Source organism: Semicossyphus pulcher, unplaced genomic scaffold (assembly GCF_022749685.1).
Source record: "Semicossyphus pulcher isolate SPU_LCO1_2020_fin unplaced genomic scaffold, fSemPul1.0.p SCAF_26, whole genome shotgun sequence".
NCBI lineage: Eukaryota > Metazoa > Chordata > Actinopteri > Labriformes > Labridae > Semicossyphus > Semicossyphus pulcher.
Window position 1 is genome coordinate 4,671,991 of NW_027211700.1, and position 116,734 is coordinate 4,788,724.

Below are 116,734 nucleotides of genomic sequence, written 5' to 3' on the forward strand. Positions count from 1 at the left end.
CGATTTAGCACAGAATTATTATTATATTAAGTTTCACAGTGATTCTTAAAGTGAGTCTATGTAACTTTTGATTATCACATTCTTCCTCTAACGAGAAAAATCTACGAGCAGTGAAACAGAACTTATCAAGTCAACACATTTAAGGGTTTCATCGTGATGTCTTTGGGCTTTTCATTTGTAGTCATTTTATAAGTTTGTGTCGTTGTTTTTTACAGCAGTTATTTATTTTGTCCTCATTGTTTTATTGTTGTTTCTGTCGTAATAAATTTAATCTTTTGTTGTCAGTTTCTTTTCTCATTTTCTGTCTGTTTGTTCCTGTTCGGGCTGCATGTTTGTGTGAAAGGTGCTGTTTAAATAAAGTTGACTTCTTGTGCGATGTGTTAAATAGTTGTGCATCGTCTGCCCCGTCTCAGGATCTGATTCACAAAGCAAATTACACTAATGATATTCAAGTGCAAACAGGCCCATAAAGTTTCACAGATCTGTGCAGTTAGCTGTTGTTTTGCGTCTGATTGTAAAGAGGAGCTGTCTGCACCTCCACTCTCTGCTCTTATGCTTTAACTGAGCTCCACGCTGACGGATCTCCACGCACAGATCGATGCTGAGCAGGGAGAGGAGGGGGCAGACTCGACAGGTGTTTACTAGTTTCACTCTCTGTAACGCAGCTTCATTTCTTGAGCGAGCCCTCAACAGCAGCTCGTCCAGAAAATAATCCCTGTCGCGAGTAACGGCTCCAGACCATCTGTGTGACGGGGTTAATCCTCGGACAGCCCCAGACAGAGTGATCTCCCGATAATAATAATAATGACAACATTACTATTAACAGACATTTCAGAGAATCGTAGTCACGATCAGTGGAAACTTTTTTCACAAGGATAATTTGCATAGAAAGCGGCCAAATTTGCCCCGAATGTTTGCATAATGACTCATTTAAATACACGCAAACATCACAGGAGCAGAGAGACGCAGTTTGCTCTGCAGCGCACTTTGGGGTGCGTTCAACCCTCTGCGTGTTGGAGAACGAGGTTTTTCGTCTCATTTGCACAGGTTGAGCGAACGCAAAAGCCGCGCAATCCTTTAGTGAAGTTCATTTTTTAAGATTGGTCAGTTAGTGTCTGCTTTGTGATTGTGAGATCTGAACGTAGTGATATAACATTTGCATGTGACCTGATCTGTTTCGGGAGAAAACTCTCTCCTGTGTACCATCTCCTGATTTACAGACACAGTGAAGCCCAACATTATTCTTCAGTTAGCTAGGTACCAGCTACAAGCTAGGCTAAAGCTAACAGGGTCAGCCAAATGAAACCAGAGGCCTCCCAGCTGCAGACTGGAGGGCTCACAGCAGGCTACCATTACTGACTGTTCAACATTCGTCCTGCTGGCCTGACTCTGCTACCAGCAAGGAGAGTTAATTATATACTTAAAATTAACTGATGTTTGCATTGGCTGTTAGATGACGGCTGGCTTTGTGTAAGTGCTTTTACATTTTATATTTCAGAGGCTCATTATTACACTTCTCTGTCGTTAGCATTGTGTTGACAGTGTAACATCCTTTTTAAGTCCTGGTTATTAAACAGTTTTCTGAAGCCTCTAAACATAGATATTTAGCTTTGGGGCAGCCCTAACTTGTACACAACGCTTGCCGAAGCCACTTGAGGCCACTGCTCTGCAAAAGTTACACAGGTTCACTTTAAATATGACAAATACTTTGGGTTGATCAACAATAAAATTAATCTAGGCACCTTGACATTAAGGCTGGTCACGCGTCAGGGTCACCATTCAGTACAAACATTTCTAAAAGTTACACAGCACCTAAAATACATTAAAAAATCAACAACATTGTGAAAATCTGCAGAAGTTACTCGTGCTGTAAACATGCCTGTGAAGGTTCTCAGTCAGCCACGGTCATGGTCATTCAAAGCTGAATCCAAACAGGAACCGGACCTGGTCGAAGTTCTTCTTCAAGAACTTCTCGCAGGTCCGGTTGCCTCTTGGACGAAGCTCTGAAGTGCTGTAAACATGTTGGAAGAAGGCAGCATGGCGGAGGAAAGTGCATTTGGAAACAAAAGGAATGTCGTCCTGAGACGTGAAATGATTTTTGGCTTCTGCAGCTCAACTGTTTCCTTTGTTCTAACTCCTAAAATGGAAACGCAGATCATCTGCAAACTACTGTCCAACTTTCTGTCCGTGATGGAATGAGATACCGGAGGAGTAAGGCACTGTTTGACCTGAAGGCATATGGAATGATCGTTTAAAGGAGGTTAAGCAGCAGAAAGCCAAGAAAATATCTCAAGAAAGGAATGAGGGAGCCAAAGGAAACCGCCGACTGACGTCAGAGGCGGACTAGTAATCTCCAGTTTTCCTATGTGGGCCTGTAAACGAGTACCATCGGTAAGTATCCTAACACGGGTGCAAATTAAAAGGGACACTATATATACTATATATGATCTTAACTGGCCTGCTTGGCAGGTACATTCACTCACAGTCTGATTGTTTCATGCGTGAACGCCTAAAGGATTTACCTGAAAGTAAAACAGTTCATTCGTGAACTCGATTGGAAAGGCAGAACTAGATTAGAGCGCAATTAAAAGATAGAAATGTACATGTTTGTGGTCTTTGAGTGACAGTACATTAAACATCTTATTTTAAATAATCTAAAAATCGGCTGTTTCACTAAAAATCATCTTGTGCGAGGCAGCCAGGTGGTCTCATTCAGTCACTAGTGACGTCCTAGGTCAAATATCAGGAGCTGTTTTCTGCTCCCACTCCGTTGTCAGGTGGAGAGGTTGATACTGGAGCACAGCCGACTGCTGAGGTCCACAGTGGAACCTTCTGGAGGGTTTGTGAGGACGCCGCTAACGCCTCCAGCTTTCAGCATCGAGGGGAAGGGGATTGTTCAAAGGTCGGTGGTGATGACAGGCGTGACACCGTGGATGAGCAGCGTGGGACCCAGGTCCTTAGTCAGCAGCTCCAGCTGGTGTAAGTAGGTGGCGTACTGGCTGGTGTCAGCTGGGGGGCGGGGCAAGTACAGGAAGCGTACGGCAGGGGCGGGCTTGGCCGCATCTTGAATCAGCTTATTGACAGCTGACAGGTACTCGTCTGACAGGCGCGTGGCGTTGCTCGGGAAGCTGTTAACGTAGTCCTCTTCGTTCTCCTCTTCCTTCACCGACCCCAGCGTGTCTTCTTGGTATCCATCAGGGGTTTGTGCCTTTCGGCCCCACTCGCCTTGCCGCTGCCAATGTAGCGCCACCTGGTGGTCCCAGGGCACGGGGTACACCTGAGCTTTAATTCTCAGGTCTTTCAGCAGCTGGCCGAGCTTCGCCTCTGAGCCTCTCACGCTTCTTCCTTCCTCCACGCAGAGGAAGAGACGGAGCCTTGCTTTGCGCCAGTCTCGCACCATGTTCAGGATACATGCTAGCTGCAGCAGGAAAAGAGAGCATGTGTCGACGTAGCTACAGCTGTCGGGGCGCAGGAGATTGACTGGCCAGACGTCAACATACACCCTCCTTTGAGAGGGGGCGGATGGAGAGAGAGCCTGGGCTCGGTCAAAGTTGTTGAAGTATCGTGCAAGCACCACATTCTTTAGCATCTTCATGGCGTCAGCGATGATTGCGACGTACTCCTGGGATCCCAGAGCCTTCCCGTCCCCAAAGTCACCATAATCCTGCCTGTCGCTGGACCCCCGCAGGGAAGCAAAGTGGAAGAGAGGGGGCTCTTCCTCGTGCTCCTGCATGTGGCTCGAGGAATCTGAGGAGTGATTAGTAGCGAGCGTCGGATCAATCAGCTTGTCCTTTGGAAGACAGTCGTCATAAAAGCCGAGGACGAGGGTGTTAGGACGCATCCCACCTGGAGAGAAAGAGGAAGGAGACAAGGAGTTGACAAAAAGACATCGAATACAAAGTCGTTTCTTTACCATTATTTGTTGACTTAAGTGAAGTACAGAAGCAAAGGTTCCCTCATTAAATCAAATGTGAAAGAAAGAGACAGATGTAAAGAAGATAAGTGCTGCAGTCAGCACCGGGGAGAAGCCAAAGAGAGATAAGAGAGCGGGCTGGAGGAGAGAGGAGTCAAAGGTCGACTAAAGTGACAAACCTCAGGAGTCAGGTCTCTTTAAACTTACAGAAGACGGGAGCATGCGCGAACAGGAGCTAAAAGCACGGCTAAATGATCCTTTAAAAGCTGAGTGAGGAGGGCAACACCTGCCTGAAAATGAGCTGAAGCACAAAAACTAGAAAGAGAAAATATCATTTATAAAAGTGCAGTGTGCTCGGGGATCAAAGTGGCAGTCGAAACCAAATTACTGACAAGTTGAAATAGAAGATATAATGAAAGTGCTGACAGAAGCTGATGAGTCATTTTAAGTATAAACACTGAAAGCTGAAGTGTCAACGGAGACAAAATCACTGAAATAAGAGGGGACGTCTGCGAGAATGAAATGGAGAGATCTGAAGGAGTTTAAGAGTCGCTCTCATGTTAAATTGAAGTGTCAGTTTCAGTGTGAGCGCATCAAGAAACAGTCAACATTCAGCAACAGTTTACATCTGAATCAAGTGCGTTAGCTTCTAAAAAGGTCACTAATGAGATGTTCATTATACAGTTTAATGCACTTCCTTTTATAAGAGCTATTATACAGCTCCGGAATAAAAGAAGAGACCACTCCAAATGTTCCTTAAAGGGCCAGTTCGACGATTTTCAACCTCAGTCCTGTCATGCTATTACGCAGTTTGGCTCTGTGCCTTTGGAGGGCGCTATCCGCTTCTCCAATGGGCCCTGGAAAACCTCCAGGTGGCCAGGGAGCTAGCTAAACTACACCTTAATCTAGGACGCTCACCTCCAGTGTCATGTCTTTTTTTTTTTTCGACCACCGGCATTTTCTCGTCGTATTTCAGATTCTGTACCGCTCAGAGTCATTGCCTGCAGCGATCAATGTCTGCAGGCGTATCGTTCAAGAAAAAAAGAAGAAGAAAACTACTTTAACATGAGAAGTCAGATAGATCACTTCTGATGCATTCCAGCAAGTCAGGAAATCTGAACGCTGAACGTCTTTTGTGACACAGCGTCAAGGGAATTTATCTGAAGTTGAATGTTTGATCTAGAACAGAATCTAGTAATCTCCTCTCGATCAAACATTCGACTTCAGATAAATTTGCTTGACGCTGTGTTGCGAAAGCCGTGTTCAGTGTTCAGATTTCCCAGCTCAGTTCAACAAACGTCTCATGTTAAAGTAGTTTTCTTCTCCTCTTGAGGACAGACCTGACAAAGCTTCATGTTGACTTGTTCCTAATCTGCATCATGATGATGTTATTTCAGCAAACTGAAGAGCCGTTAATTAAAGTCAATCACAAGAAAATCTGTTTCTGTTTGGGCTTCATGCCGCTGAAGTGAGCCAGAGAGCAGCCTCTGTGTAACTTACTGTTTACAGAGAAACTGAGACTAAGGGGCGCTCCTCGTTTATTTACGATGTTTATTTTGCAGACATTTCTGCAGCTTCACTTTTGATCTGAACACACGGTCGCTTCTCAAGCTGCTAACTGGACTGTAAACAATGAAGCACATGGGAGAGGAAGTCTTGGCTGGAGGTCGTTTATCGCTAACCGCTGGCTAAACCGGACAGCCCGACATGTTCACTATTGTTCTATATCGTCGGCGGCTATAGTCGATGGGTGCTGAGATTGTGGTTAAAGTGAGATGAAATGGTTACACAGTCTTTACAAAGCTTTTTAAAATCAACAAAATACATATTAAATACATCCAACAGACCCTTAAATGATGGTCCCTATAAGGACAAAAACCCAGCACACATCAGCCTTAGGCTATCAGCAGCTGTATGATGGAGACACTGACCTAGCCCAGAGATGAAGAGGAGATGTTGGACTCCATGACGCACAGAATCAGCCAATGTCAGGTTAACAAAAGCTTTGATGTTGAGATGGTCCACCAGAGACAGCCAGGAGTCGTACTGGGACTGCAGAGGGTCCGACGGTAAAGTGTCTGTGAAGGGGGGAAGAAAACAAAACGGTGTGAGCTGACAGCTCAATAGAAGCGTGTTGGTATTCAGAGAGAGAGAGGGCCAAGAACAATAGATACACAAGTCAGAGGAGAGAGGAAAAGAGCCGGGATGACAGAGCTGGAATTAGAGGCACAGCGTGAGGAAGATACCAGAGAGGTGGGGGGCTGGAGGGGGGCAAAGGGAGAGAGAGATGTAAGCACAAATGACAGGTAGACAGAATGTAAGACAGAGAAACATACAGAGAAGCACCAACAGGCGGGCAGGTGATCCATCATCAAAAAAAAACAGCAATATGTATGTAGAGAGGAATCAGGAGGCCAAACCTGCAGCTTCCCAGATAATACCTGTGCTAGTGTAAGCTGTGTGGGGACCTGTTAGGCTCTTCCTGTGCATACATATTAGAGCTGCATGATACATTGTTTTAATATCACAATGTAAGCGAAGTCCGGAAAATTAACTCTAAAAACGTTTGTCGATACATAGACTGTTTAAGAAAGTGTAAGAGCCACTGTGACGTCACCCATCGGATTGTGAACCTCAGTTTGGTAATTGTGCCGTCGCCATCTTGTTTTTCTGAAACCAGAAGCATTGGTCATTCTCCATCCTGGCAGGCCACACCCTGCTGGGCACCACCCGATACGCTTTATCAGCGCCGCCGTGTATCCCGTCAAAGCCCGGGACAATATGATCCCAAATCGGGAGATTGGGCTGGTTTCCGCCCAGCCGGGCTTCTTTTGACGACCTTGGGCTGGGGAAAATAGCGTTGGGCTGGTTGATGAATTTTGGCCTGCTTCTGTCAACATGTGGCGGTTTTGGACACCAAACAAGCAAAAAGAAAGATTTCACGGTTTCCACTCACTCAGTGTTTACCCGTTTCATTGACATGAGTTGTATTCAATCCTTTGACTAAAAGCTTCAGGTTACGTTCTGATCTTATCAATTAATTAATGCTTAAATAACGCCTTATTTTTTTATATCTATGCTTGATAGTTTTTGAAGGTTGGATGTTGGTACTTTGGTGTCACATTTCATGACAGTGTTTGATCACTTTATTGTGGTTTCGCCAATTTGTGTATTTGGTTGTCTAACTGGACTCTTTTTGGGTTGCGATATCATATGTAACTAACCTTTTATCTTTGGTTACTTGATGCATATATGAAGCTTTGAGTGCTTATGGCCTGTTTTCTAATGTAATGATTTTACGGTTTTACGTGGGTTTCTGATGATTTGGGCTGGTTTTCAGCTGGAATTGGGCTGGAAACTGTCAACCTGATCTGGCAACACTGAACCCCATCCACATCCCTATTCCTCAACGTGAATAGGACGCTTAAAACACAACCAAAGTGCATTTCATTTGCTCACGACAAAGGCAAGATCCAAAAGGTTAGCCCCACCCCCAAATACAAACACACCAAACAGTTCCTTTAATCTGAGGACCAGTCACCGGCACAGCGCCAGGACTTTTAAAATATTCATTTAAAATGATCGATTCTCATGATATTAGAGCTACTTTATTTGCAAGTTTGTTTTTTCAATATCAGCTCTGGCACAAAGCACATTCAATATAAATGTCGTTTTTAATTGAATTTGGCCTGAGGTTATTTAACAAGGTAGCTAAAAGCTTAAAACACCAGACTAAAGGCAAGGACAAAAAAGTTCCACGTGTCAAGGTGAGAGACTTCAGCACCCGGCAGCACCGGACAGCGCCCAGCAACATGAACACAATACATCCAGGTGCATTTCTCATGCAGAATCAGACACCCGTGCTTTGGTAATGTTTCAGTAGTCATGGCGATCACAGCGTCAGGAATAAAATTGATAATGAGAAGAAGTGCAGCCTGTTGACTGCGCGCGCACACACATCACATCTCACATTTGTATTGTAAACAAAAACATGCGTCCCGCTTTGCATTAAATGTAACGGATTAAACGTCAATCACAATGTCAGAAATACATTAATGAAAATAACAGCCTATCCAGAGTGCAGCCAGTGTGTTAAACAGCCTGTCTGTTCACCGTGCACACACAGACGGATAACTGAAATGAATGTCACAATCGTAGTCATATTTGTATTGTAAACAAAGACACACGCACCGCCCTGCAGTGCATCAAACTTGTTTACACCATGTGTAAAACTCCAAACCAAACTCAACAACAACAACAACAACAACAACAACAACAACAACGATATCCAAATAATTCAATAAAATCCTACTTCATGGTGTCTTGCTGTTTGTGCGCCAGACGTTTAATGTTGAACCCTTATTTTCTCTTTTTTGTTTTTTAGACCCAATTTCTGATGACTGCATCTTGACACTTCACTAGCTAGCCTTTAGGCGCGAAACAGTTACATTGCTATGGCAACCAGTCAGACCGAACCATTTTATATATAATAGGTGAGAGAAAATTCATGGAAAACTGAAAAATAGAAAAATTATCCAGCTTTTATGAGTCTCACAAATGAAACGTCTCACAAAAATATATTTTGATAAATTATTCCAACAGTTTTTTTAGAGGGCCATCTGCCCCCTGCATGTCCCAGGGCCCGGGACAACATACGCGTTTGACCCCCCCGCCGGCGGCCTTGCGCTTTATTGTTGACTTAACTCTAAATGGGAGCCTAATTTACAGAATTAACGTCATGCTGTAATGAAGGAGACGATCAACTGAGATCATAAATTAGCAAAGTGTTTACTGAAAAGTAGGGTCATTTTCTCATCTGGTTTCAGACAATCGGACTCCAGTTGCAACCAGTGAAGCTCCCCCTGCTGGCCATTAGAAAGAATGCAAACTTCTGACACTTTCAGGCTGTCAATGAATATTCAAAATTCGAATTCAAAACCCAAATTGTAATAAAAATGGATAATTGGTTATTAAAATTAATATTCCATGTGAAAAAAAACAACTGAGCTGGATCTATTATATGTCCTCACGTGCACTCTTGGTGACGCTTAACGTCACGTTATAGGTTAATAATTTACTTTAGTCTGTGTGGCGTGTGGTCATGAGGGCTGAGAATTGTAATTCCATCTGATATTAAATATAAGTGCGCCCCTTTCACTGAGCACAAAGCTAAAAAAAACACATTAAAATGTCCTAATACTTCTTATTTTCCTTCAGCTTAAAGCCAAACAGCTGCAAGAACAAATTGCAAGTCTTCCATTACATTAGAAAGAAGCAGCAATGTGGGAGTATCTTATAAAAACAGTCCTTCAATATAATTATCTGAATAAATGACTGCTTCATATTTCTCCACACCAAGTGCCTCGTCAGTACTCAAAAGAAGAGAAGGGCTCTTCAGTGGCTAATGAACATGTCATTTTTTTCCCCCACTGTGAAGCACTCAGAGGATTTGGATTGTGAAGACTCCATTCATGGCCAGTCCTAGTCTCCTATCAAAACATAAAAAGCCCAAACAAAATCCTCCAAAGACAAAGAAAACAATCAATGACCCTGCTCCCTTTAAAATCTTGGAGTGTGTGCCTCTGCCGGAAAAGAAAGGAGCCGCCTCCGGAGCATTGTGTGTGTGATTACTACATGGAGCAAAGTCTAGCATGCTAAAAAGATCCATTGAGTGACTCACTTTGGAACAAGGATGCATTCTGCTAATTCGTATACTTACACATTTCCTCTAAGTAATTTTAAGCCACTTCTGAATGAAGACACTTACGTAAAGTGGACATGTATCTTCTTTCCCTGGTAAAGAATAGTTCTGCTGTATCCCAATATAATTCAGCAATAATGTGAGTCAAAACAAGCTTTTAGTTTGTCATTGCCGCCCCCTAAATATCATAATAATGTTAAATTATCCGAAAAACTGCGTCCCACCACCGTCCCTGATTTGTTTTGCTCATAATTAATAGTCGCCCTGTCACACTGCGCTGCTTTGGATGAGAAATGGTGCAGAAGGAAACGCTCAAGTACTCCTGATGAACCGACTTTGTCGTGCAGCAGAAGTTTGGAAGTCAGAACTGTCGGGTTTCCTGATCGTACCGAGAGACGACTGGCTCATGTGGATGTTTCAAAGAGTCTGATCCATCAGGACTGCTGGGTTAAAGGTACACAGGGCTCCATCCAACAGTGCAGCCAAACCCAAACTCCAATAATTACTTTTCCACAGTTGCCAGCTGTCGGACAGGCACAGAACATCTCCAGCAGGCTGTTTTGATAGCTTTTTAAAGTCACATCACATCAATGATGAAGGTTTTCTGTCATCAAACGTCTGGATTTGAGAAGCAAACTGAGCTAAAGATAACTAAAGTTAGCAGCAGCTTTGCGGCAGCTCCTGAAGCCAACAAGAGATACTGATTTGTTGTGTTTGTACCTATTGTAATACCTGAGGGGTGTACCTAATACCTGAGGGGTGTGCTACGAGGCGAGATTAGAGGCCTAGCCGGGTCTGTTGAGCCTAAACTCAGAGTTTCTAGTGTCGCGAGGCTGGCTCCCTTTTAACTTGGCTAGGTCACCATGGTAACTTACTCTGCAAAGCTAACCTGGTTGGGACCAGGTAAAGCGCCGCCCTGTCATTAATAACATCCTGACGACGTTCTCCACAGGTAATATAGATCCTCAGGTGAGGTTATGTGTGTAAGGAAACTACTGGAACGTAACGTTACGCATGTACAGACACAGGTGCAGTAGCACATACTGCATGCATCACATCACGCAGCCTCTACATTCAGTTAGTGATGAATATATGACCCCCCCTCCTGTATCCCTCTTCCTGTTTTACCTGTTTGCTTCAGGTAAAATTCCAGCAGATCATCCAAACAGTAAAAGAGCGATAAAGACACAACATCTAACGACACTGGATCACCTTTTTATGTTTGGTCCCAACTTCCTGCCAAGTCCCTTTTACACGGCTGGTTTGCAGCTAAAACGCAGACAATACATCTGATGAGTCTTTAGGTGTTACTATGTACTTGCCCCCCTTCCCGCCCCCGCCCCCTCAGCGTCCGACAGGGAAAAATCCCCCGAGGGACATGTGTGAACGTGCAACTCTGGGTAACGTCAGGGAAATGTCAGGACTACACTAAGCAGCTTAGCTAGGCTGCACACAGACAGTGGGTCAGTTTAAGAAGGCTAAATGAGTGCCGTTGTCTTACTGAGATCTCCGAGCTGGACGTGTCCCAGCACGTAGAGGCCGCTCTTCTTGATGTCGTTGATGAAGGTGATGAGGCCCACGGTGCTGCGAGGGTTAGAAACCATCAGCAGGACCTGAGGCCTCCAGAACTTGACGTGGTCCTTCCTCACGTCCAGCATCAGCAGGTACTTACGCACCTATAAGAGATTAGAGAAATGGGATGAGAGTTGTTATTGTTTTTACATCCAATATTTAATCCCTGAAACATGAATGCTCTGAGATCTCTCGCAGTACTTTTCTTGAATATATGCATCGCCAGCGTAAAGATTTGATGCGACGTTCCTTCTGCTCGCAAAATCACTGCAGAATTCTAATTAAGGGAGAAGAAATTGGTACATATATATGTCCACATGCTCACTCGTATATTTAAGTTCTGTTTCATGTTTTTGCTTTTCCTCCGTGATCGGAGACGTGTGCAGAAAGGGGAAGTAACTTTTATGGATCACTGGTGCATTAAGATTTCACATGGGGTTCATGGAACGGCCTTTAATAAACCCAGCGATGACTTTCAGATCTGTAAATCATTTTTTAATGCACATGGAAAATACATTTGTTAAATTAATCACTTTAGAAACAATATAATCAGGGTTAGTTAATGAGCTAATCTGGAGTCAAATGAAGTCGCTGTATATATTTCACATACAGTATAAATGTGTAATGTAGGCAGCACGCAGAGGCTCAGATGGACTGATTGGCTGATATGTTTGAGCTCTGATGGAAGCACTTCTGAAAGTTTCATTATAATGTGGAATTCATTAGAAAACAAGCATGATAGTAAAAATACGCCTGAAAAACTACATGAACATTACCGCTCCCTGGCTGCCAATGTTTCAGGTTAGAATTTCCTCTAACATCTTCTCTTACGAACATATCGAGCAGACTGACTGAACAATTCAAGGTCTCTGAAGTATCTGCTCTGGAGTTTCAGACATAAACATAAAGGTTTGTGTTTTATGCCGTGTGCAGAGTTATTGGCAGAAAGTCACCAGCTGTCCTGTGTGTATAAGAGTTTACTAGGGCTGCACGATTATGGATAAAATAATAATCACGATTGTTTTGATCAATACTGAGATCACGATTATCGATAATGACTATTCATTTATTTTAGGGACAACATTTTATAATGTACATGTCCTTTCACATTTAAATAAACAGCAACACAGCATCATTTCCTTTGTGTGCTTCATTCCGACTCATGTACAAACTTTACATCAAACTGAAACTTAAAATTCGGTTCTTTCCCTGAATGTGGTGCATCATGGGTAATGTCAGTGTGCCTTTGGGAGTTGAGTGGACAGGGGGCTGCGCTGTGCAGCGTCTGACTTGTAGTGATTATTCTAGGGCTGCACAATTAATGTAATATTTATCTCGATCACGATTTTATCTACCTACAATTAAAAAATTGATTGATGGCGATACCGACATTTAAAAATGCTCCGCCCGTAGAAAACTCTGCTGCATATCAAATCAAGCGCTCCCTGAACTAACAGCCGCTCCTCCAGGGGGTGATGGAGAAGTTCAGGCTTCACTTTTGGGGGAGCTGGTATGTCACGTCAAGGGACAGGAAGAGTAAACGACAGAGAGCGGTGTTTCACAGCCGAATGAGCCAGTGGTTGCTATAGTTACAGCAGCTGCGGAAAACAGGAAGAGAATACGCAGCTGTCCTCGTGAATGCCTCCTTGTCGTTTTGTCTGCTCAAACGCTCAGTCGTGTTTTGAACGCTGCTTGTTTTTACGCTAAAACAGGAAGAGAGGAGGTCACTCGTTAAACCGAAACACCGCTCCCCCAAAAACGGCTCGTCGTTGGTTGTTTGGAGGTGTTGCAGGTTTAGGGCGAGTGATGTAAACAAGAAAAAACAATCAGCAAAGAGGTCATGAAACCTGCGTCTGCGCCGCAAAGCAACACGACTAACTTGTTCAAGCAGCTGAAAAAACAGCATCAGCATGATGAACCCTCGTGTGTACTGGTGCAGGGACCAAAGGGTTTATACTGTCTATATTTATGTACATAAGAGAGCATGTATTTGTGCTCTGACACTTAATAATACTGTGCAGTGTATATTACAAAGCCGCTGTCACACAACCAACACTGGGACTCTGCACATGTGGTGATGAGGTGGCATCAAGGTACCATTAAGGAAGTGAAACCAAGTGGAACCAAATGTTAGATGTGGACAGTGGAATCAATGATCATTAGCTCGGGGGCTACATGTCCAACCCTCGGAGAGATACGTGACTTTAAGGGCTAATTCTTTGTTTTATATGGCTTATGCACTCTTCATATGTTGATGTGAAATTGGACTAATTTAAGACTTTGTTCTTGTTTAGCCTGAAATGACCAGAAAAACCTTGCTGCTCTTGGAAATACAAGTTTGGGTCAACATCTCGAAGCAGCTGAGTTCCCGTGCGAGTCTAAACAACCATCCATGCAACCATCTCCAGATTTACTGCCGTCATAATCACATCGCTGTTTTTATGCTCTCGCCCCGTAATTGCCGTAAAGACGAAGAAAACGAGTCCTCTGAGGGTAAGTCCGACTGCCTCCACTCGTCTAATCATCAGTCTCTCTTTATCTCTCCATTCCCCCTGTCTTCTCATCCATCAGGCGATCATCATTTCTCAGTGGCGCCACTCTCATCCATCACTTTGTTTCTCAATCACTCATCCCCTCGGCCTGCCTTTATTCTGCCTCTATCTCTCCCTTCATGATACCATCAGCGTTTCTTGCCTCGGTTTCTCTTTTCTTGGTTCTCTTTCTCTCATAAACACGGTCGTCAGCCGCCTGTTATCTCCCAGTGTGGGTTTTTTTTGTGGCGAGCTGATGCGTCTCCTGTCCCTGCTTCAATGTCACCCAGTTGGCGCGCCGCCACACAGGCTCCTGCTTTAGTGAGCAGGAGAGGAGGACACGTATGAGGCATGTACGTGCACATACTCGGTGTCGCCTGCTAGGCCTTTTAGCTTAATCGCTTATATTGGACTGGGCTCCATGCCAGGGGGAGTTTAGACACTTTGTCGCTTGTTTGTGATCTTTTCATCTCTTTTGGTTTCTGTGCATCTCCAGTTTACTTCTCTACTTGTGTTGGCGTCTCTGCGTGGTCATTTTGTGCTTTTTTTTGCATCTTTCGGTCATTTTTTTGTCTCTTTATGTTCTAATTGCATCACTTGTGGTTTTGCATCAATCTGTTGTCGTTTTGCGTCTCTTCTGGTCCTCGTGCACCTCCTGTCAGTCAGTTTGAGCCACTTGTTTGGTTGTTCTGCATCACTCTGTGGTCTCTTTGTGTCTCTCTGTGGTTGCTTTGTTCCTCTTTGGGGTCCTTTTGAACTACTTTGAAGAAACTCCCTCTTTGTGCGCCTCTTTGTGCTCCTTTTTACTCATGTTTTGGTAGCGAGGCATCACTTTGTGCATCTCTTTGTGTTTTTTCCCGTCTCTGCAGGTACTTGTGCATCTCATCGTCGTCTGTTTGAGTCCCTCTGCGCTTCTTTCTGCTTCTCTTTTTGCACTGCTGCATCTCTCTGTAATGTTTCTACTTGTCTTTGTTGTCTGTCGTGTTTTATTTTAGTAAATAGATTAAATTTCAGTCACTTATACGCAGACCCTGGTCAACGTCCCCCTGGGCCTGTAATCCATCCACAATAATAATAAGCCAACTACCCCATCACCCTCCGATGATGTGTATGCCCCTTCCCCGAGGCGTACCAGCCATCTTTTAAATATTTTATTGATGATTTCTCTACAAGATGTTTTATCATTGGACGAGTTTTATATTGAATTTTACCCGTCTCAGTGCACCCAGAACTACATCCTCGGGATATTGTCTGACCTCTTCTTTACCCATCACCTTCTGACTCTGAAAGGAGAGGGTGGCCAATCAGATTCCAGGAGGGGCTCGTGGTACTCCCTGCCACCCCTGTGTCCCTGCCACCCGGTACAGAGAAACACCAGACGGGGGAGAGAGGGACGTCGAGAAGAAGAAAAACAGACTCAGAGGAGGGAAGGAGGACGAGGGGGAAAGGCTCAATAAGTTAAGTGGTTGTAATAATGTTCTGCCTCCTGACAAGCTGCTGGCACACCCAGCCACCCTCACCCAACCCCTGCCCGCAGCCTTGGCAATGCATCCCCTCGGCAAAGGGCCCTCCTGGCAAGAGTGCCCCCTCTCCTTGAGAGCAACAGGCTGGCCAGATAGAGGACATAGAGAGCTGGATGATGTGAAGCTCTTTGTGTGTGTGTGTGTGTGTGTGTGTGTGTGTGTGTGTGATAAATGTAGACGGCTTTGCTGAGGGAAAAGATGCAGATGTGTTTGTGTGTGTGTGTCTGGTAAAGCTGATATAAACATGATAGATAGCTGCTGTAGGAACGACGAGGCAGTGTTGTGTTTATGTGCGAGAGAAAGGGACGCGTGTGTGTGTGTGTGTGTGTGTGTGTGTGTGTGTGTGTGTGTGTGTGTGTGTGTGTGTGTGCTAAAGAGGGCCTGGCTGTGGCAGAGGCGGCACACGTCAGTCTGTCTGTGTTTGTGTGTCTGCATGTCTCTATAAACCTGATGGAACGATTGCTTGGCAGAGGTACAGGCTCTTGTAAAGCTGAGGGGATGAGATTTTAGTTGCTCCTGTAATGACAACGCAGTATTGAGATTGTATGTCTGAGTGTGTGCGTCTGTGCGTGTGTGTCTCAGACCTGGTGGAAGATGAGAGCCTGGCTGATGTAGCCCCAGCTGGAGGTGGGACTGAGGTAGTGAATCACCAGGAGCAGCAGCAGCATGAAGGCGATGCTGGCCGAGGCGTAGATGGCGTTGATCAGGAACATCATGATGGCACAGCCGACGATGCCCAACGCGCACGTGTGCCAGGTGAAGTACCGGAAGGTGGGTCTGAGAGGAGGAGAACAGGAGAGGTCAGATAACGGCTCTAACTTCTGATAAAGCTTTGGTTCTGAAGCTGATGAAGGAGGAGCAGAGAGCGGAACACAAAGTTGAAAGTTGAAGAGAAAATCAGTTTCCTCAAACCTTTTAAAACGTCAAACAAAATAAACTGTAAGACATTGTCAGAATAATTACTGGAGAGGATTTTGGGTCTTAAACAGGACAGAAGACATCTGGGACTGTGATGGCATATGTAGCTACAGGAAGCCGGAGAGGGACTTGTTGCTTATAATGATTGGCGTTTACAGAAGCCAGAAATGCTGAATGTTGGATCCGTCCAAACACAAGCGCCTGTGATGACCCGAGCAAACTTGTTCGTCTTGTATATCACGGAGGAGGGATACAAAAAATGAAGGGGGGATATTCAACCTTAAAGTTTGCTCTTGTTTTGCGTCTGATTGTGAAGAGGAGCTGCCTGCACCTCCGCTCTCTGCTGCGCTGAGCCGAGCTCTCATGCACACTGACGGAGCTGAAGTCCACGCACAGATCGATGATGAGCAGGGAGAGGAGGGGGCAGCTCTTTTAACAGTTCAACGTAAAGTCCAGACTCGACAGGTGTTTTACTAGATTCACTCTCTGTAACGCAGCTTCGCCCTCGTCCAGATAATAATCGTAATCGTCTCCACACAAAGTGTGCCCTACTGATTGATCACGAGATTATAATAACAATGACTAAATATTATTAACAAACTTTACTTGCAGACATGAGTTTTTTTGGTCACACAAAAGGTGAATCGTCGCCACGATCAGTGGAAACTCTGAACGTAGCAGCCCTTATAATACTGCACTGCAGTTACCACCAGCTCTCTGCAGACAGTAATATTGTCGCTCTCACTGCGCGGTGCTGTTAGCGCTGGCGTTTTTATGAATTAGGTACCTGTTGCCACGAGGCTTATTTCATTAGAAATTTGCCCCTGATGTCAGCATGATGACTCAGTTAATTACACGCAAACAGCACCAGAGCACAGAGACGCTGTTTGCTCTGCAGCACACTTTAGGGTGCGTTCAACTCTTTGATCATGCTTTGAGAGTTCGGCTTCTTGTGTCTTTTGCACAAGTTTAGCGGTCGCAAAAGCCGCACAATTCTTTAGTGGGGCAGCTGTGGCTCAGTGGTAGAGTCGGTCGTCTTTCTATCGGAAGGTCGGAGGTTAAATCCCAGCTCCCTCAGGCCACATGTCGAAGTGTCCTTGGGCAAGACACTGAACCCCAAATCCTGATGGAATAGCCAACGTGTATGAATGTGATAGCTGATTGACAGTTGGGCACTTTACGTAGCAGCCTCTGCCATCAGTGTGTGAATGGGTGAATGTGACATGTGGTGTAAAAGCAGCTTTGAGTGGTCGCAAAGACTAGAACAGCGCTATATAAGTACAGTCCATTTACCATTTAGTGAATTGGCCCATTTCCTTACATGCAAAAAGTTTACGCCCCCGAGTGCGAGATGAATCATCATTTGTTGTATTTTTCTCATGCAAATAAGAAGTATAAATGTGAAGATTAATGCAAAACTTGTGAAACTAGTTTAACATCTATTTTGATTTCATTGGAGCTTTTAAATGAACTTTTAAACTGACATCTTGTAAACCAGGTCTCTCCTTCTGTACACAGTTTTTACTATACTCCAGCATATACTCTCTTCCATGTAATCAAGTATAGAGGGCTTTTAATGGGTTGTAAATATGATGCATGCTGTTCCTTTTGGTTTTATAAAGAGGAAAAATCTGTTGCTAGCTGCTAGCTCACTTCAAACACTTCTGAAGAGGCACTTCCCAAATGTCAGTTCTTAGACTGAGAGAGATCTCACGTCCCACAGAGGGTTTGAAATCAGAATTCTCCTTACATGGTTACAACAGCTAATGAAACATGAATCTCGCACTGAATTATTGAAGTCTAGCAAGGGCAAAGAAATACATCTTTAGTCGGAGCATTAGCCCTTCCTGACCTTATTCCCACGCTGCCGAGTCCATTCTCAGTGTGCAGATTCTCAGACGGCTCAGAGTGATGTTTAACACGATGATCCCGTCACTTTCGTACTCAGAAGGGAGAGTTTAAGACTTTGTTTATTTTTAGATTTAACGGCATGAAAATGTCAACTTGCCCCGTTAGCTGATGTGTGTAAAGAAACATTTTCCACCAAATAGCAACAACTCGCTTTGTGCATCGTGCCAGACAAAAGGGAATATTCAGGTCACTGGTTTCTCTGAGGCTTTGTCTAACATGGTAGATGATTTATAACTTATTTTCACTGATACGCAGAACTTTAAAAGAATTAAAAGCTTTGTCTACTTAATTTTGTGCATTTAAAATGACTTGGAATTAATTTATTCAAACATATGTTTCTGCACATGTTCGATTAAGCATGTCTCTTAAGGAAGTAAGGCCAGTGACGTTTGTAAGTAAGTATGTAAGTAGTAAGTTTGTTGGTTGGATAAAGTGAGAAGAAGACAGTGTGAGCGTTAACCGTCTTTAACTTCTGAAAGGTAAATCATTTAACATAAACCAATTTCATAAGAGCGAGCGAGCCATCTGGAAACTAAATTAACTTTCAGCAACACTGAGGGAGCCTTTTAAATAGCTGCTACACCCAAGAAAGAATTTCATCCGTCTGGGTTTCACTGGAGAGTTTCAGTTTCCCATGATGGTTTAAATCTTCTTTCCAGAGACGTTTCCACCCCGACAGAATGAACAATAGTTTAAAGACTCAGCATATCAGCTAAGTAAGAGTTGAACAAATAAAACACCCTGAAATATGATAATAGTCCTGTAGTTAACAACTAACTGGTGTCTAATAAGCAATGTATAGTGAGCAGGTTATCACAGGGTGAGCAGGACTCCTGCTATTACTCGGCTTTTTACTTACGAAATCCATTTTTTGGCACAAAATATTAATTCGGAAATTATTTTATTAATTTTAAATAATCTGTTACACTCGCAGTGAGAGCTGTGTCCATAGCAACAGTTAACTCTGTAGCCTTCTTTAAATGAGCTAAGCTAGCTGTTTTTACTCACATTAAATGGAAACACTTCCTCTGATGGTGAAGTGAGACACGGTGAACGGGACCGCAGGAATCAGAGCAGCACCTGATGGAGGTTTTCTGACTCGTCACTGTCAGAGTCTGTTGTTGTTGAATGTTTACTTCATGTGCCGTCTTCAGGTTTGTAGATCTCTCTGTCGTAGCTTCAGTTTTTGCATCGTTTAACCTTTATTGCTTTCTCTCCGCTGTTTTGTCTCTTTTCTTTTTTCCCCTCTGTAAACAGACCGACGTCAGATTTACCGGACTTCTTTCGGCAGATTGATATGATTACAGTTAGTCCTCTGGATTGAGTGATTAGAGCCGCATCCCTAGCAACGGCCTGTTCTTCATAGCAACGGTCTGCTATCGAGAAACAACTAATAACTAATCAGAATCAAGTATTTAACACAGCCGTTTAATAATGTTTTATTAATTTTCATCTGGAGTCACCATTTATTAAACTGTAATTTCTTGTTGCTGCTGAATTAATAAAGAGCGTGTTGGATTAAAAGAAAATAAAACTATTTTGATATTCAATGTTTTAGTCGTATTTCAAGCAGAATTGTTAAATGTTTGTTGGTTTCAGTTTGTTAAATGTGAAGATTTGCTGCTTGTATTGTTATAAGATGGACACGTAATGAAGAGGGTTGGACCATGGGTTGGACAAAAGAAGACATTTGAAGACTCGCCCTTTCTATACTTCAAGCCAGCATTGTTAAGACGTACGAGTGACAACTTATTTGACTTTTTAACAAGAACATATGTTGTTGTTGCTCTCTTTGCCTGTCTCTATCCTGCATCTCCTTCTATCCCATGTTCGGTCCATCCAGTCGAGGCAGATGGCTGTTCAACATGAGTCTGGTTCTGCTCGAGGTTTTTCTGCCAATGCGCCGAATATTGCTAAGTGCTACTCATGGTGATTCATGTTGGGCCTCTCTTTAATAACATAACAAAGAGTCGGTCTAGACCTGCTCTTTCTGTAAAGTGTCTCGAGATAACTCTGGTTATGATTTGGCGCTATACAAATAAAATGTGATTGATTGATTTGATTTTGCCATCAGGATTTTTATGTATGACGACCCCTCAGACTGTAACTATGTGTTCTTGTTGTACAACAGTGTGATACAACCTCTGCAAATGACACTAATTAACAGTATGTGGCAGCAGATGTAAAGCAGAGACACTGCAGACATACACTCCTGACTGTAACATATGGGTTTAGTCATAATTGAATAGTTACTTTTCCTTCCATACATATTTTAGAAACGTAATTTGGCCCATAGCTACGCTGAAATACTTTAAAAAGGTCAGAATCAACCTTAAGTGAAATATGAATATTTAAATTATACCAACCATAATTACTACAGCTTATACTCTCCAAACAAACACACACCTATGGAGCCATTTCCTAATGTGTGACTCCACATCATTTCAAGGGGCTAGACCAATTAAAGCTAACGCCACACATACTTAATGAGCTGCAGACGGCTTTAAACTCCCCGTGTTCGTGTGTGGTGATTAAGTAATTTAATTGTACTCACTGCACACATGTATCCCATGAAAACACACTTCATACGTGTGTGTGTGTGTGACATTTAAGTTGAGGTAAAGGGTTCCTGGGATTGACACAGCTGATGGAGGCACTCACATTATTTGGAGGATCATGTAATTGACCCCTATTTCCCTGCAATAACAGCAGCAGTGTGAATAAACAGCCATTAAAATAGTCCCAGCTGTAATTACACAAAGCAGCTCAAATGACAGACTGGCTTACTGCACGGATCGGCTAACAACACACTTGGACTGTTTAAGAGGGGTGGGGGGAGCAACCGCTGGTGAACTCCACGCGGCAGGAAAGTGCAAAAGTACGGAGAGGCAAAGACCACCAGGAAGCCGAACTCAGAGAGACGGAGAGAGCCACGAGACGGTGAATAGTCCTCCAATTGGTCTATTTTCCACCGCTGTTTGAAAGTGGGCGATATGTTTTTTACTCCTCGCCATTAAAAGGGGCTGAGAGCAACAATCATGATCTTGCAGAAGTCATCCTTTCTGTGCAGAATATCAAACCTGGTGCTGAGCAATTTTACCTCCCTTGTCCCTCTGGTGTCCTTTGGCGCCACACGGGCGGGGCGGCTCACCATGAGGCTGCTTTATGGAGTTTAATGGCGTGAATGGAGGGATTTTCTGCCTCGTTCACATTCAAACAGTTGACTCTGACATTTTGATAAGATTAATCTCACTATGTTAAGGCTTACGAGAAGTTACAAAAGTGTACTCTTGTGAGGGTGGAAAAATCCTCACGAGGTTTTTACCAGGAGCCACATCCTCCTCAACGTCTCCTCCTCTCCAAGACAAACAGACCAATTGAAACAACAAAAGAAAATTAAAATCTTTGTCTCACGAGCAACTAAAATTCGAAAGGGAAGATGATAACATAAAAAATATGGTAATATGACTTTAACAGAAAGAAAGTAGTGCGCCATTACTGATAAAGCTGCTTCTTACGCCTGGATCCCACAGGATCTGCGTCCTGCGCGGTCGGTCTGCAGACGGCGTGAGCCCTCGCCCACTGGAAGCGTGTCTGATCCGCAGCGCCCAAGCAGCTGGATTTGCGAGATCACAAGATCGCACGAGAATTGCGAAATCACGCGATAACATGAATGTTAAACAGAGCAACACACAAACAACAGTTCAGTTTGCTCCTCCAAGGTTGATTATCTGCTCATATGGAGATCATTCTGTGATATTTGTGCTTCTACCATGGCTGAGTACACTACTTAAAAGTGTTCTTTTTTCAAGATTTCAGTGTGTTGTTGTTTTGAAAACGGAAAAAAAACGGGAGTCTGTACCGATCTGTACATGGTCTTTTATTTTGAAATGACTGGATGCTGTAAGCTGTTTTCTGTGTGACTTCCTGTTTGGAACGATCTGCTCTGTTCAGCGTGACGTGTGCTTGAAGCGGCCTCCGTCAAAGATAGACCCGGCGCGTATCTTTAGCGGAGCAGTGCGAAGACACGCTTCTGGGACGCGCCGGAGACGGACTGCGGCGCGTGCTGTGGAATCACGGTCATCAACTTGAATGGGCGCAATTGGAGGTCGCGGCGTAGACGGAACGCGCTGGAAATGGATCCTGTGGAATTTGAGGGTTATAGGTAAAACATGATCGTTAGGTTTGGTTACTTTATTTGTACCCGTAGGGAGTCATGTAGCCAGATAAAGATGTTTGATATGGCTCTAATCTGGGCGGAAAAAAAGTCTCATATTGAACAACCATATCGCTGTGACAGAGTCAAGTACAGCCATAAAAGTTGGTTAGCAGCTTTCTAAGCCAGAGTCAGGCAGGTTTCATCGCGAGTTTTAAAGGCGGACATTCCTGGAAGCTGTCGAGTAAAATCCTTCCCAAACACAGACGAATGATTTCTCTAGAGGGACACACACTGACCAGCCATAACATAATGACCACCTGCCTAATACAGCTTCAGTCCCCTTTTGTAGACATTTGGAGGCCAAGTCAACGCCTTGAACCTGTTGTTGTGTTGGACAGAGGTCAGCATGGGCACCCTGACCGGTCTGAGGCTATGCAGCATCATACACAACAAACTGTGATGCTCTGTGTGTAATGACACCTTTCTATCAGAACCAGCGTTACATTTTCAGCAACTTCAGCAACAGGAGCTCTTCTGTTGGATCGGACCTTCCTTGGACCACTTTTGGTAGGTCCTGCAGACCGGAAATACCCTACAAGAGCTGGAGTTTTGGTAACCATCACAGTTGTCGAAGTCGCTCACATCCTTACATTTTTCCTGCTTCCAATACGTCAACTTCGAGGACAAAATGTTCACCTGCTGCCTCACATCCTCTGACAGGTGCCATAGTAACGAGGTAATCATTGTTATTCGCTCGACCTGTTAGTGGCCATAATGTCATGGCTGATTGGTGTATGTACTTGTTAAAACTCAGCAGGAAGCTTCATTATTTCACGAGTGTATGACTGTATCATCCTGACTCATCAGCCCTTTCCAGCCCTGTTCCCACCGCTTCACCGTGCTCGCTCGTGTCTTTTAACTTTTCTTCAGGACTTGATCACTTAGCATCGCTGGAGCACACACGCCTCTCATCTTCTCCCTCTCTCCATCCCATTGGAGAGCGGCTGTAATTACGATAAAAGCTCGCCCACCCGGCCTGCCCTCCCCCACCCATCTCTTTTGTCTCTGCCATCCCTCTGTCATCAGCGGTGGCGGTCCCTTCGCCGAGTCACCCAGCCCTCACCCCTCCTGCCGTCTCTCTTGTTCTCTGGCGACTGATGTCACCAAGCTGACACAGCAAAAGCAGCATGAAATAATCGCCGCCAAACAAGTCCTTAGAGACATTAAGAAAAAGAAACAGAGAGCGACGGAGACGGAAAGAGGAGACCCGGCCTTTAGCCAAAAGACACGTCATAATTTAGGGAAAGTGGGGGACAGAAACTTTATCCTTACACACACACACACACACACACACACACACACACACACACACACACTCAGGCACGCAGAGCTGCCAGCAGATAGGAGGTGGCTCCATAAGTGAGAGGTCAGTGAGTGTATGAGACGCTACGTCAGGCAGAGTCCAAACACTGGCACAACACCAGTGGAGACTTCAGAAATCACTTAAGATATCCCTCGATATTAGATCTGCCTGGTACAACATGATTCACCTTCCTGAACACAGCTGCATGATGGGATCAATCTCAGGTCATCTTGTTACCTGAAAAACCACCACACGATCTAACCAAGCAGTCCAGCCATGAGACTAAAATGTGCATCATGTTTTGTCTGTGGTATCTTTCAGTTTGTTCCTGTGAACTCCAAAATAAACTGATTCTCATGAGCTGATCGTACACTTTTAGGTCCATTTGGATGATGCAGATGTTCAGCTAACAACCAATGAACTATTTAAGCCCTTTTGACATGATGTAACCTTGCTGCTTGCAATGTGCGGACGTGATGACCCAGCTTCAGGGTGACATTAGGATCCCTTTTGGAGCTGTCTCTCTATTCCCGATGATTCACAGGTTCAAAGTGTTATGACTGGTATAAACTCATCCGTCAGTGCAGTGATACGACACCGATCAGCCATAACATTTTGACCACTGACAGGTCGAGTGATAACATTGATTATCTCGTTACAAAGGCACCTGTCAGTGGGTGGGATATGTGAGGCAGCAGGTGACAGTTTGTCCTGGAAGTTGATGTGTTGGAAGAAGGAAAAATTGGCAAGTGTAAGGATGTGAGCGACTTTGACAAGGGCCAAATTGTGATGGCTAGACGACTGGGTCAGAGCATCCGGGTGTTCTCGGTCTGCAGGGGTCAGGACCGACCACAAGTGGTCCAAGGAGGAGAGCCAGTGAACTGCCGACAGGCTCATGGGCAGCCAAGGCTCAGTGATGCGTGTGGTGAGTGAAGGCTGGCCCGTGTGGTCTGATCCAACAGAAGAGCTACTGTAGTTCCTGCTTGTTCTGATAGAAAGGTGTCAGAACACACAGAGCATCACAGTTTGTTGTGTGTGGGGATGCGTAGCCGCAGACCGGTCAGGGTGCCCATGCTGACCCCTGTCCACTGCTGAAAGCGCCTACGATGAGCACGTGAGCCTCAGAACTGGACCACGGAGCGATGGAAGAAGGCGGCCTGGGAAACCTTGGATCCTGCCATTCATGTGGACACGTACCACCTACCTAAACATTGCTGCAGACCAAGCACACCCCTTCATGGAAACAGCATTCCCTAAAGGCAGTGGCCTCTTTCAGCAGGATAATGCCTTGCCACACTGCAAACATGGTTCAGGAATGGTTCGAGGAAGACGAGTTCAAGGTGTTGACTCGGCCTCCAAACTCCCCAGATCTCAATCCAATGGAGCGTCTGTGGGATGTGCTGGACAAACAAGTCCGATCCATGGAGGCCCCACCTCGCAACGTCTGCTGCTAACGTCTTCCTGTTTTAAACTGATTTGAAAAAGAAACACCTGACAAAGAGTCTGGAGATAAATAGTAGGGGGCTAGGACAGACAGGACAGTACCCTAGGGACCTTCTTAAACTGATGCCTGCACCTTTGTCCTCAACCATTATTAAGTCATATCCCCCAATAAAACATTATGAGTCTCTAACAACCTACTTTGTCTCATTTTACCAGACACAGCTGATGATCCATCTGGATTTTTTACACAGCCCAATCTGTCAAACCGCCCTGACTCATATTTGGACAAAGGACAGGCCCCGCAGAGGACGACGTTTTTGTTTTTGGAGCTAATGGATCTGCTGGTCAGTTCACACAGATTATTAAAAAGACAATCATGGCGGCTGCGGAGAATGCGGCTGTAATTTGGGCATTGGATGGCACCAAGCTGGTGAAAGCAGAGAGAGTGAAAATGTGTTTCAGTCGAGCTGCCAGTTGTTTTCGAGCTGCAGACTGAAGGTCGTCACTCGTGTGTGTGTGTGTGTGTGTGTGTGTGTGTGTGTGTCCACACTTTCCACACACATCCTTTGGCATCGGCGTGGCATGCTCAGTTGTGTCCTGAATCCTGGCCAATGACGCTGTACTACTACACAAGTGTGTGTTTATGTGTGTGTGTGTGTCCATGCGTGTTTAAGCCACAAGTCCGAGTGGCTGGTGCCCATGCAGCATCAGCAGCAGGACACGCAGCACCCCCAGAGGAACACTCACACACAGCTGGAGCCAGAGCTGATAAAGCTGCAGCCAACAGAAGCCCCCTCACACAAAGCACACACACCAAGATAAAACTGCAGACACACTCACATGAAGGAGAATCCTCATAAGCACACACACAAATAGGCAGACGCACTCACACATTAGTGTTCAGAAAAGGCACAAAAAAACACCCAGCGTGACTCGTCATTCACACAAACAAACACGACTCCTGAATTACATACCTTCACACGTCTGTTGTATACTTCTCTATGCGAACACGTACACAAACACACACTTAAACAGGCATCTTTTCCGCTACATCATAATTTCAGTCCCTCCCCTCCCCTTCACAACAGCAAATTTTCGGGAAAGGGAAATATTTCTGCTAAATTAGTTATGCTAATTACAGAGCAGTTCTCAGGGGGAGAGACGCCGCTAAATGGCTTTTAATTCTTTTTGCCTGGAAAGAGACGTGGGAGAGAGCCAGACAGAGAGCGGAGTGAAAGAAGCACAGAGCACAAGGAGAAAAAAATTAAACCAATAAACACACAAGCAACTGGCGTTAAAATTTGCCCGGTGACACAGCAACAATGAACTGGCAGAACGAAGAAACTCATGGGAAGAGGAAGGAGGCCCAAAGCAGGCGGACGGCCAGACAAAAGAGCGGCCTTATCAGCTGCAGGGCCGTCGGGTTCCCCCGTTCTGCAGGGAGAGGAGAGGTCGACGGTAGGAAAAGTTTTGCGGCTAACTTTGTGTCCTGTAGCCTTTGCCAGCGGTCACGCAGTGATAACAAGGCCTGTGCTGATAGCACACAGCCCTGTACATGGAGGACACCAGAGGAAACACTGGGGACTCTGAGAGGGCTGCACACAGAGTTAGTTATTCACTCACTCTCCAACAACAAATTCCTCACTATGCCAAAGCAGGACGCTGTGAACTGATGTTGACAGTGCGCTCTTGTGGCAGCTGAAATAGCAACATTTTAAAGAGGACCTATTATGCTAATCTTCAGCTCAGTACTTCTCAGAGGTTCGTCTGCATGATTCAGTGAAATCTGTTTATCTGAACCAAAACAAGCTGTTCTGGTCCGCTCTCTAAACGCCTACTTTCCAATGATGGACAAACTCTACAGACGCCTGCGAGCACCCTTTCATCCTCTTGTTCTGAAAACAAACTGCACACCTGACGTTACTCAGTCATTTCTCATTTTTAATTGGAAATGTTTATGAGGGTTGACGAGCAAGCAGATCCTCAGCATCGAAGGATGTACGACAACAATGAATCTTGTTTCTCAAACACAAACCTGTTAATTGGTGAACATTTGGGAAATGTGCTTTAAGTACCCACTGAAGAGAACAACGTCTGGTCTAAGGGGCACAACGCAGCTGGTAAACACAGCAGTTCTAGTAGTACTGATACCAAACAACGGTATAATCTCCTTGCACCATCAGGTGTAAGCATGCTGGAGTACATTCAATGTCTAACAGAGCTTTGAATGAATTCAACGTTTTGACCAAAAACAATAACAACAATATCAACATATTGGGTACGTAGTGGTACATACAGCACTTCTGAGGTGCGTTGGCGTTAAGGCGATCACTTCTGAAGCACGGTCTTATACTAGAAGCGTAGCTCTGTTTTGGGGACAGCTAAGTGTGTGAAAGTGGGGTGTTAGGACAAGAGAGAGAGAACGGAAGTGTGTGTGCACGAGTTACGTGAAGTCTCAGGGACCGGAGCAGCAGAAGAACAGAGTAAAGAGCGATTGGTAGCTATATAAACAACAGAACTAATGTACAGTTCAGGCTGTTTGTGCATAATAAATCCTACGACTCCTCACGACTCAAGCTGTGCTCCGGTGCCTTCTTCCTGCTGGTGTATTAAAGTGACAGGAGTTAGCCGCGAAGCTAGCTACAGCTTCGGTTCTGCAGCAGAACAACAATAAGTCTCCGCTGTGCTTTCTGACTCCGGTCGGGACGCTGAAGCAGGAAATGTTAATGAGGGCTCGTTAGCTTCCTCCATTGGTTTGTAGCAGGAAGCGTGTTATCGCCATCTGTTGGAATACAAGGCACGCGTCTTGAAGCATTCTGGGATTGTGGACAGCAGATCACTCATTTGTTCGTGGGTCAGCGTTGCCTGCTGTGTTTCTATTTTGAAGTTAATCACGTCATTACAGTTCGAATTATATATCGAATTTGGATTGAGCAGTGACAGCCCTGATGCCTCCTCCTGCTCAAGCAGAGTGTTGTGGTGAGAATGTGTAAATGCATTTACCAACATTAGTGTAGTTTGACGGGCTTGACGAAGAGAGAATATTGAAATCCAAGTATTCAGAGCAGCCTGAGGCCTGAGCTTTTTAACATACATTTACCTCCTTGTTTGATACTTGGCCATGTTCAGTATAAACAAAGGCAAAGAATATGAGGTCCCTGTGAAAGCTCGTCGTAGCCAAGCTACAGAACTTTACAAAAGCCGGTTCTAACAAAGATTTTGAAACACAATTTTCTACTATTTTGATTTCAGGTGTGAAGTATATCAGGTTCTCAGGTTCTCAGAGATCACTGTGTGTATTCAGGACGAATGGGCAAAAAGTTCACGATGTCCAACATGTGAAAAGAAACACAGTACTCTTGTGAAAGGCTTTTGTCCTCTCTGTAGCACAATGGGTCCCAACCTGGGGTCCGGATCACTGGGGCTGCACGAGGCTTTGTCTGCACTGAGACTGTCGAGATTAGATTTGCACATGTTAAATAAACTAATTTAAAAAGAACGTACTTGATAATCAAAAGTCTGATCAACTATTAAAAATATATATGTTTTTGGTCCTCATTCAAATATAGTAGCTACTTTGTAGGCTAAACCTCTGCGAACTATCGGCTGATTGGTATTAATGTTCGCCAATAAAGGTTTGGAATAAATCAGTCTATTGTTTTGGTGTGTGTGCGGGCTATGCAAGCAGGGGGGGCTCCAAGGAAAAAAGGTTGGGAACTACTGCAGCAAACCACTGTCTTGAGAGAATAAGAGGTTATTAGCTCCATCCAATATTAGCCACTTAAAGTCGAGGTGAAATGAAAAATGTCATTTTAATCCTTTTAGATCACATCCCCGGTCATATTGTGCATCTATTTGACAATATAGGCCAAAAAAATACATAAAATCCATTTCTTCGTATTCTTATATCAAAATCATTTTTTCTTCCTGTAAAACTAAATTTCACGCGTGCTTACGTAAGTTAGCCCCAAACAATTTCAACCAATCAATCTGCAACATTTAGCCGCAGAGCACCAAGAACACTCTGTCAGTTAGCTAGCTACTGCGCTGTGGAGAACGTCTGTCTACGCCCACTTCTCAACGATCAAATCAAATCCCTCTAATGATATGTCCCGCCTGCACGTCCTGTTTCACTCGGAAATACGTCACGATACGGAAGCTAGATACTCTCGAAATGCCGTTTCAGCTCGACTTTAAGTAACAAGCTAACAAGCTTTAGTTTGTTTCCAACAGTAGAGGTCTGCGGGTTTGCATGACATCTAAATACTTGTCTGGTGTGTATACTGGTGTGTGTGGGAAAGTTGATTGACACATGTCTGTGATGCATCCTGAAAGAGGCTGAATAACAGAAATCAGCCAACAGTGTCAGAAAACAGAAGGTAAATGTTTGGAGCTGAATTGTTCCTTTTTATTTTCATGTCTTTATTTCACTCCTGACGCCCACAGGAGGACATGATCCCAACATGCTGTCGTTTGAGCCGTACTGTCAGAGACCTCCGGTTTCACTGAGGCTCTTTCTGTGCGCGGGGACAGGCCGTCCCTTTAAACGCTTTTCAATGCATATTTCTTATTTTTAAAGCATTAAAGAAACACAATTATAAAGACGGAGTAGTTTAATGATTGGGGTGAATACACAATAGTTAATAGGCTTAAACTCTAAATTAAATATGTTCTATAAAGGCTAATTAAAGTGCAAAACATAACTACAGACTTATTTCTTTTCCCCATCGTTAAAATACTTCCACCACGCAGTGACACTGCTGAAAGAGGCCTGAGATGAGAGTCACAGAAAAGGCGGGTCAAAGGACGGTGACATGGTGTGAAGAGAGTCTGTGTGCACAGAAAGCAAAGGCAGCATGTGAATGCCTTTAAGCAAAGTATTCAGTCGACGTACAGCAAGACAATACTACAATCACAGATCAATATGCGAGTATGAACCGAATCAACGAACATCATGCATAAAATATTCATCAGTGCTGCTGCTGAACAGATTCACTTGTGCTGAGGATCTATACAGACTTACTCTGTTAATCCCTGCATTTCAAATAGTTTCAATGTATTTTAATTTAAGTCATTTACAATTAGAATAAAGTCTAAACTCTCCTTGGTGTCAATTATAATAATTTTAATAACTGAATGGTTCTATTCTTTCAAAAGTCTGGGCCTATTCTTCTGTCTAACCCCATGTTCCAAATGAGCTCATTAAACGATGTTAATTGAAAAATAGGTTGTATGGATATTGTCTATTTAATGGTATGATAATAAAATGCATGCATGCATATGATCTATGAATGCTCATCGTGCTTTATGTTATTGCAGGGAACCACACTGTGCAGCTGCTGCTGCAGCGTGCGATCTGTGACTTAACAGCGCGGTGCTGTTAGCGCTGGCGTTTGTGAATTAGGTGCTTTCTGCCACGAGGCTCATTTACATAGAAAGGGGCTAAATTTAACTTTAAGGGTGCATTCAAGGCGGAGTCTATTTGTGTCATTTGCACAGGTTTTGTGGGAGCGCAAAAGCGGTGCAATCCTTTAGTGAATTCCCCAATAAATCACTTTTTTTTGCCAGGACAAAACTTTTCTTCGAAAGTCAAAGATATACTTCCTTTGGTTTGCATCTGTTTGGAGCATCGGCTGTGCACGTCCTCAAAAACGCAGAGGGATGCAGGGCAGATGGGATGTGATAGTGTGAACACAGCAGCAGGGACAACAATGGCATAAAGTTCTAAAGACAAGCTGACAAAACAAGTCTGCAATTACCAAAGAGACAAACATGATTTCAAAACAGCTGCAGACAGATAAGATCCATTTAAGAAGTCGACGTGGAAACCTGGAAAACTACATGGTCTGGGAGCGTTACGTCCGTGCACGGAGGAACGTGTTGGAGAGACGGAGTGTTATGTCCACCGAACACACAAAAGCCGTCTCTTACTCTGCTGACACTATGAGTGTCGGCATGTCTGTTGCTCCTGCACATACTGTATTTGCATACAGCCCATAGACTGTATAAAAAGATGGACAACAAGACAGCTCCCTAAAAGTGAAGCCAAACCCTCTCTATCGCCCCCTGCTGACTGGCTGCAGTATAGCTCATAAAGCCCGCCTCCTCCATGTTAACAGATGGGACATGAGTCAAACTATAAAATCAAAATACATTTTTCTCAAACATGGTTTCTGTCATTATAGTTAGTTCTTATCATGCTGATTTATGTCCAAGTGTTCAAGTTTATTTTTAATTAGTTATTTGATGCTGTCAAAATGATGATTGACAGCTCTGTTGACCAATACGGCTCCTGCATCCGATCAGTTCCGGATTAGCAGAGTGGAGGAGGATCGGCGAGAGGAAACGTCACTAAAACAATCACTACAGTCACTGAAGTTTCCATACCTGTGAACGTTAACCTCAGACCAACACAGAGAAGCTGTTCTGCTGTTAAACACGCCGGCGTGCGGGATCCTCACTGTTTTTTCGGTAAGTTAAGTGTGTGTTTGGGTTAGCGGAAGTGTCTACGGCAGCTCCACCCGCCGATCTCTACTGCGCAGTCTCTGGCTCCAAATGATGCCACCATCACAAGATGGCAGCGCCTATCGTGGGGCTATTTTAGCATCACTTTCGTACAATGGGAGCAGATGGAGACGCATCGTCCATCTATATATACAGTCATTGATACAGCTTGAGCCCTCTGGTGTGCCCTCTAGAGGTATCCTCCAGTAACACGCTTAGTGCATAGATTAGTATGTTAACAATTACGTTCATGACGCAGCTGGTTGTGTACGAGAACGCAAAGTAAAAAGGCGAGAGTATCTCCAGCCTGAGGGCAGCTTTTTAGTGACTTCTTCCTGCCTGGATACAACAAGATAAAAGCTTCTTTTTATTTGACAAGATTTAGAAGTTGCAAGTGGGTTGAATATGTATCTGTACCCTGCTTCTCCACCTCGATGTTGTACAGATGTATGTTTCAACTGTTTGGTTCCATACTCTGATCCAAACTTATCTTGACAGACGTGTCCTTGATCTGGAAAGCTGCAGATGTACTCGCACGTCTTTTCCAACGATCACTGTAGAGAAATATACGACACCAAATGCACCGCTGGAGGCAAACTGTCAGAACAATAAAGTGATGCATGGTGTTTAAACACTGTCTCTCCTCCAGAACAAATAAAAACTGGAGCAGTTGTCTTGTTCAAATGTATTTCACAGCCAGTGGAGGAGTTTAATCGAAGAAGGTATGCCTTTACAAAACAACTTTTTTAAATTAAAGATTTGGATGAGAGCGTATTTTCTCTGTGACAACATAAACACTTCACACGGAAAATGTGGAAAATCTCATAAAAAAGCTGCAGACTGAATCAAATGCCAAACTGCGGCCGTGTTGGTGTCATGATGTAATCATCGAGCTACATCTGCACCGAGTCTGTCTGCGGGTTATGCTGCTGTTGTGTGAAAATGGCTTCAGGGAGCTTTTATAAATCAGGATCATTGCAAGTGTCCAAGGAACACAAACAACACACACACACACGCACGCACACGCACACGCACACATCGGTGCAGAAACACAAACATTGTAAATTTAAATCTCCAAGCATCTCCATGCATTGTAACTTTAACATCCAGTTCAGGCTGCACCCACACAAAAACAAACACGCACACAAACTCACAGTTTTATTGTTGGTCCCTCTCCAATATGGGGCTATAAGCAGAGGCCAGTTTTATGTCTTTTAATTTGTACACTGTCCCCACAGCAGCATCCAGCTGGCACACAACCATCTCCGCACACACACACATAAACAATGACAGAGGTGGAGAAAGGAGGAGTGTGTTCAGAGAGGAAAATGTGCTACAGACAGACACGTTACAGGGCGTCGGTCACAGGCCGTCATTACGACAGGTAAGCTGTCCACAAGCCATCCACAGTCGCCTTAAAACTATATAAGTTCTTATGTACATAAAGGTAAGAGTCTTTGGCTTTGAATTGGGCGTGGTTCTGATGGATATGTTATGTCTTTAATTCCTCGGTCCATTAATAGGAAAACTCTCAAAGCAGCTAATTTGCTGTTTACATCCAGAGTTAGTTGTGATGTTGAACGAGTACTTCAGGTGTCTATTTGTGTCTGCTGGAGTTGAGTGCAGCTCTCTGATGGTCTGTTTTCAGCAGCGGGTGTTTTGCGAGGCTGCTTCTTTTAAAATGCGACACCAGCTAACACCACAGAGCCGTCATTTATTACTGCATTCACCGCTCTGAGAACAAATATGGACATCACAGCTAAGCTTGTATGTACATGCTAACTGCTAACTATGATATGGATAGTAGGGGTGGGACAAATTAAGGATACGGAAATATATCGTCGTCCTGGCTCGTGCAATACAATAATTTACGAGGGTTGGGTCCCGAGAACCAAAGTTCCAGTTCTGACGGATTCATTAAGAAATGTTAATTTCGATGCTGCTTATTGATTCCTAAACAAATTTCCCTCAGGCAGAGCTGTCGCAGGGCGGGTGCGTGGCGCCGCTCATTGACATGCATGCACATAAATCACGTTCACACGCAATGAAATACGGAGAGATCGTGTCTGTATGTATTCAGTAAGGACGCTGTATCTAAGTTTTTATCCAACGAGAGGGAGAGACGGCGGCAATTCTGTAATCATGCAGCACAGTGAGGACACCGGTCTGTGCGTCTCTCTCTCATGCTCTGCCCCTGACTTAATAGGGTCGCGATCTGTCCGTATTTCCGTGAATTAATGAGACTCTTAACTTTTATATTATTTACACATTTTCTCTTTCAGTGTACCTGAAATTGGGTGCGGACGCCCACTCCAGAGCCAGGCAGGCCAAGTCCACGGCTGCGTACACCAGCAGGAAGAAAATGGTCACAATGCTGGCGATGGTGTTGAGCTTCCCTGAGAACAGCACCAGCTAGAAAGAAAGGACCAAACAAAGGAAGAGACAGAGAAAGAAAGCAAGAGAGAGAGAACGGGAAAAGAGAGAGAGAGAGAGGGGATTAACATTCACATCAACACCACATTCCACAGTCGGAGCGAGGAGTGCAATTTTTTGAATGCCTTTTCCATGTGACCTTTTCAGGCACCCAGCTACCGCCCCAAAAAGACATCTCTAAGATATGAAGTCATGCACGTGATTTGCATGTTTATGTACATTCTGAGTGAAAGTAAGGTGATTAAGCGCCTGATTTATGAGCAACATCTTCCTTCACATGGAAAGAGGCGACACAAGCTCAGGCTTTAGTCTTGAATGCTAATTTAATCTGTTTTGAATTAATTAGTTAATAATCTGTTTTTCCCACAGAAAAGTTGAATTATCCTGTTTTTAAAATGTAAGCTACTCTTACTCCTTCATAAAATACCACGTTTATGACAATCAAAATCGGCTATCATCTGACCACGACAGCCTCTGAGAGCGACGGTGAACCTTCGTCCTCAGGAGCATTCAGGTTTAGCCTTTAGCGACGTGGACTTCCAGCCAAGACTTCAATTGTTTACAGTCCAGTTATCAGTTTGAGAAGCGACCGTGTGTTCACATCAAAAGTGAAGTGAATTTTGCCCCTTGAATTTTGCTCTTGGTCCATCACATCCCCCGGAGGAGCGCCCGTTCATCTGTCTGTGCTGAGTCTCAGCTTCACTGTAAACAGTAAGTTACACAGAGGCTGCACTCTGGCTCACTTCAGCGGGATGAAGCCCAAACAGAAACAGATTTTCTTGTGATCGACTTTAATTAACGGCTCTTCAGTTTGCTGAAAGAACAACATCATGATGCAGATTAGGAACAAGTCAACATGAAGCTTTGTCAGGTCGTTCCTCAAGAGGAGAAGAAAACTACTTTAACATGAGATCGGAGGTCAGAGCCATTGTTTCGGATGCATTCGAGGAAGTCGGGAAATTTAACGCTGAACGGCTTTCGTGACAGCGTCGAGGGAATTTGTCTCAAGTTGAATGATCTAGAGCCGATTGTTAACAAGAAGTTAAAGCGAGCCGGGATGTCATTATGAAGGATTATGTTCCGCCTGCTTTTGCTCTGACTGTTCTTCCTGCTGATACACGATTGGTCGATACAACTCGGACTACAAACAGAAACTGGAAAACCTCCTGCACTAAAATCTGCTCAGTTTACAGATTCTACATAAAAATGTAGCGATGACTTTATTTTTTAACAGGTTTAAAAGCAGGAACAAATATGCGTCTTTTACATTAAAGTGGAGGTAGATTATTTCTCCGTAAGAGTCACGGCTCTGTTGGTTGTGTGTTTAAGAACGATGTGTTTCTTCTCTCACAAACGCTGGCCTAAAATGAGCAACCTGCTACCTGAACATCTCTGTTTAATAAACAACAGGTACCTTTAATGACTCGTTATCCTGCTCACTTACTGACTCAGGGTACTTCGCCAACTGTGACTAGGATTCAGGCTGGAACCAATTATCAGATCGCAAACTGAGGATGAATGCTAGAAAATGATGATCATTTAACGTTTGTACAACTGAAATCATTTTTTAAAATGTTTTAATTAAAAACATTTCTCGAGGCTCAAATTATTCAAGTTAAGGATCCCCAGATATTTGAGCATTAGCCCACTTTGGTCCCCGTAGAGTTTCTGCTGTTAGATAATGATTATCTGCCTGCTCTGCAGCTGGGAGGTGACATCGAGGATAGATCTGACCAACATCGCGGGAGGAAGTCATTTTAAAATTAAATTGTTCTACATGTTCCGTGGGACAAGTGCGAGACTGCAGGTGGTCCCCCGGCTCCACTTTGGGAGCCACAGATTGAGGCTAATGTTCGGTTTTAATTAAGATGCTATCTGTGCTTCTGCTGTGTGTTAGCTACAGCAGCTACGTGCCAACTCAGCACAGAGCAGTTACACTCAGAACGATCTGTAGTGGGTTTGAAGGGAGACGGACACCTAATAATACTGACAGCTCATGAATGTTTGAGATCCAGCCTCGCGCTCTGACTGAGGAGTAATAGGTGACCTCTAATGGAGGAGGGAAATGATGACCTCATTATAAGTACTGCTCCCTGCCAGGTTCTCTGACATCTGTGAACACGGCTGTGTGGGATTCTCTGTGACTTAACACAGACCTGAAAGGCAAGGATAAGAGCAGTAAGAGCAGTCTGCGTTACATCCAGCTGAAACAGCCCCAGTTATGGTCACATGGACACAACATGGACATACAATACTGTAACGTTCTGAGGCTGCTTTAGTGAAACTGCAGCATACGCTCACCTGTTTAAGCATCAGGGATCAATAAGACTCATCACAATTCTTTTTCACTGTGTATGTTGGCCAAGAGCCGCGTTGGGCTTGCAGTAAAAATAGGCGATCCTCCTATTCTCTACATTTTCACACCAGCATTGTGAGGACTCATCTGTTTTCATGCATTTCAAATGAAAATGAAGTCCAGCAGCCGTCACGCACACACCACGCTTCCAGTGTTGGCCACAAAAGCACACATTGACCTGATGTGGTCAGCCACATATGAGGTTTTGACCTAGTCTTGTTTCCGGAGCACATAACATAACAATAACATATCAATCAGAATCTGGTTGAAGATGTGGTCTCTCAACTCAACTCCATCCTGGCATCTCAAGGTGCTATTTGGACTGTAATTGTTGACCAGCGAAATTAAATCTTGTCTTGATATCCGTTATCAGCGATCCAGATATCTGCTGGCTGCATCAAAAGGCCGGAAATATGAATATCTAACATTACATTAGCCGTTGGCTCCGGTGTTTGAATGCAAATATTGGTGGGTGAAGCTTTACACATGAAAGGAAATGTTGTGGTTTTAAGAATCCAAATTTCAGCACTGAGATGCCCTAATAATCTTCCAGTCATATTACTGTATATGTATTTATTAAGAAAGGTTTATGCTGTGTTTGCCTCGTCAAATTATATTAAATAAGCTCAGTTTATTAATACAGTTCACTAGTGGTGGGAATCACACGGTAACTCACGATACGCTACGCGGCCCACAATAATATCAACGATACAGCGATTGTCCGCTACAAAACAATATCTGATTAATTTTAACTTCTTCTTCAGCCTATTCATTTACATTCATGTTCCCCTCATTCAGAAGTGACGCAGTGGAAATCTGTTTAGAGCGATAACATGATATATAATGACGATTGTATTGCATGATTCAGGACATGAAAAAAACTCTCCGAACACCAAGTGTGCAAGAAAACAGGTAAGCCAGAGCATCACCAAGGAAATCGCACACAGACGTCTGAGAGGGCCAGGCCATGTGCTGAGAATGGAGCAGGACCGGATCCCAAGAGTTGCTTTAAGATGGACCCCACCAGGCAAAAGAAAACCCGGAACGCCCAAATCCACCTGGCGCAGAGCTGCGACTCAGAAGCTGGAAAACATGAACCTGCCCAACATGCTGCCAAGGACCGAGTGCGATGGCGATTGGAGCCCGATGTCCCACAGGGGATGAAGAGGAGTCAGGACGACGACATATTGTCTTATTGATATTTTGTCCAACATCAACCTCCAAGTAATATTTACAACTAGGATTCTACAGCCTAATTTATGCAACCGTGGTAAAGCCACAATCCAGGTATCCATCCATAGCACAGCAACTATTCATTCAGTGTTTAAAAAGTGTACAAACAATATTTTATGAACATGTTCAAAAGGCTTTGACATGTATCACACCTTCCTTCTGCAGTGGAGGAACACAAAGTGTGTTTCATCATCATCATCAAGTGTTTCTTTACCCTGAAGCGAGCTGCTCGGACCGCACAGAGCCAGAATATAACCACTGTACTGCACCGAGAATCAAACGCAGCGTAGTCCCGCTCTCTAATTATCAGGTGTTTTATGATTGGCTGAGAGACTCTGCTGGAGCTGGACTATATTTTGTTAAGCTCAAGGGCATATCATGGAGGAGCTAGTAGAAGTAGCAACTCTGTAATCACCACCTTTGTGAGCATGAAGCAGAAGTAAACCGAAGGGGAGAGAGAGGAGAGGAGGTAATGATGGGGGATGGAGATTAATGATGTCACATTACTGACAGGCGGTCAGAAAGAGAGAGGAAGTGATGAACCGAGCGATGATGATGGAGCAGAGTGAGAAAGGTGAGATGAGAGACGGAAAAGATGAGATGCAAAGAGAGAAAAAAAGAGGGGTGAGAAAGAGAGCATCTCTGACCTCTGGCAGTCAAAGTCAGTGGGTGTCTCTCCGGCGCTCCCCCGGGAGCCGCTTCTACCAGAGCATTAATTAGCCATTAACTCAGACACAGGCCGGCACGGACAACTGCTGTCAGAGCGCACAAAGAGTGTGTGCGCGTGTGTGTCCGAGCATGCACGCGCTTACACTACGTCTCTCCTGGGTTTGTTTTTGTGCGGCCATTTGAGAGACAGTTTCTAATGGAAAGCAGGGTGCATAAATTGACATAAATTTGCTAAAATAAGTTGCCACACAAAGACGGTTTTATTAAATAAGAAGAACTGAGTGGAAGCAGCTGAGTGATGCTCAGGGTTACTGAGCGCGGCTACTACAATAAGACTTTACAGACGTGGTTCTCAACTGGTGGGTCGGGACCCGAAAGTAGGTCGCAGAGCTGTTTTCAGTGGGTCGCGGATGTGTGACGTGCGTGCAGTAGTCGTGTAGTCACACTGCATGTACCTTCTGATCCCAGCTACAGTTACATTCTTGAAACCTGATGAGCGCGACAGTATTTGCATTTCTGTTGCCCTTCTTGAGTTTATTCTGTTGAAAAAAGGCGGCTAATTGAATGAACTGTAGAGGGAATATTTTCCTCTTCTGCACTGCCACCTGCTGGTCATTTTGCTCCACTATTATACTGCTGTGTTTTGTGAAGCTGACATATTGTTTTGTTCTGACTCAGGTCCAAACTGCACCATTTTTTATTCGACAAATTTCAGTGGTGGAAAAAGTTCTACATTTGGGTGGTGATTTGTTAGCTGTTAGGTGTCGGGTCCTGAGGCGAGACCAGTTGAGAACCACTGCTTTAGAGTCCATGAATATGTCCTGTGATGGTTTAACGTTTAAAGTGAATAAAAATTGTGCCCTCAGCGTAAAACGATCAAAAAAGACTTTTTGGGTCATTATAGTTTAGCTCCATTTGTGGCAGCCTGAACTTAAAAAGTTGGCCAACATCTTCGATTCTTTGGGATGGGCATTTTGGTCTTTAGTAGGAAAGAAAAAGTCAGTTACATATGATTATCATGTAAAATAAGTTTCAGTGGAAGTAAAAATTCAGCCTAAGGAAGGCGCTGAAAAATGTCTGTTCAGTAAGCTAGCCATGAAGTAGAGCATGCTAAGCTAAGTTGAAGCTAATTTGTCGATTAAGTTGCCGAATGTTCTTCCTAACATGCAAGACAGCCCTGCCAAGATGGTCAACAACGTGCGTCGTTACTTTTGGGTGTAAACTAGAAAAAGTTATTTTGAGGTAAACGTCTAAGAAGTGTTTACACGATGGGTAGAAACACAACAACCAATCAGAGCCGAGCAGTCTCTCAGGCTGCTGTCAATCACACGCAGGCTTAAAAACAACCACCGGGAATTAACTACGGCTGACACTACAAAGACCGCTACACCGAAGACGACAAACGAGGAAAAGCAAGCTAAAGAGAAAGAGTTGGGCCGAGACAGAAACGAAATGAGGAGTAAACACTGGAGCGGCGTTTCATTGCCCTCGTCACCTCCATGTCAACCTATGTTAGCAAGCTTGCAAACTTTGGTGTTGCCCACATTTGCATCATTGTCGGGACCCCTCTACTATTGTCGATTTAGCCTCTGGGAGCTAAGGCAAACATTTCAGGGCTTCCTGTGACGCCAGCTGATGTCTGGATGAGTTCACACATACAACCGAAGATCTCAGACACAATCGGTCACTTCTACTGGGACTACAAACTGAAATCAAAACCCTTCAGACAGCAAAAGTCTCGTTCCTCATGTAAAGATTTGACATTTATATGCAGTTTTAACATTTCTGTTTATTCATGCAAACATAAGATTGTGAATTATTGGATGCACAGCTGTCCATCATGTCCATCGCTTACGCTCACCTCCCCTTACCGTCTATTTGCTCTTTGAACTCTTGTTGTAAATGTGTTCTCTATTTTCTTAACCTCTTGTGCATGCAGTCTAGCTATTTTCCCTTTAGCTAAAGGTCCAATAAAAGAAAGCCCTAGCTTGTGCCTTCCCCTCCTCCTACTTCTTCCCTTTTCAGCCCTGCAGTGTGCGAGTGTGCGAGCGTGCGAGTGTGCGAGGCGAGATTACAATCAGACTATTGTCATCAGTGAATCATTCAAATGGCGAGGAAGAGGCAGAGAGAAAGACGACGAGAGAGTCAATGATCTTTGATGGCGTTGCCAGCGCAGCTAACGATTTCCATCTAATTGCTCCTCCTCCACTCCTGGAGAGTGGCGGGGGAGACACAGAAGAGGGCGAGAGAGGGACAGAGAAGGAGAGAAAGAGAGAGAGAGAGTGCAAATAATGACAAGTCATTCAGCCTTTAACACTCACCTCTGATAATGATGGGATAGTCAGGCCTATTTGCTCCTAAGATCCTCCTTCTCCTCTTTGTCCCTCTATCCTCACCCTCCTCTCCTCTGCCAATGTTTTCTCCTTTATATTGACATCTTTGCTCCACTGACAAGACTCAACAGAAGAAGCCATCTTTGGTCACAAAAAAGGGTGCTCTTCCCACAGTTTGTCAAGCCCCTTAAAAAAAGGGGGAAATGATGCATCTCCTTCCCTTCTTCCAACATTTAAAAAAGTCTTACTGGTAAAAGGAAGTCCAAGATTTAAGAATAACCTCATAACATGCAACTGACCAACACGGTAGGTGAGACGTTTTTATAATAAGCGGATTGATTTCTTGACTTATAGCCAAAAACATTCTTTCAGAGATCACAACCTGTAAACAGCTCATCCTTAAAGAGTAACTGCACACTGAAACATGTTTTCTGAGCTGTAATCTAAATTATATCGCTGTGCTGTGATCAAACACATCAATACTGGCTGGTGTTAAAACTGACAGTTCTAACCACATTTACATAATCGTCATTTTATGGGTTGGAAACGGCTCAAGCACACCATCTACGGTTTTAAATCAGCCCTGGACCTTGCCAGCCGATGGTGACGTAGAGGCGACCGAACTAGCACACTGTACATTAGCCATCTAGCTAATGTTGCGTTAGCACTCAGAGACTGTCTCTCTTCAGAATCAGAAATAACTGTAACAGGCTGCACGGGCGGTCGGCGCATGCATGTTTGCATTGCCTCGGCTCTGAAAGCTCCGGCTACAGGCGTTAGTGGGGCCGGAGCCAACGGCTCGAACCGATAGGGCTCGGGACCACCACAGTCCTCCACCACACTAAAGTGCTCTTCAGGGGACTCTGGAGGGGAGAAGTCCTCCACCTCTTAAGCATGGCATATGTGCCTCGTGACTCTGTGTCGCTCTCCATGTTTCTCTGCCCGGGGGAGGGGACGTCACTGAGCTGACGGACACACCCCACCCCCCTCTCTGCCCCCTCTCAGCCCCTTGCCCACTTTGAGCATTTTTCTAAATTGTGCAGTGGGTGGAGTTGTGGTCAGACCTGTGGGTGCAGTTACACTTTAAGTAGAAAGGGATGTCTGAGAAGATATATACAAAAGGAAACAGCATTTTCCACCTGTAAAGATCCAACTGGAGACAGAACACAAAACTAAATGTAACATTAAGTTATTCACATATTTCTGGGAAACAATGAAACCCAAGAGACGGCTGTTATCCAGGGGATATGACGGCCCTATTTTGGAGAACATTAGTTAGAAAATAACAGACTTCAAGTATTTTTTCTTCAGTGCAAAAGCACAAAAGTAGAGACAGTATAACAGGTTTTCCTCGACGCAGACGGAGCAAGCACAAGAAACACAGACATCCATCAACTTGTTTCTTCTTTGGATGAATTAGTTCGAAGGAAGAATTCTCCCGAGTACAACAGGAGGCCTCTCTGATCTCTCTGAATCCAAACAAGGGCCGGGGCTTATTTTGTCCCAAGCTAAGCCGACCTTGCATCTTTTACCTAAGAAACAATAGTAGCTCGTTTGAAGGTTCTCTTCCTTTCTTTTGCGCTGAGCTTCATCGTTCCCGCAGCTCAGCAGGAAGTTTTCTCTGATTTATCGATTTCACTAAAATATTTAAAGCAAAGTCTGAGGCCACTGCTATCTCTCTGCTCTTGACCCTTACAGCTTCATATTTTTAGGCTCGTTGATCTTAAAACAACAAACGTTAATGCAAATAAAATTCTTGTATTAATTTAACAGAGACAGCCAAATCAATGCTGGAAATCTGGACGGAAACTTCAGCAAAACCTGGAGTTGAGTCGAGAAAATGACTCGAGCATGAGGTTGATTTGCCATTTTTATTTGCTTTAATCCGAACAGAAAAGTCCCTGAAAGCAGCGGTGTGATGGGATGCACTACTAACAAGGTAAAGAACCTTTTTTTATCAGCATCCGAACAGAAAATCGGAGCATTTTAGAAGATAAAAGTGGATACAGGCAATAAAATTACGTTTTAAGCTACGCACAGGCGTTTTGTTGGTGATTCAGCGCGTGGTTGCATGTTGCGGTCGGGTGGGCGTGGTTTTCAGAGTAGGCTGTTTTGTGCTGTATCTTTTTGGGCTGTTGCAGGCCTGTAAGAGGCCCATTCTATTAGTCCAAATGAAAAAGAGGTTGGCTCCCCTGCCTTCGTACTTGCCTAACAGGAGGGGTGCTGAGGGGTATGCAGACACATTACAGGCGCCCTCCTCTTGACATAACTTACAGACCGTCTTTCAACCACTTTGAAAAGCTTTTTTTCATCCCTACGAAATCTTTCTCCTTCTCCCTCTGGGGGGGCGAGAGGAGGGGAGGTGAAGGAGCGGAGGGGTGCCTAATCAGTGACGTGCCTCTGTTATTGATCATATAATTTACACATGCACAAACAGCTGTTAAATACAGAAAATGCCTACTCGAAATAATTTCCCCCCATCGCTTTGGCAATTCTGTCATTACAGGGACAGACACACACGTTTTAGTGCACACACAAGGGAGGTTTACTTCCCTAGTGTTTCCTACATATAGTAGCACAAGCATATTTGGCGACTATTTTATCTCTCCAACATCATCGTCCACGATTGAATGATTACTGAAAATCGTCTCGACACACCAGAGAAACACACACAGAAAGAGACTTCCTGTACTTCCATGTTAAATATGGACCCTTTAAGAGCAGCTGTGTCGTTACGATGTCATTTATAACCACGTCAGTTTTGTTCACTTCGACACGCCTTTAACGACGAGCATCCTTTGCGTGCGACTCACCCGCTGCTGTGGAATGGAGAATGTGAATGTCCACAGTGGAGGAATACGTCACCATCTCCTGTTTGAAGCTTTGTGGAGCTAGAATCACGTTTGAGTAGAGTACCCCTTTTCATTTTGTAATACCGCCGTTTAATACCGACAAAAGCAAAGAAAATACAGGGGTGTAAGTTTTGGGGCTTATCACCCACCCCTACGACCAGCGCGCACTGAGAATGGAGAAAGGTAGTTGAGTAGCCACAACGACGATGTGCTGCACTGTGCTTCTCATCCCAATGCTGCCTTGTGGACACTCGCTGCACCAGGCAGTGCAGAGGCATGTGTTCAAAGGATTTGTCTTGCCATTTTTCCGATTGGATATTTTCACATTACACACTACATTACACGTGCTCGTTTCTCCAAAGTTCCCTGACTGTTAATTGAGTGAGAACAGATTGACATGGTTTTGCCCTGTTGGTCACTACCGCCAGTTATTTTTGTCAAGTACCAAGTTCATCATTTCCTTCAATCTGCATTTGTTTTACTGTGAACTTACCTGCACGAGGAACCAAGAGATGAGCACGGAGACCCAGGGGTTTCCACTGCGGGACGTCTTCTTAGCCGGAGAGAGCACCTTACCTGCAGGTAACAAGATCAAATCAAAAAAGATTGGAGGGAATAATTGTCAAGAATTAACCTGTGGCCGATCAATAAAGTTATTGTCATGAAAAACACAGCAGCAGTTTCTATATATAAAAAAAGAAATCAGCATTGACCTTAAAAACCAACGTCAGTGAGACGAAGCTTTAATCATACAAAGATGATTAATTGCCACCCTTGAGCTTAAGGGAAGATTTCCTGAACAACATGTTCCATTAACTGTCAGGAGGCATTTCTCCTCTGGACGAACATCAGGCCTCAAGTAACAGATCAGTCAGACGTCACTCAAACTGATGCCTGAAACTTGCAGTGTTCATTTTGTTAATGAAGATCATGACGATAAATGTTCTTCAAAGACCAAAAAAATATGAACCATTTAAAAACTCTGACGACGCGCATGTTTTGTTTTCGTTAACGAGACGAGACGGGACTAAAATGTTAGCGGTGGCTGTCGGACATTCAAAATCCACGATATCTTCCCCACTGTGCGTCTAATCAGTCTGTCCAAATAGAAGCAATGCCTTCCTGTGACTGGTTGAACTGGTTGAGGGGCGTGTGCAGAGCCGCCTGAATCCGACCCAGCTACACAGGTGATGATGTCCCAAAGCAGCGGCTGGACAATCAATCAATCAGACTTTATTTGTACAGCACTTTTCATACTTCTTAAATGTAGCACAGTGCTTACTGAATAACTAACTACAATCAGTAACCCCACCCCTCAATTCATGCACAAGGATAAATAAAAACAGGAAGTGAGGAAAGTGAGGAAGCGCCATCATGAATTCATAACGACACTGGAACAACTAAGTGTTAAGACTCAAAACATTTAAAGGTTATCCATAAAAATACACTAGAATAAAATAATAAAACACTAAATAAGATGATAAAACACTAAAAATTAAATTAATTAATGAATAAATAAACAACAACGCACGGGTAACTAACAGGTATCATGCAGGTGGTTATGAACTTTCTCTGTTAACTCAGGCTTTCTGCCTCATTTGATGCTTCTTCTTCTTCTTCTTCTTTTGCCGATATGCCGATATTTTACAACTCATTTAGCCGATTACCGATACCGATATTTTTTTCCCGCACACCTAATAGCAGAGATCATCAACTCTCTTCTGTATTGGAATTAGCGTACAGTATAATGGTGATACTCTTATCACATTTGTTACAACGGTCGGGGTGACGGGTCTTGAGATGGTTAATCAAGTTTGTAGTGTTGAAAGACTTTGCCTTGGCTCCTCCTCGCATCACCGAAGCTGAGCAGTCATTGCAAATAGCAGTTTTGCTGTCTATTTTGGACACTTTGAAAAACTTCCACACCACGGACATTTTGCCTTCTAACTCTCTCATGCTGCAGGTAGACACACGTGACGTCATCACGCTGCGCCGCGCAGGTCTTCTTCGCGCCGGGGACATTGCGCAGAGGTCGGGCATTTAATCAAGTATGCAGCAGCCCATTATTTTATCGGTTAAGTATATCGGCGGATATCGGCCACTACCGATAACGTGCCGATAATATCGTGCATCCCTAATAAAAAGTTATTACAGTAAAAACCAAAAACTGCTGCTGCAAATAAGGCAAGAGAGGAATGTGCAGTATGTGCTACTGTGACTACACGGCTTCGTTCTGTGGCTTTACACGCGTAACGTTACGTTCCAGAAGTTTCCACAAACACAAACAACCTCAGCTGAGGATCTAGATTACCTGTGGAGAACATCGTCAGGACATTATTAATGAAAGGACGGCGCCTTAAAGCAGATTGAACCTGTATTAGGCTGAGAGAATTAGTTTAAAGAGAGAAAATGTTGTCGTCGACTAAAACTAGACTACACCTATGAAGGGTAAAAATGACTCAAATGTGACCAAAACTAAAAAGCCTTTTCATCTTTGGTCTAAATCTAAAATAGCCGCCAAATTTAACACTGTTCTCTTGTCAATACTGGCACAGTTAATCAGGTATTTCAACACAGGTAGCTGAAACAAGAACCCCCACAGACGCTGGTGACTGTAGCACAGCGCCATTAACGCCTGCTCTTCAGCTGATATTGTTATTCCAGGTCTTAGAGGACATAAATTACAGTTAAAAGGGGCGACATTCATTTAAATGAAAAGCCTGGAATTGCTTAAGAGTTGCAGAGAAAATCAAAACAGCTTCATCTTGAAGCCGAAGTAAATAAAACAATATAAAACTCGTGGATTGTGTTTCTGTAATAAAGCAGCAGCAGATTCTGGCCCATCTGACCTCAGAGCGGCAGCAGTAATGTTGACGTTTACAGATTTAGACTGACTGAGTCACTTTCTAATGTTACTGACATTTACACCAAATTTAAGTAATTAACTGCACGTCTAGTCAGGAACAGAGCGAGCGAGAGAGGGGAAGTGAGGGGGCGGAGAGACGGCGGAGACGACAAACTAAGCTGACACTAAACTTTATCTCATATATATACGGCTGTATGTTTTACTGGGAGACAATTTACATACAGCCTCCCATCTTCTTTATACGTGACATTTCATCATGACATTTGTGTTGAATGCCGTGGCAGCTCTGTACAGTGGAGGTGACATCAGAAGCAGGAACAACAGATCCAACCTCAGAGGACGATATAAAGGAAAATGATTAGAACTGAGACGGAGGGGAGGGAGGTGGAGAGGGGGGAGGTGGCGTTAGTTAAGACTAAATTTCACAGCTGATAAAGGATTGGAATTTAATCAGTGAGAATTTAACGTCAAATCAAAGCGAGTGAGAGGAGGAGAGGATGCAGAGAGGCAGGACAGAGGTGAGGCAGAAAGAAGGTGTGTGTGTGCGTGTGTTGAAAATCATCACATCCATCACTCTGTTTGCATGAGACAGTGGCAAGGTTACGCTACGAGCAGCATGCACGAGTGACAATAACAACACACACACACTCGTGCACATACAGTGTGGTCATACTAACGATTTTACCCCTCTATGAGAGGACATTACACATTCATGGTTCCACAGTCAGACTCTTAATTAAACACATTAATCTGAGTTAACCCTTTGTGCTCACAGACAGCTGAACAAGAGTCGGATTCATTTGCAACGTCTGATCACTCCACAGAGGAACTCCCTCTAATACAGTCATTTACCCCCTGACACACACACACACACACACACACACACACACACACACACACACACACACACACACACACACACACACACACACACACACACACACACACACACACACACACACACACACACACACACACACACACACAGGAAGCTGCTCAGCGTCGTTAATAATGACAAAGGAGCCGGCAGCGTGGATTCACACGGAGACAGAGGTGTGGGAAATAACGCTGACGTGCCTTAAACCTGCATTCTTTCTAATGTCCTGAAGGGGGCGACTCCACTGGCTGCAGAAAGGAGTCTGATTATAAAGAAGCAGATGATAAAATGAGCTACTTCTCAGTTTACTTGTTCATCTGGTAAGTAATGGTGTCATTTAATGTACAATAAAAGATGAAGCAGGATACGTTCAGGGCTTATACGTGCGTATAAGTAAGGGATAATGTGTAGTGAGCAGGTTGTTACCGCAGAATGGAAGGGGTGCTCACTACACATTATTCCGCTTTTTACTTACAAAATCAACAATTTGACACAAAATATTGATTTGGAAATTATTTTATTCTTTTAAAAATGATTATATTTCCGTTTAAAAATAGTTACTCGCAGTGATTGCTGCGACCATAGCAACGGTTAACTCTGAAGCCTTCTTTAAAGGAGCTAAGCTAGCTGTTTTTACTCACATTAAATGGAAACATTTCCTCTGACAGTGAAGTGAGACACGGTGAACGGGACCTGTCAGAGTCTGTTGACATTTTCTTTTCATTTCACCTCGACTTTAAACGCCGCCGTACCCCGTACTGTGTTCTGTTTAATGTTTACTTCATGTGCCGTCTTTAGGGTCTGTAGATCTCTCTGTCGCAGCTTCAGTTTTTGCATCATTTAACCTTTATTGCTTTCTCTCCGCTGTTTCGTCTCTTTTCTTTTTGCCCCTCTAAAAACAAACTGACGTCAGATTTACCGGACTTCTTTCGGTGGATTGATATGATTACAGTTAGTCCTCCAGATTGTGTGATCAGACGCATCCCTAGTAACGGTCTGTTCGTCATAGCAACGGTCTGTTATCGAGAAATAACTAATAACTACAGCCGTGTAATAATGTTGTGTATTTGTTAGGATTTTCATGGTTTTTATCTGGAGTCACCTGATGTTTTATCAACATAAATTTGGCCAACAAGTTTTTCTCAAAGGAGGAAAACGGACACCTCCCTGCTAAGCAATGATGAGCAAGCTAACTTTTAAGCTAGCTAGCAAACAATACAATGTTTATAAGAAATACAGAGAATCCAAAAGGGAATTGTGTTCGCCCTCTTTAATACTGTGCCACAACAGCACAGAAATGTTCTCATGTTAAACCTAGCAGTGCTAAATTAAATTCATCTTTGCTGGTGCAACCGAGCCAAAGAACGACTTCAAAAGACATCCGTCCCCAGCAGGAAACTGTGGTCCTACTTACCAAACAAGTCGTCCTTGGCCAGGGCGTAGAGGATGCGCGAGGCTCCGATGAGGTTGCTCATGGCGGCTGAGAGAGTGGACAGGTACACCCCGACGGTGACGAAGGGGTTCCAGATGTTGATGTCTCTTAGGAAGCCGTAATCCCTCTGAAGCAGGATGCTGGAAAGGTTTGGAGAATACAGTTTACTTAAACAGCCATGCAAAGTTTGGTTCTAGGCTTCATTAGGAACCAGGTACAAAGTGTACAAAGACATTGATTACCTGTGGAATTTACTTGATAGTAAAAATACATTAAAGATGGAGAAGGATTAGTTATCCGAAGTTAAGTTTAGTTCAGTTTTGTTGTCTTCATGACAAGGCTAATATGCTTTTGTTGGGAATGTGGAAATAAAAATTCTCAGGTAAGACAGTTTGAATCACAACAGTAGACCTCAAGACAGCACATGTGGGTTAGTTGGGAACCAAATACAGGAAACAAACCAGGAAACTGTGCATTGTAGGATGTTTACGGGTGCTGACATTTGCAGAGACACGCAGCGAGATGAGTGAAGGACAGACGCGGGGGAGCAACGAGGAAATAGAAATATGGGCTGACCAAACAATTTCACAAATGCTTTTGGAAACGCACGAGAACACGGAGGTGTTCAAACTGTTGAGTGAAAAACTAAAGGAGAGGAACTGATCGACCAAAACTCAGACAACAAAACGTTAAAGTCCGCGGTCGTGTCGAGTGTGATTGATCAGTGTGCTCTCTTGCTTTGTTTACTTCAGGGAGTTTTCCCACATGGAAATTATTATTTTTTTTTAAGATTATTTTTTTGGCTTTTGCCTTTTATTTACAGGACAGCTGAAGATAGACAGGAAATGTTGGGAGCAGAGAGTGGGGGATGACATGCACTAAATGATCGGCAGACCGGGAGTCAAACCTGCGATCAGTGCGGAGGACTGTAGCTTCTGTACATGGGGCGCCTGCTCTACCAACTGAGCCAAACCAGCACCCCCCCACGTGGAAATTCTGACCAATCAGAGAGCAGTTTCCCCCGCATCAAAACTTCTGGTCCAAAGGTAAAAGCTGCCGTGCGAACACAAACCAAACTCGAGACAAAATGCAACTTTTGGACCAAACAAACAGACTTGAAGTGAATGCGCCCTCAATCACATCTAATGTGAATAAAGAACAAATCAAATCTACAGCTACAACCGAGCTTTGAACGTGTCCACATGAAGTCCCAGCACACAGGAGAAGACACCCCATCATCTGGAACAGCACAAACAAATAAAGCGCTCCTCCTGCTGCTCTACATTCATATCAGGGGATCAAAATCAAGTTGTCCGAAAGGTCGTGTGTCATTTGGAACTCATTTGTTCTTCGGGGGCAACATTTGTCCAATGAAATGAAACAAGATTGAAGAGGAAGTGATGATTACACTGCCGGGGTGCCTAATGATGAGATCCAGGAATAAGGGGCCAGTGTGTGTGTGTGAGTGTGTGTGTGAGAGAGAGTGTGTGTGTGTGCAAGAGATGATGGAGGAAGAGAGATCAGAGAGAACAAAACCCACAGCAGGGTGTGCGTGATTGCAGCCTGCCCCCCACCTCTTTTCAATACAACACAGCGAGAGAAAGGAGAATTAGAGTGCAAGTATTCCTCTCTCTCTCTCCTTATCCATCTCTCTTTATGTTCCAATACACACACACACACACACTCATCCAATCCATCTATTCCCCTCCCTCATCACCTCCATCTCCTTCATCGTGATGTTTTTAAAATCCACTCAAGGGTTTTATTTTTTCTACTTTTCTGTCCTCCCCACCCCTCATTTTATTTCTACTTGTACCCCTGTCCACTCCTCTCCCCCTCTCCCCCTCTCCCCCTCTCTCTCTGTCCCTCTCTTTCTCTCTCTCTGGTAATTAAGAGTCTCATCACGTTTTCTTTCAGGTCCAGTGGTTTTAATACTTATTATCATGGCCCTGTTAAGTATTGTTCACTCCATCCAGAGATCTGAGCACACTATTATTTCACATGGCGCACAAGAGGCAGGCATCACGCGCACACACACACACACACACACACACACACACAGGCTTTTGCATTACCACAAATCAACTAAATAAAGGTTCTGCGGAGAAGTTAACATCACCCTCGAAATTAGGAAATGCCAACTACTTTGTTTATTCGGCGTATGTGTGTTTGTGCGAGTGTGACCACGCTTGCGTGCGTGTGTGTGTGTGTGTGGCGATGGGCACTGCAGTGAAAAGTTTATGAACCATTGCTTTAATCAGACTCTCTGACATATTCATAACACCAACAAAAAAAACCTGTTCAGCGGTCGGATACGAAGGCACGCGCTCGGAGAGGAGACGTTTGTCGTAAAAAAAAAAAGAAAAAGAAAAAAGGAGAATCGTGAAAGTAGAAAAAAAAAAGGTGTGCGTCTTTAAGAGGAGTTAAAGTGTGTGTGTGTGTGCGTGTAAAACAGAGGTGAGTGATGATGCAGGTCAGAACTTATAGGCTGATTATTAATTTCTCTGACATGCGGCAGGAGCGAAATAAATCTGGAAAAAGCTTGACATTTCCAAACTGGCTCTCAAAAACAAAGCCGATGCAAACTGGGTGACAGCGCTGACGAATGGTGTGTGTGTGTGTGTGTGTGTGTGTGTGTGTGTGTGTGTGTGTGTGTGTGTGTGTGTGTGTGTGTGTGTGTGTGTCTGTGTGTGTGTGTGTGTGTGTGTGTGTGTGTGTGCAAGAGAGAGAGAGAGAGGGAGGCTGTTCATGCATTAGCTTATAATAGAATCTATATGTATTCTGCGTTTCATTTTCTTCCACAGCAGTGTGTTCATTAGGGGAGCGTTGCCCGTACAGTACGTGCCTGCGCGTGTGTTTGTGTGTTGCGTGGATAGTAATTATTGATCAGATCATCCGGCTGAAATGAGCTCTGCCATCCAAATAAAGAGCAGAACAAAAGCGCCGGGGAGCGGAGTGACAGATTAAAGGAGCTCGTTTTCGCAGAAGAGGAGGAAACAAAAGCTCGGCGACTAAAAGGAGCCCGCAGAGATCGCTTGGACGATTGTTCTCGCCCCTCCCGGCCTCGCTCCATCCTTCCGCTCGTTTGTTTACCACTTTTCATTCATGCCCTCATTTGTGTATTCATGCATATTCATCTTTTAATCCATCACTTCACGTGTTTGTGCTTCTGATTATTCACCGGCGCTCCTGGTATAAAACATTACAGATTAATTATGCACGATTTTTCTAAATGAACCTGTCTTTTTAGGTATATTACAACACAAAGTGTAATGAGTGATCATCACAAACATTGCCGCCGTGATCCCGGTGGCCTCAGCTCCTCCTGGAGGGCGGGGTCACTCCTCATCAGGACTAACATAACGATTCACGATCATCTTGTTTAATGATCCTGAAGAAAAAGGCTCCAGAATGTCCAATAAAGGCCGGAGTGGGATCGTAGCTAGTTACTGAGATGGCTCTGCCTTATGGCTAACATCACTGTTATGCTCATTGGGTCATTATGTGACCATTTGTGTCCCTGCAATATGGACTTGATGGTCCTGCGAGTCAATACTGAGAGTTACAACGCAAAGGTGAGCTCCTATTATGAGCCTCTACATCAATATTACATGACAGCTTCAATTTTACTGTGTTTTTCTTTTGTTTGTCCATTTCTCTGTCAGCGTCAACAGGACGGGTTGGTGTGCACAACAGGGTTCTGGCTGCTCCTGCACGTCTCTCTTCAAGTGTTTAACCTTGTAAACATCTCCATGTGGTGTTCTTCATGCGCTACAAGACATATCAGAGACAACATCAGCAGTCATCTCCATGGCTGGGCCTGTCTGCTTTTAAACTGCAGTGCACCAAGGACAGGCTGAACAACACGTTTTCAGATCGGCAGGTTTGAGACGTCACAAACCTAAGGAGCCGATCCCGTTAATGGACGGGGTGATGCTATGCATATCATTATGTGTAACCTATGGCAACCACTTTGGAGATGTGCGAGCCAGCTGTAACCGTCATTGTAATTTATGCAAACTCACTACTGATGACTAACGTTAACGTTACTGCTACTGATTACTAAATTTCAAGCGAGCTAAGTTTCAACAAGTTGCCACTTAACGATGGCAGAGACGTGTTTTGTTTTGCAGTCAACATGAAGCTTTGTCAGGTCTGTCCTCAAGAGGAGAAGAAAACTACTTTAACATGGGACGTTTGTTCAACGGAGGGCGGAGCCATCATTTATGATGCATTCAACGAAGTTGGGAAATCTATATGCTGGATGACTTCTGCAACACAGCGTCAAGTTGAATGTTTGATCTAGAGCAGATTGTTGCTGAACTGGCTGCAGATGTTTGTTTATAGAGATCAATAAGAAGATTACAGTCCGCCTGCTTTTGCTCTCCACACGGACTGTTTTTCCTGCATTCGCCGCAGCCTGCTGATACGTGATTGGTCAGTACAACTCAGACAAACTACAAGCGTAGTACAAACAGAACCCAGACCACATCATCAGGGTCACCTTTTCAAACTCAGACAGGCTGCTTCATAGCCAGAGAAGACATTATATGAGTGTTTCCACCGGCTTTTATGAGTACAATCATGAGAGTTCACCTCCCAGAGAACCTTTTTAAGGCCAGTGAGAGATTGAAAAGTATCGTCAGAATCACTGACTTATTTCAGGGTGTAAAATGAAAAAACTGCATAAAACCCTGCATCCAAAAATGTAAAATGTATGACATAACAGAATAAAGGCAACACATCAGCTACAGGACATAAAGAGGTATCAGTTCTACGGCCCATTTCTACACCAAGCTAGTCTAGAAAAACAAACAGAAACTCTTTCTGCAAGCAAAGCCAGTGGCAAAGTCCTCGGAGCACGCTTCAGAAAGTCTGAACAGTAACAGCCTGAACATGTGGATCTCAATTCACCAAAGACCCGAGTTAACTTTACAGAGTCTGGGTCTGGCCCGGTGTGCTTTGAATGAGCTCAGACCTCTTAGAGACGACTGAATCGACTCCAAAGCAACAAATGCACCGGCACTGAACTACACGCGTAACTGCTGGGATTTAGTGTTGGTCTTTAGCCTCACTTCACCTTGACCTCGTAGTTAAGAGCGTAGCCACAGCGCACGAGGGGAGAGGAAGAGATACAGACACATAAAGAAGCAGCCGAGGAAACGGGAGGCGAACGGAGAGTCAAAGGGAGGCAGGGAGGGGTTGTAAGAGCCGGAGAGAGGGAGGGGGAGTTAAGTGCTCTCATGGGAGTAGACTGTGGTTAAGGATTATTAAATGGGATCAATAACTAACAAGACACACACACACACACACACACACACACACACCCTCTCTCCTTTTCCATCCTCCCTCCCCGTCTCTCCCAACTCTTCACATGCACTCTGCACGTCTCAGCTTCTCCGCAGCCCGTCCTCACATTTACATTTTTAAATGCTTATCACATTTTTCCGGGTGCTCTCGCCTTGTTTTACGGCTGATCTGCATTTCTCTGCTTCTCTGTTCAGTCGTTCTTTGCACCAGCTTCCAATTACCAGCAGTTTGTCGGTCCAGCCTACCGTCACCGCCGTTTCCCCCCCCCCCGATATTCAGGGTCAAACAGACTTCAGGAAAAGCAAGAAAACCAACATCTGTCTAAAGGTATGAAGAGACCAAATCACTGTGACATCACGCTAACGTCAACATTCACCTCTGGGTATATAACTGGCAGAGATAAGCAAACCCCAAATGGGAAAAATCCAATGTGAAATCGGTCGTTTTCAGCCTCAACTGTAACAAATAAAGCTGTAAAATGTGAATTTTCTGCTGTGCTTTTTCCTGTGTTCAGTGTTTCTTTGCTAAAATAAAGTAAACTAGGGATGGGTCATGATTTTAGAATATTTGAATAGTCATGTATTTATAAAACTACACTATTATCTCATCTTAAAAACATATTTTCATTGTTTTTAAAAGAAGCAGAAAGCGGTTTGCTAACTGCCATTAAATAACAAAAGAAGAAGAAAGCATTAGTGCCGGTATAATCTCTATTTACAGGGACGTGGATTTCCAGGAAGGAAAGTGTTCTGGTTCCCTTTTGAATTACGTTTGTAGTCCGAGTCATACTGACCAGTCACGAATCAGCAGGCTGCAGTGTATGCGAGAAAAACAGTCAGTGTGGAGAGCAAAAGCAGGCGGAACGTAATCCGCTGTCATGACATCCTGGCTCCCATCAGCGTCACCTGACGACAATTTAACTTCTTCTTAACGTTTATAAACAGATATCTGCAAGCTAACAGCTAACAGTCTTGCTTAAAGGCATTTAAACAAAGTAAAGTGTTGGAGTTTGTATTATTCAAACTTTTGACGCCAATATTTTAACTTTTACTGCAAATGAATATCGGCTCCAAATATCGGTTATCGGCCTCCTTGACTACTAATAATCGGTATCGGCCCTGAAAAAACCATATCGGTCTATCTCGAATTTACACCTCAGCTTTTAGGTCAACATGGACAAGAAGAAAAACAAAGTCAAATCAACATCCATTTCTGATTAGCATGAAAAGCAGGTAAAACTGAGCTTGAGATTCTTTTCTCAAATTATGCTACCGAGGTCAAATATGAAAATCAGAACCTCCAATCAATAAAAACTCTTACAGCAGTATTTCTATAGAATGTGTGAAGCCCTGACAGATGTTTCATTTCAAGGAGAGAAGAATGAAATGTTAAACAGGAGTGACAGAAGACAGCAGAGAGCCCACGAGTGACGTGAGGGCTTTCACTCTGAACCATCAATTGTGATCAGAAAACTGAATTAGAATACACGTCGAGTGTTTCCCGCAGCCGACAGGTGGTGTATTCATCAATTACAATAAACTGCCTCGTATCTCTCAGGGACAACACCCAGCGCCAGCCAGGCCATTTTAAATATAAAGCGGGATATCTAAACCTCCCCGTCACCACGCAGGACATGCTGTCTGAGACTTGGCCTGTGCTGCCACCATTGTTACCCCCAACCCGTCTTAAAAACACAAACGGGGGCAGCAGTGAAAAAGGACACAGAGAGAGAGAGGCGACTAGAATCTCTGCTGCGGAGAGATAGGGGGAGAATAACAAAAGGAGGGAACAGGGCTGTGTGGATGGATGGATGGATGATAGGCAGGGAGAGGAGGGAGAAAGAAGAAGGGAGCCAAGAATACTGCTGTGGGGTGATAGTGCCCAGAGAGAGGGAGGGAGAGGGTGCTGGACTTGTTGCCTTACAATGGGTGCAGACAGGAGCAGAAAGCCTGGGGAAGAGGGGGGAGTGTTAGGACGGAGATGACAGAGTGTGTGGTTAAACACCAGGTTACTGCTGAAGTGAAGAAAGCGACACAAGACGAGCGACTTGAGCTTTTCTGCTTCTCTGGATTAAAGGTGAGTTTGACGTTTTGCCCAGTTTGCTCCTTTTCTGTATCATTTGTCCTGATCTACGGCTGTGAGTGGCTCTGCTCACACACGGTCCACGCCGAATACAGCCTGTTTGCTGCCCCTGAACTGAGGAGCACATGAATGGATGAACATGCATTTTTAGGGCTGTGACGGCACTGAAATGTTCAAACCGCGGTGAAACACCAACGCCCCCTTGCGGTTCCGCGGTTGTGGGTCAGACATGCGGGTCTGTGAAGCTGTCTAAGCATATCAGTGTCTGTTTTGTTTGTTGTTTAATGCATACTGTAAAAATGTCGCTTGAAAGACGGCTGGGTATCATAGTCTTTTTTAAAACTTTATTACCATCTACAAAGCAAGAGCAGCAGAGTCCTTCCCGTCCCTCCTGTCACTCACAGTGGCGTACATTTCTTTATCCTGATCAACTGATGGTCGGAGACTCTGCTGTGCTGTGGTTCCACGTGCACGTATTAGTGCTGACCGTTTGCCCTCGTCACGTCGGCCTTTTTATCGTCTTTCTCCGACATCGGTTCAGCTTCACTTTTTCCTTCAGTCTCCTGGGCTCAACAGAGGAGTGTCTCGCTGCAGCTTCTCCTCGTCGCCACAGAGGCTTGTAAATGTGACGTGTGGCGTTTGAGTGAAAGAAAAAAAACGAGCTTCACTGATAATATTGGACCTTTTACTTTTAGGTTTTCACATTTCAGTTCAGTTTCAGTTTATTTATTGAACCTGGGGTTTTAAGTAGGCAAGCTATATGTTTATGATGATTAGAAAAAAGAAATAAATGAGCAGTGGCGGTCGCTGGGTCCGTCACATAACCGCTGTATTTCAGTCATGCAGTCACTATCACTGCCTTACTCTGAGTTCTTCTTCACGGTATTATTATTATTTTTTTTTATTGTTTATTGTGGGTTACGTTACTATAGAGACTGTATATATAGAGAGAGCCGATGCCCACCAGAGGAGAAGACAGCAGGTGGAACAGCACACAAGAACTAAACAAGGCTGACAATATGCCTGAATCAAAGGAATATTTTAATGTCTACCACAGAGGAAAAGGTTTTATTAGTGTGTCTTTTGCTTTTCTGAGAGAAAAGTTGCAATTGAAGGTGAAATATTTTTTTATTTTTAGAGCTGCACAATTAAACAGATATTAATCCCGATCATGATTTTGGCTTATCACGATTAAACAACTGATTGACGTATTTGAAGTTTAAAATGCTCCGCCCGTGGAAAACTCTGCTGCATATCACATCAAGCGCTCCCTACAGTAACAGCCGCTCCACCAGGGGGCGATGGAGAGGTTTGTTCATTTTTGGGGAAGCTTGCATGTCACGTCAAGAGTTCAAAAGTAAACAACAGAGAGCGGCGTTTCGGTTCAATGAGCGACCATGTTTACTGGTGACTTTCAGCCTGTGGTTGCCGTAGTTACAGCAGCTGTTGAAAACAGGAAGAGAATGCGCAGCTGTCCTTGTGAATGCCTCGTTGTTGTTTTTCATTACGATCCCAAATTAGACTTATCTGTACATCTGTGATGTTACGCAAGAAAAAATAATATGCAAAGAGGTGAAGAAACCTGCGTCTGCACCGCAGAGCAACACGACTCACTTGTTCAAGCAGCTGAAAAAAAGAGCACAAAGCAGCATGATGAGTGCATGAGAATGAGCTACTCCTCGTCCTGGTCCAGCGTCAGGTCAGACATCCAGAACAGCGACGCTGCACAGCGCGACATCCTATCCACCCAACTCCCAAAGACACACTGAAATTACCCATGATGCACCAAATTCTGTCTTAGTTTGTACAGCAGGAATGCAGAACAAAATGGAACTGAAATTGTTGCTTTGTTGAAAGTACAAAAATGTCCCTAAAATTAATAAATAATCATAATTATTAATAATCGTAATCTCAATATTGATAAAAATGATTTGACTTTGATTTATGTTTTTATAATATTTGACAGAAACACCAGGTAGTTTCATCATTTAAGCTAACAAAGATCAATGTTTCAACTTTAAATCTACTTTAATATCTACCAAAATAGTTTGTTACCTATTTTAAAAAACTAAACAGAAAAAATGGGTTTTTTTGTGGGTGTAGGAACCATAGCGGGGTTTTTACCCCGGGGAGAAGATCCTGCAGACAGGACGGCGTTGGAGTGGGAGAGAAAATGTTGAATGAGTAAAAAAGTGAACAAAAAAATGTGATTGAAAGGAAACCAGAGTGAAGGCGGAAGTAGGACAAACTATAGAATAAGCAAACAGAGGAGTGGAAATAGACAGAGCGTGGGTGAAAAGACAAGAGACGTACGACAACAGATACACAGCTTGTTTCTTAGACGATGCAGAGACACGAGGAAGAGTGCAGCGACGAAAGATGTGACTTTTCTGGGAAAAGTGAGACGCAGTGTGTGTGTGTGTAAAAGAGAGATGAGAGACAGAGGCACTTCGGGGGGTGTGCGGATTGCACGCACATTCACAAGGCTGCATGTCAGAGATAGCACAACAAAAGAAAGCCCAGCAGATTTAAATTAATATAATTATCAAGTCAGTTATTAATACAAAAGCTTCTGCAGCGCGGGGCGGATTAGCCCACAGGTCACTGACGCACAGTACTGAGGAACACACACGTGTGCACAGAGGATGCACTCTCACACACACACACACACACACAAGTCACTCAAGACAAAACCCCCCACACAGGTTCGTTAACATGAAACCAGCTCTACAATAATACAAAACTGAGGTGCAACCAAGTGAGTCGTCACGCTCACTCTGTTGCTTTAAGTGTAGATTTAAGTTCCTAATCCACACACACACACACACACACACACACACACACACACTCACACACACACACACACACACACACACACTCACACACACTGGCAAAAAGAGCTTGATAAAGTAGAGACAGGGCAATCTGTCATGGCTGGCTAGCTGGTCACACGGGGTTAATAGATTCCCCGCTTCTTTCTCACATCCCCTGAGCCTTCATCGCCATCATCAGCAGCCATCGTTGCATATCATCAGCGATGATCTAAAAAACAGACAAAATATGGAGCCGCTCTATTAACAGTGACCTGGGAACCAGTGGTACGGCTTGTACATCCAAATGAGCTCCATTTGCTTTGCAGTGCTAATGGCTGTGAAGCAGAAAATGTGCACAGAAAAAAATGACACTCAGCGCTGTCAGTGCATCTGCAGAGTTAATATCACAGTGGCAGGGATCCCACAGTGGAGCAGGGGGTCCAGAGCAAAGCTGGAATACTTGCTGAAATGTACTCCCACGCCTCTTCGTCCACATGGATGACATTTTGGGTTTGCTACACCTCGTACTTCATTCTGCTTAACTAGAAACCTAGTGTGAGCAAAAGCACAATCAGTGTTAAAACAAGATGGCAGGTGTATCTGCCTGGTCATTCTACAACCAACCACATTTAAGGGTTGAAATGTATTTATTTATGCTTTATAACATATTTTAGTTTCATGTGGCACAAAACTTTTAAGCAACAAGCTAGCTAATAAGCAGGCTTGGGGAGTAAAGAAATACAAGTCAAGGCGATGCGTCCTTAGGATACAAAAAAAGGCGACTGTGTTCTGTTACAGTTACAGAAAAAATAGAGGCCATTAGATTACAGATGCATTTAATTAAAATGGGGATTACTAGCAGGATTATATAATACCAAAAATGCTCTATAACTGTGCGCACACGTTACGACACTTCACCACACACAAGTCTCACAACACCGCTCCTCAAAGTTGCCATCAACAGTCTCTGGTTGTCGTGGCCTGTGGTGAAAACAAGGCTCTCACTGGGGGGAAATTTCGCCATCAGTTTTTCTTCAAAGGAGAAAATGGGAGCGGCCTCGCAGTACAGAGCGAGTTCTGCCTTCCGGCTGTCATTATCCGAGGATTCGACATCTAATTTAAAGAAACATTTACAGGTAAGACCAACCGCTAACGTTAGCAGCACAGAATTTCAGTTTAAAATGTCGTCTTCTTCTTCTACTGCTGAAAAATAGTTTGGTCATCTGGTGATGGCCGCGGCCGGGATTTACGCATTACAAAACATTCTGTCATCTTTATTTAGTATTGAAGTCATCCAAAAGTAACTGAAAGTAATCTGTTACTTTAAACTTGTGATAGTTGGATTACTGATTACATTTTTTAACAGGTAATTAGTAACTGTATGGTAATACATTTTTAAAGTAACCCTCCCAACCCTGCTAATAAGGGAGTACTCGTTTAAGGACACTGGGACATAACTGTTGGTGATGCAAAGTAAAACTGTAAAAAGTAAGTAAGCAGAACCGGAGAGGATTTGGGGAGAAAGCAACAAGAGGGTAAACAGTTTGTTTATGTGCTACAGAAAATTCCACTTTATTTCTGCACACATTTCTCTGTGAAGAGCAGAAAAATGTCTGGGAGACAGCACAAAAAACCTCCTCTTTTCAATGCGTTGCTTTGTTTTTAATTAAGTTTTTATACTGCAATGTTCAGGCATCGAAATAAAGAGTTGTAATATTATTTATACAGTCGTGACTTTGTGGTGTACAGCATAATAATCCCTTGGTCCCCATTTAAGGACCAAAACTACAATAACTAGGAGAAAGTCAAAAAGCTCAGATCTCAGAAAGTAAATCGAAAGATAAAGTAGTTTTAAAATTCTGCTAAATTTAGTGACTTGCTTAATGAAAAGAAAACAAACGCAATTCCCCCCCATCGCCCTGCTTGGCAGCGACAATAACATCCCATGATTTTCCAGGAATTCCATGACCGGTAAGAACTCGGCATACAGGACATAATAAAAGAGTAGAAGCCGTTGAGGTATGCCGGAGCCCATGTTCAAACCGAGCCTGAGCCGACTGTCAGCCCTGGTTAAATGACCTCGTTATAATGAGCGCACACTGACAATCCCCATCTCCCCCGCTCACACCTAAGCGAGAGCACTGATGCTATGAGAACACCACGCACACACTGACACAGGTAGGCAGCTATAAAGAGGTACCCTCACCATGCAATACAATCATTTCAATGGCTGCTCTCCCACCTCCCTGACATTCACTTTTAAGCACAATCTTAACCGCTTTGCCTTTTAAAGCTATGATGCAGAACTACAATTTGCAGAGGGTAGCAATTTAGCAGAGCCTTATGTAAAGGTTAGTTTGTCACTCTAAATCTCCCCATTAAATGGAGCATGGCTGTGTTGGTGAGAGAGCAGGACTGCCACCTTTTGGACAACTCACGCAACTGCAACAGGGTCTGAATTCTCCTCATCCACACAGCACAAGTATAGCACTCCAACCTGCACACTTTCTAGTCTATTGTCACCCTTGAATTTAGGAACAAGTTCTGGTTACTAACGCATCATTAAAGCATTTTAAATATTAACATTAATTTAAAATAAATAGGTATGTGATCCTGCACATCTCTGACCAGTACTTTCATAATATTTTGGACACTTTGGACATTTTAAGTGTTGATCAATTTCTCCTTGTTTACAGCTCTAACTCCTCCTGTGAGGCCACAAGTAAAATGTTTTATATATGACTATGAAATAATTAGCTTTTATTATATTTCCTTTTATTTACATACAGCCACCTGGAAATAATTTCTACATGTGTTTAAACCATAGTCTGTATAAAAAGATGGACAACATGACAGCTCCCTAAAAGTGAAGCCAAACCCTCTCTATCGCCCCCTGCTGACTGGCTGCAGTATAGGTCATAAAGCCCGCCTCCTCCATGTTAACAGATGGGACATGAGTCAAACTATAAAATCAAAATACATTTTTCTCAAACATGGTTTCTGTCAATACAATAAAAAGGGGGTGTGGCCTCATGATTGACAGCTCTGTTGACAAATGGGGCTCCTGCAGCCGAGTGGAGGTGGAACACTACAGTCATTAAACTTTCCATAATCGGGAATATCTGCTTCAGACCAACACACGAAGCTGTTCTGCTGTTAAACACGCAAGTTGCGGGATCGTTGCTGTTTTTGTCAGTAAGTTATATGTGTGTTTTGGCGAGCGGAAGGGGCGGGACATTGTTGCAGACTCTGGCTCCAAATCACGTCACCAGCGCGCACAAGATTTTAGCTTCAAGTAAGTAGAATGAGAGGAGGTGGAGACGTGTCATCCATATTTTCTGTACAGTCGATGGTATTTAAAGTTCACTGTCACAAAGTTACTTCACTGTATGTTATTTACAAGTGCTTAGTAAAGGGTTTTACATTTAAGGGTTAGGTTTACTCATTTACGAGTTATATCATATAAATTCAGACAGGAACATAGGTCCATCTGCTCCGCCCCAAAGTTTCATCCCATTATAAAGAGATTCTGCCATCATTACAGTCACAGTGGAGTGCTTCCATGTGATGTAGTGACGCCACAACATGGCAAATCACTGTGATAAAAGCAGTCATATTCCAATCCATGATCTTTAGACACAAGCTTTTTGTGTACAGATAAACGTAAGAATTATTTCACCTCAGGATTTTTGTTTCACTTCATACTGATCACCCACTCTATGCATAAAAATAAAGTCATGATGATTCTATGCAGACAGTTATTGTACAGAAATATTCACATAATGCTCTCTCCAGATAAGTTTGTGATCTTGTATTTGAATCTAGAATTTCCGGATCAATTTGCACTCAAAGCGCTTAAATGTCCATCCCATGAACAATCATGATCTACCTGTAATTCCGCTCAGAAAATCTGTTATGTTTCATGATGCACTTTTGGATTTGTTGGTAATATTTTTTTGTAGTGGTGGGTTTCGGTCAGTCGGTCGGTCGGTAGGTAGATAGGTGTACTTTATTGATCCCAAACTGAGAAATTGTGGCGTTAAACCTGCAGGTTATCAAAGCGAATGCAGCGTAAACAGCTATGAATGAAAATGTTTTCTGCAGGCAGAGGATGAAACACACTGCAGCATGCTGCCTACAAACAGGTACTGCACAAAAGCTTCCATTTCCTCCATTAGAAAAGTGACAGCTGGATATTAATATAGATTGTTCACCGGTCGGGCCGGTCGCTGTCACTATAAGCCCACTTATCATCTCATCATAGTGGCTGCTGGCTGGTCCATGCAAGGGCCTAGAATGGCGTAAGGATGTAGGGACATGTCCCTACCAATATTCGGCAATGCTGAATTGTCCCTAGCGAGGATTCTGTCCAGTTATAAAAAATATAATGCAGAGATCTACCAATACAAATAATCTGCGAATGGACTTGTTCATATAAGAAAGACATCAGTCTGTGTCGCTGTTAACAGAGACTCCAGTCTACACAGTAGTTCTTACAATCCACAGAGAGCTACAGCAGGCTTCATCATCAAATGACCAGCGTTAAAATATAATTAAATTACTTTTCTCTCCAGCCCTGGCGTCTGTGGTTACAAGAGGACGTCTCAGGCAATTTAGCACAAAGTATTGTAGAGTAAGTACCAAACTGACTGACACAGATATTGGTCACTCAGGCAGCGAGGAAGAGAGAGGTAGACAGGTAAGAGTTCAGATAGGATGCCTTTGGCCTGAGGAGGTTTTTGAGTTAGGTCTACAGCTGTGCAGAAGTTCACTTCAGTGAAATGGTCACCCAAGTCAGGAAGAATGCAGCTGAAGTGAGTGAAGCAGCAAACTCTAGTATGTGAATTTCATGCAGAAGATGCCATTTATGTTTAATTCTTTAATTCAAGTCTTGAATACATTTTGTGGTTTTACTTTACATAAAGAAAGAAACTTGCACCTCAAATTGCTGCACAAAAAACTGGGTTTGAAACTCCTTAAAGTTTCCTGGGGGATGACCCCAGACCCCCCCTCCCAAAACTATACGCCCCCTCCGACGTTGAAGTGAAAAGTACGCCCTTGGGTCCATGCGTGCATTCTTGGGATAAGTTGTCAAATATTGTGTGCTTACCTTTTCCTCATTGCACAGTGAGCCCTTTCTGATTATATAGGGAAGTGAGAGCAGTAAATTCCTGGCAAATCACTGCAGGAGAGATCATCACATGGTGAGACGTAATCATGTGGTAAAGAAAGATAAGACACAAGCTTTGAGAAATATGAGGCTACCGAGACAGTCAGCAGTTACTTTAACTAACTTGTCTTGTTTTCTCATATTAAAGTGGTAATCTGGAAGATCTCAGTTTCTCCTCTCTGGTGATAAACGGTAATTGCGGGAGCACATTTCCCAGATATCCAGACAGTGCTGCATGTGCGACGTCCACGGTTGGCTCCGGTTGTAACTCTTGATTTTCCTGGCTGACGGTCGCTTTCCTTTTTAGACTGTTTGCTTCATCTGAGCGTCCAGTTTATTTTTGAAGTTGTATCTGTAGTCATCCATCTTTTCTTTGTTTGTTCAGCCATAGTAGATTACTGTTTACTCGCAACACTCACGGAGACCGGAAAAGCAGCCGCTTAGCTCCGCCTACCCTCTCTGGCAGACCAACCGCTGCTGGCTGATGGAAAACGTGTCACTAACTGGACACAGACCAGTCCATAATACTGCAAAGGCTTTCATCAGTGGGCCATAGGCTCAATCACCATTGTGTTACCTCATTTGGCGACAGATAGTGACTTTTATATTTTTTTTAGTTAAAGAAAATCTTTGAGATTATTACTTAAATTAGCATTTTATGAAAATACAGGTCAAAGATCACAAATGCAGACACCTGGCCTGCAGAGGATGAACAGAAACAATCTTCACAGCGCTTCAGAGAAATGATTACACATTCTCTTTGGTGAGACAGCACGCGTATCCGATCAATTCTGGTCAGCCTCAAGAAACCAAACGACCCAGAGTGAAGATAAGGGAGTGATGTCCCGGCCATGAAACCAATAAAACAGGATTTTACACCCCCTGTGAGATTGCCTACTGTAGCTCATAATCAAACGCTCTGCACTGCTTTGAGGAACTTCCTTCTTTCACTTTCTACTCAACCACTCATACCCACTGTCGGGACTTTTTTACATTTCCTCTCTACTGTAAGTCATGATGTCCTGTGACCAGATTTCCACAGAAGCCTTGCACGCATAAGCTCTCTCTGTTTCACACAGACATGAAGCACATGGCAACATGTCACATGTCGCTGCAGAAATCAGGGGGGAAAATACTGCTGAACAGAACGAATCTCTCTTGAAGGAGATGTTCATCTGCAGATCTTCATCTGCTTGCAACAGCACATGCCCAGGAATAAAGTTCACACAGACACACAGGCCTGATGTGCTATGTGTCCAGATAAGTGACTAGATTGACCTGCGTCTGATTGATTTTTCTGTTGGGAACTGTGACTGCTGCCAAACATGAAACACCACAAGCACACACACTTGTATGCAGCTAGGCAGAGGGCTGCAGCAAAAGCCAATGCTCCTGAACTGCTCCAGCTGGACAAGAGCTTTAGACACAGTCGTACAGTAACGGGACACCGCTGCCTCTGGTTCTTTTTTTGGTGCTTTAGTGACAAAATAAAATGTTATTTTCTGTACCAATGATTAGAACTTGTTATGTTTAGAGCAGACCCTGACCCTTAAACTTTTACCTGGTGGTTCTGTCATTATAGTTAGTTCTTATCATGCTGATTTACGTCCAAGTGTTCATTTATCTGACAAGTTTACTTTTAATTAGCTATTTGTTGCTGTAAAAAGGGGGTGTGACCTCATGATTGACAGCTCTGTTCACAAATACGGCCCCTGCAGCGTTCTGTTCCCGAGTAGCAGAGTAGAGGAGGAACAGTCATTGAAGTTTACATATCTGTGAACGTTTGCTTCACACCAACACAAGCTGTTCTGCTGTTAAATACGCGGACATTTATTTCACTAAGTTAAGTGTGCGTTTTGGCTTGAGGAAGCGGCTACAGCGGCTCCACCCGCCGATCTCTACTGTGCAGCTCTGGCTCCAAAAAGTGTCACCAGCACAAGATGACAGCGCCTGTCACAGGGGCATTTCGGCTTCAATTTTGTACAATGAGAGTAGATGGAGAAGTTTTCTTTTTCCTCCCTGTAAACAGACCGACGTCCAATTTACCGGACTTGTTTCGGCGGATTGATATGATTACAGTTAGTACTGCACATTGTGTGATTAGAGCCGCATCCCTGGCAACAGTCTGTTCTTCATAGCAACGGTCTATTATCGAGAAAAAGCAGACCTCGGAATGCCATAATTAACCAATCAGAATCAAGTATTCAACACAGCCGTGTAATAAGATAAATAAATATATTTGTCTCTTAAATGTGGCCCACCAAACATGTACTTACAATTGGCCCACAGATTTAGTGCCTTACTGGTCTGTTGGACCAGCGCTTAAAAATATTTCCATCTCTCCTTTGAGCTATCAATGTTTTCTTTTATACATTTGTAGAGCTGACACAATATAAGGATGTTTTCAATCTATCAATTAATCATTTCAATCAGTTGGGCTACTCAACAATTCTTTCACCCACACACACACACACACACACACGCACGCACACACACACACGCGCGCGCGCACCCACACACACCCACACACACACACCCACACACACACACCCACACACACACACACCCACACACACACACACACCCACACACACACACACCCACACACCCACACACCCACACACCCACACACCCACACACCCACACACACACACACCCACACACCCACACACACACACACACACACACAAGTCATGTGAGGGACCTTCCTGGCCTCTGTTTTGGGTCATGTGAGTCGGGGGGCCTCAGTGCTGACTTGGTCACTCACTACTTACAAACACTCACTCTGAGTCTACATTTCTTTGATGCCTTAATTAAGCTGCATATGCAACATAAGTCATTTGTTAAGAGGTAAATAATCTAAGCTGTGTAACAGAGGAAAGGCCCATGTGAGCACAAAATAAAGCACAAGTGTTATTCTAGGGGAAAAGATAGAGTACAGCAGAACCTCTGCAGACACGGGGCGCACGGTGCAGCAGGGTAAATGATAGCAGTATTGATCTCCGATGCTCTTTTATAGCCCTGTCATGTCAGTTTAGCACCTTGGCAACACTCGCTTTAGAGCTGCATCAATACTGAACTCTGGCACTCTGCTAAGACAGATAGAAAGAGACAGAGGAAGAGAGAGGGGGAGAGGGAGGACAAATAAATTAAAAAAGTCCACATCAAGGGAAAGACTCTAACCTCTGAGTCAGGAGCAGTGAGGACAAAGTCATCCATGTGTCTCTGATAGATTGTTAGCTGCATGCTAGAAGTCAATTAAAGAAGTATCAGGCTTTGGGATTAAGCTGCATGAGTCATTTTCAAAGTTTCTAAGGACACCAATTTTTGCCAAGGCTCTGGGTTGACACAGAAGTGCTAAGCACTGTTTTAAATCAAAGCTGAGAGCAGCTAGCATCCTCTGTGAGGGAGCAAGCAACAAACTCTTCAGAGCCAGCCATTCAGCTTTCAACGACAAGCCCACCAGGATGAGGCACAGTTCTTGTGTATGATATTACACCTATGGAGAAAGACTTGAGTCTCAATGGAGAAATTCAACATGTTGTCATACCAGAACTTCAAATAAAGACACTTTCTCATGGACCATCTTTGCCTTCTGCATCTCATACAGAGACAGAGGGTAGCATCTGTTTAGTTTCTGCTTCAAGACACCTCAGAGCATCCATTTTCTTCCTTTCTAATGCCGGTTAGGTCTTTTTTAACGTACCCTTTCCCACAACTTAAAGTGCTTATCTCGAAGATTTTCGTTCTCTTTGGCAGCACCTATAGCAAACAGTAACTGCGGGAGCACACTTCCCAAATATCCAGACCAGGGGTTCTTAAACCTTTTGGGGCCAGGGACCCCCTCATAACCATAACACTGATTAAGCAAATGCTTACTACCATTTGCACTCTTTAGATGCCATTGGAACCATTTGTATTGTAAAAGTTATCAACCTATATACTTCAGACCCGTCTCATAGCGATAGACTTTGAATCATGTTCATACCACTGATGTGCTTTAAAACAGGCTCATTTTACTCAAACTGCTTGTGGACTCAACTTGACAGCATTTATACTTTTCAAGTAATTGATCTTAAGCTGAGCTGAGTGATTCATGACAGATTGACTTGATGTGTCACAATCATGTCAGTTTCCATTGGTCCAAAGTTAACGTGGGTGGGAGTAATGGACACCATATGCTTGTTTTATTGGTGCCAATGGTCCTCATCTGTAGACAAGCAGTTTTCCTGGCTGACGGTCGCTTTCCTTTTCAGACTGTTTGCTTCATCTGAGCGTCGAGTTTGTTTCTTCTTCTTTGGATTTTCACTTCTTGTTGAAGTTGTATCTGTAGTCATCCATCTTTTCTTTGTTTGTTCAGCCATAGTAGATTACTGTTTACTCGCAACACTTGCAGAGAGCGGAAAAGCAGCCGCTTAGCTCCGCCTACCCTCTCTGGCAGACCAACCACTGCTGGCTGATGGAAACATGTCAATAACTGGACACAGACCACTCCATAATACTGCAAAGGCTTTCATCAGTGGGCCATAGGCTCAATCACAATTGTGTTACCTCATTTGGCGACAGACAGTGACTTGACAGACATTTATTTAAACCAAAATCTCTAACTGATTTTAGCAAACAATTACCTTTACTCTGCCTAATCAGGCTCTCTCCTATTCCCAGCTCTAATTTGCGAGCTTAAACTCAAAGAGTGTTAGATCTTTCCACGACCTCAGCCAGTCTGAGAACTGGAGTGGCTCCTTTTTGCTTAGATAAGCTGTTAGTTTTGTGTTTAATCTGATTTCTTGTGGCTTTATCGTCACTGGGGAAGTAACGATCGGTCACAAAGAAAGCTCAGGATTGGTTAACAAAGAAAATTCCACATAAAGATCTGACTCTGGAGATTTTTGTCAATGATCCAGTGTCAAAAACAGGAGCTGATAAAACACTGGTAATTCTTACACAGATTAGTAAGTCTCCATTATTGTGTCCACTTTTACGCGTGCTGCAGTTGTTCAGATTGATTAGCCGACACTGACGCTTCAATTCTGTTTGGTGAAGCAGAAAATGAACCCCGTTTGCATTATCTGATAGTCACTAAGTATTGGATTTCATCTGCTGTATCTTTTACTACAGCACTGCTCTTATCAACCTGAAGGTTTAATTACCTTGTTGGGATCTGTGCGGATTAATGATTAATTACGGGCCGTAAGCCCACTGCTCTTTGTTTGTAAATGGAAATGATGACACTTGGAATATTACAGTAGGAGTGTGTGTGAGGGTGTGTTTGTGTGAGACTGACCGGTCACAGGAGCAGGCAACGAGTACGCAGAGCAGGTTATAGATAATGAAGGTGAAGATGACGGCTGTGATGGTGCCGCGGGGGATCGAGTAGCTGGGATTCTTCAGTTCACCTGGTCGATAGAGAGATTTACTGTGCGTTCATACGAAGTAATCACACACACAAAGAGACTCACAAAGTGCCTTCACCCACCTGACATGTTGGAACCAGTCATGATGCCAGTGCAGCCATTAAACATTACAGCGAAAACGGTAGCAAAGGTCATCATGTTTCCTGTTGTGTAATCCAGAACGTAGTCAGCTGTGGGGAGAGCAGACACGTCACTGTGGTTGTGCTTTTCATCAGCATCATCACTCTTCAAACAGAAAGTTCAATTAAGTTTGATGACAGACGATCCTGCTCTGTCGCTGCTTAACAGCATTTGAAAAAAAACACACTATACACATCTTTTAGCTGTCTACAGAGCAAACACTGCACAACGTGGACCCTATTTCTACATGTTTGGTTTGTAACGAGTAGGTTTTAAGAATTGGTCCAGTAGATTACCTATGGCTGCAATGCCTGCAACCTAATCCTTGGGTGCAAATACGATCAAAGTACGGCCAATAAAACTGCTTATTTTTGCAATTCAGATTGTTAATCTAAGTATCTAAACGCATTGCAACAAAGATCAACCTGTTTGCTAAGGAGTAGGACACTATTTCTTAAACAAGAAACAGCGGTTACAGGTTCTCAGTCATCCAGCTCATGGTAATTCAAAGCTTAATCCAAAAGGCAGCTGGACTTGTTTGAAGTTCTTGAAGACGTTTCACTTCTCATCCGAAAGGCTTCTTCATTTCTGAAGTGACTGGTGGACGGAGCTAGAAATATAGAGCCCCTTTCCCACTGGTCAAAAAACCCACTTATACCCGGCTTTTTTTAGAGGGAAAGGTTACAATCAGCATTCAGATGCAGGTCATGACTCTGCAGTAGACACACTAATCTCCGCCCCCTCTGATGCTATGACGCGCACTGAAGTTCTATCCGCTGCGTAAATACGATAGACTGTATAAATAATGGACGTAGTCTCAGTCACGTCACCGATTGGTTTCTGAAGAAGCCCAAATTGCGCCGGTGCTGGCGGTCGCCGTATTTGAAATGCCAGAGCAGGCAGAGCGCGACTGAGCTGTTATTAGCCACAGACTGTATAAATAATGAACATGCAAAAACAACTCAAGGGTTAGGAACAGAGCAGAACTGCACTGCTACTTCACTCCGGCTCTTTCACTCCTTTGAATGCCGAGTTAGATGATCAGAGGATTTAATCATAAACACATGATAACTCGTTTTTTCTGGTAACTAATACATTCATAAAATTATAATATGACATGTCTCTGTGTGTGTTTGTGCCCCATTCAGTCAGATCCTGGGATTATTCAAAGCCTGACAGTGTAATGGTTCTCACATGTGTCTGCATACATGCCTCAGTTAGGCCAGTTAGCTTAGGAATCATGTGCTTAGGAAACAATCCCTGCAAACAGAGTGCAGTGCTCGCTTAGCTTTCCAGGGACATGTACAACAACCAATGACAGAGCAAGCAAATCGTTACATAGCATAGCAGAGACCCTGTCCTAGGACTTAGGAAACTTTTTGACAAAACTTCAATGTCAATTTTGATTACTTTGACATATTCTGTACAATAAATAAGAGCCACTAGGTAGCTTAGCACAAAGAGCAACTCTGATGTTTGTGGAATGACTGAATATGTGCGTGCACAGTCTATAAGATAAACAGTTAAGAGTACTTATACCTTATCTAATCTATTCAATAATTGACAGCAATCAACTGTTAAATCCTTTTGTTAAATCTATGCCCGCATGAAGAAAGACATTCAGAACTCCTCTTTACCATACAGGTTCCCAAGCAGCGTCTCCAACTTGAAGCCGGTAAAGTTGGCTGTGCTGGGAAACATGGGACCTGTCCGGTTCACCGCAGAACTGGGCAGGGTGACGGTGCGAGGGGGCACGGCAAAGAAGCTGACGAAGATGGTACCCAGGACAAAAATGACAACCAGGAAGATGAGGAAGGTGGCCTTGGCGTAGATGTGGGCCCCCACCAGACACACCAGCAGGCACAGCAGGGCGACGGCTGTGCCGTACAGCAGAGACCACCAGTAGCCTGAAGGCAGGACCTGGTAGTGAGAAGTCGGCAAAGTCCCATCTAGTGGTGGATGGGATGGTAAAGGTGTCGACAAATAAGTGATAAAGGAAAAGACAATGGGGAAGACACGTTAATGCTTATATAAGGTTGACACAATATGTTCAAAAGTATATTGTTATAGTGGACATTTACTCTTTCATTGAAGCATAAAACTTGGTACACCTGAAGCAAACTTTGGCTATTGCAAAATCAACTGCTGCTGTGGAAGTCATTCTATTTCTGAAGGAAACTGATGGACGTAGCCACCATGACATCACCCACTGGTTGCTTACTCCCCCAGTGAAGCCTCAAGTTAGGCTTTTTGGAACCAGATGTAACCATAGTGGGACAATGAGGAGGAAATGCATTGTTTTGTCTCTGGTTGATAAGATTAGCATCATGCTGGCTGGCTGGCTGGCTGGATACTTAATTGATCCCGAGGGAAATGTAGGCATCCAGTAGCTTACAAGACATATGAAATCACACATCTGTCAACCCCCCCCACCACCCCCCCTTAAGCCCAAAATAGAGACAAAATAAAATAATAAAAAAGGCTTTTAAAATTACAACTATATACTGTAACACTGAGTAATGGCTGTATTGCGGTAGTGCAAATTTAAACATGATGAGCAGAGTTAGTGCAAAAACAGTACGGTGCAAATGAGCATTAAGATTTATAACCATAAATAAGTGAGCGTCAAAGTGTCATAATGCTTTAAGTTCTGCTGTAAATTAGTGGTATGAACTGGTGTCAACTTGTGATTGAGACCAAAACCCCATATGGGAAGTATAATAAACCAATTGAGAAATAGAGTTATTTTCTTTTCTGGTTTCAGTCTGACTTCTTTTTGCAACCAGTGCTGGCCAGTGGAAAGCACACAGGTTAAGGGCACTTCCGCAAAAAGATCTAGGACAGTGTCAATAACAGGAGCTGATGAAACACTGGTAATTCTCTCACAGAGCAGTAAGTTTCCATTGTTGTCTCCATTGTTGTGATTTAAAACCAGAGTCCACGTCCACTTCTTACATTTAGTGTAAGGCTCTTACCAAAATGTGTGTTTTGAATTATATGTCAAACATAACAAAGAAAAGGTGATGTGTATCCCTAATCTGCTGTTACCTCTTCTACAAATCAAACTATCATGTCTGTGGCATAAATATAGTGTAGAGTTTTTTAAGTTTAACAACCTAAAGAAAGAGGACATTTTTACCAAAACTGTACTCACCTTCTGGCACTCCAAAGGTGGCCAAAATGGCTTCAACCAGACCCAGCACAAACAAAGCGCATCCACACACATTAGCCAGGAAGAACATGATGCCGATACTTCCGCCGAACTCTGGGCCTAACGCACGGCTGATCATGTCTGAGTGACGTTAAGGCAGGGTGCAAGACAAACAGGTGTGTGTGTGTGTGTGTGTGTGTGTGTGTGTGTGTGTGTGTGTGTGTGTGTGTGTGTGTGTGTGTGTGTGTGTGTGTGTGTGTGTGTGTAGAGTTAAAGTCAGCCACATTTCCTCCAAAAGTAGCTGGGACCGTTCAAGGTGCCATTTATTAAGGAATTAAAAAGGTTCCTCCAGGTCACTGTTGTCTGGGTTTCCTGGGAGGTCTAAAGATCTATAAAGATTAGGTAAATTGGTTAAAACATTCCCAAATTTTCTGCCCACTTCCCTGTATTTTCAGAAAGAAAATTGCAGGGACCTTCTCGGGGTAAAATAAAGTCGATATTAGGACCCTGGTGCCTGCTGTGGTCCTCTTGGATAAGTTTGTGCAGTGGAAACACAGCTTTAGTGAGTAATTAGTTCGACTTTTTGGTTAATGCACTTCTTTGCTTCTCTGCTGAGAGACCATCAAGTGTTTATGGTAAACAGACAGATAAAAGTAAAGCTCTTTTTCCACCTAAAGTAGCCAGGAATTTTACAACTTTTCAAGGAATTAAAAGGGTTTCTACAGCCCATTGTTGTCCGTTTTTCCAAGAAGATTAGGTTTCTAGCTGCTAACCTACTTAACTTTTGAGTTCTGGGGAAGTTCCCGCAGTGGAAACACAGCTTTGGCTTGGATTAACATAGAAGACAGGAAACAGTTCAAACACAAGGTGTATAGAGGATACAATATGCTCCTCCAGCATCCAGGGCTCCATTGGTGGAGATGGCACAGACAGACAGCACGGTCATGGAGATGATGAAGTAGGCAACCAGGAACATGGCAATAGCTTGGTACAGTCCAGACTGGCCCACTACAAATCCTAGTCAGACAAAACATGAACAGTCAGACAAAAAACCCAGTCAGCAGGTCAAAAGCAGAACTGTGTCCTTGAAAGTAACATCAGTGGGGTTTAAAAGGGGAAGTTGAACTTCACTGGGAAGGGCCCTAACAAACAGTCCCAAGGATGTGAGCATTCAGTGATGCATACGAGCCTTGTCATTACCCATTGTCAGCATCAAAAATGAAAGAAAAAGTGCATAAAACATTCATACTAGACGGATTAATCATATTGAAAGTGAATGTGTGCAATTGCACAAAATGAGTTGTCATAACAACCCTTCTTCTGTGATTGCTGTTTACTCCCCATGCCTTTACCGCAATGCTGAACTCTTTGGTAAAGAAAAACATCTATCATCTATCTATCTATTTATCCACCAATTCATAATTCTATCGATCCGTCAATCCATCAATCCATCTATCCACCATTACATACATTCATTCCCCCTTTGTCCTTTATTAAAAGCTTACTGAAAGACCACAGAAGCCACACAAATAACCTTAACGTGATAGCACTGTCGCAAAAATGTGAATGCAGAGCAGTGTTTGTGACATTCATTCCTAGTTTTAAACATTAGGTTTACCTAACATACCTACCTACATTAATAAAATGTGTTGAGCAGGGCTGCACGGTGATGCAGTGGTTAGCGCTGTTGTCTCACAGCTGGAAGGTTCCTAGTTCGAACCCCAGTTCAGACAAAGGGGGCCTTCCTGTGTGCATGTTCTCCCCGTGCATGCGTGGGTTCACTCCGGGTACTCCGGCTTCCTCCCACAGTCCAAAGACATGCTCGTTTAATTAGTGACTGTAAATTACCAGTAGGTGTGGGGGTCGTCTGTCTCTATGTGTCAGCCCTGTGAGTGACTGGCGATCAGTCCAGGGTGTAACCCCGCCTCTCGCCCAATGACAACTGGGATAGGCTCCAGCCCCCGCAACTCTGAACAGGATAAGCAGTATAGATAATGGATGGATGATAGATTGATGGATTTGTTAGGCAAATTATTAGAAACACAACTCTTTGTAATGCCATACAGCTTTACACAAATATGTCATGTCATCCTCAGGAATGTTTCATATGTAAACTGCATATGCTTTAGAAAGGTGTTAACTGCTAAAGGCTAACTGCGTGTACTGATTGTGTCAACGTAACGGTTACTGATTAAAGTCGAGCTGAAACGGCATTTCGAGAGTATCTAGCTTCCCTATCGTGACGTATTTCCGAGTGAAACAGGAAGTGCAGGCGGGACATATCATTAGAGGGATTTGATTTGATCGTTGAGAAGTGGGCGTAGACAGACGTTCTCCACAGCGCAGTAGCTAGCTAACAGACCGAGCGTTCTTGGTGCTCTGCGGCTAAATGTTGCAGATTGATTGGTTGAAATTGTTTGGTGCTAACTTACGTAACCACACAGGATTTTTGTTTTTTACAGGAAGAAAAAATGATCCGAATTTGATATAAGAATACGAAGAAATGGATTTTCTGTATTTTTTTTGCCTATATTGTCAAATAGATGCACAATATTACCGAGGATGTGATCTGAAAGGATTAAAATGACATTTTTCATTTCACCTCGACTTTAAGAAACATATGAGCTTTCCTCTTGTATGCTAAAACATACTGAAGACATAATTTAGTAGCCAACACCTAACAATTGTGCGTAAAGTGAACTACTATCCAGTTTCTTCAATCCGAAGGTACTTGCGTTACACATTGGTGGCAGCCATCTTGGTTGTTTATGGCTTTGTATTAACTCCGCCCGGTATCAGATAAACGGTTGTAGTTAGAGATGGGACAAAATATCGGTACAGCAAGACATCGTTGCCCTGACTTGCAGATATCAATATTTTCATTTACGCGGCGCTCTAAACAGATTTCCCTGCAATTCTGAGTCACCGCGTCACGACTTTATGGCTCCTCGCGACGGCGCTTATGACATGAATGAGGGTAACGTGAATGGAAATGAATTGTCCAAAGAAGTTTGTGGGATATCGTGATGCATCATTATATGATTGTCTTGCAATGTACTATCAATTATCACAGAATTGCTTTATCGTGATGTTATTGCTATTGTGGGCCACGTATTGCGTATCGTGAGTTACCCTGCGATTCCCACCCCTTGGTTGTAATTGGCCTGACTTGAATCAGGCCCAATGGAAATCTATCTAGGAGGATCACACTTGGACTTTGGTAATATGGTAAAAGTGACTTTCAGCCTCTTTCTACAGAATCAGAATCAGAGCACTTGCTAATCTGAGATTAACCAAATTCAAGCTTAACTCTTAGGACCAAAGACCATTTGTAAGATGTTTTGTACAAACTGGTTCATTCAAGAACTCTGAGCCAGTTTGACAATTTCTAAACCTGCAAGAGCTCAGAAAAATTAAGCTTGATATCCCCCTCTAACAAACCTCTCCCCCTCTAGTTCAGCAATGATCCAAAAGTACACGTTTTTCCAGTGTGTTTGGTAATAGTGACTTTCAGCCTCTTTCTACAGAGCTAAAACTAAGCTGTAAGCTGTAGCAAGATTTTTATGACTCAAATTTCAGGTTAATTTTTAAGAGCAAAGACTAAGATGTTTTGTTTAAGAACTCTGAGCTTGGAAAAATAAAGCGCGATATTCCCCCCGTGAAAACAGGTTTGGCAACAAAACTAGATATTAGCAACGGTTCATAAGCAAACTCTAAAGGCTGCCAAGCAAAGTCATGTGAATTCATTTAAAGTATAGGGAAAGATATCCATGTAAATTTATACTGTGTTAGACACACATGATCCACATGATTAAAGCTTTGTACCACTGTGGCATATGACTGTATATATTTGTTTACACCTAATGTCGGTAACAGCATACCGCTCTGCTTTTATCTACTTTACTTTGCACACAAACGAGGTTGTTTCTGAAATGGCACAAAGGCAGCACGTACACTGTACAATTTACATACATAGAAAAGTTGAAAACAGTTGGACACAAGAGGTGCTTTTGTGTAAAAGGTCTTTTGATTTGCTTGGATATGTTTGGCTATTAAAATAAATGTACAAAGAATATTTTAAGATTTGTTATCCAACAACACACAAGTCTCTCTAAGACAGTGATGAGGCTTTCACGGCTGACTTAATTAACAACAATTTCACATCCTCATTGAAACCACTGTTAGTTCCTCTACCAACTGGCACATTGCAGTGTGAAAATAGTACTCTAAAGTCTGAAACAGGCAGCTACTATGTGTGTCTAGTGTGTTAGGGTGTACTATAGGCTATGTGTGTCCACTGGACGGCAGCTGACCTCTCATGAGACTAGGGCATGAAGGGGGCAAAATGAAAGACGTGGAGGTGTAACAGTGAGACAAACACACACACACAAATCAACCAAATGACCAGAACAGAGGTAGGAGAGGAAAGAAGATGGAGTTACTTGATGTGAAGGCCTTCATGCTTCTCAATAGTCAACAGCCTCTTTTGAATGCTTTAACAGCAGAAATGTGAAACTGTGGATTGCACGACAAATTAACATTACTAGCTTTACTCACACATTTTTCACTGGAAACTGTGGAACTAAACTTCCCCTGAATTCACATCTAGAGGTGTTAACATTTTTCTGCCTTCCTTATTTCAGAGACCAGTGCTACTGGTTTGAGTTAAAGTCAAGTTTGTTTTGGAGAGATGGAGACCTCTGAGGATAAATCAGCTCCTTTTAAAAACATTATCAAGGATAAACAATGAAAAAATCCTAACCTTACCGCAAGCACCCCATAGTGATTGTTTGCTATAGCCATGTGACAAATTACTTATCATCGGCTGGTTTGAAGCAGTAAAGAACAATAGATTTTTACACTGGATCCAGTTGATAAACACTTAACTGTACAGAAAGTAACTTTCAGCTTCTTCAAAGATGCCTTAAACACAGCCCTTCTCATGCAGTATAATAAATCACAGTGTCTGATCGGTGCATACACTGGTTTACTTGCCGATACCTGCTCCCTCATTTTAGGCTGCATCAGAGGAATTTCCAACACTAATATGAGCGCTGGCACAACTCTACCCTTGATTGCACAATGCTTGACTTTTTTATATAACTTCTGTATTAAAGCCTGAGCTTCTGAAATGTCGCAACTCTCTGTCTCTATAGGGCTCTGAAAGGACTGTCACTCACTCAGTCAGTCAGTCAGTTACTCAGTCAGTCAGTCAGTCACATACAGACCTATGTGTAGGGCTGATTCTGGCGGTCAGCTAAAAAGGCAAGCAATTATCAAACACTAGCGACACGGTCGGCCGTTGAGGGACCTGCAGTCAAACTTCTTGTACGCGCTCGCGCGGACACTCGCACGCATGAACAAGCATCCAGGGTTTTTGCCGAAGACACACGAAACTGAGCATGCTCAGTCTCGGAACTCATCGGCTCTGTTTACTTTTCACTGACGAGTCGTGTTCATTGACCGGTATCATGTTGACCGGCATCATGTTGTCCAAAATCAACACTGTTTGTCATAATACCTAAGTTAATATCATGTTAGCTGGCGAAGTTATTTGTCAAGCTAGACCGACAACACTGACATACACACTTGGATAGTATTTTGGTTGTCATAACGTGAGCAAGCATGCTAAGGTTAGCTAACTAGCTCTAACATAACTACACTGCGTGGATCTGGCATTGTGCTTCGTAAGCAAACGGCAAATGACTCAATTACCATCCAGATCAGCCCCGGGAGTCTGCGTGAGTTAGCCAATGTTATCTACTCGACGGTGTTTTGCTACGTGGCCTAACTGGCAAATCGTCAGCTTACAGCTGGCTGGCTAACCTTAGCCTAGGCAGGTACTGCAATGATATTGGCTAAAAGAAAACAATCGGTAGTTATACACATTTGCTTTGTTCTGTTACATATTTTACAAAATCAACACTGTTTGTTATGTTAGCTGGCAAAGTTCTGTGTCAAGCTAGATAACTGACATATACACTCAGATAGTATTTTGGTAGTCATAACGTTAGCGAACATGCTAAGGTTAGCCAACTAGCTCCAACATAAATACACTGCATGATTCCGGCATTGTGCTTCGTAACCAAATGGCATTAGCCAACATTAGCCAGGCAGGGCAGGGCGGCTGGAGGGAGCTGGGATGAAGCACGTGTGCTGTGAGAGAACGCTGCACGCGGGTTTTGTTTCTATGACAACAATAAGTTGTGGGTCTGTTTTGATCCCCAAAAGCAATCGAAGGTCTCCATGATTCGCATGCCCTGCCGATGTTGACTCTAGTTTTCCCCCTGAAGCCGATCACATTCCTGTTTGGTCAGACGGGCTTCACTAGATAAAACTTTTTTTTGTTTCTAATTCTTGTGTGTAGATTGTGTTGGTGTTGTTGTGGGTGCTGTCGTGTGTTGGCATCCATCTCCATTTCACAGCTTGCGTTGTCTCGTGTTGCACACTGTTGACTGCAGTGGCGAAGAATGAGCTCTCGACAGAGGTACATGCAAACGCGCAGATAAGTCACATCCTCTTTTTTCGTGGAAAAAACGTCCCGAGTGATTTACATAAAACATCAGCCCACAGCCTGTTAGAGGCAATGGAGGAAGTTCCTCTACTATCCTTTCACACATTGGCAATAAACAATGATATTTGATTGATGAATATATGTGTAATATTACATATAGCCCCTTTAAGAAACTTTTGCTAAGATTGGAACAGTTTGGAAAAGAAACTAGGTTACACAAAACGCTTAAAATGTAATGACAAGATGGCAAGTATAATCAAACATTGTAAATGTAAACAAGGAGGCAATAGCTCCTCTGGTGACTGGAAGAATTTCACCCACCTTACAGGTTACATGAAAAACTCTGTGACATCTTGAGAATTTTAATTTAAAAAGCTATGTAGGAATCTATTAAAAGACAGGTTTGCTAGAAATATTTTCATTAGATACCTTTGATACATTTATAGACATTTTACAGAGTAATGTATTTAGCATTTAACTTTTCAAATCAAATCAAATCTAGGAACTTCAGAATCAAGCAAAATATTGTATTGTAACACCTAATTGATAATAAATTATAAGGGCATAAAGATTTTAATGGATTTATCTTTTAATGAAATTTGAGCAAGCAAAACATTTAAAAAAAAAAATCAACTTAATGACTTGGTTCCCGCTGCTCTCCTCCATTATAATTCAGCAATAACTAAATATAATAAGAACAAAAAAAAATTGTTGTTGCAGAAACAAGTCAACATTGATGACTGCCTTGCATGCATAGCCGTGTTATATAGTGCTATATACCTTAAGAGAAAAGCAAGGCAACATTAATACATCAGGATTTTAAATGGGGTTTGGTTTGCATCTCTTGTTTAGGCATCACAAAACGGTGTGCAGTGATTTAAGTGGACCTCTGTTATCATCAGCACTCACCAATTCTGAGAAACACCACCACGCTGAACATTGACAGTAAGGTGGGGATCACCACACCGAAGAAGATGGAGAGTTTCTTCGGTTGTCGCTGTTGGTTAGACGTCTGCCTGGGGGTGCCCGGGCGCTGCTCAGGGGCCTGCCCGGCCGGAGGTGACCGCCGGTCGGATTCATTGACGCTGGTGGAGAGGCGGTAGTGGAGAAGAGGAGTCCGCTCTGCCATAGTGCTTTACAACTTCATAAAGTGCTCTAAATAATAGCAAGCTGTCACTGCAGCGTTGCTCTTGAAATGTATTTGTTTCGCCGACTATGTACGACACGTTATATGTTTTCCAACGTTTTAACTCTGCAGTTAGTGACTCGCCCGGATTGCCGACTGGTAAAAACTCAACCGCACGCAGCTACATAGTTAGCAAAGTAGGAAATAAGTGCTTTCAGTTGAAGTAAAAAAAAAAATAACTTAAACAAAAACCAGCGAAATAAACTTGTGTATCGAAATGAGCAGTCCTCAGAAATTGAATTATTTCAGTTTAAAGTCCACATCAACTGCCCTCAGCCGTGTTCGTTTTGGTCAATATGTTAATAGATTTACTGAATAGAATATCATGTGATGTATTGACGTTAAACCGCCTCGATTAGAGATACAACTTCCGGTTATGACTTTCAGTATAAGAGCTATACACATAATATTATATTGTATTGCATTCATAGGCTTGGCATAAGGGCCAAATGAGTGTTTTTTTCAGAGTGCAGCTTAACTTTCACTTTATGTGTAAAAAGTGTAATCACATACAGTATAAAACAAAAATATTTTATCCTATTGGACTTACGTTCATAAGAATGGGACGGTATTGATTGTGTTACTTCCGGTTGTGTCCCCCTGTCTCTCTTCATTGAGCTTGACAAAATTTCTAATCCCTTTCCCTGTGTATTCCAGTCCCCTTATTTCTTGCCATATTGCTTCCAGCCTGTTGCTTTCGGTCACATGATCACGTTTGCTGGTCCAATCACAGCACCTCATTCTTCTGGCCACCTGTTTATGGGGGCTGCGTTTTCTTGCACACATCCATGACATAAACATGAAGGTAACCTTAAAATCTGGAATTTGTTGCGCTAGAGATTTAGTTAATCTTGAACAATTCAGGACAAACAAAATGGGGAAATTAAAAATAGGCTACTAGCAATCGATTAATTTCTTATGTGAAATTTACATAATTAAAAAGTAGTAGGCCTATGTCTTTTTGGCAGCAATGAGAAGTTGCATTGATAACAATGTCTTTGAAAATACAATGCACTTTTAACATTGCACTGGGACAACAGTACGGACGTAACCACTGTGTAGGTGTTCTCTCAATGTAATTGTTTGTCTTAAAATTGGAGTAAACAAACAACTGATGAAATATAATACTGTCTAAAATGCCATATTATGTATTGTCATTGTGTCACCTTTAATATTTTTTGTTAGAAAGTAAGAAGCTACAATTGGAAAATGACAAATATACAGATGAATATGATTCATATGAATTAAAATTATAATGTAACTTGCTTCTCTTGTACCCTTATCCTGCTAGTTCACACACCTCCCTTACATGCTGTCTTTTACACTTTAAGAAGAAGAAGAAGAGATACTTTATTAATCCTGAGGGGAAATTACATTTTAAATTTTTTCACTCTGTTAGTACAAACATGCTACACAGGCATAGGCCCAAATGTATTTATGTAAGCTAGGTTTTAGATTTTGGGATTTTGGATTTTGTCAACAGTAAAATGAAAGGAAAACAACGTGGCACCATTTGGATATCAATGATCTATACAGAGATTCTTCGTTAATGTCATTTGTGGATATTAATGGGAAATGTAACCTAACTGATTTCTGGAGGTATTTACAGCTGAGAAGTATCATAAGCTCGGTCTTTGGACTGAAGAGGGAAGAACAAGAAGAGAGTAAGGTAGATTCCTAAATTCCTCTAGTATTTAACACTCTGCTTCAATGTTTTAGGCACATGTTAGATATCCAAACATGTGTGAAAGCTTCAGATTAACAGTAGTAAGTTTAGTAAGTTTATCCATTCTAAAAATGTACATAGATATTATTTTACACCTCTGGAGCTGTTGAAAATGGGCTTGGCCAAGGACAATAAATGTTGGAAATGTAGTACAGACATGGGCACATTTCTCCATTCTCTATGGGACTGTCCCATGGTACTACCTTCTGGAAGGTGGTACTGAAGAATCTTGAAGGCTGGCTAAAACAACCTCTTCCAGAATCCCCGCAATTTTGTTTGTTCGGTGACAAATCTCTGTTGCCACCAGGTATTACAGAAGCAGAGAATGGACTGATAATGACTTGGGTTGTATTGTGGCAGCTAGGCTCGTTCTGTGCAACTGGGGGCCGGTTTCACAGACAAGACTTTAATTAAGCCAGGAGTAGGCCTTAATGTTTACTAGTTAAACCAGGAAATTTAAGTGGCTTTCATGGACGTGGCCTAAGTTTAGCTTAGTTAGTCGGTGACTATGGAGTCCTGGAGTAAGGTAAGTAAGCCTAAAAGAGAACGTAAATTGGTCAGTGTTTTTGGTCAATATATTCCACTGTCTGCGCCAATCTTTATTCTTTTTTCATACTAAGGACCAAATGAGTTTATTGCTTCTAATGGAGTATTTTAATCACCGTAAACAATATCTTAAGACGGCCTTGATTTTCTCATTTGATTTTCCGTGCACACTATTTAAATAAAAAAAATAACATTAAAAAAGCCATAATAAATACACTACATATTTAAATGCGTCTCATCTGGTTGTGCTTCAATGTATAAGCATCTCTGTATGCAAGTCCTTGTTTGTCATTGCTGGCCTGAGCCATGGGTACAACTGCTTGATCCTGATTTTCCATTGGAGGATCAGGACAGCAGCGCTGCTTCAGGTAGGTGTGCAGCACTCCGATTACACTTATCCACAAGTACTCGTCTGGCTGGCCTCTGTAGTGCATGTTGGTCTTCATTTAGATATTCCAAATAGTCCACATCTTCTTCACAAACAGGACTAAGCTGAAGTTAAACCTGCCTCTTTGAAGGATTAATTTAAGCTTCAATTTAGGCCTAGAGTAGCTCTAACCTTCCCTCTTGCAATCAGCTTAGTTTAAGCCAGAACAGGCTAAGTCTATGACTATTTTAGTTAAGACAGCTCAAACAGGCATTTTAGTCTGGGACTAGGCTTAAGTCTTGTCTGTGAAACCGGCCCCGGAAGAGCCCACAAAAACAGCATTTCCCAGGGTGGCTTAAACTCATGACAGAGACTGCTGCCTTTGAAAACATGATTGTTCGGGCAAATAGCGTCCAAAGATAAATTAGCCAAATATGGAATGTCTTTTTGGCCTATATTAGGGGCGTAACATCTTTAAGAGTGTATAGAGCACTGGCAAACAGGATTGGTATGTGGGTATATACGTACGTATTTAAAATATGATGCCTGAGTCTCTACAGAAATGAGGTCTGACATTGCAAAGACGTCTGCTTAATTGTCCTGTGCAGTCCGGCCATGCCAGGTGCTAAGTGCTAACATCAGCATTCTAATAGGCATAATATAATAACGATGTATGTTGATTTTATATTTACAGTGTTCGGGTTAGGGTGTTCGTCTGTTAATTATTTGGCATTTGGTCATAAAGTAATGATTCTGGCACTAGATAAAAGGAGATTCTGGAAGATTTTTTCAATTAAGAACCCCAACTCAGAGGATTACCAGGATGGAAACTTGAGTCACCATGTAAGGTTATCAATCAATGTGAGAACTATGATTTAATTCAAATAATTATTTTTTTGTGAAAATGTGATGGTTTGTCGATATGAAGTTATAAAACCTCTTTTTTTTCTGTTCACTGATTTTGCGTTGAACTGGGGACCAAAAGGAAGCACTCAAAAGCAAACTCAAACCAGTGGTCAGAATTCAGAATGGTTTTAATGCCAGGTTAGGTTCGGTACACATAAAGAGCAGTCAGAATCAGGCAGAGGTATCCAAAAAACGTGAGGCAAAAAGGCAAGGTAAATGGCAAAACAGGGTCAGAATCAGAGGTCAAAACGAGAGCTTGGAATCAGATTGCTGGAACGCGACACAAAGGTACAAGCGAACTGGCGACGAGATGGGGGTAAAATACATGAGGTAATGAGGGTGATGAGACACAGCTGGGGAGAGCACAATCAGGAGCAGGTGAGCACACGACGGGGGAGGGGCAGGACACAGACCTAACGGGCAGACATGACAGATTTGACTATTCTATCTTGACCAGTGTATTGAAGGCTCATTCTGACCCTGTTGATAGACTGAATACAAATTATTTTTGGCTGTAGTAATATATACTAAATGAACGTCATAATTTTTACTTCTAAAAATCAAGATTAACTGCCAACTTCAATTTCATAAATAATTTTACACATTTTATTCATATAATGAATTAACTGCGTGGGAAGAGTACGTTTTACTCAACATTTACTCATACTACTTACGCGTTTCATTTAGCAACACACAAACCGAAAAATACTACGTAAATTTTACTCAAATAAATTAAAGCACATTTGAAACTGCACACGCTCAGTTGGACAAGATAAGAAACTGGTTTAGACCGTTTCTGGAGGGAGAACATTGGAAACGGGGGCCACTGGTACCTTAGCCCTTCTCAGATCCACAGTTAGTTCTTTTGTGTTTGCCAAGTTGAGCTGGAGATGGTTCTGCTCACACCATGTGACAAAGTTACCCACCATAGTCCTGTATTCAGCCTCCTCACAGTTGTTGATACATCCAACTACAGGAGAGTCATCAGCAAACGTGTGAAGATGACAGGTCTCTGTGTTGTAGTTGAAGTCTGTGGTGTAGAGGGTGAAGAGGAAGGGAGACAGGACTGTCCCCTGTGGAGCCTCAGTGTTGCTGACCACTCTGTCTGACACAAAGTGGCACATACTGTGGTCTGCCAGTCAGGTAGTCCACAATTCAGGACACGAGAGGAGCATCCACTCGCATCGCTGTCAGCTTCTCACCCAGTGTAGCTGGCCGCAGGGTTGCCAGGTCTGTGTGACAAAACCAGCCCAATGGCCATTCAAAACCAGCCCAATACTAGAACTCAAAATGTACCCCTGTCAAACCATATACACTACTTTTAAAGTCTAACAGCATTGTAGCAACAGCAACTGTTTTTGAAGCGGGTTGTTTTGGAGGCAATTGCCCTGTAGCGCCTCCCAGAGGCCAGTAGCTGGAAGACATAGTGTGCAGGGTGAGTGGGATCAGAGATGATTTTGCGGGCTCTGCGCAGTGTCCGTTTGCGTTATAAAATACAGATTAATTAAACTCAGACGGTCACAGAGGTGGGTGAGAGGAGGATGCTATCAAAACTGGCATCCATCATGGACAACTTCTCTCACCCCCTGCGATCTTGGTTATACAGCACAGACAAAAAGCTTTTGTATTATCTCCAGCCACACGTCCGTTTTCACTTTACCAGTCCCTTGTGTATTTCTTCCCGTATTTTTAGCTGACAGCACACAGTGAACCGAATGGATACGGACTGTGTACAGTTTAAGTTTGCTAACTGTGTGGCAAAGTAGAGTGTGTGGGTTTGTTATGTGGCCATGCATGTTCCATGTCCATTATGTGTAGTGCGGAATGATCTGAAGTCCGTTTGGTAGGATTTGATTATAAATAAATTATTTAATCTAAAATAATACTAAAAGGATTTCTATTTATAGGTAGCCTATTATTCATGTAATTTGCATGCAAAACAGGTCTACCCAACCAGCGGACAAATATTTCCAAATCAGTGGGAAAACCGCGGACCTGGCAACCCTGGCTGGCCAGATGGTGTTGAAAACACTGGGGAAGTTAAAAAACATGACCCTCACAGTGCTTGCTGGCTTGTCCAGCTGAGTGTAGACGCAACTGTGCAGGAAAATGATGGCATCCTCAACTCCAAGTCGGGGCGGGTAGGTGAACTGAAGGGGATCGAAGTGGGGCCTGACCCTGTGCTGGAGCTGCTCCAGGACAAGTCTCTCCAGGGTCTTCATGATGTGAGACATCAGTGCCATCGGTCTGTAGTCCATGGAGCCACTGGTACGCGGCGTTTTAGGTACAGGAACGAGGCAGCACGTCTTCCACAGCACAGGGACCCTTTGAAGACTCAGGCTCATGTTGAAGACTTGGTGAAGCACTCCACAAAGCTGGGTGGCACAGGCTTTGAGCACCCTGGGAAACCATCTCGTCTCGTCAGCTGTCTTCTAACATAGATAGTCCGCTGTGAGGCACAATGTAGGGGTGACAGGAGGGGGAGGGGTGGAGTCGTAAGTTATGACAAGGCTGTTAGACTGGGAGCCAGAGGAGGGGGGTTGAGATGGACCCTCACCTGAGGGTTGAGGCCTGTAAGGAGGGGGGAGGAGGGGGCAGTGGAGAAATGTAAATTTATAGCAAAATCTGACAGTACTGTATTAATGTCATAGTGTCATATTATAAACTGCAATGCAATCTGGTAGAAAAAACACTTGATGATAATCATTTTTATTCTGCCATAACCCATCAACATGTTCAGAAGTAGCACACCATTATCCTTTTCAAAGAAGAAAAATATTTGAGGCTCTCCCAAGTTGAAATTGTTGCCATTTAGAAGTGTTTTAACAGCAAATAAAAAGCTTAATTTGTAGTTAGCTAACATTAGCACATGTCTTCATTTTGTCTGAGTTTACATTAACGTAAAATAACACTGTGTGTGTTATACTTGAAACGTTTTAGCTAGCTAATTCTAGCTCTAGGTATGAAAATCGTAGGATTCATGGTCACCTGACAGAAGAATATTTTTGTCTTTCTCCATTCTTTCTTGTTCTTTTTGAATTACTAAAAAAACGGAGTAAATTCTACTTGAAATAGTTAAACTGAAATTACAGAAATGATTTATTTATTTATTTTTCATTTTTATTTACTTTATTTCATTAAATATTTGAAAAGGAGCCGCATCTTGTTACTTTGTATTTTTATTATTAATGTTATAATTAAAAGTGCATACTGAAAAAATGAAAAATAATAGCTAAACTTTACTTGATAAAATGAATCTGTGTGTTTTGAACAGTTTTTTTTACGTACATTTCATAAAAATAAATAAGAATGAACCCAACATTGAATTTTGCTCATATATTTTAAGTTATTTACAAGTGATATGCTTGAGAATCAAGCTAATGTGGAACATTGTTTAAAATGTAGTTAATTCTTTAACTTATTTTCATAAAATAATTTGATTACTTTGGGGGGGTGGTCAAGAGGAGGTAGTGGGAGGAGACATGCGGTTACATTTTTGGGGTCTCCTGGACTAAAGCAGGGGTGGGGGTAGGTTATTGGATAGGGGGTTGTCATGTTTTGGAGTACAGGTGTTCTGATTGGGGAAGGTTGTCGCCCAAAGGGGGTTATTGGCAGAAAGGTGAGGTGGGAGGTTCGGGGAAGAGTGGCTGAGGCGAGTTCTACGAGTCGATTGTCTGGAACAGATGAAGTGCAGGACGAAGAAAGAAATTGTGAGTAACTGTCAAATACATGATCAATTATAAAATGTAAATCGTACATGCCACTATACAGTAGACTATAAGATCGAAAACTTTGACATTCAGCTAATACCAACATTGTAACAGAGCAACTGTGTCCTTTTAATCGACTGCCAGTCAAAGTTGCTTGCTTGTTAGCTTTAGATCTGAAGTTCAACATCAGCATCTATGACAACCTAACATGTCGAGCGATGGAACGTCAATGTACCTAACCAGGAAAGCTAAGCCGATGTTAGCTTACATGTTACTTTGTAAGCGGTGGGGACGGTTAGTGAGCGCTTGATAAAGTTAACGTTAGCTGTCATAACTTGGCCTCTTTCCAGGACTGCAGTAAAACGTGCGTCTATGCGTCGCAATTACTTTTTTTATATGGCTGCACCCGTCATTTTTGTGATTTGACAAATAGGATTTATTATAATCATTATTAATATTATTGTTATTATTATTGCACAGCAGTGACGTAGAAATTAGACAAATAAAATATTGAAATATTAGCAAGATTCGTTTTTGATATTCATTTTGGGTTAAAATTAACTGTTATTTTAATAGAGTAGTAAAAAAAAAAAAATCATTAGGTGCAACCTTACTCCCAGACCTCTTTTCTACTTGCCTTGGTAATCCTTTTCTCTAATCATTGACCATCATAGGCTCACAAACATGCAGGCTTTTACTGTTTGTGTTTGTTTTTTCTAATATCCAGTTCAACATTGTTGCAAACAAGAATAACGCTATCCACCTGTTTGTTTGAAAAAAAATTAATCTCAATAATTACAGGCTTTGTAATTAATTGATCGCAATTAATCGCACATATCGATTTCTGTGAGAAACACATCACATGTAGACTTCCACACTGTAATCTTACTCTCTTCTTCACTCTATTAAGTTTTAAATCACAATCTACTTTAATCTGCTCACTTTGCTTTGCTTCAGTCCCCCAACACACCTGCACTTCTGCTCTCTGCACAGCTTCTGGCCCCGCCCCCCTCTTTCTGTCTGTGTCTCTGTCTGCTTTGTTGACTGTCCTCATCAGCAGTCTGTTTAATTAAGTTACAAAAGTTAAATATTTTCTCTCGCAATTCAGTTCTCACAGCACGTGAGCCGCGTGTGCACGAGGGACATTATTAATGACGTAGCGATCAAAACGATCGATCGATCGTACCAAATGACATTTGCACCTTTTTTAAAAGCTTTATAAACAGCGACAATTTACAGTAGAGACATAGAGATATACAATAGGATTGTTTACATTTCGTAACAGATGTCGAAGAGATGTCGAACCCTCTTTTGCCGTTAGAACACTGTGTGAGGAGTAAACTGGTCCTGTGACTCCTGTCACTGTTTCAGTGCTCGTCCTCAACGAGGAAAGCTGGCAAACAACCATTCATTTGGAGCGGAAATCTCGGTCGTTTAATTGCAACTTCAGGACACGTTATAGAAATCTAAAGCACAAGCTAATTTTGCCGCGGCGGGCCACCGCTGCAAATTGTATGATGCGGAAACACTGACTGTACTTCCCTGAATCGAGTCCAACACAGTATTCTTGTACTAGGGTAGACTGTTAGATGTTTGTATTCATAAGAAATAAGGATTTTTCCTGAAAGTTCTTCATATGCAACAATCTGTGTCACTGAGGTGATTCATATTTAACTTGTAATAATTTATACCACAACAGAACCCATTTGGCACCACACTGATAACAACAACTAACAAGAAATCGAATGTCATCAGTTGAGGTTTGGCTTTACCAATGCCCTCCTGTTTCCAGATGATCACAACTATGCATCTTGAGCCAAAGTTCATGTCCACGTTTGACCACTACACCCCTAAGCTACTGTCACTGTACTAAGCCAAGAGAGGTGCAGTTGGAGAGAGAATGAATGCCCGGAGGCATATTCTGCAGGAGGTACTGTAGTTTAAATATAAAAGGATTTCCTCTTCAATTCATAACATTGATTGAACTCATTTTTAAATTAGAACCAAGCTAACTTAATTAGTTAGCATAAAGAGTAGTAGTTATTAGTAACTACTAATGTGTACATGTACACTTACCCTCTTTCTACATGCTTATTTCTTACTTCCACAGTTTAATGGTACTCTCTTCTTCACCTCATTAAGTTTTAATTCACAAACTACTTTAGTCTGACCACTTTGCCTCAGTCACCCCAACACACCTGCACCTCTGCTCTCTGCACCGCACGAGGGACGTTATTTATGATATAGTGATCAAAATGACACCAAATGACATCACCTTTTTATAAGCTTTATAAACCGCGACACTCAATGTACTTACAGTCGGGACGTACGGATATAGATAGACAGTATCTCCTCATTTCAGTATAATATTGTGCAGCTTGCTGGAGGGGAATCGCCAGGGAGCTCAAAGTTTGATATTGAACGCACAGCTAATCTAGGCATGTGGATTGTTTACATTGCGTATTAGAACTGCACATGTATGCCGATGTCAGTGATGCAGAGCGGACCCTCTTTTGCCGTTACCAGTAAACTGGTCCCGTTGTTGTTTATTTGGTTGCCAAGACTTCGCGAGTTCACTGTTTCAGTGCTCTTCCTCAATGAGGAGAGGATGGACGATCGTTGATTTGAAGCGGAAATATCCAAAGAGTCGTTTAATTACAACTTCTGAAGCAGCGGCTGCAACAATTCACTAAATGTATGTAGCGGAAACACTGCTGCTTCTCCAAGTCCGCCACATTTATAAAATAAAAGAATGACACGTTGTCATCTCAAATGGTAGATGTGCACCCAGGGACAGCACACACAGGCAAGATGGGGGAAAAAGGCGATCGTTAGGTAATTGCAACAGGTATGTACAGAGACGTTCAGAGTGTGTGGACAGGAGTTAGCTCAGACTCAGAGAGGAAGATTGATCGCGAGCTGAGAAGTGTTATTGCACCTGTGAGGGCGGGACAACTGGGGTTGATTGGTTCAAGGAAATTTATGACGTGATAAATATCATACATAACCAAACCCAATTTAACCCCAGCGTCAGGGAAGTTAACAAAGAAAGAAATGGCATAAACTCGAGTTTGGATTAAAACTAATATCTAAAACTTTTAAGATGCTTACTAGTATAAGACCCCAAATTACACTGAAGGATTTTGTGGATTTGGGTTTACAGGGGCAAACAAAACAAATCCTCCCTTTTACATAAGACACCCTTATGAAAAGTAGTAATTGTTCAGTTGGAGTAACACGTTTCTTTATAAAATACAGATAGACCAGTGGGCTGTTGTTGTTATACAGTATTTCATCAACTGTTTCCAATAGTGTTGAAATCTAAGTTTAATCAGCTTGACCTGCACCGTGACAGTAACTTCATGAGAAAAAAACTCACGTCTCCTACTTCATGTCGACACACAACCTCTCGCCGTGCGCAGCACACGCACGGCGAGAAGTGCCCACAGGAAGTAGGAGACACAGGCTTTCATGCTCAATCCATTTGCAATGCAATAAAGCATGATCAAAAACAGCACAAGTTGAATCTCCTCCATGCGAACAAGCTAACTGTAGTGTTGCACAAATGATGATACCTTCTCCTTTGAGATTTAATGGTGGTTGGCAAACGTTCACGTTCGTTCACGAACGAAATGACCCTGTCATTCGCCCCTCCTCGGCGCTCAAACTGTATTTGCTAGTGTGAAGGTTCTCAGTAATCCAGGTCATTGTAATTTTAATATTCTTCTAATATGAGAAAATCATCCTTAACAGAGGCAATGGCCTAGACACCACCGATCTCCCAATTACAATGCAGTATTGAATCATCTGCCTAAACAGGTGAGATCGCACTCACACTCAGGATCATGTGAGCCTAATGACCCATCAACACCAAGGGGAGTGGTGGAGTCAGCTAAAACGGGCCATCAGCTGAAATGGGCCAGATAAGGTTGGACCATAATAGCTCTTTAAAATTTAACAATCAATAACAATGACTGATCTTGATTTGTTGCCACAATAAGGTCGAGTTCTGTCTTTATTTTCTGCACACAATTACTATAAAAAATAAAGTACGTCTCTCTACATGCTGGAATGACACGAGCAGGAGCTGTAACCTGTGATCAGTTCATCATAGCTTATAACGCAGCGCAGGGAGAACACAGACGTTTAATAACGTGGACCTGTGTTCAGATCTGTCTGTCTGTCTGTCAACAGAGACTGCAGTCTGCTGTGTACTACATATATTTTACACAGAGCTGTAGAGGATCGGGCTTCATGATCAAACTTTTATATCTCGTCATCACTTCAGTCCGCGATGACCCGCTCCCTCCCTCTGTGCAGATGCTCTCTCCCTCTCAGCGCTGCGAGTCTGCATCCCCGTTTTTATTATATGTTGTTTTTAAAGTTTAACGGAGGTGAATGAGGCTCCTTATATATTCACAGGGCCTTAGGATGTAATATATTTAATCAGAGTCTGAATCTGTGAATTGACTTGTATGCACAGATGCACCTAATCGGGTTGCTTCGTTCAGTGAACAAGAATGGTCTTCGTTCAGTGAACGAGAGCGAGAGAGAGACAGAGAGAGAGACATTCGGTCAAGCGATACGTTCAGTCACTGTTACTCGTTCATGAACGATGACGGCTCACATTGCATTCACTGGTCTACTTGGCCCAACTTGCCCATTACAAAACCTTCTTACATTATAATTTCTAAATAAATAAATAAATAAACATAGTTTAGTTTGTGTTCATCTGTCAGTGGTTTACACATCTGTGAATTGACTTGTATGCACAGATGCACCTAATCGGGTCGCTTCGTTCAGTGAGCGAGAATGATCTTCGTTCAGTGAACGAGAGAGAGAGAGAGAGACATTTGGTCAAGCGATACGTTCAGTCGTTCTCCTAACCACTGATGGTCATTTGATACATTAGATTTGATACAAACAGCCCTCCTCTGAAACGCAATTGGCTCGTGCTAACATCAATCAGTCTGGTTTTCTAAAAGAAGAAGTGAGGCACTGGGGAGCTGCGAGCGGAGCCAAGTGAACGAAAGGAACGAATTTGATGCATGAAAGTGAACAGATCATTCCGTTCACTGAAAAGATTTGTTCTTTTTAAACGAATCGTTCAGGACCGAAACATTTCTAGCTCCTACCCTGGCAGCCCCTGGAAGGACCTGCCCTTCTCGGGGCTCTTACACCTCCTGTGCTGGTTCCTGCTGTAGGCTGCTGCTGTTGGCCCCTGCCTCTGAAGATCCGGAACGTAGTCGGGATCTTCAACCACACTCTCCTCCAGAAAGCACCACAATTTAAAAAAAGAAAGAGCCTTTTACTTTGTGACTACATAACATAAAGTTAAAAGAAATTTTTTTTGAAGCTAAACGTCTAATCGAGGGCTAAAGTTAGCTACCGTTAGCTGACAAACAGGTTCTCAACAAAGTTAACCTTTAAACAAAACTGCTTCAACTGCTCCTAATTTAATGACAAACGTTACCGGGACAATTCAGGCAAGGTAAGACGTTATGACAGCAAGAAAATATTAATTCTGCCGAAAAACGACGCATTTGACTGTAAACAAACAGGCGATGAAATGCTATAATTACGATAGTAACGTTGGTAGTTCGTCAGACTACAAAAGGTAACTAAACGTTCCGAGGGAGGGAATTTTATTTTATACCACATGCAGAATTGAATATTATTTAATTACTGTTGGTTAGTTTTCACTTACCTGTGCCCCTGACTCTGACTCCATTGACCCGTTTCACTCGCGCTGCTTCTCTCACCGCACACGTCATGTCTTGTTCAAATTTTAACTAAGTGCTGAGGGACATGCCAGAAAGGTAAGAATTGCTTTAAGTGGCATGTGTTTATTATTATTGATTAGATTTAAATAAAGATAATTTGTTTTTTTCGTAATAAGTTTGTAAATAAGGTTGAAAATTTTAAGTAATTTCACTCAATTTTATTACTACCTTTTTACATGTCTTTAAACCATACTTTTACCAAATTTTCATTTGAGAAAATTCGAAACAAACTTTCTATTAAAATTAACTTTATTTTAGAAGTAAAATGAACATAATTTCATCACCATAAAATTCATTACCATAAAATTATTTTGTGTGTAAAAGTGTTAATAATAATAATAATAATATAAAGTAAATCAAGGTATTATTTTTTTGGAGTATAAACATTCTTTAATTGTCATCAAGTACAGGATACATATTGTAGATGTAAATACAGCTTACATTCTGAGTTCCTAAATTGCCTAAAAGTCAGGCCTTTGGATTGTGGGACAAACCCATTATTGTGGGAGAAACCAAAGCACTCTGAGTAAACCCTGAGCATGAAGACTCCACAATGGTGGAGGTTCACAGTTTTAGGGGGAGTTTTATTGGTCGGCCTAACCTTTCTATGAAACCTGTTGCTGGTTTATTCTTCCATACTTTCCCAGGGTGTAGTGTTTTTTTATTGGCCTAACTTTTCAAGCATTTTAGAGTTCCCAAATTGCCTAAATGCCAGGCCTTCGGATTGTGGGAGAAACCGAAGCACTCGGAGAAAACCCTGTAGACATGGGAAGAGCATGAAGACTCCACAATGGTTCAGGTTCACAGTTTTAGGGGGAGTTTTATATGTCGACGGGCGGGAGACCAAGATCCCTTTGCTCAGGTGGCCACAAATGTAAGTAAATGCATCTGGGTCGTGGCTCATTGAATGTAGATTGAATGTCATCCAAAGATGACATGATATTTTCATCTGGGAGCTCTGGTGGACGCGAGTCAACCTGCTGGATGGATGGTGGTTCCTCTTCAACTGTTGCAACTATCTTTCTTTGTTGGAACGTTTTATTAAACCACGATCTAAGCCTCTGTTGTGGCGACTTTGTGGCTTTAGCCTTTGCAAGCTCCAGTTTAGTTTCTTCCAGTTTTGTTCTATAATTGTCATTTATTGTATCCATTTTCCTGAGTGTCCTGAAACAGCACTCTCTCTCTGAATGTAAAACTTTTGTTTTCTCATCAAGCTGCCGCTTCACAGTGTTCATAGATCTGGAGTGAGTCTGCTGGAGCCTTGAGGCGATGTCCAGCTTTTTGTTGAGCCGATTAATTTCAGACTGATACTTATATCTGGTGTCTTCATCCATCTCCACTTCCTTGCGATTGTCGATGTGTCGCCCTATGAGAGTGATGACTCTGGCTTTTAACTTCTTTGGGTCAGTGATCAGAGGCCTGCACGCTTCTATGTCCTCCTTAATACGTAGCTCATTAGTCTGTATTTTGTGGACCTTGGCCCTCAGCTCAGTTAATTCTGATTTACTGGCTTTAACAAGAACTCTGAGCTCTTCAACCTCGTCAAGCAGGAGGCTTTTATCAGAATTGGCCGTTTTGAGCTTCCGTTTTATTCCCTCGGACCCGGAAATTTCCTCACGCAGTTTGTCCTGTAGCTTCTTGCACATTCTCTTTTCTTCACCTAGTTGTGCTTCCACCAAAGAGGTTTCTTGTTGTGATCTTTCCTTAACAATTAGTATTTCTTTCTTCTCTATCTTTAAAGAAGTTATCTCAAGACTTTTCTTTCTAATTATGTTCTTTAGCTCGTCAGTCATTTCCTTGGACTTTTCCCGTAATTCTCCGTTTTCTTTTTTCAGGTCATCTATGTTTTTTTTCATTTTGTCTTCGTTCTTGCTGATCTCTACCTGGTCCAGCAGCTCCTTGCAGTTGCTAGCCCTCTCCTGGGAAGCTTTCAGCTGTGCCTCGAGAGTCACGATTTCCTGCTTCAGACGAAGGATTTCTACCCCTCTTTCACGACCTAGATTAAACCTGTACTGTTTTTCATCTTCAAGAAGTTTGGTTAATCTGGAAATCTGAAGGTCTTTTAATTTTGACTCCATTGACGCCATTTCTGAGATTGACTGAAATGAGACTGAAATTAAGTCTCTGTCTCTGTGTTAAGTCTCTGTTTTGTATAAATTCTTCTTGTTTTTAACTCTCTTGGTTTTGAGTTAAGAAGGCAGGTAGGTCTATGTGGCGATATGGTATGAATTACCTATGTATAAAATAGTAACGTATAATACTTTCTCCTCTGGGTTTATGAAGTATCTCTCGCTTTTATTACATCTCACTTCAAAGGATCTCCTCTGATGTCTAATGACGACCGATGACGTCAGCTTTTGCCCTCTAAATTCTATGCGACTGCGCGTGCGTGTGACTACCCCTGCTTCCTTCACTGAACAGGTGGCTTCTGCTCTAACGTTACCTCCAGTGAGCAACGGGAGCTGTGCACCGTAAGTCGAATTTTCTAACCCTTGCTTACTTCCACATAATTCAGCATTATGATTTGAAATATGACAAAGAACCTGATAAGGCTAATTTTTAATGTTAGCTAGCATTGATTTAGCGTCATATATGTAAAACCACACAGAGGGCGTAATCGGTAACGTCTGATTGTTACATTACAACTCCGTATCTACTTGCACAGCTCAATGATGATTTGCGCAGATAAAATGTAGATATATATTTTATGTTCGTGTGGTGTTGGTGTGTTACCAGGTTTCGAGAGATTCCGTACAGCTGCACCAATAGCAATCACCTGTAAACGCAGAACACACAGAGCACTGTCTGAAACATCGTCATGCGGGGATTGAATTTGCTGCAGCAGCAAGTACGATAAAGCTGGAGATATATTTACTGCTTGCGGGGATTAATGTGTTATTTAACTTATATTGCTGCAGCAAGTACGATAAGTGTGTTTGGAGAGCGCATTTACGTGCGAGGCACACCGTCTAAACTTAGTTATGTATATCTCCAGACACGCCAATGGGATAAATCGGGATCTATTTTTTTCTTTTTACTGTCTACTTAACATCGAAGCTGTAAATCTTAATTTGCTGATTTTGCTGCTGGATAGCATGTCTATATTCCCTTCTTCATGCGCAATGGACATTTAACAGTCAGTATAAATGTGTGAGCTTGTGTTTTTGCAAGTTTTTTGCCTGTGAGGGTCTCGAGCAGGACTCTCCTTGAGGTGAAGCGGCCAAAGGAGGAGGTAGCAGCCTGCCTTCGTCTTCTGGCATCACCAGGACAGCTGAATAATGCTGCACAGGACACATATCACACAGGACTGTACACCGATGACTCTCCTGGTCCTGGGAATCTCAAGATGGTTTAGCTGGTGAGGCAGGTTAAGTGCTCAAAGGTTTCACTACCTGCTAACAACAGAGCATGTTTTATTTCACGCTGTTCACTCTCTATTCGTGTATGCCTGCAGGAGTTATAAGTTCATGCACTCATTAAGTTTTTGCTGGTTCTTGCAGGTTGGCTCGGCTGTGAAGTTACCAGGCAGTAGGGTGGCTGTGGTGGGCCTATGTCTGGATGATATAAGATTGGTAAGACTGCACTACATGGCAGAAGTTGTTTTAACCTTCAAGACCTGAGTTTAATTCTCAAATGTTCGCTGAGAATCGTCACTTTCATTAGCATTTTCGACTCAGTCAAAACGATCAAGTCTGCCTACATATAAGAAAGATGGACCATTACAAGATGTGTTAATTTAAAAAAAAAAAAACCTTTCTGTTTGGCCCAATGGGTAGAGATGAGGCAAGCTTTTCAGGTCATTGTACCGTAAAATCCGACTGCCAGCACTGTTATCACATCCCCCAGGACTCAGTCAAGCTACTTTAGGACAACTCATGGCCATCAAGAATATGACACAGATTTTTCAAAGACTTAAATGCCAATTAATTGGAATTTTAATGAGGTTGCTATTAGGATCTTTACTCTACGGTGAGAGTTTGTGAAGAGAGTTAGTTAAGTCATTTGTCAACATTTGTCATTTAACTTGCAATAATCCTTGCCCCTGTGTGGTCCTCCAGTTTATGGCACACTTCAGAGAGAAACCTGAGGACTGGTCTTACAGGCAGAGTAAGTGTGAAATAATTATAGTTAAGATCTTAAAAAATATTAGTGATAGCATCTTGTTAGCTTAAACAGTTAGACTGAGGGTCATTACTGGGTCAATTTCAATGTCTTCTATGTCTTTTAGGTTTAGCAGTAGCGACATGACAAAAGAAAAATGCAACTTCCCCACAATGTAAGGCTAAATGTCTAAGATAGTGTATACAGGTTATTATGTTAAAACGGTTGTAAAGCATTGCAAAGACCTGGGCTGCGGTCGAATAGTGCTTTTTGGTTAGGAAGGTTCCTAACGGAGTGAAACGACCCGGAAGTGTGTAAGTGTCAGCCATGCTAAGAGTCATTTGAATTCCGTAAAGATAAGGAAAGGAGCTTCATTGCTTCCTTTATTATCTCCTTTGGCATCTGTTTTAAAAAGATGAGTTATTAAAATAATGATCACACTCTTCCTGCATGCTAGGGCTAGATTTATATTGCCAGAGTCATATTTGCCAGCCTTTCTTATTCTTAAATGTAGAACAGAAGGGGTACCAATTTCTTTGTTTCCATGTGGGCATATTGCTGCAATCTCAGCACAGAGCACCTCCTATCCAGCACCCATAGAGGGCGCTACAGTTGCAGTTTTCATTACACAAGATTTTTCATAAAGACAAGGCCAGAAAGGAAACATTGATTGAAGTCAATAGCTCAACCCAACTGAATGTATTTTTACAGCTCTTTATACAGACATATATACCACAATTAGTTCCAACTAAGTGATCTGACTGGACAAGGGGCATTCCATGAGTGGCGATATAGAGAACAACATCAATGGGACTTTTCGCTATGTATCACTCCGTCTCAGTCAGGTGTTCTGAATACTGTTAATTAACATCACAGCAGGCAGTGTCTACATTAATTAAGCTGATACCTCTAAATCACACAGCAGACTCTTATTTCACTGGTTGATGATAAATTAAAACCTACAGATGAATGTACATGATAAAAAACAGCTGACTGTGGTAACCTGTCGACAGAGTGCAGGAGAATGTTTGGGTTGCTTGGCAACAGAAGTCCAGTTTCAGTTAAGTTGTGGAGTTGAGTTGAGTTGGTGGAGCAAAAATAATAATCTGTTCTTGATTTCTACTTTTTACTACTATTTTTAGCTTGTATAACTGTTGTATTAAAGCAATATCACACTCGAGGTTGTGTTGCTGTTCTAAATATCATCATGGCTTTGATTATCTTACGACCCAATTACAGCTGTCATTACATTTACTGCAACTAGAGCCCAACCATTTATCGGTCAACCGATTTTATCAGCTGATATTCGTACTTCGCAGATATATCGGTATCGCCGTATATGTCCTCCGACATGCTTCGATGTAAATGTATTACATTTTTTGCAGTGCTGTGGGACAAAGTCATTACACCCCATGACAAATAGAGAGTGCAGTTTTACTTTTCACAGATTGACAGCCAGACTCCAACGGTGTGTCCGAAACCGCATACTATCATACTAATACTAACCGTGACGTAAAATTGAGTATGTCATGCGTTCCCATCTCATAGTATGCAATTTTGTGTATGCGAGAAATGCCCGGATGTATACTAGATCGGCCCGGATGTATGAATATGAGATGGGAGCTCACTGGTTGTACTCAACCACCCCAAAATGCATTGCGGCTTATCAGCTTCTACTATGGGGGAGATGGGCCGGAGATCAGACCAGACATACGTAAACGATTAAGTCACGTGATACGGAGAAGACGGCTCTGAGTATGATGCCAACGGCATCCTTATAGTCAGGTTAGTAGGCAGTATGCAGTATATACTGTTTGAGTATGTAGTAGGCAGTATGTAGTAGGCAGTACGTTAGTATGCGGTTTCGGACACAACACAAGTCTTTTAAATAAAGTATAGCTGAAGTCAAGAAATGACACAGCCACGCACTCATGGTTACAACTATAAACCAGCACAAAAATGACAATTACCAACATATGCAGAACATATGTTATAAACAGACACATTAAAAACACTAACAAAATATTTTTTTGCATTTTGGAACATAAATAGCAAACTTAATGACTTAAACTACTCAGTCAGCACTAGGCGGCAGGCATGATGGGAAATGAGGATGTCCCTATCGCTGCCAGAGTGCGCGTCACAGCTGAGCAGAGCAGCACACACAGCGAAGGGAAACATTATCTTTCCCATACAGAACGAAACTCATGTTAAAATCTCAGTTATCAGCCAAAGAAGCCCCAAAAATCCAATATCGGGCGGGCTCTAACTACAACATCGCTCCCTCTCATGTTATATTGCTTATTTATTTAGCAGATGTTGTTCAGTTGAGCAGTGTTTAACTCTAATCCATTTATAGATTAGAGCCTTAGAAGAACAAATATATACATTTTAAGTTTGAAAAGGGCATCTTATGAAGATACAACAAACCTGAAAAAATCTTCTGTTCAATTCCAGGGAGTTATCGTCTTTCTAAAAGCTTTTCTGCACTGTCCTTATCTATCCTTGTTTCCGGTGTAAATGGCAACACCTCGGATCTTTTTCACCACCATAAGGTTTTATATGCAATTTCAGTCCCAGTCCAGTGGCTCACTGTGAGCTGTTCCTCTTCTGATATCCAGCTCTGTCTCAGATCAGCTCTCAGGTATTGGCTGTCCTGTGTTCACTTTGCATACTGTCTTTAGGTCAACAGCAAGGCGCTCCAGTTTTCCAGTGAGTAGATTCCCATACTGTTCCAGCACTTTGTTCAGTCTGGTTTGGGTCATACAGTTGTGTATAGCAGATTGAGAAGGTGTCTCCCTGTCACTCTGCAAGGCCCCCAAAGTAGAATCAACGTTAATTTTAACCCAACAAAATTTAGCATAAATATGTTTTACAGAACTATTATAGTAATTTCTGAATACAGGCTGTTAATAGCATCTCTGTTGTGAACCTGCTTTCTTACTTTGTAACATTAATGCTTGTTATAAGACACAATTCACCATATTCACACGGCAGCAATTTTCTCTGAGGTCACACTCAGGTTGGGAATCTCAAATCTATAATTTTATGCTATAATGTTATGAGGGGTGTAATACATATTAACCAAGGAAACTGAACAAGTCTTCATTTCACTTCTTTTTGACTGATCTGAAACTGAAAAACAATGCTTTGTGAAACATTGGACGGACATCTGGCCATATTTCATAGTAAAATAACATTTGATAACCCATGAGCTACCCTTGGACAACAGCTAGCGTTAGCATTCAACCAATTCTTGGCTTACCTTATTATTAGCTAGGAATGTTAGCTGTTGTCTAACAACTGTGCAAACTGTGGGTTTGCTGACATTACTGTTAGCTGGAAATGCTACATGTGTAATGTTAGCTAGAAAGTGGCATGATGCTAACATTAGCTGTTGTCTAACAGTAGCTAATGGGTTATGAAATATGTGGGTTTGCTAACATTACAGTTAGCTGGAAATGCTACGTGTGTAATGTTTGCTAGAAAGTGGCCTGATGTTAATATAAGCTGGTGTCTAACACTGGCTAATGGGTTATGAAATATGTGGGCTTGCTACCATTACCGCTAGCTAGGAATACTACGACAGAGAGAGAGAGACAGAGCGCTTTTTAGCAGCTGGGGATGATTTTTTGTAGTTGTTCTCAATGAGAGGGAAGCTTCTTGCACGCTGCTGAGCGTCTCGTGTTTTTCTGCTCTGTGCACCTCACGTTTTTGAGGAATCACTCTCAGGGCCTCAAGGTGAAAAAACTTCAACTCAAAGCAGAAAAGCACCCGAAGTCATTTGTGTTTTTTATCATTGTCCAATCAGATAAATGGAGAGGCGGGACTTCTGTCAGTTTACAAAATAACGGTCACGTTCATAACAGCTAATGATTCAGTGGTTGCCTTAACAGTACTTTACTTCCAGTAACTTAGAGTTTACTTACTTTTACTTAACAGTAAAAAAAATAAAAAATAAAGGCGCAGTGAGCTGCTCTTTTTTAACCATGGGCTTCAACAGAAAAGGCAGTGCGGTGCGCCTCGTGTTTTACAACCTGCAAAACGCGCTCTGTCTGATCGACAACTTAAGTGTGTAAAGTGGCCTGATGCTAACATTAGCTGTTGTCTAAAAGTGCATGTGGTAATGTCTAGTGCTGCTGTGAACTTACTATTGCAGTAGCAAAATTCAGGGCAGATATTTTGTGAGACAAATGATAATTGGTCAGTTTGTTGCTAATTTGTATTCAATGTATTTACATTAACTTGTTAATTAAATAGAAAATTGTCTATCCAAAATGTACTCTTTGTTTTAACTGTCTAATCATATTTTTTTCCCCCTTTTGTCACATGTATGAATATATTTCTTTATGTTTATTTATGATATCATAGTATTTTGATGTATTCACATGTATCACCTGTATCTGAAGGTTGTTGACGAGACCCACATAATTTGAAATATGATGCCCAAGTCTCTCGAGCAATGAGGTCTGACATTGCATTGTGGTCTGCTTCGTTGTCCTGTTCACTCCAACTTGAAACACCTGGAGGGCTCCGAGCACTTCTGCACGCTTCTGCTGGAGCTGGACAAACACACAAAATGTGCAAAAGTTGCTGTGACATGAAACAGACTGCTGTAATAATAATAAATCATTAGTATTTGACGTCAAAGTTTAAGTCCAGGTCTGTGGCGCTGTACTTGAGCTAAATGCTAACATTAGCATGCTAATAATATAACAATGACAGTGCTATCTTGGTAATGCTGAGAAGGTTTTATGTTTCCCATGTTTTTCATGTCGGCTTCTGAGCATTTCCTAATTAGCACTCAACACATTATTATGTAATTCTCTTTTTTTCAGTGCACTGATTTGACAGTCTATTGAAGGCTAATTCTGACCCTGTTGCTGGTTCAATCCTCCTTCCCACACCTGCCATGAAATGATCCAGGCTTCAGCCCCCTTGACCTCGCACACATTGTCCAGGTTGGTTGATGAACAAAACACGCCTGTACATTGGTCCCTTTGACATGCTTAATATATGTCTTGCTTCCCACTTGAATCACTATCTGCACAGATTTAAAGTACACAGAGTCTAAACAGTTTGCTTAAGAGTTAAGTGCATGAGGATAAGTGATGTCTTTGTGTAAAGTGCCACGTTTACCAAACATGCTCAGATGTAGACAGCTTGTTATCACACCCTGGCTTGCCCCTGTTGACACAACACTGCTCGTCTCACTTGTTGAAACATTTCCCTAAAATCTTGAAAATTGCTGTCTTGACTTATTGCACAATACGTGGAGAAACATTTCAACCTTAAAGCTCTAGTAACATTTTAAGAGACATATCCTGACCATCATTGGATAGATTGTGATGAAAACTTCTAATTCCTCATCCATTCAGGAACGAATCTAATAACGTTTCTTATCCCCTTACTTCTCATCTAGCACAATATTGAGGTCTACGTGTTAGTTTGCAAATATTTTAGCTTATTAACAAACCTAAAACTATTAAAGGGGACATATTTTAGCTATGCAATCAATTTTATATTATTCAAATGTGTTTTGAATCTACACATAATATATACATATTTTACTTTAATAATTGTCTCTCCTTCCTCCTGAAATGAACAAGCCGTTTTGCCATTCAAAGGTTAGACCTTAGCCACGATTAGCTGACAGTATTTGGAGTGACCGCATAGCCCGGCCGCACTGCACTGTCACTCCAAAGTTGTAGAAAACACAGCTGCTCTAGGATCGGTTATTCGGCCTCATATGTACAGACAAGAATCGCCTGCCAGGAGGTATCGGAATGGTAAGTTGAAAGCTTGTGAACGACTTGACTACGAGCTCGTGCAAGAAGGCAGCCTGAGGCGAAGGACGGCGAATGACGATTGGTCGGTTTCAGTGAAAGCAAGGTTCTACATAACCTGCAGCTGTTCTGAACGGCCCATTTCAGGGCTACCTTTTTAAAAATGTAATTCAATTCATTCATGTAAAAACACGGAATTATGCAGTTTTCAATTTTTAACTGTGAACAGTAACCAAAGAAATGTGAAACCCATGCAAAAATTGTGAATATCCATTCAAAAGATATGACCCCTTTAACAACGTGTTTAGTGCTAATAAGCAAATGTCAGGATGCTAACTTGCTTAACTAAATTGCTGAACTTTGTAAAGACCTGCCAAACAAGGGGCTTGCCCCTGTGTTTTACCCCCTGTATATGCTAAAGGAGCAAACGCACTAATGCTAACTTAACAAAGTGTGAGTTATGGTTCATCCATTTTTTCTCCATGCTTGATGAGTCTTTCTCAGCAATCCTGTCTAGCTAAATCATTCGGCATTGTTTAGATTTTATAAAAATGCCTTTTACCAGACAAACCGATTATATTTTTAGATGCAGAAGTCACTGTCTTGAATACTGGAAAATGTACTTCAATAACAAATAGACTGTATAGACATGCATTGAATGAAGCTTGATCCTTCACTTACAGAAGATCTCAGTAAACGTCAGGTTTTCGTACATCAAATGCTAAGCAAAACCACATATTAATACACTGTAAAAGAAGGTCCTCTCATTGCATAGTTTCCTGTATTAATTGATAAGTAGTAGTAGACGAACACCCTAATACATGCAGGCAGTGTGTGTTCGTTTCAGGTTAGGCATGACTCACAGTTTTGTTTGCCCATTCTGCTGGGCGAACCCAAACACATGGTAGCTGCAGAGGAGAGGGCAGCATGTGAGAACCCACGCAGTCAGCCTGTCACAAACATGCACGCACAGAGAAACACCCATGAGTCATTTGGAATTATTTGGAAATTGTGTCATTTTTAAAAAGTTATGTTTTTTTTAATATACAGTATATTTAAATACTATTTTTGTTTTTAACTCATCCGATACAATGTTACAGATTAATATTAATCAATACTTCCTTACCATGTCTTTCTTCAGGCCCTCAATTGTTTTCACCATGTTTTTCCGGGCATCACGGTTGCACCAAAAGTCAATGGGTCTGGCCTGGACTCCAGGTAGATGGGAGGAAATCACTCCTATCAGCAGCAGCAGGAGTCCTAGAGGAACACACAGGTGAGACGACTGAAGACTTTCCATCTAGCTCCTGTTTGTTAGCAGATTGGATTTTAAACACTTGTAAGCACTTTTATCCCCTTCTATCCCCTCTGGCAAACTTTCGGAGTTCCTGTCATGATCTGTATCTCACTTGTTTATATCCTCTGATCTTGCCAAAAAAAACAGCCTCAGGTTGCGCTCTGACAAGTTGAATTTCCAGATCATTCCATCGTTTACATTTTAATGAAATGGGAAGGAATGAATCACCTGTTGATAAGATTACACTGTCTAGAATAACCGTTTCCTGGGTAACAAGGTCAAATTTTAATAACTTTGTGCTCCTAATAAGAATCTCCTCATGGCTATATCACTATTATATTCGAACATTAATGTAATCAATCATATGCAACATCTTGTCTGACATCCAAATGACAAGTTTAGACCACTACAAGGATGTATTAAGTACAGTAAAACCAGCCCCCCCCCCCCCATTTTTCAGTAAGATTGATAGTTAGTCCAATGAGTCAACTTACTGCTATAAGCCATAACCTGTTCCGAGGTGCATGGTGTCCCTCAGCATCCGTCGTCCTCAACTTCAGAAAAATAAGCTCAGAACACAAATGCCCAAAGTCCTTCTGTATCCAGTAAAAGTGTGATTGTCCAATACATAAAACTCAGGCAGCCCAGAATCATCGGTTGAGCTTTCAGCTTTCTCTTTAAATAATTTGACAACTGTATAATGGACTGATCAGTGAGACTCGCACAAGACTATGACACACAGCAAGCGAGCTTTATATTTGATTTAGCCAAAAGTTAATGTTTGACACTGGATTCTCAACGCAAACAAGACAAGAGAGGCACCACGTAGACCCAGACAGTACTAACCCTGTTACAACATGAATACACAGACATGCAGGACTTACTCATTACATTTCTGATAACTGATTGTAGTTCCGGGTTCCTCTCCTGCATATCTGTTTCTTGTCATTCATATCATGCTGGATAATAGTTGATTTTTGTCATAACAACAATACAAAAATTACACTGCTACCACTATTAGTAATACTCCTTCCACAAGAAACAATGCTAATCATATGCTTAGATTAGTGGTTCCTTCATACTCCAGCAATAGACAAGACAGAAGTGTAGACAACAAACTGGTAATAGGAGTCTTTTTCCCAATCAGTAAACCATTTTTAATTTTACACTTAGAGTTAGCCACTATATGCTTTTATACATTATATATAGCTGTTCAACTAAAGGAGATATTATTGAAGCCACAGCAATTTTAAGATACAGCCTGAGCTCATAAAACTTGACTCTAAGCTGTCTTTCAAATCTGTGTGTTGGATTAAGTGGCCTCGTTTGCTCGGTCATGTCGATTTGCCCTGTACAACATCAGGAAGCTCAGACCCTACCTATCAGAGCATGCAACACAACTGCTGGTACAGGCTCTCGTTATATCAAGCACTGACCACTGCAACTCTCTACTGGCAGGCCTCCCTGCATGCACATTCAAACCTCTGCAGACGATCCAGAACGCAGCAGCGCGACTGGTCTACAATCAACCCAAAACAGCACACGTCACTCCACTGTTCATATCCCTCCTCTGGCTCCCAGCTGCAGCTCGCATCGAATTCAAAACCCTGTTGCTCGCTTACAAAAACAGCAACAAAAACGGCCCCTGCCTACCTGAACGCCCTCATCCAGGTCTACGCTCCCTCCCGCCCACTACCACTCAGCCAATGAAAGGCGCCTGGTGCTCTTCTCCTCAGTCGTCCCCAGGTGGTGGAACGAGCTACCAAACTCCTTTCTGTCCGCAGAGTCCCACACTGAATGATGTTGATGCTATTGATGATATTCATGATGCAGGGTTCATACCTACCTCATTGCCTGGAAAAAAGAGAAACAAAAAAAATGTCTTGCTCTGTCTGTCTTGATCCTTGCTTGTGTTGTATTTACGTCACCTAGGACAAATGCGTCTACAGGCCTCACCCAGCAGATCTAAGAGGCCGGTCTAGATTGTAAGGAATTCACTGATCTGCTATGGTGCTTGCCAATGTAAAGAGTTAGGTTACCCTTCAGGAAGTCATAGCCCGGGCACACAGTTTGCGATCTGAACCGTTTGAAAGATCATGTTCAATTCTGCAAAGAGAGTGAAAAAAACTTTCTTAAAAGAATTCTTATTGCTCTTCCTAGGAATCTATGATGACATCAAGGAATCATGCCAGAATGATTTACAGTGCACAAGGAGTTCATGCCTGTCCTTTTGACTACACACGCCCACTGCTGCCTCCTAGCAGGTCTCTCTCCCCCCCTGTCTCTGTGTCTTGATTACAGGAGTGGGATCTGGTATGCAGGAGTTGGGTGGCAGCTGCTCGTCATCATCAATCTACACGGCTTCAAATAATGGGCTCCTCCTCCACCATGCTGCCAGATTGTAGACTCTGCTAAACAACAGTCAGTCTGATCTAGCTCTATTATTCTTGCATGCGTTTCGCTTTTGCTCATTCAATTTTTGCTCTGCCTACAGCCGTCCTCACCTGACTCCTGCTCCAGCCCTACTCCTGTGACTTCTATACACTCTGGATCTTCTCCTCTGGATTACGGACTCACTCTGGCTCACCGCTCACTCCATGCCCCGCTCTGCTCCTACCTCTGATTCACGGCTCAGCCCCTGCTTCCCCCACACCAAGGAACTCTCAGCTCACACAATAAGTATTGTTTTCCAATAAATCTTTTGGCACCAAGTTCTCATCTCAGTGTTCTGTGTTTCTGCATTTGGGTTCAAGCAGTATCGCCCCGTAACACAAACGTTAATTAAATGATTCCATTTAATTAGAAAATTCCAAAATCATTCAAAGCCACATTATTTCTTTCTTATGGGATTCACCCAGGAAGTGCGGCCCAGTTTTTTTTATTTTTATGCATTCATAGTATTTAAAGTCCTCTCCTCGTGACCTCAGATGTGCCCCCTTCATTGCCGAGAAGGCGTTGGCACAATGAGCTTTCTCCTGCACACCAAGCAGTGAATTACAAAGAGCTCTGACAAATATCTTTCACCACATGTAATCCTGAAGATGAACCACTCATTGTTAACCCTTCGAAAGCTGAACCGAAGAGCAGAGCATCCAAACCAGTAGGAGAAGTGTGTGTGTGTGTGTGTGTGTGTGTGTGTGTGTGTGTTATTTTGTCTATACATCCATGCCAGAGGTGTTTTTTGAAGTGGTGTGGTTCGTACGCGTGTGTCATGAGTCATTCTAGTTTAGTTATGTTTTTGTCTTGTATTTCGGTGTTCAGTTATTATTTCTTGATTTGCCTTGTCACTTTGTCCCTTGTCATGAGTTTTCATCGTTTAGTTTTGTATTTAGTTTATTCTGTGTTCTTGTCAGTGTTTAGTCTTTAGTTTAGTATTTCACTTGTGTCTCTTTGGTTAGATCATTTCCTGTTTTACTTTGTCACCTTGTCTCTCGTGTTGGTCCACTTCCTGCCTTTGTGTGTTTTCCCGCCTGTTTGATTCTGTGCCCTGCCCTGATTGTTTTCACCTGCCCCTTGATTGTCTCACCTGTGTCTGATTAGCCTCACCTCCTAAGTTTATTTAGTCTTTGTGCCCCCCTGTCTTGTTGCCTGTTCATTGTCATCCATCGTACGTGAGTCTATGTCGTCTATCCTGTGTCATCCATCGTACGTGAGTCTGTCATCCAACGTGTGTTAGTCTATGTCCATGACCTTTCCCTGGATATTCTTTGTGCTTCCCCTGACCCCTCGTGTCTCTTGGATTACCTGTTCCTGGTTTTGTTGTAAGTTTTTTGCTCTGCCTTTTGATTTTCCTTTTTGTCTTTTGTTGGAGTTTAGATTTTGTTTTTGCCTTTTGTTTATTAAATCCATTATTTCAGTCTGCATCTGGGTCCTCACCTTTTTTGTTTAAACCGAAACCGTGACAGCGTGTCATTAATGAGCTCTCTGTTAACATTCAGACGTGTGTGGAGCGCATTATCTCGCAGCTGTGCGTCTCTGTGGGAAGAGCCTTTACCATGGCAACACCAAGCAATGAGTACCTTTTTAAAAGGCTGGGCTCTCTCTCTCCCTCTCTCCCTCTGTCTCTCTTTTATCTGCTCTCAGACTCTTCCACTTATTTCACCCACAACATTCTGCTGGGAGACGGAGAGGATGACACAACAGGAGGATTTCTTTATATCGTTAACCATGTCCTTCGTATCCTGTGGTCTGTTCCTAAACTATTGGTTAGTTAGAGAAATGTGAGCTCTCACTTTGCTGAGAAAATAGATTTTTGATGCTGCTATACTGACGGAGGCCTTGTTGATTGATTTTTCTTTCTTTTTTGAGGCAACATTAGAGGTCTAAGCAAAGGTGGACAAAGAGATTTACTTTGCTCACAGGACTGGAAGTGCTAAATTCAAAGAGGAAATGCCATCTAAATTATTTCTGTAATTGTCAGAGATGTCAGTGAGGACTTGTTATCGCCAGAAAAGACACAGGGAACGGGAGCTTCTGCATGTGGAAGCAGGAAAGTCCAACAGGGAGGAAGATGAGGAAAAAGATTGTCTGCAGCAGTTCTCACTCTGTCCAGCTTGCAACCGGGGGTGTGATGTCGTCCTGATCCTGCCGTGCTCGCACACCATGTGCGGTCCCTGCATAGCAGCTGGGGAGGGAGTAATGTCAGGTCAGCCCCGTAGTGTCAATCTACCTGTCTGCTCTGTGCCGTGTCCATGCTGTCGACATCCCGTTGAGCTGCCGTGCCGGACCTGGTCAGCCGCCACGTCCTGTCTACCAAAACATCCCACCCTGAGTGCTGCATGTGTCAGCAGGGAGACGGACATCAAGGGGAGAGCACCCGAAGATCACCTTCTGCAGGTGAGTTCTCCAATAGTGTTGTGAAATTCACATGCAATATGTGCGGTGTTATGCAGGCTGGTGCACTGTTGATGTGATGAGTTTACTAAAGAGGTATCAATAAATATGTGTTAAAAATAAGAGAATTATAAAGGATATAAATGTAACCCCGGTTTGGGCAAAGTTGGCCTTTCTGTGAGTTGCATGTTCTCCCCATGCTCCGTGGGTTCTCTCTGGGGTCTCCGGCTTCCTCCAACAGTCCAAAGACATGCTTGTAAGGTTAATTGGTGACTTTAAATTGCCCAGAGGTGTGGGTGTGGGTGCGAAAGGTTGTCTGTGTGTACACGGCCTTTAGCCCAATGATGGCAGGGATAGGCTTATCTCAGTTCCATTTTAAATGTACATTTATTTATTTTTACTTGAAAGTAATATTTCATCATTTAAAAAGAATGAATCTCATTCGCCTTTCTGGGATTTGAAGAGAGGATTGATACTAGTCTCATAACTGTGTAAAAAAAATGTAAACCCACGGACAGCAGCCGCTTAGCTTAGTTTAGCTTAGCTTAGTTTAGCACAACATAAAGACAATAGATCGTTTAAAAAGATGGGTGACATGACAGCTCCCTAAAAGTGAAGCCAAACCCTCTCTATCGCCCCCTGCTGACTGGCTGCAGTATAGCTCATAAAGCCCGCCTCCTCCATGTTAACAGATGGGACATGAGTCAAACTATAAAATCAAAATACACATCAAATAAATTTTTCTCAAACATGGTTTCTGTCATTATAGTTAGTTCTTATCATGCTGATTTATGTCCAAGTGTTCATTTTTTATGACGTGTAATGGCACTCAAACAACAAAAAGGCCATTGGTGGAAATCAGAAGTCAAGACAAGTGATTACCTGCCTGTGCCCTCAGGTGTGCAAGTGAGATGACGACATTCACACAACCAACCCCACTCACATACACACACACACACACACACACACACTCCCTGCACAGCCTCTGGCTCCAAATTACATCACCGGTGCAAGATCGCAGCGCCCGTCATGGGGGCTACTTTCAATTTTGCACAATGAGAGCAGATGGAGACCTGTCTTTTATATACAGTCATTGATAAAGACTAAAGACAAGGAGGAACAGCTAGCTTGTCTACATACAAAGGTAATAAAGTTCACTACCAAGCTCACATATTAAAACATATTAAGATATAATGTGTTAATTTTTGAGCTTTTTCACATCTGATATATGAATATTTGAACATTTCCCAAAATGTCAAGAAACAATTGGCAAACAAAAGTTTGGGTACGTTTCTTTTCATTTCATTACAATAATTTAATCCAGTGTCTCTGGTTTGGATTTACAACTTTTTTCCTCATTGTTTATTTCAATCTCACTACTGTCGCTATATTTAGGTGGACACATGCTGTCAGGATGCATGTGACATGACAGCACAGAGCAGGTTACATGGTGAGTATGTGAAACCTTTACCTACATGAACTTTACTGTTAACACAGGCAACATGCAGAGTAGTGTGCACTCTCCTTACCCAGGCTGCAGTGCTGTCAGTTCCTCGGGTGCACCAGTGGATGGCGACGTAGACCTGCGAGAGGAGGAGATGGAGCAGTCTGTCTTTGGTCAGAAATCATATTTGATGCTTTTAATCCTAAAACTAAATGCATTTCAAAGAGGTTCTATTTCATAAAAATCCACATATTTTGTCATCTTTTGTTTACTTGTGGTCTGCTTTAGGATTATGTTTTGCTCTGGACCCTTTAACTGTCCCGCCATCACTCCATCTTTCCAACTCCTACCTCACCATCGCTTTCAAACGACAAAGCCTCCCTGACAAACCTCAAGACACCAAGGTCAGGAGACCACTGACCTATGACCCCAGTGTTACCATTCCTCCAGTCTGCGCTGATGTTTTGATCACACGAGGACAGTATTACTGGGAGGTAGACGTCTGTAACAGCTCCGTCTACAGGGTCGGTAAGAAGTCTGCTTAAGTTGTTTTGATGCCAGTGTGTTTATATCATCGAGAAACCCTCACCGTTAGTCAGCAAGACTGTGCTTGTTTAACAAGCCCACACTAAACACACATGCACACGTCACCAGACATTACTCCACAGTTTATAGTGCCACCAAGCGGTTAAACCGGTTAGACCTTTTTTTGTCAAATTACTGGAACAATCTGGCATGTATTGAATCACGTTGTCAGAAGAATTGCCACTTTACGGCTTTGCAAATGATAAAGTAACAACTGAAAAGGCACCTGAGAAAAAAACTGATACTTGTACACTCACCAGAGTGTTTGGCATCAATTAAATATTTGATATCAATCGATTATAATAGGTCAAGTTGTAGTCATGATTTTGTGCCTGTCAAATGTTCATATGTATGATGGTTAGGGGATGAGGGGAGTAACAATCAAATAATAACCCTGGGAAAAAGATGGAAGCAAGAATAAGGGATTTATTACAAAATAAGGTAAGTAGAATTTATTAAACGACTGAAAAGAAGCGTCTATCACTACAACAAACAAAAGAGAAGCTGATATACGTATATAAGTCAAAACACTGTTAACCAACTACCATTACAACTAACAACAAAGAAACACAAAGGCCTCGAAAACAGTAAGCACTAGTGCAATCGATGTTGGACACATGAAGCCCAATGACCCACTGGCACTGGCTGCCTCCTCTCTGCTGCTCTTTATACTCTCCTTTATTAGCAAGTTGGCACAGGTGAGGTCAATCACCTGCTGCACCAAGGGGAGAGCAGCACCTGAGCAGCACACAGGAGAGAGAGAGAGAGACACCAGAAAACACCACAACACACACACAAAGCACAACCACATGTAACACCTCCCCCCATAAGAACAAACTACTGTATGTTTGTTTAAAAAGGGATACATCATTTTAACATGTTACACACACACCATGGCATTCTTCACTGAACCCACTAACCCAGATGCCAGAGGATGAATATATCGGCCAAATGGTGTTCTTACTTCAACACTAACTAATATATTTCAATTTATTTAAAAACAGTTCGTACTGTAACAGAAAAGCTTCTATAAATGCCCAATGACTGCCTCTTAGCAAACACAAATTATTCAGCACAGTAATAAAAAATCAGTCGTTTCAGCTGTTTCACCTACTTCTTTATTTTCGGAGTTACTGACATCAAAACTGTCCTTCAATATCAAAGTTCAATGAAGCTGAGAGTCCTTAACAGTCCACCATTTTAATGTAGCAGAAAGCTAACATGGAACTCTTTTACATGCTCACAATGACAATGTTAGCATGCTGATGTTAAGCAGTTATAAGCAATCCAGGGTCTGCATCTTTCAGAGGAAGTATTTGAAGGCCGATTGCGTCACAGCGGTGCATCGAAGGCTGTCCCATTCTGAAGGCTCCTTCAGATGCGTCTGACAAATGCATCCTCCTTTTCCCGGGACGTGAAGGATCCATGAGGCGCATCCTTCGCGGCCCAACGTTTCCCCGAGATCCCTTGCGTGCCAATTAAAACAAGATGGTGGACTATGTAGCGGCCGAGGTATACACGTTAAATGTAAAAGTTTTTGGTTTCAACTCAAATTGCTAGAGACACAAATGTAAAAAAACAAACAAAAGCGGCCTTATCTTTAAAATAACAGGTTAACTTGCGTGATGCTAGTTATGATAGCTAGTTAGCCCGCTAGGTGACAGGAGCCACGTTTGGTGACACTAACCGGAAATCCTCTGTAGACCAGACCGTCCCATTTCAGTTCAGCCTTAGCGCCTACACAGGCTACGAATGACTCGTCCTCCGTAGGCCCCTTTCTTCGAACGATGCAGCCCCTGAATTAAGACACAGCTATAGTGCTAACAATCTTAGTTGAGGTGGTTAGCATGCTAATGTTTGCCAATGTGCACAAAACACAAAGTATAGCTGTAGAGAACATTACTGGATTTGCATGTAGATTTTTTTATAAAGAATTTGAGAAAATATTAACCAGGTGATGCTAAAGAAAAAGTGAAACAATTTATCTTCAGGGAGACATCAACAGGTATACCCAAAGGAAAGGATCATTTACCAAAGCAGAAGTCAACTGTTTGGTGGCATCAGTGGAAAAATTAAGGATCGATCTAAAAGCCTTTTTTTTTTCTCCTTGGAGACAACTGTGGTGATAAGCAACAATTTCAGGGTGTTTTTTTGGACCTCACTTTAATGGAGAGCCAAGCAGCATGTTGTTTACGCAGTGCTGTCTCGACATCCAGTTTGTAATACCAGAGAATACTGCAAATGCCAGCATAATGTCTCAGTCATTTCAAGATTTCAAGTCTTTATTGTCATTGTGCAAAACGATGAAACAGTGAAACATCTCCCTGAGCTGCGTAGTGCAAAATAAGATCAAATAAAAATGCAATAAAGATAAAACATAGAATAAAACAAGGATAAATAGTTAGCAGATTTATAAATAGTCAACTACTTGTTTACACATAAGGATCTCTGAGTTTTTAACTTTAAGGCAGGAGAATTTGTCCTCAGGGGACTATGAATGTTTGCAGAAGAGTTCACAGAACGCCATCCTATTCCCTGAGCTATTTCAATCTTGACTAAATTGTTGAAACCAACCAACCAATTGACTTTGACATCCCTAGAACCATGTCCATACAAATGCTTTTGAACTTCTTTGTTTAATAAAATCAAATTATAGAATCAGACAGAAGTCTTAATCCAAAGGGCAACTGCAAGTTCCTGAATACAGCTAGTCCCCTCATCTGAAGGGCTTCTTTAGACCATAGTGCATCTTGTGCGATTGTCTGTGAAGGTTCTCAGAGTCTAAACGTCTTCAACAACTTCTACCAAGTCAAGTTGCCTTTTGGATAAAACTTAAACTGCCATGGCCTGGATGACTAAGAACCTTCACAGACAATCGGACAAGATGGCGTTACTGTTGCAGGAATTCTAAGAGAAATGAAAATTTAAAGCTTAAAAATCTTGTAAAGTTGTTTTTAAAAGCTGCTAATCCTTAAATATTCCTGCCTCTCTAAGGTGTGAGCTCACTGGATGGTTCTCTCGGCTGGTGGCTTGAAAGGCAGGGCTCCTATTTTTGTGCAGTGTATGACGGGAGTCGGGAGCCGCTCTGCTCGGTCCCGCCTCAGATCAAAACCATTGGGGTCTTCCTCAACATTGGTGCGGGGGCCTTGAGCTTCCACAACCCTCTGACCCAGGAGCACCTAGCCACTCTGCCAACCCGCTTCAACCCTGCCGGAGTGCTCCCAGCTCTGGGCCTGGGTGAGGGCCGACTGAGGCTGCGGTGTGGCCTCCCACCACCTCCACATGTGTTCCTCAGTAAGGACTCCCTCTACAAGGGGCCTAGTGGAGCCGGTGGAGGCCGGTGGCGCAGGGAGATCCCCTTCCAGTCAGTGAGGAAAGTGATACAGAAGTTTGAGGAACTGGCGGTGTCGGAATCAGACTCAGGCCTGGTTTCCAGTTTTGGATCATCCTGCTCTACCTTGGCTTCCCTTCCAGATTTTGGGATTCCTGGGATGTTTCCCTCTGGGCAAGCAGGACAAGAAACAGGAGTTGAATGAGAAGAGCTTCTGAAACACTTCAATGGGAGAAACAGAAACACACCCACTGCTCCTCCGAGTGGTTTGATCTTTGGCCGTCATTTGAAAGGCTAATTTTTCATCTTGAAGGACTTTTGGCTGCCTGTTTCCACTCTAGGCGTGACCCCGGACCTGCAATTGACTCTCTCCCCAGGACACGGCCCTTTCTCTCAACCAAACAACCCCCACTGATTTGGGATCGGGCCAGAAGAGCCCTCTGTAATGTGAAGTGTGAGGAAAGGGTGGGCTTTTAGCAGCGGGACGCCCTAATTTGCCTCTGTGTGACGGTTGTCAGACAGTAGGGGTCCTACAGTAGCAGTGCGCACGTTCCTGTATGTGTGTATGTGGGTTAAAGCAATACCCTGAGTATGTGCATTTGCTTGGTTGCATTTCAGTGTGTGTGTGAGCAAGAGGGAACAATGTACAAGCAGCAGGGGGTGAGATGACGAGGTGTGAGTACAGTGACACCAGCGGTGTTGACTCAGAGCAGAGGGGACAGGTGGTAACATGCGTTTATCCCGCACCCTGCCTTCGATAGGACAGTAGGGCTGCCCTTTCCTGACCCTTTGAAAACCACAGGACTCCCAAAGACTTCAAAAGGGGTGACAGAGAGCGGGAGAACAGAGAGGGAGAAAGAGAAAACAGCATGCATGAATTGAAGACAGCAGGTGATGACCTGGTAAAAAAAAAAAAAAAAGAAAGAAATGAGCTGCGAGAGGGATTCCCAACGGCTTTCATGCTAAGAGGTCTGAATAGATCAACTGGCTCAGGCCACACCATCTGAGAACCTGATTTAAGGAAGCTGCAGAAGCCCTCTCTTACATTACAAGTGGCGACATAACAGTGTAGTAGTAGTGAAGCTGTATTAGTTGTCTTAGCACATTAAGTCTTGTCATTTTATTGGTCTGATGTTTTAATACCTTTGTTTGCTCAGGGTTTTCTCTACAAATAATACCTACAAGACTTAATTCTGCCCCCTGCATAACTAAAGACAAGACTCCAAGAGTGTGCAAAGAATGGGGATCTTGCACGGTCACTATTTACAAGACTACATCTAGATACGCAGCTGCCCTTATATGTGAAGTGGTTTGTTATCTGTGGTCATTTGAGGCTGTAACATAAGCTGGGTTAGATTTATCTAACTATCTGCTAATGTGTCGTAATCAGTCAGGAAGCTGTAATTCCAAACTCTCACCTGTTAACCAGAGCTAGCCACCACTGCGCTAACACCGTGTAACAGCATCCAACTATTTCTTTACGACATGCAGACAAGCGTTTGCTGGGTTAGCATTGTGAGCTAACAGGCAACGAGAGAGTCATTTTCTTTATCCTGACTTCCAAACTTCACTGCTTCACTTGAGCTGTCTGCCCCTGTGTCCTAATGGCAAACAAGCATCCAACTATCGTGCCACATTCAATAAGGAAACTTGTGTGTACAGTGGTTTGCATTATCTGTGGTGTTTTGGGCTGTAACATTAGCTGGGTATTAAAAATGCATTCCACTAGCAAGGCAATTTCTTTCTACCTACTTCACACTTTCACCAGTTTACAGGAGCCATCTGCCGCCATGCTAACACCGTGTCCTAGCAGCAGTGGCAGCCCTCGTGTGTAGAGTGATTTGCATTATTTGGTGTGTTTTAGGCCGTAATGTGAGCACTGTTAGCCTTATGAGCTAGCAGGCCACAAGATAGCCACTTCTTTCTCCCTACTTCACACTTTCACTGGTTTACTGGAGCTATCCGTTTCG

General features: G+C 42.8%; 2 protein-coding genes across 5 annotated transcripts; one reads left to right on the top strand and one right to left on the bottom strand.

Annotated features, from left to right (window-relative positions):
- Positions 1-2,844: 2,844 nt before the first annotated feature.
- LOC138604662 (solute carrier family 12 member 9) lies at positions 2,845-80,385 on the bottom strand. Its single transcript, XM_069676621.1, has 13 exons — positions 80,073-80,385; positions 73,532-73,666; positions 72,653-72,790; positions 71,136-71,447; positions 69,441-69,548; positions 69,249-69,360; positions 48,572-48,729; positions 43,908-43,990; positions 33,826-33,950; positions 15,825-16,017; positions 11,116-11,290; positions 5,845-5,991; positions 2,845-3,846 (listed from the first exon to the last, which is right to left on the bottom strand). Exons 1-13 carry the CDS (start codon positions 80,290-80,292, stop codon positions 2,897-2,899), a joined length of 2,856 nt encoding a protein of 951 aa, XP_069532722.1. The 5' UTR covers positions 80,293-80,385; the 3' UTR covers positions 2,845-2,896.
- A 15,395-nt stretch (positions 80,386-95,780) lies between these two features.
- LOC138604578 (uncharacterized) lies at positions 95,781-115,692 on the top strand. 4 transcript variants are annotated; one of them, XM_069676518.1, is made up of 11 exons: positions 95,781-95,858; positions 96,559-96,745; positions 96,888-96,959; positions 102,327-102,449; positions 104,416-104,550; positions 106,732-106,992; positions 107,066-109,407; positions 110,800-110,854; positions 110,938-111,021; positions 111,137-111,376; positions 114,428-115,692. In XM_069676518.1, exons 7-11 carry the CDS (start codon positions 108,994-108,996, stop codon positions 114,967-114,969), a joined length of 1,335 nt encoding a protein of 444 aa, XP_069532619.1. In that variant the 5' UTR covers positions 95,781-95,858; positions 96,559-96,745; positions 96,888-96,959; positions 102,327-102,449; positions 104,416-104,550; positions 106,732-106,992; positions 107,066-108,993; the 3' UTR covers positions 114,970-115,692. The 4 variants fall into 4 exon arrangements, with proteins under 4 accessions (XP_069532619.1, XP_069532620.1, XP_069532621.1 ...); XM_069676519.1 differs by having other exon boundaries at positions 95,831-96,745; positions 107,066-108,776; positions 108,992-109,407; XM_069676520.1 differs by having other exon boundaries at positions 95,831-96,745; positions 107,066-107,250; positions 108,655-109,407.
- Positions 115,693-116,734: the final 1,042 nt, after the last annotated feature.

Coding starts and splice junctions, on each gene's coding strand:
- LOC138604662 (XM_069676621.1), bottom strand. CDS start 80,292: ATGGCAGAGCGGACTCCTCTTCTCCACTACCGCCTCTCCACCAGCGTC. Junction 48,730..69,248: donor GTTGCCTGCTCCTGTGACCG/GTCAGTCTCACA, acceptor AAACCTTTCCAG/CATCCTGCTTCAGAGGGATT. Junction 33,951..43,907: donor TCTCTTGGTTCCTCGTGCAG/GTAAGTTCACAG, acceptor CTTTCTTTCTAG/CTGGTGCTGTTCTCAGGGAA.
- LOC138604578 (XM_069676518.1), top strand. CDS start 108,994: ATGTCAGTGAGGACTTGTTATCGCCAGAAAAGACACAGGGAACGGGAG. Junction 110,855..110,937: donor AGCACAGAGCAGGTTACATG/GTGAGTATGTGA, acceptor CTCCTTACCCAG/GCTGCAGTGCTGTCAGTTCC. Junction 111,377..114,427: donor CAGCTCCGTCTACAGGGTCG/GTAAGAAGTCTG, acceptor TGCCTCTCTAAG/GTGTGAGCTCACTGGATGGT.